Below are 144,179 nucleotides of genomic sequence, written 5' to 3'. Positions count from 1 at the left end.
CTATGCAAATAACCTAAACAGGGGAAAAGCTACGAGATCGGATGATAAGCTTTGTGTATTTTACACGTAAAATTGCATATCTCTCTGTCATGCATTTCCTCAAACGGCCAAATCCAGTCACACACAAATATATAATCTATCTAAGAACAACTATGCCAATGCACACGCGTATTCAGACAGAGTTTAATAGTAATGCTCAGAATGGCACAAACAGGTCACATGCGCTCCTCACTTGTAAATCCTCAAATTGTGATAAAGCGTCCACAGAGCAGAGCAGAGAGCCTTTGAAGCTGACGCTGCTGTTGTCGCCTGCTATAGCAGCACCATATGGCAAATAGCCTTGTCAAGCATGAGAGGCCAAACCCCCTGGGGCAGAGTTTGTACTCAGGCCCTACACTTTTTGAAAGGCCTCCCAGAATTCTGAGTGGCCTATAACTGTATAAGGTTTAAACATACACATACCCAGCAGAAAAACCCTGACATTCACTTTATTTCAGTCGCTATACTGGTCAACAGATGTGGCAGAGCGAGCGTCTCATCAGGCTTCATAACTGGTAAATGTCAGAAAGATGAATAGATGCATTGGAGCGGGACGCTATCCTAGACCTGGGATGCATTCCAGCTGAGCGGGCTAGAAAGAGGACAGCAGCGTTGATGTAACAGTGTCTGTTTAAGGCGGTCTGTGGCAACCCCCCCAAAAAAACCTGAAGGCTGAGAGAGGAGCCACACTGAAGGGAAGAGCTTAAGTGGCACTCTTGAGTGCTACAAGTCGAAATGTGGAGCAGACAGAGCAGCAGACCGTGGCTAACGTGCTGTTAAAGATCTCGCCAGGCTGCAGCAGGGAGCTGCACGCAGAGCACCCCGGGGTTCTCTCTCTGAGAGAAATAAAATTGTGAGCTTCCTCCTCACTGCTTCTAAAGATCAACTGACACGGCCGCGTCATCAGTGCCTTAGGAAACAGAAAGACATTTGGAAAGCTTTACAGTGAAATGAGGCCTAATGTCTTGACTTACCCGTTCTTAGAAACTCACTGACTGGTTCACTGCCACGATTCTGGACTCTCAAAGGATTCCCAACAGTATTATCAACAGGTCTGATGGAATGATGGAGAACAGGGGCGGCACCAAGGGGGGACCAGAGGGGGCACTGGCCACCCCCTAAAATTTGATGCTCCTCAGTAGTAATAATGTAATAAGCTGGCATAGAAGCTGGTGCCAATCCCTGGACAGATCAATGGTGCATCTCAGGGCCAACATAGAGATAGGCAACAGTTCACACTCTTACATGCTCTAATACTTATTGGTCTTCCCTGTCTTTACATTCTGGCAGAGTGAATCTTAAGCTGCTTCCACTCCCCCCACCAAAACAACAACAACAACAACAACAACAACACACTTCAAACATACTGTCCTGTATAGTTTACATGAATCGTGCACCAAACTTGCAGTCTGTATTATCTGCAGTTCAAGCATGCACGGAAAGTCTAAAAATAACATCTGTTCATTAAGTATGACATCGGGTTTCTTTTCCACATCAGTACTGATGAATGCAACCCTCAAAAAGTCTTTGTTTGCTTTTTCCTTCTGAGGTTCCAATAAATGCTTAACACACATTCACAGATGATAAAACAATCTGTGATTTCAGTGAGTCGTAACGAGTTACAGCACAATCTGCTGAAAATCAAAGTGGGCCTGCCACTGCGATCTGTTTCTCATAGCAAGTTTCAGGTCTGCAAGCTCATTATCATACTGCAGTGACATGCAGAGAAACCACTTGCCCTGAATGTAGATGGGGAAAAAACCCTATTTAAAACATTAAGCAAGTTTAAAAGTTAAAAGTACAGCATGTCATATTGGTCAGCATAACACATTTCTCTCTTACAGATGAAAACTTGAATTTGTAAATTATAAAATTTGACCTTATGTTGCACATTTATTTAGTCATAGATACAGTCCAAAGACTGTATATTAAAGATGGAATTCACCCAGTGGTTTCCCTTTTTTTTTTGGTGGTGGTGGTGGTGGGGGGAAACAGCAGTGACAAGGGATTCTGCATGCTCATATTGTATACTGCTTTATTTTCTATTTTACTCTTTATGTAATCATAAAACACAAAATTATGCATTAAAATACATGTTTGTTAAGCCATTTAACACCAATCTGTGAATCATACAAGGTCAAGAAATTCAGGAGGCAAACCACTGTTGTGTTTTAGAATTGCAGACACCATAGAACTCTTCCTACAGGTGGTCAGGAGAAAGATTCAACAGCAAGCATCCACAGCTATCTGTAAAACACGTTGGAGGCTATATCATGGCTTGGGCTTCTTCTGTATTTGTATTTCCATGTATGTTTGCATGTTTCAATGAATCGCTGCATGTATCTCCCATTTTCTTAGGAAAATATAAAACAATACGGGGTGGTTCTGGACTTTTGCGCAGTACTGTAGATCAAGGGAGCTGAGGGTCATTTTCACGACTTCTCCACAGTTTGACATGTTGCGCCTGGCTGACTGAATGCAAGTTTAAGGCATTTCTGCAATAGTGTTATTTTTTTTTTACCTGTCGTTTATATACAGTCTTAGGTCTGAAATGTTTGCTATTTTTAGCACAAAAATAACATTTTAAAGAAAAGTTAAAGAACATAAAACACCATCAATCCATCTTCTTCGGCTTATCCAGTTCAGCATTGCAGCCTGTCCCAGCTGTCACAGGGTGAGAGGCAGGGTACAACCTGGACAGGTCACCAGCCTGTTGCAGGGCCACCTGAAACACCACAAACAAAGGAAAACGCCACGTGCCTTTGTCCTGTATTTGCTACTTCGTGCCACAAAGATAGCCTTTTATGGTAAAAAAGTATAGACTGTATATAAAAGATGGGCGTAGCCACCGTTGCTTGTTTTGAAATCGAGCGTGACGCATGAGGGTTTGCTCTGCTGACAGGTCAAGACTAATGAGTGTTTGCACAGTGTCAATCACAGAGAAGCCAATCCCTAAAACATATCCAGCTTTGTGGTGCATTTTAGGATTGTGTTTAAAGGTCGTACATGAAGTGACAAATAGGTTTGTCAACCCCTTGTTAGAAAAATGCATCTTTGAGTCACTTCTGTATCTTTTAAAGATAGAAGCCATGGGCATCTTTTATAGGCAGTCTTTAGTTTAAAAACAAAACAAGAACAAAACAACAAAACAACAAAATGCTATTTTTGTTGTTATAAGTCAGTCTGTGATGTGGGTTACTCAGCAGCAGGTTGAAAATACAGATACATACAGATATACACTTACTGCCGTTACCACCTACATTATAAGTCTCTAACAACACGTAGGTGTTTCAACCTGCAACAATTTAGAAAATTAAAGTTCAGTTTTCTAATAAATTATTGAAACGAGCAGATCGATATCACCATCATGTGTTTTTTTTAAGAGTGCTACTTCTCTATGTAACCAAAGCTGCTGCACCACATAAACTTTGCAAAATAAAGATGATTGTGGTTCTGATCAAACTCCTTGACAAACTTGTGGTGATCCAGTAGCAGCACATCCAACTATTTGTGTAGACGTGTCATGTCTTTAAATGAAGATAGAGCAGGGAAATGTGTATTAAAAATGTGGCTGTGTCACTCAATTCAGGAAATGCTTGCGTTCCTGCGGCACTGCTGCCATTTTCTATTTTTATTGTTGATGCAAGTTGACACGACTGCACATGGAGGAACTTTGCATGCAAGGCTTTTCTGCCGCAGAGGCGCTGCAAGATGTGAAGCAGCAGGATGACTGTGGGCTTTTGCTAGCACCGACAAGTTTTGTTGCCAACTCATTTTCATTCTTGGACTATTAGAGCAGCATTTCATTGTTTACTCTTCAAAATTGTCCTTGTTTATTTATTTATACTTTTTGCTGGGATTGGAGCATCACTTTAATCCAATCTGAAACAAGCTATGTCTTATGATTTGCTGCCCCTTGTAATCAGGTTTGAACAGTTGTGTGGGGATTGTCTTTTGTGCTTTTGGCTCACAGGGGCTACTCACAAAGGGTAACCTCAGTTTTATAGGCCATATTTAATTTGAGTGCAGCCACTGTGTATGCCAGAAAAAAAGCAAACGCATAGTAAGTCTGCTTTGTACAAGTGGTCAGTGCATTATATATTAGTCATCTACAGAGGGTGCAAAATGCCGCAGCTCGTCTTTTAACTGGCACTCGAAAGTTTGAGCACATTTCCCCTGTTTTAGCTTCACTTCACTGGCTGCCCATTTCTTTTAGGATTCATTTTAAAATTCTTTTATTTACTTTTAAAGCTCTCCATGGCCTAGCTCCATCTTATCTCTCTGAGCTGCTACAGCCTTATACACCCACCCGCTCTCTCAGGTCAGCTGATCAGCTGCTCCTGAAGATACCCAGGACTGGGCGTAAACTTAGAGGAGATCGTGCTTTTGCTGTAGCAGCTCCCAAACGGTGGAACGAGCTTCCTTTAGAGATTAGACAGGCCACTTCTTTATCTGTTTTTAAGTCACTCTTGAAAACCCACCTCTTTACCTTGGCCTTTGACACCACGTGAGATGTTGGTTTTTTATTTTAGTTGTTTTTAGGTGATTCGATGCTGTTTTATCTTGTTTTTGCTTTAACATAGGGCTGTTTTAATTTTATGTCTTATGTGTTTTATTTATTTAATTTGCTGTTTTTTGTTATTCTATTGTTTTAACTTATTTTCTGTACAGCACTTTGTTCCTGTGCTGGGTATTTTAAAGTGCTTTATAAATAAAATTGGATTGGATTGGAAGTGGTCATTGCTCTTGTCCAGACTTCTATACTTGAGTGAATTTCTGAGGCAACAACAACAACAACAACAACAACTTGTGTTCCTGTGGAATTTCAAATACAGAAGAACACACTACAAAAATTTTGCATTTTTTAATAATTGCATTTTATTAATTGAAAACAAAAACAAAAAACAAAAAAATGCAAATTGAAAAAGGAAAAAAAAAAAAGAAAAAAAAAAAAAAGGCAAAAACCAAAACAACATGATTAGGTAAGACAAGCAGAGACACTTAAATAAGAAGAGTTCCATGTTTGTGAGGGGAAAGGTGAAGGTGGGTTGATGCGGGAGGAAGGTGGAGGAAGGGTGTTGCTGAATGGGACATCTTGGATTATGTACACTGTCTCGCTGCAGGACTGGCAGGCCCCAAAAAGAGAGGGTGGGGCAGGAGGGGGTTGGGGGCTCAAAATAGCAGGTCGGAGACACTGAAACACCAGAGAGAAAGGCACTATCCAGAGAACAAGAAAACAGAAACCAGTTATACAAACACGGTAAACATGCACGCACACACGCACACAGGACCAGACATGAAATTAAAATGACAACACCGTGCTTACTGCAGCACAACTTTGAACGAAGAAAACAAACAAAAGACCAAAACAAAATCTTTTACATCGTTTACAGATGATCTCTCAAATTGAAGCAGAAAAGACAATCTCAGGTTTCTGAACTGCTGATCTGTGCCAGCTGCAGATCTACACTGGTGATTATTACACAACGTGATTATCCGAACTCAGCCTCTACGCTACGTGCATGTATTACAAGGAGGAGAGTGTCTGCATATGCATGCATGAAATGAATGTGTTTGAATGTGTTAACTGCCTCCACATATCCTCATTCACCAGTCTCTTCACAAATAAACACTAATTTCTTTTTATTTTTGCTGTTTTTTTCCCCCCTCTCTACAAGTCTTAAAATCCCTTGCGTGGTTGTGAAATTCAGTTCTCCGACCTAGCTTCCCTCATGTTTGTGTCTATAGACTCGGTCAGCTACATTCACTGCCCTGGTAAAAAAGAAAAATGGCTGCAATAAATATATTGGCTTTCGGAAAGGTTGCTGACCTTTATGTACAGGGCTCTGTGTGACAGCTCTTGCAGCATTCATGGCTCTGCTATGCTGGTCAACATTAGCTTCCTGACAGGACTTCTTCAGAGAATCGACTTTACTTTCTCTGCGTTACAGACAAAAACATTTTTCAAATGGAACTTGTGACCCTTTAAATGTCATGTGGTTTTATCTGAGAGCCCTCAGATAATGTAAAGGTTAAAAAAAACGAAACAAAATTGACAATTCATCACATTCTAGAGCTACTAGGTCTTATTCAGACTGACAGAAGATTGAACATAATTTACAAATGGAAAAAACCCCAAAACAATTTGTGATGAGAGGTAAAACAGACAAACACATACAAATATATAATATATATTCTTAAAAAAATGACTTCTCTCTATAATTGATTTATTTATGCAGCCTGAGGCTGATGTACAATTCTCTGCCAATGATCTTAAACATGGAGACTTTATGTATTGTTGATGCAATCATCTTTTCCTCTTCTTTTTGTACATTTCTAAAACAGTTTCTTCTTCTTTTTTTTTTAAATTTTATATATTTTTATGTATTTTCTTTTCTTTAAAACAGAGTTAGGATTCATCAGTAGGCTCTTCGTTCAGTTGATTAAAACAAAAAGTGGCAAAGAAAGCAGAACAAAAGAAAGGCAGACTGTTAGGAAGTTAAGGAGGAGACAGAAGCAGCTGTGGGAGCGGTTGAATCATTTGGTTATCTTCACGGTTGAAGCAGGACGCTAATGTATGCTGCATCTAGATTTCCCTCAAAGACAGTTCGGTCCTCGCTGAGGCGTTCACTGTGAACATTCTCAGCACATATAAAAGTTGATTTTTTTGCTCAGCTGTCACCCACACAGCGTCGCCCACGACAGCGTTGCTCCTGTCATTTTTATTCTCTGTCTTTCAGTTGTTTGCGTTCTCTTTGCTCCCATTATCGTGGGATGGCCGAGAGAGAGGTGGGAAGGGGGTTGGGTTTGGGAAGGGTGGGGTTCAGATGAGATCAAAAACGATGATGATGGTGGTGGTGGTGGTGATGGTTGCTGTTGTGGTGGTTGTTGTTGTTTACATGGTCTGACTGTTTACATGTTCTGACTGACAGGCGTGACGTAGTTGCGAGGGAACATGCCCGTTTGGCCGTGGCAGCCTCCTTTCCACCAGTTGGGGTCAGAGTTGTCCAGGACTTGAATGAAGTCGCCGCGTCGGAAACCCAACTCGCCTTCCTCCTGGGGGTCAAAGTCGAAGAGCGCCTGCACATATGTGGGATTCTGCGGGATCGAAAGATGATGGTTAGCAAAACTGCAGCAACGGGGATGCAATGAAACTAAAGAAAAACACTGGAATCCACACCGACTCAACTGTAAACGAGACAAAATTCATGTTCTGAGCACCCTACAGCCTAACGCCACAATAACAGACAATATCCATGACTACAACGAATTAAATCAATTCTGTGAAGCTTCAAAAATCGGCAGTTTCCTTCATTTCATTTTCTGCTTTGTGATCTTTATGAAACCTCTGCAGTCTGCAGCTTTTGCTCACACACACTTGCTACCTCACTATGTCCTCTCCCACTACCTGCCTCTGACACCCACAGATACACTTGACTCTCTGTCAGTCTCTCTCTTCCTCTGGTTTACCTGCAACTTCTTCTCATCTTTTTAAGTTTGACTCATGTTTCCTCTTCATCCTCTGTGCAACTAACCCTGCAACATGTCCCTCAGTCTGCAGCTTTACCGCATCCAACACCACTACAAAACCACTACTGCTAGTTCAAGGTGACATCAAGATTCAATCCGAGCGTCCAAACACAGCTGCACGTCAACATGCAGGGTTGTCAGAGAAGAGATCACGTGTTACAGAAATAGTTGCTAGATTTTCATCTGACGTCTGGCTGCCATCTATGGTTTTTATACTGACACATTAGCCAAGAGTTCTTTAATAGCTTCAGAAGAGTATAATCTCCTCTAGCTGAAAATGCAACTGCAATTCTCAAATAATCAGCTGCTCTTTTCTAAACCTTGTTCATAACCAATTTGGAATCCAGGACAGCAGGTCACCTGTGGACATTTTTAATCAACCTTCTGCCACAACACTGACAGCTGTGTTTGTACATATTCTCCAGTGAAAGACCAACATAACACAGTGTGATCAGGCAAATCGTGCATCTGCATTACTCATCTCCAAAATATTAATGCAAATGATCTAAGCAAAAACATGTCCTCAGAATACGCACATACAAATTTGAGGGACAGTTTTCCATTCTGCTTCAACATAACATTTCAGTTTTACTCATATACCTTTAAACAGTCAGAAATCAAAGCAACTACCTCCACTCACACATGTGCACTGCATGATGTGCAAGTGAAAATGAAAAGTGCACAACTACATATTGGTCTTAATGGTTCTGCCCTCATGTGCGGTCCTTTTAAATCCGAATACTAAGATGCTAAACGCATGTCTGTGTCTAGAAAAATCTACGTACAGTAGTCTGTCAAAGACACTGCACCGCGTGTTTTTTTTTAGCGTTTTCTTTTTTTTGGGGGGTGGGGTGGGGAAGAGAAGAAAAAGACTTCCAACCCACAGCTCATTTCGCTATGTGCGTGTCATGTCTTACCTGGGGGACCTGCTCTATATCTCGAAGAAAGATCTGCTGATTGCGGGAGACTGAGTTCAAGCGGTGGTATTCCACCAAGTCATTGAGGGAGTTAAACTTCACCACCCATAGGAAATACTTCCCAGCTCCGTCACGAAGAACCTTGAAGTGCTGGACATCATTTCCAAACCTAGAGAAGGTCACAGAGGGGACAGTAAGCGACAACTTCTGACAGAAGTACCTAGATGCCCTGAAGGCAGTGCAAATTACACATACAAACCACCACTTATCAAATAGGGATGTCTGACAGCCTTGTAAGTATTAGTCAAATGAATCAACATGCTGGTAACAGATTGGCATTTGTTCCAAAGCAACTAACTGGAATCAGAACAGTTCAGACAGTAATTAAGATCCATATCTTGGCATCAAACTTTACATGTCGCCTACTGTTCTTTCCAGAAGGACAGAATGAACAAAGACAGACAAGAGGAAATGTGTGTGTGTGTCGGCTGTAAAGTTAAGAACACTGAAGGCTCCGGTCCAACATGGCAAACACTGGCCACTGGAGGGCATCACTGAGACTTCACCAGAATAAGGAAGTGGCTTTGTTGATGACTCAAACATGCCAAATATGGAAACTTAGGAACCTGATCAAATGTCAGGAAACCATGTGCTGATATAATGATAATAGTAAACTGTATTTATAGATAACCAAGTGTGATACTAGTTGTTTCTATGTGATACTCACTTCACAGACAGAGAGAAATCCCCCGGTGCACTCTCGCTCTCTCTGATGAGGAAAGCGCCATCATGCCTCTGTTTGTTTAGCATCTCCTCTGCTTTGGCACGGGGAATCTTCCCAAAGAACCACCTGGAGAGCAGAGAGGACTCAGTGTCACATGACCGATGATACAAAACACCAAGCTCTCCCAAAGGTGGCAGGCTTCGAGCCCAGTTATACAAGGAACAACATATGACTGAGACTACATCCATAGAAAACAAACAAATAACAAAAAAAGCAACTTTTACTTTGTTTTTACCATAAACAACATCCTACTGAGTCACTTTGAACCCAGTCTGTGGAATTTGGCTACACAAGTCTTTCCTTTTAAGAAATGACTAAAAAACATGTTTCTGCAAGCTTAGGTTTAACACACACCGTTATTTATAGAAAGTTATTTATAAATCTGTATTGTAGGTCCCTTTTAAAACCTTATCTGATAACCTTTTACAGTAATATTGCGCAACCTCACTTGACTTTTGCATCTACCAAGCCAAAAGCGGTGTTTTACGAATACACAACTGAAGTAAGGGGAATGTTACGAGCACTTGTCAGTCCTATCTTCAAGAAAGGAAAGTGATCTCCATATTAAAATTAAATAGGTTCTGTTAATGATAAAAGGGTCTCGTAGACTTTCGTAATCTTTCTAAAAACCACACAATGAAAACACAGCTTGACCTCAACTCTCACATTGGCTTAGAAATGAGTGACTCAATCTGAGGTTTTGAGATGTGTTTATTAGATTTTAAAGTGCACTCTTTTTTTCTTTTTACACACTTGAACACAGGACAATGCTGGGATAATTATTTTCAGTAGTCATTTCTAAAATATAGCAAATCTGTTTACCATTTACCAATCGTTAAATCTGTTTACTAGTGAAAATAATGTTTGGTTAGAGAAGCTGGGTACAGCACTTACTGCCCACTACTGTGTTCTATGCAAATTTATTAGACTACTAGCTTATCTAGCCCTACACAGATTCTGTACTAACAAGCTTGCAGGGTTAAGTGTGTTTAGGGTCCAGGTTGACTGAGTGGGACAGGCTGAGAAACGTTCAGCGCTGCAGTGCTTCTGTTGTGAGTGAAAGCAGCTTAATATATCACAGTGAGTGAGATTTATAAAGACTGGCAGAGAGAGGAAGAGAAAAATGGGAGACAAAGCAAGTGAAGGCTTTTTACTTGTGTAAATAATTAAAAAGTATAGCCAGCCCAAAGACGAAATCTTGGCTCCTTTACACATCGGTGAAGATCAATAATGTAATGGCCAACTCTTAATCTTGTATCAGGCTTGGCAGGACAGTGCACCTGTGCAGAGTCCCTTTCCCTATTTGATAAAAGTAATAGCAGAGCAATTACTGGAGCCAAGAAAACAGAAGTACTGGCATCAGAAACACGTTCACCTCTGTGAGAGGGAATTATTGAAACCATTTGTGTTCTTATTACATAACCGCACGGATAACCCACAAAACATCATTACTACTGGTAAGAGAAACAGAAATGCTCTTCTGCGAACTGCTGTACAGCACAGCTGTGTGTGCAGTTCTGTTGGGGAGTGCGAGTGCCTGGTGCTTTGGCTCTTTATTTTCAAAACAAAGAAAACTCGATATCAGTGCTGTCACTACCATTTCTACTTCACTACAGTATTGAATAGTTCCATCTGTAAACATTACAGTAAATATACAACCTGGCTGTCTTTCTCAGTGAACATCTGACTTGTGCTGAGTTGAAAGTGAGAAGTACGTACAACTTAGTAAGCTTGTCATGTTGCCATTTAAGGAAAGCAACTGGGGAACAAATTCAGCAGTTTTTAGGTTCAGATGGCAGCAGATTAACTGTGTCTGAGAGGGCCTGCACAATATCTGCTCACAGCATGCTCATTATGAAGCAGATAAGGAAACATGTTTTTAAACAGGAAAAAAAAAAAAGCCACACTGTTGAGAACCATCATACAATTATAAGTATTGTTGACGGACTGAAGTACTACAGATGATGCATGAAGCCCAGCTGAAAATCGATTCCCCATAACAATAATAAAATTCTGCAAACACTTTAGTATTGTTGTTAAATCTGTACAAATGATAGGCAAACGCACACTAAAGAAAAGGCTGATCAATAAGATCTCCTTTGAAAGGCACATCTGATAGCAATGCTGCAGTAGGTCAATATTCAATTAACTGTAAGAGGCCTTGAGCACGTTAATAAAGAGAGAGCTAATTTGGCACTAAGCACAGGTCCAGAGGTAATTGTCCTCTTGAGGATCAAGCCAGGAGTGATCTCAAGGGCTCTCTCTTACCCTCACACTCGGTCAAGTCTGCTCAGGTTGCGCATATCACTGAACAAAAGCTCCCCTGTTCACGCTTCAAAAATCAGTTAATATGTCCAATTTAATGATTTGCTATGAAAGAGTACAGATGCATAAGTGACAATACTTACGGATGGGGTTTCATCTGTATGTAATTCTTGGGGATGAAGCCTTCTCTTCCATCCTGCTCTGCCTTGTACCAGTTTTGATCACACTCTTCATTTAATACCTGGTGTTGGAAAAGAAAAGAAACCCCAAAACAAAACAGAGGTCATTCAAGTTAAAATGTCAACAAATGAAAAGCAAACATAAATTGAGCCTTACGGCAACTGGTTTAATTTCCTGTTATGTCAAGGTGGTGATTGTACTGCATACTAGAGAAGCTTTTGGTAAATATTAGCAAAGTACAAAAACACTGAGGCAAAAGCAGCCTGCAGCTTAAATCAAATGTAGCTTCAACCATAGATTTAAGCTGGCAAAAGAACAATAAATGTGTCCTAAACTTTAAAGCTATAGAAACTAACAAGCCAGTAATATCAGAGAGACACAAGACAGCTGTGAGGCCATTCAAGTCTGACAAGACAGAACCACAGTGCAGGTGTGCTGGGCTTGTGGTTCAACCATGTGTGTCACAATTTAATGTGCCTCTAAATGAATGCGTGTGAGGGAGGTCATGCAAGAGAAGAGGGGAAAAAAACAAAACAAAAAAAAACAACAACAACAACCAAAAAATAGTATTTGGGCATTTCCCAATGTTAACCCCAAATCTTAATCTAAATGAATGTCACGTCACTTGATCCATTATTATTATTATTATTATTAGTCAATTACAGAGCCTACCAGAAGTTTCATATATTTCTTGTCTCCGATTCAGTGCGATGGGAGTATAATGGTAGATAATGACTGCATCATGCTCGCCCTGACATGCTTTAAATGTGCTCAGATGAGAAACAGTTTCCTGCCGAGTAGGGAGGAGGGGTTGTAGGTGTTTCACAAATATTAGGAACATAACTGATGACAAATCTAACTGCAAAGACAGAGAACATCCTAATTTTCAGAAGCTACTTCAGAAAATACCTGTGACAGCATGTTGACAATTGCGCAACGATAGTGTGGCTTTTAACACAAGTTTTTTCGGTTTGTAACCCTGATTTCTGTGGGCAGAATCTGTCTCCATGATGTGTGTGTGAGCACGCTATAGAATGCTACTGAACGATCCCCTGTGTTACGTTGCCTAACTGTGTTTGTACTCCATTCTCAGCAGCACAACGTGTTACTCTGAGATCATCGCACTCACATCTGTGCCATTCTAAACAACAGCAGGCAGGAACAAAAATTACTCTCAGAGAAGGGAGATGTAAATAAGGAATGCTCAAGAACTTTAAATCTCAGTGTTGCAGCCAAATATTAGTACTGGCCAATAATAGCATGTTGACTGAGATCGGCATATCAGCAGATAAGATGCCATTCCGAGATATCAGTGGCAGATATTTATCTGGCATGTTGCATAATTCTGCCCTCGCTAAATGGTCAACTGTGGGATGAAGAGCTGAGAAATTTGAAAAGGGATTCTTTGTTTCCCTGACACAAAGAGGAAAACTTATTTTAAAGCTAAGAATTTTGATGCTCCCCTACCAAACCTTCTTTACCACTCACCACTTGACTGAAACCGACAATTATAGAGATCTGTGAATAGCATAAAATACTGAGCATCAGATGCCCTGTAAAATAGACCCCAATAGTTGGGTCTCCGTATCCTTGTGGAAAAGCCTTCGCTGATAATTTAGCTTCAAATATATAAGTTGAAGAATTACACTACATCCCTCCTTAAAGTTAATTATGCATTACATAACATTGGTAACATGTTTATGCTTTCAAGCAGCATCTTGACATGTAGATTTGAAGGAAACTAAGCTCTAGCTTACAGTCACATAGCTTTTATGTGAATGACAACACAAAAAGGATTCAAATCCTATCCAAGAATGACTTATGCCCAGCACCAGCAGTGTATAAAGCCTGAAATGAAATAAATATGTGACACACATGTTACACAACCAAGCTGTCATTTATTTGATTCTTTAAGAAGCTTTTAAGTAAAGCAGTACTGGCATTAAGCTCCACTCTGTCATCCAGTCAGAAATCTGAGTTGAAGGACTGTTCAGTTCTGAGCGAGTAACGTCTGCTAAAATCCCCCCACCATCTTGGATCAGACTTTCTTTGCATAATTTGGAGAAAATATTTTTAGCTAGAGTATGCACCCCATCCCTAATGCAGCATCACACATCAACGTGCCCCTCTATTATAGTCACATTTTCCCACTTTGCTGGCCCCCCTCCCCTCCACTTAAATTCACAATTTACCCTTTGCCCATCCCCAGACAGCTGTCTTGTTGGCCCAGTGAGTGATGTGGGTCTATTTGCCTGCAGAATGCCAGCTGTCCCTCAACTCCCCAGCTGCTAACCCTGCACAAGACCAGCATTACTCAATGAGGGAGCGGCTTTAGAGAGTGAGGGGAAAAAAGAAAATGCAATGAAGTGTGGGAAGGTAGATGTGTCCATATTCGCATGTGCAACAGTGGATACAGGGAGAACTGTAGTACAATGAAGTACAAGAAAGAGTGACTGTGTTTTCCCTAGTGAATGTAGCACTGTCAGAGCTACACAAGTCAAAGGGCCTTAGCCTCTGGGATGGATGCAAGCACACAAAACTGGCCTTTTAAGAACAAGCCTTTAGAAAGACAGACTACCCAGACTAATACTGTGTGGCATCATTCAGTTCTCTGCAAACACTAAGCTGAATAGTTACTGCAAGTGGAGCATAACAAGACAAGACAAAAAGGTGTTTAATCTGGTGGTAGGCTGTATGAGATTTTATAGCTTCTAATACAAGTTTTTCCAGGTCATCCTAGGTCTACAGAAAAATTCAGATCATAAATGTAAGACTAAATCCGAGAACAATATCCCAGTACATTTTATGGTAGGGAAAGTTTTTCCTGAATCACAAAACTTTATGATAGCAATGAAAAGAAGTGAGGGTGGGCGTCAAATCAACGGAGCAGATCTGGGGAGCACACATTCATGCTTCCTAAATAATTGATCACAAGTTACTGCATGGCCCAGACTATTGGATCAACTGACAGAAATTTGTAGAGCAACACTAGCAGACTAATATGCAGAAATCAAACCATTAACTGTATCACTAACAGCCAGGCCATGCTCAACTGAAACACCGTCAGTAAGAGAAGATTTAATGAAAAAGTCAAAAGCAAAGACTGATTATTACCCACGATATCTTTGAGATATTGGGAACGCCAAGTCAGTTTTGTAATACACACACTCCATATAGTGTACATGGTCGCATAAATTGTTGACTCACAGGGTAGATCATTTTGAGACAGAAACAGCGCCCTGGGCGCACAATCATGAGCAACATGTGATGGCGCGAGTGACTGATTTGCCTGATCTATGTATGATGAAGTAGAACTCATCCAAGAAATGAGCATACAGTGTGCACCCTGTGGTTTCAGCAGTGCTGCGTATGAGGTAGAGGTGGCAAGAAATCTTAGTTGTCTTCTTCCCATCTACTAAAAACAAACATTAAAGCAACAAATACTGTAGGAGTACAAAATGTGCTCTTGTACTCTAGTGTAGGATGAAGAGTTGCCAACAAGTAAGAAAGGCAATGATTCATCTTCATGACCCAGGCTCAAGCCCACTTGTTGGCAAGCAGGCACTCTGCTGAAGCACCCTTCAACCCAAAGCAGCATCAGTCGTGCTGTTCAAGTCACCCTCCACTCTGACCCCCCTCAAGGAAAAAAACGTTCTCAGCTCGATTAATTGTTGCATGTAGATTGATATGAGCAAAGGAGACTGAATGTGCAACTGAAAATGAAACTTGAAATGGCATTTTACATTTCATTTTCAGCTAGGTGACAAGATCACATTAGATTCAGACATTAGAAACAATGGAGCCCCTTCACAATCAAATACAGTAAAGTGTAGAGTAGGTTACAAATATATTTACCGGAATTAAAGTTTGTCACTTGTGAATCATGTCTCTTTTCTATCACTGTAGAGACTGACTGTCTGCTAGACGCCACAATATGCCATTAGGCCTCCTGAACTCAAACTTAGTCCATGACTAAAGTTAATAACAGAGCACTGAGGTTGCTGCATTATACTGTATGCTTTAGTTTTTTCTTATACCTGTGAGAAAATAGTTAACAGGTAACAGTTAAAAATGCATTCAAATCTTAAAAACAATTAAAATTATCTCCAGTGTTCAAGCAGCATGTCCCCGAGTCATAGAAAAACAGTCTGAGAAGCTTTTAAACTTTTTAATAAGCAAGGAAGTAAAATCATCTCACGTAACCTGAAGATGTGCTCTACTTTGTTAAAATTATAGGACCTCCAGCCACAAAGTTACCATGGTGAATGTTTAAAGAGGGAACTAACATGGTCAAAAAACTATTTATTAGTGGTTTCCATTTGAATGCTTCTGGGTTGGCTTTCAAAACTGAAAGAATGGCAGTCCACGAGGAAAAGCAGAAATAAAATATTTGCAAGGTTGGCAGTTTTTTTTGAAACCATAGAGGAGACAACCACAGCATTCTGTCTGACTGTGCTTTTTTCCTGTCCAAGCTGAGCAAGTATTGTGCCATTGCATTTCTGTGGATGATACACATTCCCTCCCCTTCTCTGAAGATTTTTTTTTCCTTTGTAATCCGATTGAACCACAATAGTTGTATGAGTTTCTATTTGAGACGCAGGCAGAGGATTATCTCCTCCACAGCTGCCGCTATAGACTCCCTCCTCCCCCAGCTCTTTCCATCACACACTCTAAAATAATATACAACTTCCACCCACAAATTTAGTGCACACTATAGATGCATAAATGTCATGGCAGTCCTCAACTATTAATTTAGCATGTGTGTATAAAATAAAATGTACAATACAGTGAATAAATCCATGTCATAATGAGGCTTGCTGTGTTTCAATGCCCTTTATCTTCAGAGCCCAGTCATCTTTACAGAGGACGCGTATTTAGACTAATGTACAGAAAATGATGCCACATAACAGGATTTCTTCACTTATGCATAACTAAAAAGAGCTGATGTTTTAAAAATAATCTGCCCTGCAGCTGCCAATGATTAAAAAAAACAAACATAATGTACAAAAGGGGAAATGACAGAAACCATAAAAATGGAAAACGAAATATAACATGTAAATTACACTTGAATGTTTAAAAGTCTTTCACCTCTTCACCACACTATCTGGGCAAATTCAACACTACAAATTAAAAATATTAAACTCGAGCCACAACATAAGGACAGTAAAGTCGATGGGACACACACCCATCAGGCATTGCCATCAGTGAACGTCATCTTATTTGCTGATAGGCCAACAGGCGCCTTATAGGAAAATTCCGACTGATAAATCCAAACATCCCTAATGAAAACTTCAGAAATTAGGTACTAAATTCTTCTGTTATGTTGTTACATTGAGAGAGAAAACTGTTAACTAAAAGCTGCTATGACTGTCTATCAGAGGGCCTATACAACAATAGAGTCATCTGTTCATTATTGTCAGTATTTGATATGGAGTATATGTAACGATTGCATGGAGATTACCTTAAATCCCAAGCTTTAAGCTACAAAATGTACTTATGAAAGAAGAGAAGACACATCCACAATTACGATAGCATGAGTGGAAATGGTCATATAACCAAATACTGGTTAAAACGAGAAAGTGAGGTACACTGGGATACACACAGCTGCTGCAGAAAAAAAACAATTTGCTAAATAAAGCACATGTCTGCAAAGTCCACACAGGATTGCAATAAATCAGCAGCAGGGATTACCTTGGACTGCGGGTTAATCTCAATGTGCAGCAGGTCAGAGAGGGGCCCAGACAGAAACACAGACACGCTAAAGCTTCATCTGACCCTCACAGGCCAAAGACTAATGGATCTGCCATTGGTTCTAATGGACCTGATAGAGACTCATCTGTTTTCTGACTGCACGGCACAGGATAACCTTGGCATACTTCAAATATTGCTCGGTTATCTAATCAGACGACAGAAAATTAGCAGTTACAAGAATAGTATACAGTTTTAATAAGCAAATTCACTGTAAGTCACGGGTAAGAAGACTCTGTGAACCAAAGCTAAGAGCCTACATATTTTTTTTAATTATTATTATTATTATTTTTTAAAGCAACCCATTTGAAGAAGAAGATCATTTCCTGAAGTTTATAAGACATAATATTAATAATAATATCATCATCATCATCTTAATAATGGGTAATTGATTGGTTTCATGAACAAACTAAGCTCATTTCAAACCAACATGGCAGACTCTATAGATATAAGTGTGCAGACAAAACTGAAAAGGTCAGGAAAAGCAGAAGCCCTTTGAGTGTATTATTAGGGTATGCATAATAGATTGATAGTGTGTGTGCCAAATTAAAGACTGTGCACAGGATCCTGAGATAGTCTTTAGAATCTCCACACTAATGCATCACCGACCAGATACCCTACATCTGTTTTCAAAAGAGAGATAACAGTACTTTGAGACCGATGGAGCGACAGAATTAAAACTTCAGCAGATTTAGAGACGTTAAGGGGGGGGGGGGGAGCTCAGAATGAGTTTGACCTCTTTTGCTCCCAGCAGGGAGGTAGTAGACTTAGAGCAGGGCAGGCAAGAGCCAGGAAGGCAATGAGTGTGCCCCTGATGCAAAAAGACACAGATTACATTAGATTCTAATAAACAAGGCTTGAAACACTATTTTAATTAAAACAATGCTCTAGGTCACTACCAAATGTGGAGCAAAGATTACAGGGCAAAAATCGTGCTTTCAAACACTCATTACACATCTAACCAGAAATAAACTGAATCCTGATATGTTCTCAAAGTGCTTTTACTGGCACATGGGGAATAACCAGTTTACATGGACTGAAAACAACATTGTTTTCATTGTACCAAACTAGTATTCGTTGGGAAAGAAACAGAAACAAAGTTAAAGATGGACGCATTGTGTAAAAGGTAATGAAGAAAAAGAAAAATCTTTATCATTTCTGGAATAATGCATCTAGGATATAACTGTCAATAATGGAGAAAACCATACAGAACAGTCAATCTTTTTAAAATCATTAGAAAGGACCCTGTTATGATTAAGCTGATTTTATTATACATACACATATAAAAAGTAGAGAAGGAAAGCTCTTTCACACCAAGATGCTATTTATGCTGGTTTAAAATGGAGCACTGTAACAAAAAATAATTTCCCCCAGGGATCAATAAAGTATTCTGATTCTGATTCTGATACCAGGTTTAATTCTCAGTGCACTCTTCCTTCTAATGGATGGAGCGTAAAAACCACAGATCTGTTGTGCAGTAAACAGACGTGACAGTTTAGACAATTGTATCTATTAATAACAACTGTTGCACTTGAAGCAACAAGATTAGGCTAGTTGCAGTCCAAGTCCAAGGTGACTTTTTTGTTGTGCCAGTGAATACAGGTCACCATGGCCATATCAATTTTTGTGGGCCATCTCCTATGCTATGCACAGTGGGAACAAAAGCTGAGGACACCCAAAAGGGGGTGGAGGACAGAAAGAGAATAAATTATAACTTTTTGGTTTAAATACAGCTGTCAGTGTCTTTATGGTGCATCATCAGGGAGTGATGTGAAGATGAGAAATAGCGAGACCTAATTACAGCTCTAACTTAACACTCAGAGGGAATGACTAGTGAGAAAAAAAAAAAAAAGGAAAGGAAAGGCGCAGGATCAGGCAGAGAGCGGAAAAACAAGAGAAAAAAAAAACAAAACAGTGTGACAAGAGAGACCAAGAGAGCAAAATAGCTAGCTAGCAAGAAAGAGACGGAGAGGGAGAGAGAGCACTTTGAAGATTCACACTCCTTGTGATCAGCTTAGGAAAAGTCCTCAAGGGCAAATCACATAAAATGAGGCCATTTCTTTTTCAGAGCAGAGAGGCTATGTTTTCTTCTGCAAAGTGCACACGTTCTTTTTTTATGTGGTACCCTGTGAATTCACTGAAGGCTGCATCCAAGGGTTGTTCAGAAATATCTGCGACAACATCTAACCTGCACCTGCTGTGCCACTGAAATGGTTGAGGGCATACAGAGAGAAAAAAAGATCAATTATATTATGTATTGTTAGGATAGACTGATAAGGGTATTGATGAAGGCTTTTCCGTTTGTGGAGAGGGTGACATCAGTAATCAGTCAAGAGATTTGAGCTGGCTTCATTACTACTTTGGAAGACTGATTTAATGAGCCACACAGATTGCCTTTGCTGATTACTGAATGACTGAGCTAATGTGAGTCTATGATGGCCACATCTTTAGGTTATACGAACATTTCTTTTAGCAAATGCAGACGTGTAAGGAGGAAGTACCTATTTAAAGTAAGCATGGTCAACACTATTATCTCTTTATAAAGGGCACTTTTAGTTCACAGCTACAAAACGGAATGAGTGTCCATCACCTGCACTATCAACCATTTTAATTTCAGTGCAGTTTACTTTAAAGGTCTGCCCTTTAATAGTTTTATAACAACTTACTTTAATTAGCCACTTTTGACAGCTTCATATAAACCGTGTACTACTGTGCAATTAATTACATTTAATGATATAGTATTACATTTATGATCCACCCCCCACCCAAAAAAAATGAAGTTGCACTAACCTACTTTCTGCTGTCAATCACAAAGCAAATGCCACGTGTCGCCACATTACATGTTGTCTACTCAGTCCCAAATACTTTGTCAAGTGGCTGAATATCAGTTGTGAAAGTGTGACTGCTGCGTATGGTCTACAGATGGCTCTTAGCACAGACAATTTATTGCACTAACAAGTTACTATCAAGCAAGGCCACAGAGAAGAGGGAAGGAGAGTGCCAATACAAGAGAGCAGATTTCAACTCAAGTGTTAGCTGCAGGCATAAGAGACTAAGTACACCATGGTCATTTGGGCAGCCATCAGCTCAAAGTGTGCACTCGCTGGGTCAACTGTATGTGAACTGTTCAGACCTGCTGTTGTGTATTGACTCTGAACAATGACAAAGGAACAGGACAGGAAAAAGGCTAGTTCAAACACACTTTCCTCCATTACTAACCTTAGGCAATATTTGCTCATATAACCCCCCCCCCCCCAGCCTTATCGCTATCCATTGGCACCAAACAAATGTGTGCTGTCACAAGAGGAAAGTGGTAACTAATGTTGACTCCCTCAAGCTGACCACTGACCCTTTTTGACTGTAACATTATGTCATTCATGAATGCAGTAATGCGCCTAGCTCTTCCAATGACTTGTAGAATGCCTTGAATAAAATAACTTTACATCGCATAGATTATATTTTGATGTCACTAATGGGATTTTTGCTTTGCAGACACCAGTTACAAATTGTACTTTAAAGAAACATTAATGATAAATTGACTTAATCGACATAACATTATTGAGAACCATTTGAAATTGAACAAAGAACAGAAAGGCAGAGAAGCAAATAAATATATTTATCCAATCATTCTCTACAGAAATTCAACACTTAATCAGAAAATAGCCTGCTCCTGCACAAATCTGATCTCAATACATGCAGTCTCCGAGACGACACAGAGATCCTACAAGTCTCTGGCAGTGTAAAAGTCAAATTTCTATTAAAACAGCATGAATTTATTGACCCTTAAGCTAGTCATAGTCAAATTCAGCACTGGTTTACAAAGATGGCCAAGAAATACACAGTAAAGCGTGGCCAACCTAAACCCAATGATGGAAAGGAAAATAAAAATAGCAGTATTTGGATCCTGTGAAATCTTACAACAGCTCATCAGTTTTTTAAGTTAGACTTATCATTTCAAAATATTCAAGCATTAAAAGATAGCACTGATATATTTTTTTTCTCCATTTAGTGGTCAAGAGGACAAAAGGAAATCAATTCCCTAACTTGCGACGAGGGTGTCATTAAGCAGCAGAGACTGTGAGAAAGCAGTCAAGTAACTGGCTAAACGCTCCATCTTCCTTTATTATGCAACTCCCAAAAGAAGAACAGGTTGTTACAGAGGGGTATTAATAGAGCAGTTTTTGAAAAAAAAGAGCACAGGCAAGTAATTTGACAACAATTCTACAGTGAGTATGGTGAGCACCTAGGTTTATCTATGTCAGAAAGGGCAACGCCTGTACTTTTCTTTGTAAACTCAGTGTTACAGTGTAATACATGCACACTGTGCTGCTGGAGTTTGCTGTGGAAACACAGGAAGTTGCTGGGGGTTGGAAGACACATCAAACAGGATGTGAAAACAGCTAAGCTTTAGTATTAACAAATCATATAGATGCATGGACATGCTAATAGGCCAGACTAGACAACTTTACCACAGACTGAGCCAAGTATGATTTAAAATAGGTTTGGGGCAGCAGGACAAAGTGGGTGGGGTGGTGATAATACAGTTCTTTGAATAGAAAACCACCTTAATATTCAGATTACGTCAAAACCAAATGTTGTGATCTAAATACACCCAAAATTTAGAACTTATGAGTAAACAACAGCTTAAACATATTTAGAGAAGACCTTCATGTAGCTAGCAGAAATATATGAAAATGTGGTGAGGAGTGTTCACTGACAAATGCCAAAACTAACTCGTTGTATTCACAAAGTTTCTTTCTTTCAAAAGGAAGTTCAAACTGCAGCATATATCATCAACCCTACGTGTCAACAAGTCTTTGAATGCACACTCTGTATTTGATTTCTCAGCATAACAAAATATTAGTCCTCTCCTTTGTTGGCAGATACAAGACATCCAATTTCATTAATGCCCGAAATGTGATACTGACAGAGTAGCATAACTTGAACTCTTGCCTACAGATTTAAAACTTATTTAGTTATTTAAAGTGTTGTCAGAGCATATTTTACAGTTGCAGTTCAAGGATATTTTAATGGGAGACAATTCTGCAAACTAGGAGGATGGGCAAGCTTTATTTATTTATTTACAGAAGAAATGAGAACAAGTGTGCAGTGCTGGGGGCAATGACCAGATCTGACTGTAGCCTCCTCATGCATGCTGCTTTGCCTCTAGATGTAATTTCTGACACAGAAAACTGACTAAAAAGAATCGCGCGTGTGTGTGTGTGTGTGTGTGTGTGTGTGTGTGTGTGTTGAAAAAGTAAAGAACACCAACATCTGTAACTGAGACAAGAACCACAGTTAAAAATGACACAAAAATGCTGGAAATACAGTAAGCTGCCAGATATGGTATCTTCCCCTTTTTTGTCTATGCATGATGGGAAATCACACTGTGAGACCAATCTAGTCTGCACTATGCAAATTTGTCATGGGCCCACACACAGCACACTTGTACTGCGAGCCATTTTACACATAAAATCATGCCAGAGAATTATGAATTTCTGAAAACACCTAAGCATGGGTTTAAGTCTAAACGACTAACCTCTCTGTACGGTCAAATTAAGAGAAGTTGTAACGATGAATTGCAAGGCTAAAACAGGAAGGTTGTTGTCACAGCTTCGTCTGCCATTTGTTGATAAGGAGCAAATAAGAAGAATAAAGAATCACAGCCTTAATTTTAATAGACAGTAGTTTATAAAATGCATTTAATTTTAGGTTGCTTCTTTAAAAGAAAACTCTGTTTATAACAAATACAACAAAAAACAAAGAAACTGCAAAACAAATGTTCTGTGAAGAAACACTGGAAGGGTAGACCATGTCTTATGTCACTCTATTTCCCAACTTACTAACCTAGAAAAATGAGACAACTCAATGTTGGTGTATGACTCCATGCTGCAAATTACTCGGAAGCCGAATAGGGAACCAGATGGGCTAAACACAGTGCTCGCTAGTTGGCTGACAGTAATAGAATATGACTTCTAAATATCTTTGTGACAGTGGGCAAGATAAGACTCCTTTTAATGTGATTGATATCCTTAAATGGGTTGCTGTAACAGTATCAAGAATGCAAACAGAAATAGCCTAACAAGGGGCCAGCCAGTTTATGCATTAAAAAACAAAGTAGTATGACTGACCACAGTAAACCACACTAGTGAAAAATAATCATTGCTAATAAATTTGCATCAACACACAAAACTGAATAAGCTTCTTTTTGCTGTAGTATGGCATCATTCATCACAACTTTCATCTAGTTAGAAAACTTTAATTTGACATACTGATTTGAAAATTAGCCATTGTGCCAATTGAGTTAAAAAGTCAGCACATGTGGTGGGTGTTCAGGCCAAAGCATCTTATGATCCAAATGCAATTCTAATACCAATAGGATCCCCCCCCCCCCCCAAAAAAAAAAAAAAAAAAACCCAAAACACTGTACCAACTGAAACTAGCCCTGCACACCAAAGGTGCGTTTAAAACCAGTGGAACAATTCCCAACACTGGGCTAAATGCTGCCTGGACAAAAGCTGGGAAATATTTTGAAGCTGATTTGATAAAGATAAAAGTCGTTTTATTCAAAAACTGATTTTGAGACTCGTTTTCCAAAGGGCCACAATGTAAAAATACAGGCAAACCATCTCTGCAACACCATCATATTAGGTGTGTATTAATGTTATAGCAGCTAGTACTAGAATTTACCAGTAACATTAAGTCAAACAGGCAATTCAGTAAAAGACTACTGCTTTTTATTCCAAGTATATCTGGTACTGCACCCAGAGCTCATACACCACTAGATGATTATTTTGACATTTGTGGTTAAGAATGTTTCCTTAGATGAGACGCTGTTTAAAAACGCCAACGTGAGGCCACCATCTCCGAGTGATACTGAAAATGGTGTAAAGTTAAGGATGCTACATACAAGCAAAGCCTTAACACAGGGCTGCTCTCTCATGAGTGGGACCCTTTGTCCTTAGAGCAAAGCTGTTTAGTATTAGTATCAGCAGCCAGATAGCACTGGTGATGGAAGCAATGGAGCCCCAACTAATAGAGTCCACCTCAGAAAGGCTCTCTTTATATGTATGAAGTATGCTGTGTTGCATCAGGCAAATCAATGTGTTTAACAGTTTAGACCTTCTCTCTCTCTTTCTTTTTTTACCGTAATGTTACCAATTAAGACGGGAATTTGGTATTAATGTTTAAATAACTTATGTAATCAAACTGATCTTTACTCTCAGCCTTGAGTCAAACAGAGTGAGGTAGTCAGAAAGAGACAGACCAACTTGCGCATCTTCATTTCACTAAAATGACTGTAGCTAATGCAAAACAGTAGATAGTTTACAGACTGACATAAGGCTGGTTGGTCAGTTATGACTGCAAAGGCTGATCTTCAAGGACTTCAAGGACTTAGGACTATCCTATGCACAACATCCTGCTCTTACAGGTTTAACATTGTGCCACTTGCATAAAACAAAAACAGAATTTTTTTTTAAGACTAATTACTAGCTCAATCACGAGTACAGGCTTAACTGACAGTTATCAACGGCAGCCACATAGTTACATCGTTAATGTCCAGCAGGCTCTTGAGTGGAAAAATTAAATCTAATACTGGATTCTTGGACTAAAAGAGATTGTAGACAACAAAAAAAGATTTGAGGACACAAGCTGAGACCACTACCATTAGACTTCTGTTAGACTGACCCGGAGCAAGGCTTTAAGGCTGGAGCTGATGAACCGGATTTGCACAGTCCAGTGTGACAGCTGCTCCACATCAAGCTTGTGAAAGCACAAAAATGTGTCCAGTGTGACCCTGCTGAGTGCTACACAAATATCCTGAATTGACACTCGGCCAAACATGGACTGGGGTGTGGCCTCCACACCTAGAAGCCAAAGATGACGGCCTCTACAATTCAATGAGTTAATCAGTGGCAGGACAAGGCCTCTTCCTTATCAGGTGAGGCCTTGGAAAACGTTCAGCTGACTATTGGAATTCTGTTGCCTAAAAACACCCACATGGTACACACAGAAGAGGATGGGGTGAAAAGCCAAAAGTATTACAGCTAGAGACCAGTATGACGACCTAATCACCTTTTTGTGACAGAGGTTAGTTCAGGCTGCAGACACTCTAAATCCAAGGGACCAGACAAAGCCTTTAAAATGCTCAGTTGGTAACATCCTGCCACTGGATAACATCCAGGACTGCGGCATTCAAATTCCAACTTTCAAGGGCCAGGCCAAGGCAGCAACATGGACTGTGTGAAGGTGGTAAATCTCTCATCAGGTCCTGGACAATTGAGAGGCTCATCCATCACTCTGAAAAATCTCAGTAAGCGGTACAGTGCACGATGAAGTTATTTTCACACTACAGCAGAGATGGTGAGGACAAAAGCGATGAGACAACCCAACCCTGAAAAATCCCCCCATCATAAGAAGCCAGAACCCTGCTACAGAGATGACTGTGGTGAGGTCAAGTAAACAAGAAGGCAGTTCTCAGTTGAAAGAAAAAAAAAAAAAAAAAAGTTCAAACACTACATGAAGCACCGGATCACCCACCTCTCACACTGTGACACAGTAAGAGAGGGAGGTCTTGTTGAGCTCCAGCAGTGCAATCAGTGCAGATTCTCTGAGGCTCTTTTCTCAGTTCTGTTGTGGCTCTGTCAAATTTCTGTAGTAAGTATGTCAGCTCACCATGACACTTAAGCTAAATTCTGCTAGTATATTTGGCTAAATTTGTTTGACAAAAGAGCTTGCAGCAACTGCAGCCCAAGTTACACAAGCATCAGATATTTTCCAAATGAAAACTAGGCAAATTAATGGGAACGATCTTGATGAGGACAGCATTCCAAAACAACCATGTAACATTTAAAAAGCGCTTTCAAAAGAGTTTACTCAGTACAGTCCACACTGAAATAAAGAAATGTGCTCAGTGACATGCTCCTCCACAGGTCACATAACTTAAGATTATATACAATCATTACTTAAATTCCCAGAGGTAATGCCAATTAATCTCATTTCAGTAGTCAATCTCATTTTGAGATTCTGGGCTCACTAAAGCTCAACAAAGCAAGTAAGACATCAAAGTGGAGCTTGCCTCCGTGTGTGCGCGAGGGTAACTCAGTGAATGACAGGAGTATGTTCCCCTTTATCGCAAGTTTCCTGAGGGGGAAACATTTAAAGCTTAGACTAATGCACAACTACTGAGGTGAGTCACAAAAGAGGAAAAAAACTGGATAAAAGAGGATGAAAGAAACTGAGGGGGGGGATCTACAAAAATCATGCCAATTCTTACATTCAATTCCACAAAAATTAACAATTGGTCCTATGGGCAAAGCAGCCAAGAAATGATTCAGATGAAATATGGACACTGCTCGGGGCAACATTCATCCTGACTTTCTTTCCCCGTTTTACAGTCCTTTTCTGTTGAGACAAACTGTATTACGTTTATTTCTGTAGCCTTTATCGCAGTGCACTTACAGTATAGTACCCCATGGTCATCAACTAGTGTGGAACAATGAATGAGAACATGAATAGTTTTCTTTAAATTTCAAACCTGCATACCCAGTGGGCACGAAAGTCAGACATTTTATATTCTTCAAAGACATAAATAACATATTTTATGCATTATGAGGAATGGAAAAGTAAAATCTAAGGTTCGAAAATTACAACAGAAAAAGGAAGAAAAGAAAACAAAAACCCCAAAATAAAATGTTGCCATATGTGTTTGATTTTTCTAAGTGTTTTTTACAGAAGTACGTGACTTTCCCAGTCACTAATGCATGTATTTAATATTTAATTGTGTAAAGTGAAAGAAAAAACCCCATTTCCTATTAATTTCTTGGATGGAACTCATCCATCTGGTGAAAAGCTTGAGATTTCTTGACAAGACAGCTGGCAGTAGAAATTAGTGAAAAAGTTCAATAATTCCTCGTCTCATATGCAAATTTAATAGAATTTATATTTAGCTCAGTGTTTCCTAATCTGACTTTCTCTCTCCCTCTAGGCCTCTCCCCTCCTGCTGTGATAAGAAGTCTTTTCAAGACTCTGCTCAAATCTCTTTTTCAGGGAAACGGCACCCATTCCCCTGACAGAACCGTCAACTTGTCTGCCAAAGCTGACTGCAAAGTAAAACTAAATGATAAAACAACAAAATAAAAAAATAAATTAAAAAAACTCAAACAAAAACAACCCCCACCCCCAATAATAAACTACAAAATTTGGCATGTTGCATGTTATTGCCCCTAATTTTATTCCACCTATATCACAAAGCAAAGCAGACCTTGCCCACAAAAGCAATTTACTGTGATGAGGAAGACTTGACCACAGGTTTATATTACTAGTCCATAAAAGAAACCTTTACAGCTTTTATCTCTTATTGTGACTTCTCAAAAGTCACATTGATGATGTCCATTTACAATAATTGTCTCTTTGTAGGCGTTTTCTCTACCATTAGAGGGCTCTAACCCTACAGTATAAAGTGCCTTAAAGCAACTGTTGCTGTGATTTGGTGCTATAGAAATGCATTTAATTGAATAATTCATGATTTTAAAAATAGCAGAAACATTTAACCATAAAGGTTATGCCATCAAATGTAAATACCAAGCATATAATCACATGATAGTGGTGAACTTTGGATATTGAGCTACATCCCAAACTACCTGATGTGTTAGATTTTGTTTCCTTCTATAATAGCCCACTACTGCCGAGATTTCGCTTTATTGGCACTTTTACTCAACAGTGCCAGTAATGGATAAAAACAAAACCTTAGGGCAAGAATACACCTTACAGAGTTGCATAATTATGAGCAAAACAGACAAATCGTAACATTTAATGCTCAAATACTTGTCACTGACCTTGAGGACATCTCCACGTTTGAAACTAAGCTCATCATCAGCAGTAGCTTTGAAATCGTATTTGGCAATGGCCTCCATGGTCCTTATAGCTGCTGTAAAACTGCTTATCTGCAGCCGTTTCAGTGACTGAAGAGAAAAAAAAACAAACTAAAAAATGTATCCAGGCTTCTGTGATCAAATACTTTCTCTGCGTCTCTCCTCCAGTCAATGACCCGTTCCCTTAGGTTTGAGACCTCACATAAAGGTGGCAGAAAGGTACCTGCAAAAAAACAAACCAAAAAACCCCAACGTGAACAAATATAACTAAACAGGCAAATGTTAACCCACGAAGCAAAATTAAAATAGTCTATATTGCATTTTTAGTCTTTAAATTTTCACTAAAAATGCATACTGGACATACGATTCAACTTTATTCCCATTTGACTTCTGAACAGCCTCCAAAACACAGCACAATTTCATGACCAGTGGCAAAGCTCTAACCAGAAATTATCAGAGGATAAGGGAACAAAGTTCACTCTATCGAGTGTCAATTTCAACAGACCTTCCAGACAACCAACCACCTGGCCCGATCAAAGATAAGACGGTGGTTACTTAAGTAGAGATGACAGTGATACGCTGGCTAAACCTACGGCTATTTAGTTAAACAGATAAAGTTAAGCTATCTAATTAGTTTGCTGCTAATATGCTACCGTACAGCCCTGATGGGCTTTCGCTAATACAACCGTGCGTCTAATAAGGCCTTTAAACCTGACAGTCCACCAGATGACCACAGAGGAACACCAAACGGATGAGAAATCATTTTTCCTCTTTTGAAAATCTGCATTTCCTTTTTATTTTTGAGAACTTAACTATTAGGCAATAACAAACGACACATGACATATTTTTCTAGAGAAAACGAGTTGCCGTCACCGGCATCATCAAGTCCAAAACGTTACTACATTCGCTTTCGTTTGTGTCTTTTACAATAACAAAACGCCAAACAACTCATCGCTAGTCAGCGTTACCGAAAACAAAAGAACAAAAGGCATCGTCGCTGTCAGAGGTGGCATTAGGCTTAGTATTAAAAAGGGAAGCTTGAAGTCCAAAGGCAGACTGTAGCTAACCTTAAACATGACAACCTTCTCACACGCCCATATTATTGTGAAAATTATATGGAATTTTTTTTTCATTTCAAAAAGGGCATGGAGAGCAACAGAGTATGGTTTTATACCTCTTTTTTTTTTCTTTTAGTCGCGCTCGAGTGAATCGATTCCGTTCCAGCCAACAGACTGCGCCCACTGTTCTAGAACGCTACAGCTAGCATACCGGCTAACGGTCGGACAACAATAACTGCGATGCAGTATGGTTATCAAACCCGAACCTCAATTCTTCCGCACCGGACCATCTGACATCGACATCACTTAAAGCTCGTGGCTGGTCTGAAATAAGTGTGGGGTGTTTCTTAGCACCCGAGGCCTAGTCGCTAGTTTAACGCTAGCATATGTGGAAAGGAAGAAAACATCTTTTTTTTTTTTTTTTTAAACATAGCGCAAGCTGTTATTGCTACTGCTAGCCCAGCTAACGTTACTGAACTTCACTAAAACAGCGTCATGAAATAAAACAGTACACAACTTTTGAGTTGACAAAACACGTACTGAAAACTCACCACTATAGATATTCCGTTTCGATAGTGTCACTGTATAAAAAAAAAACAGCAAAACTCTGTCGTGTAATTATCCACTCCCTGCTTCCTCTAGAGGCAACCAGCAAGGTACGTGTGGTGTCGCTTACACCCGTCCTAGAAGCCTAAAAAACTAGCCACTAGCATAAGGTTTATGACGCTCATTTCCGCTTCCTTCCAAAGAACTGGGAGGATCTGCCTCCGTGTACGTAAGCTCCTCCCTGCTAGTCTTTTTCAGTGTTAAGGAAAATTAATTTTCGCAGAGACATACTAGTTGTTAAGATTCACTCACTCTAAATCGTTCAATTTCTTTTTTTTTTATCAACAGCTAAATAGCACCTATTTGTACCACGTGACTAAGGCACTGAGATCAGTTTAGCCAAGATAACTTTTAAATAATCCGGCTTAACTAAACCTAACGTCAGCAATTACACCAGCTAATCACGTGAAAATGGCACTCTGAAAGGTTATCCAAGAGGCAGTGACACCACAGCATGGGCAGAACCAAACTGTTTTCATAATCCTCAAAAGAAGAACAAACTATAACACGGAGAGAAAAAGAGGAAATAAAATATGTAATCCAAGATGAAAAGAAACTCAGCTGCAATTAAAGAAAGGAAAGCTGGCAAAAGATGACAACTGTGCAAGCCAGTATTATCACTAACATCACTACCTGTGAACAGATCGGACTTAATGGATTCAGCCGCTTCTACTGAAAGAAAAGCTATAGGAAATGTCAGTAAACTTGTCCACAAGGAATCCATGTGACTACCTGATAGCCAGGCTGCAGTTTGTGAGATTAGGCAGAGCTTTGTCTGATTTGGTGACGGTATAGTAGCTCTACAGGAGACTCTGCTGTCTCCATTTCCGATGGCTCTTTCCTGTTGAAGCTGAGATCCTTCAATGTATGCAGCAAAAATGATGACCACCTTCTCTAACAGTGATTCAGCTCCACTGCCACATGCTATCACAATATATGTGACAGAGAGGCACCTACCAGATAATATTATCATTATCATTAATATATTCTTATTCACCATCTCAGTTGTGTAACAAACGAATACTCCCAAAACGGGATAAAGATTTATCATCATCATCATGTCTTGTCATATGTTTATCCTTATTCTTTGAGCTAAAATCTTGTGGTGTCTAATGATCGTGAGATGCCAAAAAATCATAATTGTGGTGAATAGAAGGCATTTAAAGTCAACAAGCCTGCAATACTTTAGGACTCTCATGTAGAATTGATTGGTTATAAAAAGCTTGCAGGCAGCAAAAAAATAAAACAAGCGATAAAGTCCCTTATTATTGATCTTAATGGAAAGCTAGAAATTTGAGACCATCTCACTGTCAACTCATTGATCTGTGGGCTCTTCTGGGAATAACTACAGTGTTTTCAGAGAGACCTGATTGGTCAGTAGGCTTTGGATTTGTAAGTGTTGATCTGTTATCTTGAACATAACCTGCTCCAATGAGTGAATGACCTTTATGGCCCTGAAAACTTGTGATGTTGTCTCACGTTGTCTCGAGTCTCTCTTTCAGTCACAGGCAAGCTGCAGGATGGCTATGCATTAATTCATTCACAAACTTTCATTGAGATTTTCAGCTGTGTGTCCTGGCTTAACCTTATAGCTTGGTCATCTTCTAGTTACTTTAAACCGCCTACCTGATTGTCAACACCATATCTGACAAGACAAAAGGACTGCCAAATATGTAAAGGCAGAGAAGTGAACATGTTCACTGTAAACTAAACATTTATCAATGCCACACCCTAGTTCGTTCCCCCTTGCCACAAAACTGTCACCCATATTTATCATTATCCTACAAACTACAATTAACTACTATCACTGTTAACTATAGCCACATACATAACACATTTCTCACTTAGATGCATTTATGTCCATCTCATTCAGTCTGAAATGGGAAATTAAGAACACAGATTCATGCATTTTAGCTGCAGCGTAATAAATTAGTCTACTAGGTTAAAGTAGGACACATTAGAGAACGCAGGAATGCAAATTTCTCAATATTATGTTCAAGGATCCATATGGCTTCAGCCATAAAATACGATATGTATAAACGCCATCTCATAAAGCTTTACTTGGATAATTGCTGGAATATTTGGTCTTCTGTTTTCCTGTTTTCATTTCTTGCACATCTGCTTTTAATCCTGGCCTTTGACAGCAGAGGTATTAAAACCTTGACAATGCTGCCACCTAGTGGGAATAAACAAAAATGGGTTCTTTCTGTCTTTAACCAATCAAGGGTTGCTACCAGAAGTACTTAGCCATATGTTAATACCGCACAGTTGAGATAAGAAATGTGCATATCTTTTCCAAATATTACACAGCAAACAATATGGAGAGTGACACTGTTCAGTTGGACAATTAATTAGACTGTTTATAACAGATAACCTATCGTGTGACCTCCATCGTAACGGCATTGTGAATGATAAAGCTATTTGGTCGGACGGCTAACGCTTTTTAAAAGAAAATAAGGTGGAATGAAGCGAGGATATCGTCCATTAGGTATTCACTCAAGAATGACTTCCAGTATTACTCACACTGGCGGCGGAAAGTATAGCTCACAGCTGTTCAGTGGGTGACGACACAAACTTAGAAATAAGAATGATGATTTTTTTAAGGGTCTCCGAGTTGCGGAGTACTTTATCTCGCAGTTGCCAAATACCAGACTCAGAGCTGACGCGAGCGCGCGCGTTTTATCTGTCGCGTGCCTGCTGAAGTGTCTTGGACGACAAAAACATGCGCGCGCGGCTGAACCTCTGCTATCAAAGCCATAAAGCAACAGTTTAAGCTGGATTTTTGTATGCATATGTATATTTAAAATATGCGTATTTTCTCAAGCTCATCTATCTTCTTTGATATATAAGTTATTTTAGAGTATATTCGTATTATTCTTCGAGGTTGGATGGAGGACTACATTATGAATTCATCTTCTTCGTACCTCAGCTCACCTGACAATCTGGAAAAAGGTAAGCTTTTCTTCTTCTCGTTTTTCTGTTGAATTGGGCACATGCATAGAGATTTATCACCAGAGATGAAATATTATGTTGTTCATTTTCATGCAAAAAGTAGTTATTGACACTTTGAAAACAAATGAATGAAAAAAAGTTATAAGGAAAGAAAGCTGATGGAGAATATTCTGTTTTTGTCCTTTCTACCAGATCATGAGCAGTACAACAATGTGCTCATGCCCAGCATCTTTGGTGTTATTTGTTTCTTTGGGATCACTGGGAACTGCATTCTCATTTACACCATTGTGAAGAAGACCAAGTTCTGCTCTCATCCATCAGTGCCAGACATATTTATCTTCAGCTTGTCCATCGCAGACCTCCTCTTTCTCCTTGGCATGCCTTTTCTCATTCACCAGCTCGTGGGCAATGGCTCCTGGTGCTTCGGTGGCACCATGTGCACTGTCATCACAGCGCTTGATTCCAACAGCCAGATCGTCAGCACGTACATTCTGACTGTCATGACTCTGGACCGCTACTTGGCAACAGTCCACCCCATCCGCTTCAAACACGTTCGAACCCCCTTCGTGGCAGGGGCGGCAGTGGCGCTGGTGTGGGTGTTTTCTCTGGTCTCCATTACTCCGGTCTGGATGTACACTGGACTCATGGGTCTCAAGGACGGCTCGGTCGGCTGCGCCCTCCTGCTCCCAAACCCGGCCACAGATACATACTGGTTCACCCTGTACCAGTTCTTCTTGGGCTTTGCTCTTCCTTTAGTGGTCATCTGCAGTGTCTTCTTCAAGATTCTTCAAAATATGTCAGCCACAGTTGCTCCACTACCCCAGCGCAGCCTCAGGGTGCGTACAAGAAAGGTGACCTGCATGGCAGTGGCCATTTGCCTGGCCTTCTTCTTATGCTGGGCCCCTTATTATATCCTCCAGCTGGCCCACCTGGGAGTACAGCGGCCCAGCTTTGCTTTCCTGTATGTCTACAACATCGCCATCAGCCTGGGCTATGCCAACAGCTGCATCAACCCTTTCATCTACATTGTGTTGAGCGAAACATTCAAGAGGCAGTTCATTGTAGCTATTCGGCCACCCCACAGAGGCTTCAGAGTCGCCCCTGCTCAGGCTGAAGGCTTGAGTTTGAGGGTTGCGCCAGAGAGCTCTCATCCATCCCGCTCGCAGTCATCACGGGAACTGCTCCAAAACATGCTGCCCGTCACCGTGGCTGTGCACTGAGATTGACAGCTATCTGGCCACCCCGACCACTGCTAACTGCCACCCCCAGCAACGAGCCATCTGCCAGTACAGATGTCTCTCTTTTTTCTTTCCCTCCTCGGAAAGCACCCGCTGTTCACATCAACACGTGACAAGAGGAGGAATTTCTATGCCACACACACACTGCGTTAATGTACCAAGTGGTGATATTACCGGTGAAGTTTGGAGACGTGTTTATGTTTGTTGTGAGGAATTAATGTATCAACTGTAGTCGTCATATTTTTAAAGAATGAGAATGAAAAAAGGAACAATAGGCAACTTACAGCTGACATGTGCCATTTTAAAAAAAAATCTGACTTTGTTTAAACTATTCTTGATTTATCAGTATGGTATCTGTGTAAAGGTTTGATGTAAAGCCAACTTCATCACACAGCTGCGTTGTACTTAATGTGTCTTAAATTACTACATCGTGGTAGCAGAAAAGTGCAGATTTGTCACTGTTTTGTGTTGTGCACTGTAAGTTTATCAATGTTGTGGTGGAGAAGAAAAAGCATGTGAGCACATTTAACACATTCTAAAGGTCAAGCCAGCTGCACCATTAAAGAATAGCACACACGGCTGAGGGCAGATTATGCACTAATGAGACAGTATGCAAAAAACCCCTCTAGTAGCACTTGGAGGATGAGCTACTCCTCTCATGCAATCACCGAGGACAGACTGCACGCCTTCACTGGCAAAGACAAAGGATTTGCAGACTTAGTACTGATCTTCTCTTTGTGTGTGCTTGAATGTCATTATTCATGCATCTCCAAATGTTATTCTGCTGTACCTTGGTGACTGTGTGACTTTTTTTTTGGAGGCATTTGTCTCCACGCTGGCATTGGAGACTCTCACTGTGAATTGGCTGTTGCCGTGTGCAGCCTGTCTTACTGTAACTGTAACTCTTACCTGCTACTGGAAAACTGTGTTTACTGTGCTTACTGTGAAAGCTCTTGTCTCACCCAGTGGGTGGGTTTGTTTTACTCTAATCAATAATAAAATGTGTGTGTGAATTTGTCAGTGTGTGATGGATTTTTGTCTTCAAAGGCTCGCATTTTGCACCGTAAAATCAGACGGGACATCTTGATTGCAGTTTTTTTTCTTCTAAAGAGATCTTGCGATTCTCTAAATATAAGGGTGAGTGAAATGTGGATTTCATTTTCAGTTTCTCACTTCAGTGGTTTGAAACATCATCTAATTATCAGTAGTGAAACATCAGAAGTAAAATGTTAGTTTTGATGAGATTTATTCAGCCAAACTGCAGCTGAAATTAACAGAAACTGTAACAAAACATCTTTATTGTTTTGATCCTCAATGGCATAGGAAACAAAGTAATGAAGTAATATAAAAAAGTAAAAGAGTAAATGATTATGATAATATATACTTGGTGGACTCTTTATTAGGTACACCCTCTCTTGTCTTCAGAGCTAAATTCACTCAGAGGTTTTGGTCCATCTCGACATGATGTGAATACCCCATTCTAACACATCCCAAAGGTGACTGCAGAGGCTATTTGAGTTCAGTACAAGTTCAAGAAACCGATTTGTGATGATCTGAGCTTTTTTGACATTGTGTGTTATTTTCCTGGAAACAGCCATCAGATGATCGTCACACCGTGGTCATAAAGGTATGGACATGATCAGCATCAGGCGGGCTGTGGAGTTCTCTCCCAAACCACTAAAACTTTGATCCGGGGCAGGATGGATTCTTCCTTTCATACTGTTTAAATCAAACTGTGACCCAGCCATCTGAATGTCATAGCAGAAATGGAGACTCATCAGAACAGGAAACGTTTTTGGTGAGCATGCCTAAACTTTAGCCTCTGTTTCCTGTTTCCCCTGCAATCAGAGTTTGACCCATTGTGCGTTCACAAATGCCACACTCAAAGTCACTTGAACACCTTTCTTCCTCATTCCGATGCTCAGTTTGAACTCCAGCAGACCATCTTTATATTTCTAACTTCAATGAGTTGCTGCAATGTGATTGGCTGATTAGGTATTTGTGTCAAAGAGGAAGTTGAACAGGTGTACCTAACAAACTGGTCAAACTGGTGTTCCAGGTTTTGGTAGCTGTATTCAGTATCAAAAAACAAACAAACAAAAAAAACCCCAAAACCCAGCAGAGTGGGATAAAGCTGTCATTACATCTCATTTAAATGGTAATTCCTTACACACACACTTCATAATGAAATCTCAAGGCAGCCTATTTACTGTCAACACTACTGACAGATTACCTTTGACTGTGGCTATAGCCCTGATGACAAAACTGTGTGGCACCGCTAATGAGTGTTTTTCTGCTCCTGCGCGTCTCACCTCCTAAGAGCAGCATTTTGAATTTAAATTTCAGTTAAAGTCTCCGGAGGGACTTAATTACATAAACCGGTGTAATAACACTGGAGGGGCCCTAAATGAATTCACAGATTATCAAGCTTTAGAATGAACTTCAGATTTTGATTGCAAGACTTTTGTCACACAGATCCAGTGAACGGGAAAGCACACACAAATCAAAGTAGTGTTTTTACTGCATAAGGTAACATGAGGGTGAGTGAATCTCCAAGGCTAAGGAGCATCGGGTTACTGGGTTGAAGGAGGGGGTCATTTCAGGAAGGGACTTATCAGCAAACAAATTCTCAACAGCCAACTAGATGAAATGATGCTTGAAGAGTAATATGGAAAGACAGAGAGAGAGCACCGGGTCCACTCCAGCAGGGGCTCAAGGTCAGGCTGACCCAGAATGAGAGAATCTGCAGGGGCTGCAGAGGGCAGCGTGATGTTTTTGCAAAAATATGTTATTTTCTCTACTCTAACCTCTGTGAATGGAGGATTCAGACAGAACTGCCAATACTTGTAACTCTTGCTGTGCCAACCTTTGCGAAGCTCACGTCCTGCTTTGCTCAGACTCCATTAAATGTCAACGTTAACGCTGTAAATGTAATGTTAGTGTAAATAAATTGGTCACAAAGGGACCACAAAAAGTGGTGGAAAATAATCCCATTGAGGTTGAAAAGAAACAGTAAGAAATTCAAAATGACAGAGAGAAAAATCAGACGGCTGTGTCCTCTTCCAGCGGCCTGTAATTCCATGTTTTCCATCAATAGGTGTATTTGTAGCTCAGTATGAAAATGGCATTGAGCCAAACAGAACCACTGCTATGCTGCACAATGAACACACATTGTTCATGAACACAATGTGGTATAGTTGTGCATGTATCCTCACACCCACTTTCACTGACTAGAAGTGCCTTCAGAAAAGAATTGCACGCTGTTGCTCACTCGCTATCTTGCCAGTGGCATTAGTCATCACCTTCAAGCCAAAGAGATGGAGGAGAGTGGCTAACATGCACTCAGCCCGCATAGATTTCTATAAATGTGTCAGTGCAAATGTGGCAGATGGGATGATTTCGATGCTGAGAGCACATGATCTTGTGATGGAAGTTAGGGGCTCCTGCGTGTGCCCACCTCCCTTTTGATTTACACTGACGCAATTTCATAAATTTCAAAAGCAGCTATAGCCACAGGAGAGTTAACCTCCCCCGAAATTTCTGCCCCAGCAACAGCAGCAATTACCCTTGTTATGATGAGTTTTGTCCACCTCCTGGCCTCAAACAGCCTTTTGATGCACCCTGTTTTATTATGCTCTGTATCAGAGCACAAGTGTGTCTTTGTAGCTATTAGGAAATTGATGTAATGCCATGCTATTTGTTATAACAAATGACACGTGGATTGCAAAAAGAGGAATAAAAGACACGTTTTTTTGCACCCTGATCGTCCCCCTGGCAGGTGAACTTTCAGAGCTGTATTATTCCACGTCTGTTTGATGTGACACACTGACACGGGGCTGGATATCATCTGGTTTTAATGCAGCGTTATAATATCAAGTGTGCAGGATCTGGGTGTAAGTCTATATAGTAAACCTAGTCTTTTGAAATGAGCTTGTATAATATTGTTCGCTCTAAGTGACATTTTGGGAAAAGCTTCTATTGGTATGTTTCAAGGGTTTAAAACTGGAAAAATGTCAAAAAATAATAGAATTCAATGAACAAACCCAACTATAATGAAAGCAATGCCTTGTGAAGGTGTGAAAATGTCAGAGTCATAAAAAGCAGTGACTCCTTCAGTATTAGAGCTATATTGTTCCACACTGGTGTGGAGCAGGAATTTGTTTGGAAGTCATTTTCACTCCAATATTGCAGCAACAGGTGAGCATGAGACTCTGAGCACAGCACACTGGCTCAAAGTCTTTTTAAAGCTGGTTCTTTAAGATGTGCTGATAAAAAAAAGGTGCTTGGAATAAATTACAACTTTAATGAAAAACTTTTCAGGAATACTATATTCTGTTTGGTATGCTTCATTTCAAGGCTTTCAAATAGGAATAAGTGCATAATTAAATGAAATAAATATGTATATAAGAATGAAGCACTTGCTTCTGTGGGTCTGATGAGAACATTGGTACTACTCTTTTTTATCTATATTTTTATTAGTTTATTGAGGATTGACATTAAAAAGCTGAAGAAAATAAAAGCTAACTTGTTTTCTTCATTGGGTTTATTGAGTCTGATATTTTGGGAGTATTGTTTAAATGACAGCTTGTTAAAGGCGAAGAAGCAGAGGGGGGACTGCTCGTCACACCTGATCAGAACTGTGCAGACTTTATGATTATTTGCAGGCATATGGTTAATATTAGCAGTACTCACCTTTTCCTGGATGTCTTCTCAGCAGGGTGTGGATCAAAAAAGCAAAAGGAGCTCAGCACACGAAGTGTTTCTAATATCCTAATAACCCCTTAACGCCTAGTGTCTCATATTTGATTCATACAGTTTTTTGTGAGTTTTTGAGGCATCTACATCATTGTTGTGATCCCCCCCCCCCCGCATTAAAAATCTAAATAAATGGCACAATACATTTTAAGCAATTGCTACAAACACGATACAAATATGGAAAATAAAATTGAATTATTATTTTTAACTAATTTGTCAGATGGTTCAATAACTAGAATTTTATGGCAATTATTTTATATTTCAAGCTTTAAGGGTTTAAATCACAAATGTTATTGAATCATTTAGAGGAAGTTGTACAATTTAAATGTTTCTTTTCTTTGTATGATACTTTGGTTTGGTGTTACCTTGTGTGGATAATGCCCAGACTTTGTTTATGAATTTAAATCTGACATTTTCTTTCTCTTGTCACTTGTTTTATTTAAAAGCTTGAGTTGCTTCAGACTTTAAACAAACTATAATCACCATATAAAAAACGATCATACAACAATGGAAATGAAGCTACCGACAACTTTGTAAAGTATTTACATGAATTATACTTTGCAGGCAGCAATATGATGCTTATTGCAGAAAAACCAAGAATACATAAATAAATGATAAGCCATGCTTTTTCTGATTTACCCATTGAGAGTACCAAAGGAGTCATGATTTATTCAAGCGCTGTGCTTCTGAACATCCATCAAGTCGTATTAAACACATGAGGAAACCCATCGTGATGCTGAGGAGTAATACCCCATGCTAACCTATGTTGATGTAGGGTGTCTGCAGAGGTAATTCAAACAGTTTGTCAATCAGGCACCACCACACTCAGGGTGATTCAATTCTGTTTCCTCTGAAATCACATACTTGCTAGTGGAACAGAGCCAGATTTGAGGAGAAAAGAAGTCCTCATCTATCAGTCCCATTTCCCTTTGTATCCATCCTGGATAACTGCATTGCAGAAAATAACAGGAAAGTGGTGCATTTGTGAAAAATGTGCTTGAGGAATAACAAGAAACAACAAGTACTTTGAAGTCTATGTTTTACACTTGTTAGTGAAGTGTTTCTGGAATCATTAAAAAAGAAAAGCTGGCATGTTCAGACATACAGCCGTGTTTTTCGCAGAGTTTAAGGGTTCTATCAGAGTGCTTGAGTGTGCATCAGGCTACAATCTTTTGATAACAAGAGTGAACATTGCAGTAACACACCAGACCCTGGCTTGTTTTCCTGCTGACATCAAAGAAAGCACCAGAGGCTGAATATGATGATTAATATTGCTCCAGCACACCGCTTCTCTGTTAGCAACCATTTTCCTGAAAGGTCTTGCGGAAATGTCAAACAGTGAAAGCTGTTTTTATTTACATTTGATCAGCAGTTCTATTCAGTGTCGTGTTGGGCATCTGGCCCTCCTGCTGCAGAAGAGCATATAATTGTATAATTATAACAAGCAGAGCCTCCCTTATTTTGGTAACTTAGACATAGAAAACACATTAGCCTTGTTGGACAACACTGGGCATTATATTAGTCTGTGTATGTTAATAGGAATTTATTTGCACAGCAAGTCCTGTTAATGAAGCAGATGCTGTGAGAACATTTAAAGCATGTTGCTGCATACAAAATAAGCTAATGTCTTTTTAAATGATCTTTGGTCATGGCAAGAATAAGAAAGTGAATAAGAAACACAAACCTCCTCATTTGAGATTCAGTCCATGATCCCTATAACCCTCACTGTTCTCCAGGGTATGCTGAACAAATGCAGAATATGCAGAGTGTAGAGAGGCTCCTGACTTTCCCAATTGGTTAATTGTTGATTCTAAATTGGCTCTAGGTGTGAACTTGAACGTAAAAGGTTTGATTGCCGACCTTTCTGGGGTCTTGTTTGGCTTCTGGCTCTGTCACACCTGGGATAACCCCTTCATGCTACCTTCACGCTCACATAGCTGAATGTCAAAATCGTGTCAGGACAGACACAGTCTCTCTTCAATAACACAGTGAGTTTATTTACAAGGGAACAGTGCAACAATAGTCCAACACAAAGTCCACAGTAGTGATGATCCCGCTTCCTGAGTGTGCGTGAGTGTCCTCGCTAAGTCTCTCCACAGGAGCTCTCCCAGGCTCAGTTTGCCCCCTGCTTTTTCGGAGGGGTTTCTCTGCAGGTGTCTGCACACAGAAGACAACAGAAAGTCTTCCAAACAGATTACAGAGCCAGACAAGAAGCATGGAAGCCAGAGTCACTCTAACTGTGAGCTATTCAACAATACAGCGACGACTGAAGCTCTGCAGCTCCATAAGTAGTGGCTTTGAGGAGGGCTCAGGAACAGCTGTGTGATGATCAGCAGGAAGATTGGAAAAGCTGTAAAACCTGTGGAAATGGAGAAAGAGCCAGGTGCTGCTAATCAAATACACCTGATTAATTGATCATCTAAAAGTGAATGCACCGCTACGAAAGGAGAAGTTTTGTCAGTTTGCAGGTCTGGAACAATTGGGTCAGTGCTAATGCAATACCAACAAGGAAAGACATCAGCTTCACATCAATCAGGGGAGGGTTATAAAGTCACGTCGAAACCATTTGAAGTCCATCATTCAGCAGTGAGAAGGATTATTCACAAATGATTCAAGATAGTTGGCAGTCTTCCCAGGAGTGGATGTCCCAGCAAATACACTCCAAGGCCAGACCGTGCAATGCCTGTAGTAACTGCCAAAACCCCAAGAGCTACGCCTCAGACTCTACAGGACTCAGTTAGCAGGTTAAATGTTAAAGGCCTTTTCCAAAACAGGACTTTAAACCTGGCTGGGGTTTAAGGTCATTGTGGAAATGCTGGGGTGGGAACTTATAAGAGCTGTGCATACATGAATGACTGCAAACCCCAATGAACTGAAACAATATTGTAAAGAAGAGTGGCCCAAAGGTTTTTTGTTTTTACAAGAAGATACTTGATTATTTTACTGATGCTTTCTCCTGATGCTTGAAGTTTTTTCAGTAATACTGTAATTTCTAGAGTGTGTATATAGGGGCACTTAAGTTTTTACAGTAATAGTGTAATTTCTGCAGTAAGTTATTTTGCAAAATTATAATATATTTGACAGAAAAAAAATACCTGTTATTCATATCTAGAGATTAGTACAAGCTAATTGTGCAAATGTCCCAAATGTAACAGACTCTCTTTAATAATTTGGTCCTAATTCTGTTTCCCACAGAATTGCACTCGATTAGTGGCAGCAGTTTGTGCCCAAAAGAGGTGGCACACAAGCTTTTGCAAATATATTCATGTATCATACTACAAATACTTTTAGGAAATAAATAGCAGAACAAAAATTGCCATTATTCTGAACTACAGTTAGTAATAACAATCCTTATTTCTCTCTATAGCCTCAGTCAGCTTGGCACAGAGCAACATTTGAACCTATTATCTACATATAACATGAGGAAACATGAGATGGGACGGGTCAGTGGTAACCGTTTAGCATCGACTGAAATTTAACTGTAACAGAGGCGACCGCCACTTTCTTCACAGATTAAAAAAATAAACATGTAAATAACACATATGGATGTTGCTTTGGTGGTTTGTCTATATCTTAGATTGGGTAACTCTGATTCCAGCAGTGATTGGGAAATTGTAATTCAAGTATAGTCAGTACATTTGATGTAACAGTCAAATAAACTTCCACCAGCTCCCAGAATGCTTTGCTGTTTACACAATACTACTGGATTTTTGAAATACAGCCTGCTTACTGTAAAATCCTGCTGCAGTTTTTACAGGAATTTGTTACAGTGTATTTATACAAGTGTTGAACAGCTAACACACAGCCATGTTCCTGTTTAAATAGATGAAAGGGCTTATTTTTCTTCCCCTATTTGGCCTTCTTTAGTAAAAGACCAAAAGTTAGACTCCATTTCATTTTATTCTAATGCTGGTCCGTTTGAAAAACACCCTGAAAATGTACATCTCCCAGTCTCAATGAAACTGATGTAACGATTTCTTCTTCTAGCACAGACTCCTTCAGGGTAGAGATGTCCTGATATAGTTTTAGACATTTTTAGATTTTTAGGCTCTTTCAAAGAATATCTCGCACATCTTATGTATCTTTGCAACACCTAACCCAGTGAGGCTCTGTCAGTGTGCAAGAAACTTCTTTAACCTGGGAAACTAAAGAAAAAGAAGGCGTAGGCAGAAACAAAATGCTGCTGGTAACAGCTGTGGTGAGATAAGGCAACCTTGTAGTAATTCAAATAGTTCACCCAGCGCTGTGTTGTGTCAGTGTATGAAATGTGGTGTGAAGCACTTCATGGCACTTCCCTACAAGCTTTGAAATATGGCTCACACTTGGACTATTCACTCCATTCAAATCAGCTCTAAGTTAATACATAGGTGCTAAAGAACATTTAAAAATAGCACAGGTACATACAAAGGGTAAAAGTTCAAGACAGATGACAACTCATACTGAGTTAAAAGCCAAAGAGAAAAGGTTTTAAAAACAGCAAAGGATATAGCCTGCCTGCTTCTGGGGGCGGCTCATTCCACATTTTAGGAGCCAAAGCTGCAAAGGCTTTGGCTCCTCTGGTTTTATAAAATGTCTTTGGGACAGTCAAAAGCTGATCTAAGAGCACGTGACGGCATGTAAGGGTGAAGCAGCTCAGACAAATAAGAAGGGGCAAGATCATTAAGAGTCTTAAAAACAAATTACATCATTTTAAAAGGGATTCAAAACTGAATGGGAAGCCAGTGAAGGGATGCTAAAAATTGTGCAGCAGCATTTTGTACAAAGCGGTAGATGTGAGAGGGAAGCCTTGTGAATTCCACTTAAAAGACTATTATAATAATCCGAGAGATGATAAATGCGTGGATCGGTGCCATCTAGACAGGATGGGCTTGGTTTTGCACTGCCGCCTCAAGTGGAAGGAGGCTGGGGTCCATCTTCACACCTAAATTGGTGATGCTGGATTTTTCATGTGGAGCCAAACAGAAAAAGTCAAAGGCAGGGAAACAGCTGGAGCCACTGGATTTAAGAACTGTGACCTCAGTCTTTTCTTTCATTAAAATGGAGCGGTTGGTCCTGGCTCAGCTTCGGCGCCTAATAAGCTCATCACTGGACCCACTTCAGTTTGCCTACCAGCCTGGCATTGGAGCGGATGATGCCGTCATTCACCTCCTACATCGTTCCCTCGCTCACCTGGAGACCGCTGGAAGCACTGTGAGAATCATGTTCTTTGATTTCTCCAGTGCCTTCAACACCATTCTTCCCTCGGTTCTAAAGGACAAGCTGGTGAACTCTGGAGTGGACCATCACCTCACTACCTGGATCCTGGACTACCTCACCGACCGACCACAGTATGTGAGGACTCAGGGCTGTGTGTCGGACAGGGTCGTCTGCAGTACGGGGGCCCCACTGGGAACGGTTCTGGCTCCGTTCCTCTTCACCATCTACACTGCAGACTTCTCCCACAATTCCACCCAGTGCTTCCTGCAGAAGTTCTCTGATGACTCTGCAATAGTCGGCCTCATCACTGATGGGGACGACAAGGAGTACAGAGGTCTGACCCAAGACTTTGTGGACTGGTGCCAGCTGAACTACCTCCAGATCAACGCCAGTAAAACCAAGGAACTGGTGGTAGACTTCCGCAGGCACAAGCATTCTCCACTGCAACCACTGAACATCCAAGGTATGGACATTGAGGCTGTGGACAGCTACAGGTACCTTGGTGTTCATCTGAACAATAGACTGGACTGGACTCATAACTCAGACGCCCTCTACAGGAAAGGGCAGAGCAGGCTGTACCTGCTGCGGAGACTCAGGTCGTTTGGAGTGGAGGGCCCACTCCTGAAGAAATTCTATGACTCTGTTGTGGCTTCTGCTATCTTTTATGGTGTGGTCTGCTGGGGCGGCAGCATCTCTGCTGGGGACAGGAAGAGACTGAACAGGGTGATCCGAAGGGCCAGCTCTGTTCTAGGATGCCCTCTGGACCCAGTGGAGGTGGTGAGTGACAGGAGAACGGCGGCTAAGCTGTCATCCCTGATGGACAACATCTCCCACCCCATGCAGCAGACTGTGACAGCACTGAGCAGCTCCTTCAGTGGGAGACTGCGGCACCCACGGTGTGGGACGGAGAGATTTCGCAGGTCTTTCCTCCCCACTGCTGTCAGACTCCATAATAAAGACTTTAACTGATCAAGCACACACATCCATACATATGCAATAATACTAAGTGCAATAATCCTTTCTGTCATCGTTGTATTTTTACTCAGTTGTATATAGTATTTGTATTTGTATTCTATTTTTATCTTATTGTATATTTATTTTATTTTATTCTACTGTATATAGTATTTTATTTTATTCTATTCTGTACAGCTGTGTACTGTATTTATTCTTATTGTATTCTAATTTTTGCCTCATAACTTTTGCACTGTCCACTTCCTGCTGTGACAAAACAAATTTCCCACGTGTGGGACTAATAAAGGTTATCTTATCTTATCTTATCTTATTAAGAAAATTCACCCCCTGATGTCTTTGAGACATTTAAGGAGAGGCTGAACAGAACCACTGTGTTTTAAAAGGAAATAGACTTGACAGCCATCAGCATATAAGCTGGTAGCAAATAGAAAGAGAACAGTAGAGGACCAAGAATGGAACCCCAAGGTACCCCCCAGGGAAGGGCAGCGGAAGTACAGGTAAAATCATTCATTATGACACACAAAGTCCTTTCAGAGAGGTCGGACCTAAACCACTGCAGAGCTGAACCAGTGATGCCCACCCACTGCTACAGTCTGTTTTTACAGTCTGTCGGCTTGCAAAAGCAGGTACGGTCTTTCAGCGGCTCCGGACGATCTGGTCAATCCCAAAGATCGATCTGGTGACGAAGATTCGTCTGCTCAACTCCATCGTTATACCTACCGCGATCTGTACTTGTGAGATGTGGAAAACATCAGCCAGAAGACTCAATGTGGCCCAACAGCGATGGCTAAGAGGGAACCTGGGGGTCTCTTACCGGGACCATGTCACCAATGAAGAAGTACACCGTCGGACTGCCACACGTCCCCTCCAGGACATTGTGACTGAGCGACATGTGCGCTTTGCAGGTCATGTTCTATGCCAACCCCCACACCAACTGCCCAAGATTGCCATCATGTGGAACCCACCCTGTTACGACCCGGCTCAAAAGCCGCAACATAAAAAAAGGAGACGAACAACAGAGTGTGGGTGAGAAGAGGTTTCATCCTAAAATGGAAAACCAGGTTGGCTAAAATGGCTGGTGCCACCAAGGCAAAGACTAGTGCACTGCCGGAAAGCTTGCCTCAGGTATGCTTTTATCCACACCTGACTAGGTGTGGCCAATTAGCACCAGCTGAAAACACTGAGACGATTAGAAGCTGCAGAGGGACGTAACCAAGATGGAAACCAGGCTGTCCCTGTACAACATGGTAGAGAACTTTCATCGATGATTTACGCACCACAGACATTGCGATGAGGGCGAAGCAGCTGCAGCTGATCGAGTACGTTGGCGGACATTTGACGCCCAATGCGCCGAATGGCGCAGGAGGACCTAACTAACTAATTAGAATAATAACCATTATGACATGACATCATCACACAGTTACTACAGATTTGTTGGCTGCACATCCATGATGTGACTCGCCCATTCCACCACATCCCAAAGATGCCCTATTGGTTTGAGATGTGATGACTATGGAGGCAAACTCATTGTCATGTTCAAGAAACCAGTGTGAGATGATATGAGCTGGACATGGTGTATCATCCTGCTGGAAGCATTAATACTCAGATAGGCTGTGGTGTTTAAATGATGCTGAGTCGGTTCCAAGGTGTCTGAAGTGTGTCAATAATTTTTGTTTTTGCACCAAATTCTGACCCTATCATCTGAATGTCAGAACAGAACCTGACACTCATCAGTGGAGGGAACAGTTTTCCAGTCTTCTGTTGTCCAATTTTGGTGAGCTTGTGCAAACTCTTCCTCAGTTTCACCCAGAGAACTGCCACATACTGGATACTTTCTATTTTTCAGACCATTGTCTGTAAACCCGAGGGACTGGTTGTGTGAGAAAATCTCAGTAGATTACCAGTTTCTGAAATATCCACTTAATTTCACTTAGTTTGAACTCCAGCGGGTAGCCTTGAGCATGTCAGCAAACTTAAATGCATGTAGTTGCTGCCATGTGATTGGCTGATTTCATAGTTGTGTTAACAAGCAGTTGAACAGGTGTAACTAACAAACTGGTTTCTGGAAAATTAATCTTGGTTATTATCTATACATTGTTTTGTATGCATGAACATTTTTTTTTTAAATTTAAAAATGTTATTATTCACACTTTGAGTTTTAAAAAAAAGATGATTAAGTATGAATTAAGAGGAGCCATGCAATGCCTTTTTTTTTAAATAAAAGAAAAAACTCAGCTGTTTTTCATTTATTTGAAGCAATGTTGAGAAAAATGCACCACAAATAATTCTGCCACACTGACATGATTTGTGAGAAAAGCTGTGTTTAATTTGCAACCCATAAAACTCTCAGTACGTTATGCAGATGTTACAGACAGTCCGATTCAAGAACTTGCGTGTGTTGTGTCACATTCAAACCTACCAAACCTATTATTCCGCCCTTTCGTGGTAATCTGAAGCATACAGTTTTAATCTGGTACTTAAATTACATAATTACACATCAGGTACAAAATGTAGACTTTTAAAAAAGTTAATAAAATAGAATCTAGCCATTGTTCCCAAATAATGTATCAGACACATCCTTCATGTATGATCACTTAATTTGGTAAATAGTGATTTTAAACAGTTACGTCAAATGACAGAACATAAAACAGCGAGGACAGATACAGTGTGTGCAACTAACAGGGACTCTGAAAAGCATCAGTGACAAATTTAAAACACTGAAAACAGTTTATTGTAAATCAAAAGCTTATCGTCGAGTTTGAATAGAGAAAAAAAATGTTATTTCTGGTTTGCTCATCCTTCCGCCGCATCGGAGAAAGCTATCACGGTGCAGCTCCAGAAATGGTGATTACTCTGAATTAAACAGACACTAAATATTCAGGAAGAGCTCCTGCTTCTGGCGGCTACTTTATACAATTTTCAGGGAATGCTTTGAAGCATGATTGCCATTAACACTCTGCCTATCTTCAAGTCTTCGATGAAAGAACAACCTACGATTTTTTTAAATCAGCAAAATTTCAATCCAACTCGAGTGAAAAAGACATACAGTACACACTCACTCTCCCACACACTGGAGCAGCAGATGTGGAGATAAAAAAAAAAAAAACAGCCCTCTCCTTTATTGCTGTGCAAGCCACTGAGGTGGTAAAAACATGTTTTCTGTGCTTTCTTAAAATTTCCTCATGACGTCAGAGCAAACCAACCACTGGAAAATGCACATTTGGAAAGAATGGGGTTTCACAGCTCCAACACCCCCCCAGAACAAACCTTTAGTCATGAAAGTCCCCTTACATACTCTTCACCAGCCGAAGTACAGATGAGAACAAAATTATTATCACCTGTATGAAATTTCTAATTTTCCCTATTGCTTTTGTAACAGAGCAATCTTGATAATCCCAAAGCAAGGATATACAAAGTGGTCACAGCATTTCCAGGTGTCAACAACTGGAGTGAGAAGTATCATCAAGAAATTAAAAGAGAGTCACAGAGTACAGAACGAGCCTGGCAGAGGTAGGAAGCCAAAGATCTCAAAGACTCTGGAAAGAAAATTTGCCAACAACTGCCAAGACACCATTGAATGACTTAGTCAAGTAGGGAATTGTAGTCTCCAAGAAGACTATCACTCGAACCATGTACAGGAGTGGATTGGGAGGTTGCAGAGCAAGAAAAACTTCTGCAGAAGAGACAGATGAAAGTATGTTACTAACAACTTGGAGAAATAATAAGCGTACTGGAAGCGTGTCCTTTGGTCAGATGAGATGAAACTAGAGCTCTTCGGCCACAGAGACTCTGCTTACATTGTAGGCCTACAACCAAAGAACACCGACCCCACAGTGAAACACGGTGGTGGGATTATTAGGCTGTGGGGATGCTCCAGTGCATCTTGAACTGAGGATCTCATCAATGTGGAAGGAACTCTATCTTGCAACACAGGAATGACCCAAAACACACATCGCTCCTGGGGAAGAACTCGACTGAGAAGACCAAAGTGAATATTATTGACTGGACTACACAAAACCCTAAATTGGATCCTACCTAAAATCTGTGGGATGAACTGAAGACCAAGTTCCATGCCAGAAGGCCATCGAATCTGTAGGAGCTTGAGAGATTCACCAAAGAAGAACATGCAGGTGGTTATCCAGCAAAAGGGATTCACATTTGACTTTTTACATCAACTGGGCTAATAATTTTGGCACTGATAAGTAAAATAACATAAGCATCCAAAATAAAACTAGGATGTTTGGAAAAGCTTTGTTAAAAATTGCCTGCTCTGTGTATCAGTACTTTGGAAAAAGGGGAGGCTAATAACTCTGTCCTCATCTGTATCTGTTGGTTTTGCCCAATTTGTACAATGCAATTGTTCCAAATGAGCTCAGATATGGAAAAGTGTACAAAAAAGAAAGTGCAACAAAATATAATATTTAACTGATAATACAGCCGGTTAACAGTGCTGTGTTAGTATAGTTTTTGCAGCGCTTTAGAACAATCTTACACATCATCGCCCATTAACTGTAAACTGTTCTTTAGTCAGTACATGCCACACTCCACAATGGACTAAAACTATGCAAATTCACCATATCAACCTCCACTTTCAAAAAAGTTGATCATAAACTCAAACATGTAGTGTACTAACAGCAGACAGCAGTGTAAAAACAACACAAAAAGTGCAGGAAACGAATCACATTACAGCAGTATTTTCCCTTAGTAATTCATCTCTGCATAGATTTCATTTAAGACACACACAGGTGAGAACTTAGAACAGTACTATGAAGGGGAGAGAGAAGATGTACTTTGATTCGGCGATGCCTCCAGCTGTGGGCTTCTCCCAGTGCGTGGGTGTGGAGGAATCAGTAGGGAGCTCGGGTGTTCAGCAGTCATTCAAGGCTCTCACAGAGGCACTTATAATGGGATATAAAAGGAAACAATTAGTATTTGATCACCTGTCAAACAGGAAATCAGCATTAGCATTGGTAACAAAGAAAAAGCTGGCTTCAACTGAGATTTTGACATGTGTGGCTGCATTTGCTGGAATTTAATAGCTTACACCTAATCCATCAATTGGAATTCATTCCACAGTTTCAATTAGTGCATTACAGCAGCAGGAATGTTTGGCCAATCCGCTTCCACTGTCACCACTTCTTTGTTCACCAAAGGCAGTTTCTCATTTTAAAACCAAGCTGACATAAGAAGAAAAACATCAACCATGCCGCTGACATTAGCTCTAATTTGTGCTTTTTGTTTTTTTAGACCAGACAAACTGAAAGGATTTTATTTACAATTCCACATAACATAATAATTAATTTCAGAGTGCAATGTGACCTTTAAAACAGGCCTCAGGGAAAGCTCCGTGCCTACCCAGTGAGGTGGTACTGTATCGCGTCCGCTGCAGAGTGGCGTAACCCGGCTTGTCCGCCAGCAGGACGCGGTGAGCTGCAGGGATCGTGACTTCTCCGTTCCTCTGCAGGGAGGCGCACCTGCGAAATGTCAAATCTAGTTTCGTCTGGATGTTGCTGGAGCTGTGAGCGCGTTTGATGTCGACAGGGTCATGACTTCCAGCCTTTCCGTTGACCAGCTGGACTTTGCAGTTATGGCCATCGCAGTTGGGCCCACCGGCGCCTTTCCTCTCTTCTAGTGCCGCAGCAGTCAGAGTCCCGTTGGAGAGGGACAGCTTGGCTAAATTGCTACTCGCCAGCCTTCCCAGATCTTCATGGTCTTTCAGGCGCTTCTCTTGCCCCTTGACTGGTGACCTTGGAATGTCTTTCTTCAAGAAACCGGGCTTAAAAAAAGAGAAGAGACTTTCTTGGCTCCGACCTTCATGTCCTCTTTGCACCCTCCTGTCCTCAGGCTGAAGGACCATCTGTAACAAGTCTTTTTGTGCCCTGGGAGTCGCCCCTATGTGGACCTTAGATCTTCTCAGTGTAGAATCTCTGCTCGGGGGTGCGCTGTGGCTGAACTGACCGCCTAGAATGGCCCCTCTCTGTAGCTGGAACTCCAGGGTCCTGCCCTGGTCTGGCCTCGCTCTCTTAGATGATCTCCTTCTCAGAGAATCATCATCTCGAGCTTTGACATCTTTGCTGCCATTATCGCCTCCATGGCCGATGTTTCTCTCTGCAAAAGTTCTGCTCTGTCCCTCTGGTATTTTGGGGGAGTAACAACTTTCAGAGCTGACTCTGTCTGTACAGCTGAGGCTGCTGCCGCTCGGTGAACTGCAGTCCTGTCCTGCTTCAAAGACTCTTCCATGGGGGTTTCTTTGTGGCGGGGTAGCCACCAGCGTGATGATGGGGTCTTTGGTACATCTTGGACGCCGACCGGACTCGAGATACTCCACCAGCTCTCCAGATTGAGTCTGGGCAGAGTGCTTGATACGGTCTCTGGAACCAAAGGACCACCTCAGTGGGAGAACTTTGTTCAGGGTGTCCTTGGGCTTAGTTGGCGATCTCATGCTTACACTCCTGCCCTGGTACCCTCTGACAAACTGATTGTTTTCTGACCCATCTATAGGAGACAAGACACGAGACAAAGTTTAAAAAAAGAAATTGACATGACCTGGATAGATTATTGTTATACCAGAATGCAAAAAATGCTTCCAAGGAGGAGGAGAGTTTAGGATGATATATTTGTAAAAATCTGCATGAATCTGCAAATTTTGCATGATTAACAAAGTCAAAATAGTCCTTATTTAAAGTTGGGGAAAAACTTATTTGTAGGTCTCCTGAGTTACACAAAAATGAACAATCTCTGACTTTCATAGTAGTTTCATTTTGATGGAGAGAGACAGAACATCAAAGAAAAATGCAGAAAAACACATCACATAAACATTATCTATTGATTTGCATGTAACTGAGTGAAATAAGTATTCAACAACCAAACCAGAGTCTGACTCTCAGAGATTGTGGTTGTGTTAGATTGGTGTGAATGAAGCACACAGAATACATTTCATCCATTCCAACCTCTCCACCACCTCTCCACTCACTGCTTAATTTATTTTTTAATGAAATTAAATAATTCACATTGATATATTTTTAAAATATCTTTTTTTTTTGGGCAAGACCAAAAAACTGTCAAAGGACGTCAGGGTCAAGATTATAGACCTGCACGAGGTTGGAATCACATCAAGATCATCAGCAAGAACAACAATAAAATACTAACTCAAAACAAGGAATTGTTTTCTCCTTTTGTTAAGATGAGAAAGGAGTTAACCAAGCTTTCCATAGCTTATCATTGAGACTGGATGCATTTGAATACAAGTCCTTTGGTAACAATGTAGCACTGTAAACTATAAAATGCACCTCATCTTTTACTCTTAAAGGGTTTTTTTTGCCTTCTTGTGTTTTATACAATATACCAACTATACACATTAGTCCAGATACCTACATGTTTCCACTGTTTTGGGAGGTTCATCTCTAAACACTGGCAACTCAGGAGACTCAGGGGCTTGTACGGCTCCCAGAGATCCTGGCACAGGTCCTCCTGACACCACACTGCCCCTCTTACTGCCCCCTGTCAGCCGGACCAGCCAGTGGTCAGAGGCGGACGAGCTGGTGGAACCTAAACAGAGGAATGAAAATAATTTGTTTTGTTGCTCTGCAGTCCAATAATAAGCATGCACATTAAGAGAAAAAGACCAACTACAGCTCCATTAGAAGAAGCAATCCTGCATCGAGATGGCAACAGATCTGTGATTGTGGAGTAGTATCTATTTTCATCCATTAGGAAAAACAGACATTAGGTAGAAACTATGAAAAAGAGCGTCTCTGTGACTCATGTAAATAGAGACTGGCAGCAGGTCTTGTTGGCTATTAGCTACAACACAAGATGAGGCAGTGAAAATGAACACTGATGGGGCTAAAAATAGAGTTTTTACCAGATAATGAGGGTGTGAGGTGCAATGACACTCTCATGTTGCCTCCATTAGTTTTATATTATATGAATGAGGTGTAGCAGATTCCAGCCAACTAATAATAGCAAGGCACTCTGCAGCATCTGAAAGGACTGACCTGTGACTGAGGAGCTGGCAGACCAGGGGGGGATAGTGTTTCTCCTCTGGTAGAAGAGGATGTAGGCTCCACGTGTGCACACCTCCGCCTCTGGAACTGGCTCAGCGCTGCTGTCATCATAACTGTACCACTGGCCGTCAACAGAGTTCCTGCAATAGGCTGAAATTACAATGGAAAAAGCAGAGAGACCAAACTCTTTGATTTCTGCTAGGCTCCGGCGAAAGGATGTCACTGCAGTTGTTTCTTTATTTGACTAATTAATGAGTGAAAAAGTGGTACACAGATGGGTGTGTCTGTGGGAGTTTGCTCATAAACATACACAGGAAAATACACAATGCATGGGTAATTGGATCCTTAACTGTCTGTTCAGCTTTCTATTAATACCCATGCTGCGGCTAATGACCAAGGCAGCTGATAATATGAATGCTTTTCTATGTCTTTGCCACAGGGTGTCCTCACTGGGCTTTTAAACAGATTGGGCTCTTGTATGGATCCTTTCTGAGACTTGGGATGGCTCAAACTGGAAGTTCTGGAACAGCTCATTTCTGGCAGCTTGTCTGAGATGAGTGCAAGTCAATTACACTGTTTCTTCTCGCACTTGATGTAATTCTTTTTTACCCAAAGTCCTCTCAGTTAAATCCTTTGAGTTTCTATTTTTTTATTCTATTGCTTACTTGCAGTCATTTAGTTGTAGGCAGAGGACCTGTTTATGAATCAGACTTACATCAATCAGCATGTCAGCTGGCGTCTAATGATGGTGGTGGTCATGCTGTTTGTTTCTGCTTCTTCAAGAAGATCATTTTCGGGGCTTACAATGTCAATTTTTATTTTATGGAAGACTTGCCGAGGTTAATTAAGATCCTTGCTGTCTTTTTTTATTTTCTTTAAAGTCACGCCGATGTGCAAGTTTGCCCAGACAGAGCCATTTAGCATGCACTGAAGATCTTTTTCTGTGTGGGCGATGTTAGTGCCGTCATCTACATATTGCAACTCCACGAGGGCTGTGTGGGAGAAATCGGTCTTGGCCTTGAAATCATTTTATTTCATCGCCTAGCTTGAGCAGGCGACCCATATATCATAAGGCTACTGCAGAAACCTGAGTTCTATCTATCCCAGGGCTTTTGCTGCTTGTCTTCCCCCGCTCTCTCTCCCAGCTTTCCTGTTCACTCTAAAAACTTCTGTCATAATAAATGTATCCTCACTTTTATGGGAGAAAATGCTGCAGCCTTCTCTGGACCTGAGGTAATTTAATACAGACTGAGGTTAAGTGGAAAAGTGCTCTATGGTTGTAAAAATCAAAATTTGAAATTCTTTTTGGAAGTCATGACACATCCTCTGAGTGAAAGAAAAGAAGGCCACAAAAGCCACACACATCTCACAGGATAAAGTGTGAAGGCCCAGTTTATACTGAACGATGTAGCCTATAGAAAGGTATCATTATAACTTATGGTGCCAAAACTGCTTTTTCAGGGAAAGCCTTGCTTCTTTCATCTGCGTTACAGCATCATGACAGTTTGGGTGAGGGGTCAAATACACCAATTACTCACAGCATTAAAACCTGGAGCTGGTGCAGAGAAAGACCGGTTTCTGGAATGTTCTTTTTTACTGATTTTCAGACTGACTTTATCTGCTACTGTCACTATCATCTGAGCGCATGCCAGATTATTTTAAAACAGCCTCTGTCATCCCTCTGCTTAAAATCCCCCCCAAAACGTCCGGAGATCCCACCGACAATTACAGGCCCATTTCCAAACTTCTATTCATTTTTTGAAATCCTTAAGAAAGCTGTGTAAAAAATTCTGGTAAGAACCTTGCAACAAACAACTGAATTTTGAATCTCACATCCCAAAACTCATCCAGTCTTGCTTCCTCAGATAAAACTCAGGTTTTACATAAATCTCTGATCTCCCCAGCCTATCTTCAACTGGTCCAGAAAGCAGCGGTTAGACTGCTAACAAGACTTCGCACAACCTAAAAAATCCCCATGGTGGTGTGGTGTAAGAAGTAAGAAGGCCCTGAGTTCAAATCCACCATCTGGCTGGGGCCTTTCCCCCCAATGCGTGCACGTCACATGCACTTAGTGAAATTAGCTTAATTGGCGATTCCAAATTGCCCGTAGATGTGAAAGGTTGTCTGCCCTGTGACAAATTAGTGACCTATCCAGAATCCCCACCTCTTGCCCAGTGGCAGCTGGGATAGGCTCCAGCTCCAATAGGATAAAGTGGAAAAAAATGGATGGATGGATAAAGCCCTACATGGCCAGGCTCCTGTGTATAAAGTAGAGCTACAGAGACCTTAAAACTGCAGCTCTGATCAAGGTCTCCTAACGCTCTTATTTTAAAACCAGAGGTGATCACGCTTTTAGGGTTGTAGCGTCTAAACTTTTAAACAGCTTCCCTCATCCTAAGAGGTCGACTGAATGTGTGATTTGTTTTTAAAAGAAGGTCAGCTTTTCTTAAATCATCTTTAATCCTTTTGCTGTGATCTGTGGCCTCTGCTTCTCCTAATACGTGTACAGGAGTTCATATGCAGGAATGAATTTACATCTATAAATATGGTCACTTGGTTTTAATGTGTTTTTATCTAAACTGTGAGGGACTTTGTTACTGTACAAATAAAGTACAAACTTCTAAGTACATTTCTTAGATGTTACCTGTGTAATGTCCACCGTGCATGCCTCCGTGGTGGTTGCACACAGCATACAGATCATACAGATAGTCAGGAGGAGCCAGGTCAGGTCGTCTGCTCTGCTTCCAGCCCGGCTGTAGAGGGTGCTGATGGGCGCCGTGGCTGCGATGCACCACGTGCGGCGTCATGTCCAGGCCCACCAGGGGGAAATGCACGAATGTGGTGAGCTTGTTCCTCCGCTCACCCACCTGCCTGAAGCGCTTCAGATGGAGAATGAGGATGTCTGGCAGGGTCCACAGGCTCATCTTCACCATGCCCTGCTGCAGCTGCTTACAATGGGGGCACTTCCAGGCATCATCAGGTGCCAGCTGATTGGAAAAACAGAGAGGAAGGGAAGCAGAGACAAAACTGGCGTTTAAATATTTGACAGTCTCTCAAAAATCCCTCTTCTGCGTCATATGTTTGCAAATCAGTTTTCCCCTCCTGTTTTATTGCATTCTTATAACGCACACACTGGTGCAGCGAAAACCTGGAAATTCTTTCTTCCTTTGCTCGTGGAGCACTCGGCTCAACTTTGACCAAGACGTACATTTAGAATCTGTTGCCATGGTTACTACTTGTGCACACTTTTCTCGCTTCCCTATGTTTACCATCCTGAATACTGTGAAGTGATGAGCTGTTGCATTCAGCAAGGTCATGCACTCAAACTTTACAAAGAAGCGCTGAAGATTGTTTATTGCTTTGTTAATGTCACATGCATCGCAAATAAAGCACGGCTGCACTTTTCGCTGACACACAACAACAACGACCATCTCATTGCTCAAAAAATACTCTGTGAGGCGAAAATCACCTCAAACATACGGAGAATCTCAGAAAAAAAACACATCCTCCGCTTGCCTTCTGTACCTTTGTAAATGTTTGCATTTGCTTTCTGGACTGCAGTGAAAAAAAAGATAATTATGATTTTATGATTTTATCTTCTTTTTTTATCAGGTTTAGAAAGGAATCAACACCTGCAATTTGTAAAAAGGAATTTATTTATACAGTGAAATATTGGTAAGTTGGCTAAATCAGAGGAACATTTACCGGCTTAGATTGAACAGCGTCTCCCTCGAGACTGCAGCTCCACCAGCTGGTAACAAAATGCAACTGTAACAAAAAATGGATTCAACTACTGTCTAATCTACGTCTACTCTTAATTATTCTAATAAAATGTAATAATAAATTACATTCATCTACATCTCCATGCAAAAAAACACAGGAAAAAAAAAACTATCTTCAGTGCCTTTTGGATGTTTTACTGGGAAAAGAGACATTTTTGTCTCTGGAGTGTTTGGCTGAACGCATCACTGAAGCACATGGACAGTCATATGATTCTGACACTCCACATAATGGGAACAACCCACTTAAAAGCTGTCTAACACTGTCATGTACTGCCCACAGAGGAGAGCATGAACAGACATTTGACATGTTGCAGTCGATAAAAATACTTCGCCTGCTTGTTTTTACCTCTTTACCACCTACTGATAGACGATAGACAAACATAACCTTTCAAAAACAAACATTCCTTTCCCGTTTCAGTCAGCGTCAGTGTGTTGTACGCTGGCATATCTACATGCAACAACAACTGTCTATTTTTGAACTACCTGATTACTTCCTGATTTAATACCAATACAAACACAAACACGTGGAGCCAGTTTCACACTGCACTAGTTCAGTAGCAAAATGTACACAGCTCAGAAAAATGAAAGGAAACCTTTGAAAACACATCAGATCTCACCTGGAAAAAACAAACTTAATGGATGTCTATACTGATATGGACTGGAATATGTGTTAGGATATAAAAATATGTCACATGGTGTGACAGAAATGAAAATGATCAAAAACACCACAAAGAGAAGAACTGACGAATAGTCCGTTTTGGCAAAATTTCATCGCAGCAACTCAAAATGTTACTCAGTACATGCTTGTATGCATGCCTGACGACATTGGGGAACACTCCTAATGAGACTATAGATGGTGTTTTTGAGGATCTTGTCCCAGGTCTGCACCAGGACCTACAATACTATGACCAGAGCCAGTTATTAAGAGACATTCACATTAGTTTCCTGCTGGAGGTCATTTTGTCACTCTGGCAGTGCTCGTCCTCTTACTCCCTGTCTGTCCAGCTCTCCTAGAGTAACTGCTTGCTTCCTGTAATCTTCTTCATGCTCTTGAGACCATACAGGGAGACGCAGCAAACCTTTCAGGCAGTGGCAGGTATTGATGTGCCATCCTGGAGGAGTTGGGCGATGTGCGTGACCTCTGTAGGGTCCACGGTGGTTGGTATGGTTCCAGCACTTCGAGCATTAGCTCTTGTTCTATTCGAGCTCTTGTCTCTTCTTATCGTTTTGTGCTTGTGGAGATTAGAAGCACTGCTGGTGCTTCGCCGTTGGTTTTGCATCCTTGGTTTTTATTCAGCCTCGATTCCTATTCTGAGTTTGTTATTTATTTTTAGTTCCTTCAGTGTTTCCCCATCTGTTCCTCCATCTGTCACTGCAGCTTCAGCGCCTCCTCATTTCAGTTATAGTGGCTCGTTCATTTCCTGTTTTTATTCTGTTAACTCATTTCCTCTGGCATCTTGTTCCTGGATTTTACTTTCTGTCTGTTGACTATCTTGTTTTTCTTCAGCTGAGCCTTGTCCCCCACCTGTCTCCACTTTATTGGTCAGCCCTCTGAGTATAAATAGTTCTGCCTTCTTCTTCCTCTTCGTCAGATTGTTTGTTGTAGTTCCTGGTTTGCTTGTGTGGGTTTTCAATGCGGCTCCTCTCCCCTGCAAGTGCCGTCTGTTTATTTTGGATTGGTTTTGTCACTTTGGATTTGTTACCTCTGCTGGCCAAGCTATCAATTTTTAATAAAACTTGATTGTTTTTTTTAAATTCCTCATTCTGCTCTGAATTTGGGCCAAACTTTTAGTTGAATCTTGACACATACAAGACAACTTGCTAACTTCTATCCCATTGTTAGCTTCAAACGTTAAAGTGTTTTAATTGTGTCTAAAGTCTTTGTCTTTCCCTGATGGGTATCAGTAAGAAACATAGATTAGATGGAAATGTATTCATTGATTGATCTATCAGCATTAATATTGTATTATATTAAGATATTAATATTTTCTTTTATTTTTGTGCACAAGTTACCACTTTAAAAAAAAAACAAAAAACAGAAATCAATTACACAGTTTAGGCCGCTGAACTAAAAGAGCATAAGCAGCAACACATCCGTGCTGTACTGTTGTTCCAAACTGTAAATATCTATAACAGCACACAGTCTACCTGTTCCTCTTTGGTGTAGAGCTGGAAGCACTCATCCAAGGTGCAGCTGTACTGCTGTACATGCTGCTGTTGCTGATTCCTCACGCTCTCCGCATCCTTCACCACCTCCTCCTTAATGTTACCGAAGAGGCTGCGGGCACAAAGAGTTAGTTAAGGTTAGCGCGAATGCTAAAGTGATACTGAAACAACTGGATGCACAATGTACTGACCAGTCTTTGATTCTGTGTTCCCACTCGATAATGAGCTTCACATGTGGAGGGCCTCCTGAGCCGCACAGCTTCAAAGCTCTAAAAGACATCAGGATCAAAGGTAGTTGTGAGGCATCGGTACAACGTGACATCGATCCTGTCAGCGGGACTACTCCATCTGTTTTATTTCCATCAGGCTTTTCTAACATTTGCTGCAGTTTCAAGTTATGACACATTTATCAATTTACTGGACTGTTTAAGTACATGTGCACTGACGCTTTCAAACCACTAGGTGTCAGCATCGTTGTTGCTTTTAGATGGGACATAAGCAGTTGATGTTTTGACTCTGAGAGAGATGAACAATTTATCCCCATAAAATTAAACATAGGAGTGAATGTTTATGTGAGATGTGCAATACAGATGAACATATCTGAAGTAGCTGATGTTGATTTCAGCTTGTGCTGTTAGACTGCTGTCATCCCATTAAGACAGAACCTTTAAATGTCTCCATTAAAAATCAACTTTGAGCATTTCTGAGGTGCTGTGGAAGCTGTCGAACAAAATCAAAGTTTCAAAAGAAAATTAATAGAAAGAGCAGGAATCTACCAGCAGCTGTCATTCGTTTTTATGGCAGTTGTGATATGTGTGACACTATGCACATTATTATTTTAAGAAGAGCATTCTGTTGTCGGTACACAGATACAGAAATCTTTGAGCTAAAGTCTTAGATCAGGATGCTAAAACATGCTGATGGTAAGCAAGTGCAATTCCTATAATTGACACCATCTAGCTAATTATGGCAGCATGCTAACATTTAATAGTTAAAGAGACACCCACTAAAATAAGACTCAGGGGATGACTGAAGTCAGTAGGTGGTGCCGTTTCAATCTGATAGTGGTTCAGAGGTTTCACTCAAAACCAAAGTAGTTGCCATCCAATATTTACATCCATGCTTTAATGCTAACATGACCAAAAAGGTGCTAACAAGGCAATCTCTGACCTGTGTGACATTACACACAAACACAAACAGTTTACAGAGGCCAAAAGAAGTGAACAAAGTGTAGTGAAGCACTTGCACTAGAACACTCTTGCCTACTTGATATGGGCTGAGTTGGGGACAGAACATATTTCTGAATCATTAGAGTTCAAACGCTATCATTACACGAGATTCTCGGATACAGTGTGCTGCTTTTGCATTTGCATTTCAAAAGATTTCAAAAGCATTTGCCCCCATCAGCACCATTCAGTGAGTGAATGAACTGTTCTTCGCAGCCACACAAATGGAAGTCCTTTAAAGACCTTGCCAAAATGGTCCTTTGAAACAGCAATTCACTTCTGCAACTGAAAGCCATCAGACATGCGCCTGTAAAGAAAGAGGAAATGTCTGCACATTTCAGTCACTGCTGTGAAAATCAAAGCCAATCTTTCCAGTAAATGTGATATACATAAAAAAGATGAAATTAAAGCCAACTTTGCCTTCAGGACAGCATCAATCAGAGAATGCTAAACTTAGCATTGTCAGCATGCTGCTTGTAGCTTTTATTTTCAAGAAACCTTCTGGTTAGATCAGAGAGGAATTCAAATCCATTCAAACTGATTAAATTAGACCTAACATGAGTTAGCTTATTGAAACAGGTTATTGAGGTGAGTTTGTTGGATTTCAAACATAATACCAGTCATTCCACAACTCAGGAGATATTTACAATGATCTAATAATTCTTTAGACCAATAAAATATGAATATATCTGTCAAGGTGTGTGCTGTAGTAGGCAGGATGAAGGACAAATGCAGGACCCGTACACGGAATGAAAACTTAAAGTGTCACCTTTTATTGCGGGGAAGACTTTCCATAAAAAATAAACTCACAAAAAAACCAACCAACCAAACAAACAACAGAAAAAACTTGATCATGAAAACTAGAAATTAAACTGGAAACTTGAAAATAAAAAACACAGACTAGGAAAACAAACTAGGAACTGAGAACTAGAATTAAGCCAGGAACACAAAGAGAGAAAACAGCACGATGAGGATATCTGGATTCCTTATCTGGAAAACACGGGGCTTTAATACACAAGGGAGTAACGAGGGAATGGGAAACAGGAGGGAAGCACAGCTGGGCTAATCTGACATAACGAGACACAGGGACATAGGACACGGACTACCAAAGTAAAACAGGAAGCACGAGACAGTTTATAAAGAGGCAGGAGACACTGAGACGTGGAAACATGACAGACTCTGGAACAGACAGAACATGAAGCACAGATACAGAAGGAACTAGACGTGGAGCACAGGAAGACATAAAGACCGAAAACTAAGACTAAGCATGCAACTCGCAGGGACCAGAAACTGAGCAGAAACCTAGAAACCAGGAACAGTAAATATAATACAAAACAGAAAAGCATAATTCAAAAAGTATAACTTAATCCAAAAACACAAAACACTGGGTCACCGACCCAGGACCATGTCAATATCAGCCTTATAGTTTGCTCAAACGAGATCTGTCGCACTCAGTTTTATTTATATAGCTTCAATTTACAACAACAGTCACCTCAATGTGCTTTACATTGTAAGGTAAAGACCTTATAATAATAGAGGAAACCCCAACAGTCAGAAGACCCCTATGAACAAGCACTTGGCGACAGCGGGAAGGAAAAACTCCCTTTTAACAGGAAGAAACCTCAGGCAGAACCAGGGTCAGGGAGGGGCGGCCATCTGGACTGACTGGTTGATGGGAGGAAGACGGGACTTCACTTATCTAGTATAAACCCATACCAGTTGGCTAGCTACGCAAAACTAATAATTATCTCACAGTTCTGACTGTCCTTCCTATCCTTGATGTTCAGAAGCAGTTCTCAATGCTACCACCACCTCTTCTGTACTATTAGCATTTTCTAGATGATAGGCATCCCAAACAGTTCAGTTGTATAGCTGCTCTGATGGAGTGCTGCTGGGATGGTGGTCCGTTCAGCAGGTTTTTCCGGTTCTACAGAGGACATCTGAAGTCTTGTTCTTGATCGCCTCTCTTAGCTGGGTTACACATTTTGGTAAAACTCCTAGAAGACTCTGATCTCAGTCTCCTTGTATTTGACAGTGATTGAGGCCACTGCACTCCTGGGAAACCGCAAAGTTTCAGATGTGGATTTAGACCCTTCTGCCGATCTACGCCTCGCCTTAGTTTTATCACGGGAGCATACAGAGTTATTCTTGGATGTTCACAGCTTGATCTTTTTCCTGATGTGTGGAGTCAATTTTTGTACACTTTACAGCCAATCCCTGCAATTTTCCACTGGTGGACTCTAATCAAGTTTAAGTAGACACCTCAAGGGCCATAAAAGATAACAGGATGCATCTGACCACAATTTAAAGTGGTACAAAATAGCCTCTGTATCCTTTTGCGAAAGGGAGAGTTGAATTTTTGAGAAGTGATAAATTTTGAAATAAAAATCTAATTATATAAAAATACTTTACACACTGTCTATTCAGAGCTCAGGGAATATGTTCTGTGACCTTTCGCTTCATGCACGCTTTCAATTTTTTGTTTGGCATAAAAGTTGCTGCAGCTGTGGGGGCTCCCAAGAGCTGCAGAGGAAGATTCAAGTTTCAACAGGAACTGCAATTAACACCCCAAAATAAGAAAAAGTCATTATGAGTGAATAAGTGATAATTGGAAGAACCAACACATAACATGGGGACTTGTTATGCCCTGATATACGCTAACTTATAAGATTCAAGGCATCCTGACCTGTCGACAGCAGGGTGGTAGAGAGGCTGCCCATCCTGAGGTGACAGGTAGCTGTAAAACACAGATCCCCCCACCACACGGATGTTGAACAGCACTCTGGTGTTCTGAAAGAGGAGCATAAAACACACGGTAAACACACGGACAGCATCAGGATACTTTATCATACAGCAGCACCTCCTGAATGTCTTTAACATCTCTCAGCGCCTCTCTATAGATACTGTAAGTGTTTTATACTTTCTGGATCTCAGCAGTATTATTAGTTAAATGCATCTGCATGTAAAAATCAGTGTTAGTTTGCTCCTTAAGACGTTCTCACATTCACCATTTAAAAACGTAATGTGCTTTTATTTCTATGCAGTGTCAGGTAAACAAGTTAAAGCTCACATTTTCATTCATGTTAGTGCCGTGTGGCTACATGGATGGTTAATTCTTCATATTCAAATACACAAACTCACTGATTAGCTGTTTAGCATAAATAGCTGTGGCCAACACAGGGTCGACCCTTTCGGCGTTTGGATTTCTCCCCCTTTTTTCTAATAACCACACAGATGTTCACAATAGCTGCTAGTTTATTATTTCTTTTACATTTCCTACCTACGCTGCTTATTGCTTTTTATATGATTTATCACATTTTGATGCATTCTCAATCATCCAGGAAAGTAAATCAAATGTTGCAGGAAAGTAATTGCAAATGTACTGTTTATAAGATTGGGGAAACCTGCAGTCAGCTGAGACTGAAGAAGTCACCTGGATGAGTGACGAAATGTTTCTCCCACAAAACGCTACGTCCAGATGAACAGAATCAACTTTTGGAGATTTATCACATTATTTAAAATCACTTGGTGAAGTTAAAGCATTGGGCGGTATTCTCTTCTCTTATATTTACAATCTAGCACAAAGTACAGACGGCCTCAAAGAGCTGCTATTATCGCTGCAGACTTGTTGTCTGCATGTTACCACAACAACTACCAAAGCTCTGCTGCTTGGAGTTGAGTGTTATTATTCATCCAGTCAGGGTTTTGTGTACTGATCAGGCAAAAATGATGGCTCAGTTTGCCGAGCGCAGACCAAAAATAATTATTTTATGAACCTAATACGTGAAAGACAGTCGGCAGCTATATTAAGAGGTTGCTAAAAAATTTCAGGATTAGAAAATCACGAGATTATTTGCAAAGGCAAAAAAAAAAAAGGCTTGTGAAAACTTCATTTAGTCACATAAAAGCCTTTTATTTATCAAAAACCACTTTACTGTCACACCCTATAACACTAAAACTATCTGGAAGGTCAAGCTTAACCACCTAGCCTCCCACCCACAGACATCACAAGTCAGAAAAAAAAGAATAGGAGGAAAAAGGGAGGTGTAGAAGTAGCAGTGTAAGAGAACAGAGACAGAGAGGGACTCAGTGCAGCTGGTAAACTATGGAAATGATCGCATGTCTAAAAACTGGGTGAGATGTCTGTTTTTGTGTGTGTTTTACCACACGGTGGGGTTAGGGGAGCAGGATTTTTGGAGGCCATCATCTGGTTGCCTAGTCACAAACAAGATACCTGAGCCTTCAGTACTGATTTGCCTCTTTGTAATCTTCTGGAGTTTTTTTGGACACCGACACATGAGTGCAGAATGTACAACAGCTTCTGTTTTCCCATCACACGATCAGTCAGTGCTTCGCCTTGGCAAATAATTACTTCAGACATCACCCACTTCACCATCCCATTAGGTACATCCTTCCCCGCGGCTCACCAAAACATAGCCAGAATTTCTTATGGAAGGAATGGTGCCTCTTTATATAAGGCGTCATTGAAGGCTAATGATCTAAATCAGTCTTTACAGGCAATTTGTTAAGAAAAAAAAACTAAGAAAAAACCCTGAGTGAAACTTCCTGCCTTGATATCTTTCAGACGGTGATTAGTTGCTGGCGCTTGCGTGCTAAAAATGGTTCTTGAACAGCTGTTCCAAACTATTTAAAAATGCTGAAATGGAAATTAGTGTGGATAAAAAACAATGGCCTGTTTTTGTGTTATATTTAAGTTGGAGAAATGTGCTGTGTATGGGCTCGGGAGATACAAAAACAAAAATGGGCCATCGTGAAATATAGGCTGAGACCTGCACCTGACATTTTTAGCTCATGGCTTGAATCAGCACGGAGCATAGCAATTAAGTGTCTTTTTCTTAAATCCAAACCACAAACAGACTCAGGCTTTTCTCTCATATGCTATTCAACCACGCTGGAAAACACGAGTTCAGGAGAAAAAAAGAGAAAAAGAGTGTTTCTTGTCCTCTGAAGCCCGAGTATATTACCCTGAGATCTGCCTTAGATCAGAAGTGCTTTAGGAACGAAGGAATGGAAAAATGAAATCGATTTCCTTTTGTTCTGGGGAAATCTGTTGCTGGCTGGCCTCAAACACAAACTCCCACACGAGGCTGAGAGGAAAAGCTCAGACCGGCAGGATCTTTCTGATGACCAGGAGCACAGCGGAGCAGACAGAACATTCCTGGAGAATATTGACGTGCTGAGCCCACCGGTGCGCACGCACCCCTGGGGAAAGTTAAATGTTACTTTTGAATTACTGCCTCACAAATGCACACGCAGTACTATCCAGAATGTCAGCTAGCTGCTGAAATGCAGCAGTTAGCACTTATCGTTAGAAAGTAGCATTTTGAGGGCACACACACACACATACATAGTAGTTTATAACGAAGCTATCTTCACTGTCTGTGGTCAGTGAAGGCATCAAACGTCCGTGTGGTGTCTAGGTGCTTTGGGCGGCCTTTCCAAAGAATTCAAAACCATTCCTGCCTGTTTATCTGAATGCTAGATGACAAGTTTAAAACCAAAGTGACTTTTTATTACAGCCTTGCCAGGCTTGTTGTGAGTTCCACTGCAAGGCTTGTGTGTACATGCAGAGCGACCACCCAGTGAGTTCTTCCAACTCGAGATTCTCATCTCAAGAAGCAGAGAAAACTTCCTCTACAATAAGATACATGCACTTATATTTTTAAATGCCCTTCTTTTGACTCCTTCAACAACATTACCTCTCCTCGCACACATGAGATAATTCAGTCTGAACTCTTGTCTTGAGCTGCAATTCTCCAGAGATGGCTTAGCATCCACAAGGAGTCATGACAGAGCTGTCAAGCTTGAGATGTCTCTACATGATGTAGAGCTGTGAAAATACAAAGAGTCTGAACAGCACTGCAATGCAAGATCAGTGCTGTTTTCCCATATTCCCACATTCCATAAGCATCATTAGTGGGCGAGGAGGGAAACTAGAGTTTTATTTCCCTAGGACATGCAGCTCCAGTCTTTAAGCACAATATAGCATCAAGTGCTTCTTTAAGACCTTTAAAAAAATAGATCAAACTCTACTGTTAGAAGTTTGTTTCCTTCTGTCTGTCTATGCTTTCAAAGATGACTTTACCTTTTGACTGTCACTTAAATTCGTAACTGTGTCAGACCATATTCTTGACAAGTGACAAAAGTAGCATATTGTTCTGGTAACTGTTCTGTATGCGCTTATCTTCCTCCCAGCTTTAAGATGAATCTGTGAAGGCAACGCCAAAAACGAGGCGGAGCTAACAGACCATTGGTTGTGTGTCAGACAGTAAATATGAGATAAAAATGAGCCGAGAGATTCTCAGGTCAGTGTCGTAACCATAGAAGATTTGCATAGACTGTGCAGGCGCCGGGCTGCAACAGGTGTGGCAACACTAGCCTGAGGACCACGCCCTACATAAGGTCCACTGTCTGGAGAGGATCGTTTGATTCCCTTTTCATTCAACGAGTCAGCTCAGCGATTGAGACTTGCTGCGTGCCAAGGAGGATAGAAGGAGTAAGTAGGAGTGAACTGCTGCTGCTATTCTGTAGCTGTGTTCTCTTATTATAAATAGACTAAAAATGTAAGCCCATATTTTTTGCTTTGTTACTTTCAGTCAGGTCTCTGAGTTTGTGTTGATGCATAGTTCCGTTAGTTTGCTGTTTTCACTTTAGCTCACCCTGACAATTTTGTATTTCAGAAGTTGTCAATCTGCTAAATAATAAATACAATGTTTTTTTCCACATAGAAGTTGTTCTTAGAGAAGTAGATTTTCATGTTATGTCCTGCCTCTCAGGTTGGAAGTTACCACAGTGAAACATGAATATAGTCATTCTGAGAAATATAATGTGATAAGGATATTAAAGGTATCTGAATATACATTTAAAGACAATTTTCAACATCAAATGTGGTCAAGACGACGTGCTGAAGTTCAAACAGTAAAGCATCAGAGTGAGGAAGAAAGGTAAAGTAACTTTGAAGCAAATGGGAAGACAACAGATACTCAAATATTCACTTGTTACAATCAAGGTGTGCAGAAGAGCATCTCTGAACACACAACACATTGAACCTTGAAGCACCAGCAGCAGCAGAAGACCACACCGGCTGCCACTCCTGTCACCTAATATCAGGAAACTGAGGCTATGATTCACATGGGCTCTACAGAATTAGACAACAGACGTTAGGACAAACAATACCAGGTTGTTGTTAGTTTTAATATCCAATCAACAACTGATGGGAACACGAAATGTTTTTAAAAAACTTTTAATATATTTAAAGTAATGAAACAGACAGTTACACGTTTTCGTGAATCCTGGATAGAAAGGCTGTATGTGGAGTGCATCAGCCATTTACATGGAAGATCATGTACCACATTTCAAGTTTGAGTCTTTGAGTTTCATTCTGAGTTGTCATCCTCTCTCTCTTTACCTGACATTTTCTGATGCAAACGGTCATATGGGTCTACTTAGAAGGGCACGGGTCTCAACACTACGTCGTTAAGTGATGTCAGTACCAGGAAAAATGGCAGAGGATGTGCGTTTTTTGCCTTTGCTAAAGCTAAAATTAGACAAAAGCGGAAAATATCCACTTGTGAGCATAATTCATTGAGGTAAGAAAACCACATATTCTGCTGAGTTGAAAGATTTAGAGCAAACATCTGCTCTGAGCACTGCTCCCTCCTTGGCAAAGGTAGGCTTCCAGCAAACTGATTATACTCTACAAGCCTGGTTTTAATTAAACAGCTGACAGCATGGGGCACAAAGGAGGCTGCAGATCTCCAACAGAGTTACAGAAAACGCTGCACCTGACTCTTCTCTTCCATCTCTCTCCTGGCGCTTCTGAAAGAGTGGCGAGCAAGTCTGCGCCTTTCTTGTGCTCTGTATGGCTGTTTATTGCAGCTGCATGGCACCTGCACCACGCGGGGAGAGGCACTGATTGAAAATCAGTTTGGCTGCACAATTAGCAACAGGCTTATGCACACAGTGATATGCTCAAGCACAGGAATGTGTTCAGTGCAATCATAGACTCTTTGTTTGGGGGTGTCTTGATAGCAAAATTATTTACAAAGGTGAGTTGAGAGCTATGCAGTTATCTTTGTCCTTGTGTGCACAATACGACTGATAAATGCATATTGAGATAACAATAGCTGAAAAGAGTGATTGTTCTTGTATTTGTTGCTGAGGGTAACATGTAACCTGAGAGTGACATCCCGTTCTTAATCCATAGGGTTTAATGTGATGTCGTTCCACCCTTTGCAGCTACAACAGCTTCACTTCTTCTGTTTATGGGAAATTGAGGTCAGACTGATGATAAGAGACTTGCAGTCTCCGCTCTAATTCATCCCAAAGGTGTTCTTTCGAGTTGAGGTCAGGATTTTGTGCAGGCCAGTCAAGTCCTTCTTGCTCATCATCTTTATGTACCTTGCTTCATGCATTGTTGCGCAGTCATGTTGGAACAGGAAGGGGCCATCGTCAAACTGTTCCCACAAAGTTGGTAGAATGAAATGATTTAATTAACTTACTAATCTGATCGGCAGATGGAGGAGTATTATTTATCGCTCCAGAGAACCTGTCTCCACTGCATCTGACGTCTTGTATTGGACTTGGTGATGTAAAGATGTCACAAACCTTTGGGAGATTATATAAATATATCACACAACTGTAAATTTCAGTTTAACACTGGAAGAAAAATCACAGCTTATTTTGTGTCTGATGTGGTTTTGACAGTTTGCATATTTGGAGGGGAAGGTATCACCAGAACGAATGTATGATTGGCACAGGTGGACGCTCAATGCTGTGAACGAGGTGCGCAATGATTTGGTTCTGTCCTGTAACTCTTTGCTGCTGAGTACAGATTTTTCAGGTCCTCATTAACACCAGCATTTTGATGGAAGGGAGCAGAAGTGAACTGAATGTAGAGCGTCAGGGGAATGAGGAACCCGATGGACAAAATACAAACAGGCAAGTTAGCTTTATTTCTTTTTACACAATGAAAACATCTCGTGCGTGTTGTTTCTCAGCAGTGCAAATACAGAGCGAAACAACAGATACTGAGACTCAGACACACCTGACGTGTGTTGTCTTTTTAATGGTGCAGATCAGTTATAACAAACTGTAACAGTTTGTAACAATGTAGCTCTCCTGTGAGTCAAATCTGCAATAAACCTGAGAAGAAATTTGATTGCTTTTATATTAAGAACACATTGATTCTCCTTTTTGGGGCTGCTTCCAATCACATGGTCTGGCCTGATCCCCGTGTCCTACACAGGGACGGATGCATCAATCTTAAGTTGATGCATCTATCGTCCATGTGAAGGTTCAAAGATTACAAAAAAGTGCTATTTGAATGAGAAAATGAGGCTTGTAGAAAGAAAGTGCTTTGAGTATGAACGGAGTAGAAAGTCAGTTTTAGATCGACCTTGGGTTGATCTAAAATACCATGTTATTCCAATTTTTGTGTATTATTTTTATTTATTATGTCAGTGCGCCCCAATCACATCCCATGAACAGCTCAGTGTGTATTAGTAAAGAATCCACATTCACCTCCTAAGAAATCCCAACATTTGCTCATAGAAAAGATAACACAGCGTGATTGAGACTGAGCAGGACCAGTAAATGTGATTGGCAAACAACAACGCTACACCGTAATGCATGAGTGGACAAAAGCAATGCTCCCAGCTCAAACGTGACTATATAAATGACTTATAAATGAGGCTCTGAGACAGAGGAAGCAATCTATTCATTCATCAGCACACGAAAAGAGGGAAATAAACAGCCTAGACGAGAGAACAGCTACGCTCATGCATCCCTTTAGGGTGCAAAACTCAAATAAATATTTATTTGCCTTAAAATAACCGGATTACATATAAATTTGTTACATAAGTATGACATAAAAGGCTTTTTTTGATGAGTTGGTCAAATTCACCTGACTAGCATACATTCAGTTCATACCAAGCATATCTCAATTTAATGATTAATTATTCAAATGCAGTAAATAAACATTTTATTTTATATATTTCATTTGCATTTTACCCAAAATGATTGCCTTGTGTTTTTCGAGGGCAAAGAATCTTTCTTTTTTCTTTTCTTTTTTACGACACAAACCAGCATTTGTCATACCAGTACACCTGACTCTACTTTGGTGTGCTGGTAGGCACAGCGAGAGGACACCAGCTCGTCTCTGCTGCTTCCAGCTCTGAGCTCTGAGATCTCGCGGCTGTGAAACACAGTGTCACTGTGTTCACTGTGTGGGCATGCTTTGCTCTGTCTCGAGCCAATAAACCTGGCCTGGAACAGGTGCGCCAGCCGGCTCTGCAGGAACTCTAGCTGGTGCTTGAAACACACCCGCCTACGCACACTGCCATTAAATATAAGCTTTAAAAGCATCATAGGTGTCATAATGCAGGGGTACAGTACAATATCTTTTCTGTATTATTAATATTATTATTGTTATTATTATAATTATTACTGATTTATTGCACAGGGCTGTATTGTAGTTTTAGTTTAGTCTTTATGGGGCTTTACTATAGCTTTAGTTGTGCCTAATTAGTGTGTCTAATAATCAGTGTTAGTTTTTTTGGTTCCTAGACTGAATTCCTAGACATCTCTGGCAGTTGGGTTTAACCAGAGGACATGGAGTTAAGCATCTGTTGTGCTAGAATTTCTCTACGTGAGTCTGTGAATCCCTACCCTGGCATGGATATCTCAATAGGACATGAGGAGAAGACAAAACAAAACAAAATTTCCTTCAATCATTAAAAAAAAAAATCTATCTTTGTATTACCTGTGCCTGAGCTCCGTTGATCATCAGGTAATAAAGCTTGCTGAGGATGCTCTGCTGCAGCTGATCCCAGGAAATAGACCGGTCCTCCCTCATGAGGAACGGAGGCCCGAACCTAAAACCAGCACAGAGGAAATTAGTGTCACAGGAGCTAAAAGATGATGAATTCAAAATGGCAACACCACCACTCAGCCATCCCATATTACCCCTTACTGACTCACCGCCTTCTTATCCTATTGTAATGTAAATAATTATTTATCATCATTATCAGTATTAGAGCAGAATTCTCATTACAGCCCATCTACAGAAGGGAGATAAGAAATGGAAAAGACCCTGTGACATGACAGATCACATGACGCATTTATTATAATACTCATTTAATTGAGGTCAACCCGCTATTGTATGTATTAGATTTATTAGCATACACGTCCATAAAGAGACAAAATAAGAAGCAGATACACATCAGAATTGTAATGAATGAAAGAAAAGCTCTGGTGCATGTTTAAAGACACTGTGTTTTTTCATTTGCACATTTTTGCAGACACTGAAGCAAAACAGTAGATTTTAACATATTGTGCCAGTGAAAGCTGGGTGAGGCCGTAGCTTCCTGCAACCCCTGAACTGGATAAGCAGTTAAGAAAATAGATGAATGGATTTCTTAAAATAATCTGCAAAGTTCTCCACTCGACTCCAAACCTAAAAAAAAATCAAAAACAGTGCCTCATTCAAATGTGTCCAAATTTACCTGCACTGCTTCCAAAACACCAGCTAATTTTAGATGGCTTTGCAGGATTACCATTGAACTTGTGCCTGAGCCATGTGTGCTAAATTCCCTTCACTTTGTCAAAACAGTCACTCTTTAGCTTGAATTTTATTTTGGGTGAGAAAGCAAAGTCACAAGGAGGCAGATCAGGCAAGTAGGCATTGATCAGTGGGTTAAGAGTATGCCAGCACACTATCTGCCATCATCTACAACATGCATGCCCCTCTCCTGACGTGCTGTCTGCAGGCCTTTATGATGTGGACTCTTTCATTGGAAGCTGCTTTTCTGTTATTGCCAGCAGTATGAAATGTAATTGTCTTGCTCTATGGTTTGTGACAGATAGCCTTACCTTCAGAGATCCCAGTTTATTATTTCTTTCACACAATATTTTGGAAGTTTCATGAAAGAAATGTGAGAGTTGGGGTCATACAGAAATATCTATTATCTACTGATAGGTCTATATTTTATACTTGAGCCGACAGGTGTAAGAATTGGCATCTACAGGCAAAATGCAAAAGAACCAAATTGCTAATAGAAGTAACACCTTTGGGTTTCCACACATAAAAATATCCCATCACAGTTCCAAGTTTTCACACTGGTGCTCAGAAATGTGTCTGTGATGCTCGACTAAAAAGAGTGAAACAACTATGTGACTCCAATGTCATTTTCTTGGCGCTGCACAGTCCTCCAGCTGTCATCTGATGAGAACGAGATAGGTGGGTGGGCTGAGCAATGGCAGAGAGGCGTTTGAAGGAGAAACGGAGAGGCCGACCCTTATAGATTTGAGCGGACTTTCTCTCAGTCGCGTTGGCGAGCTCACCTATATTGATCTCTCTGGACTCTGTCACAGTGTCTGATGGATCTCTGTGTATAGCGCCAGATGTCAGAGTCCTCGGTCGTTTGATTTGAAACTCATCTCACTGAGTCACAGAGTGAAATGTGAGCCTTTTCTGTGACAGGGAGATAATCTGACCTTGAAGTGGTTCCCTAGAGGAAGGCTATGTATAAAACAAGTTTATCAAAGTTGATTAGGTTTAAAGGACAAGTGGCTACTTCCTGGATTCATTATTTCTATATATACAAAAAAATATATATAAAATAAAGAAAGGAAACATTTTAAATTCTAAAGTATGAGCCTGCATCTTATAGCATGGACAAACTGACAACACTGGCAAATGTAACATCCAATGGCAAGACACTTCCATGAGCTTAGAATTCCATTTTTCTAGTACCTCGGATAAAACAGGGCGGATGAATGTTCAGCTTAAAGTGTAACCTCACAACATTAGGTTGTCCACCACTTGATGGCAGGACACCAATGGACTTATACTCCTGTATGCATTCACTTGTTAAATCTATGATAGTGTATGGAATTAAAGCTGCTTAGCTTGCCCAAAGATGCTCCTGCATCTGCAAGCTGCTTTGCAACCCGCCACCATCTCACACCTACAACTGATTTAGGCCTGGTACCCTAACATGCATGTCACTGGGAGGAAGCTGGAGAACCCACATAGACATAAGGAGAGGGTGCAAACGCCACACATAAAGGCCCCGTGTCACTAGTGGGTTCGACCTCAGGAGCTTCTTGATTTCATGCGATCATCCTAAATGACTGGAGATGGAAATATCAGTGTTTTTAGACTACAGTGGCCATGAATAAGCTACGTATGACCTGGCAAGGAGCAAATGTTGTTGAGCGAATAAAGTTAAAGTTGAGAGATGAAGTAGATGAACTCTGATACTTAAGGAAGTCATCTTCCAAACTCTTCCCATGGAGAGTATCACTCTTACTGGGACCCCAGGCACGCTCCCACACAGCGATCATTTGACAGGTCTGCTGCTTAGGTGTGATGTCTAAGCTATTACAGAACAATTGCTGTCAGAGAGGATGTTACAGTGAGCAGCCCATTGATGTAATTACCTAACCGCCTGCTGGCCGGCTCCTGCAGCGTTGCACACCAGCAGCAGAATCTTGACGGGGGCACCTTGGTTGAGGAACTCTGATGATAACGTCCCAGATGGGGGTAACCTCTGACCCTCAGGACCTGTTGCGTATGGGGATGATGGTAGGCTGTGATGGTACCCTGGAAGAGGATGGGGAACACAAGTCTGAGAAGTAGAGCGTGCTCAAAAGAGGAAAGAGGCACTAAAATGAGTCAGCTTTTAACAACTTTGCATTTACAGCACCAAATATTTCACGTTGCTCTTGAAAGGAAGCTGAACTGATTCCATGTGCCGAGAATGTGTTCACGAAACTTAACACCTCTACTGGGGAGTAAGGAGGAGAATTGAGATATATAAAGTGGCGAGACAGCAACTTTCTATTTGGGGAACAGTGATTCAGAGGAGAGAACAGATGGACCAATGGCTGCCTGCACTCTCAGCAGGAGGTATTATCTGATACAGCTTCTGTTCCACATCCCGTCCTGGTGGGGTGCCAAGAAGCGCCACTTCTCGCTCGGTCCCCTCGTGTCTGTACCAACACACAGAGGAGTGTGACCGAATGAGGGAAAAGCGGAGACTATAAGATTCCTGCTTGATGTGACGTCAGTGGAGCTGCTTTCCCATCACACAGCTGACAACCTTCAGGCTTGGCACATAAGTAGGTGATTCAGAAGTTCACGGCAATAAATCACATGTTAAATTACTTGCAGACGGTATTGATTGACCACAGCGGCTGTGTTCCCATACAACAATGTTTCATTAAACAATGCTGTTTACACCTAACACATGATTCATCAATGACAAAGCAAATGTCATGTTACTGAGACTGTTGTAAAGCAGCAAGCCTGTGCTGAAACGTGCCTCCTCTTACACATTTAATTCAACTCGGTTCAGTTTAATTCAGTTTTATTCACGTAATGCCAAATCACAACAGCAGTCACCTGAAGGCACTTTATTTTGTAAAATAAATTAATGCATTAATGCAGAGAAAACCTCAACAATCAGATGAGCCACTATGAACAAGCACTTGGTGACAATGGGAAGGAAAAACTCCCTTTTGACAGGAAGAAACCTTCAGGAGAACCAGACACAGGGAGGGGAAGCCACCGCCCTGGTTGGAGGAGAGGGGAAGAAGACTGGAAAACACACACACATATAGTTGAATGGTGAGGGCATTAAGCTGTGCACTGTATGAAGGACAAGATCTCTTCAAAATGAGTCGAACCACCACAGCTTAAACATTAAACTTCTGATTGCAGTGTCTTGACCTTGCGATTGAGCGCAATAAATATGCACAGCTTTTGATTTCCTAATGTTGCCCTAATCAAGCAAGCGGGTGATAAAACTTGCTCACTAGGAGCTTTCCATTTACATGAGGGTTGACCTCAGGGGAATGATTTATGGGTGAAAATCTCCTTTTAGATCCCCCATGAAACATGAAATTCATAAGCCATATTCTGGCTTGTCCCACTAAGATTTATGCAGGGGTGCTTGGGAGGAGACCTACCTGTCATTTGTCATTAAATCTGTTTTTTACATTAAGCTGTCAAAAACTGAACTGTTTCTAGGCTTTTTTTTTTTTAAAGCTCCTGTTGCTGCTCTCATTATTTTTTAAACCTTGTTTCCAGGATGAATAACAGTTCAGTGTGTGTCTATTTGACTGTTTTCATTCATGTAACCCGAACTTGTCTATTGCCACAGGCATTCTATAAAAAGGCAATTACAGTGCAGCCATGAGACATTTATAACACACAAATGTGCACCACACTAAACCACAAACCTGTTGATCCTGACCTTTTATCCTGAAAAAGCCTCTAACTAATTCTAAGAAACCGCAGGAGGCCGGCAAACTCTTCCTTCCCCTGCAGTCTCAGGCTTCTTTCACTGTCAAACAGATGAAGAGGTTGAGCCTCACTAAACACAGCCAGACTATGAGAACCCATAATTAAACACCTCTACGCCTAATGGGATATACTCTACCCACAGCAACAGCTATCCCTCCTTTCCATTAGCAGTCTGCACAGTCGTGTCTTTGAACAGGAAAGGCAGTCAGACGTGAACTTCAGTCAGGTAACAGATGCACATTTACAGCTTTGAATTTGTAGTAAAATATTACATAACAAGTATGTATTAATGACAAAAAAATTAAGCACTGAAAATATGATGCATAAGGAGGAAGATTGTCTGTGAAAGCTGTCAAAGCGCGATTTCAGACCTGCTTGGTACTGTTGTGTGTCTCAGTGAACTGATGTCATTTAGGCGTAACCTTATCTTCCACAGTGATTTATTGTCACATTTAACAGATTTAATCATATAAACAAAACAGTGAAAGGCAGTGGTTTGGCTGGACAGATGTTACTCATAAGGAATGCTCCATTCATTATTGGGAAACCTAATAACACCACCAAATATTTGATTTGAGCTAAACTGTTTGTTCAACAAGACTGTAGGTCTTGTTGAACAAACAGGGTTACAAACAAACGATATTCCTATCGTTACAACGCTGTTTCAGTTACTAACAAGAAAATGCGGTCGTGTTACTATTTTTCAACAAACAGCCGGTTGAAGCCATTGACTGTACAAAAGTTGTTTTCTACAGTCAATGGTTGAAGCTGTGTTCAGCTTACCGCATCTTATATCAGTTGCACGGAAGTAGCTATAAGTAATCTGGACGCTACAGCTTTAAGGGGCTGCGCGCGCTCCCGCGGACGGCAATCACTAGGGGTGCAACAATACTCGTATCGATATTGAACCGTTCGATACAGTGCTTTCGGTTCGGTACGCATATGTATTGAACAATACAAAATTTTTAATTTGTATTGTTTTTAATTTGTATTGTTTTTAATACAAAATTTTTTTAACATAAATTTTTTTTTTAATGTGATACCCCTGCTGCTGTCAGACCTGCAGGTATCAGGCTGTGATGTTCTCCTTTATAGTGGACAGAAATTATTTTTTTGGAGTGGCACAAATAATTTGTTTGGCTTCTGATTGAATGCAGAACACCTGATGGTTATGTTAATAGTCAAGGTAAAAGATAAATGGATACAAATAACTTTGTTGTTTGCAAAACTTGTGCATATGATTTTAAAATTCACAATTTATATTTGTATTTAAGGTTATGAAATATGATTCAATGAACATGTTTGTGGTTGTTACAGTAAAAATATCACTTTTTCTACTCGGATTTTATGGGTTTTTTTTGTCTGATTTTAGATCAATTAAAATGGCCAATTATACCCTGGACCCCAGAGGGTTAAACATATATTTTTTTAAAGTAACGCAATAGTTACTTTTCAAGTAATTAATTACTTTTAGAATCTGGTAACTCAGTTACTAACTCAGTTACTTTTTTGAAGAAGTAACTAGTAACTATAATTAATTACTTTTTCAAAGAAACTTGCCCAACACTACCTTAGCATCTTGAGGCAACTATTTTGATTTGGCGCTGATCAATAAAACTGAATATTAAAAAGGATTTTAGTTAAAACCACTAATATCAACAAACATGTGGTACAACGGTCGAGTGGTTGAGGAAAAAAATCAATACAGCATACTATTGTGACGTTTTGGATGGTAATGCCCTATTGATATAGGGACACCAAATAAATCATACTCTGGGAATGCTGTGAACAAGTTGGCTCATCTCACGCACCACCATCCTGAGATAAAATTAACCTTGTGTTAGCTTTATATTAAATTGACTCAACCCCCCCAAAAACCATCCAACACTGGACACACTTAGCTTTGCAAACCTACCTCCTATTTATAGCCTGCATGGTTCGTTGGCATTGTGACTGGGCAAGCAAAGCAGGCAGTGCTTGTCCAATAATATCCAAAACAGACATGAATTAAAACCAAAGTAAAAGCAATCTCATCTTAAACTGATAGTCTTCTGTAATGTTAACTTTTTTTTATTACCTGTTTGCAAAATCCTGTGAACTGCTGCCATGTTGTGGCTACATTTGGCTAGTTGGACAGGCAATGATAATAGAACAGGTAAGTCGAACAGCTTCAGACCACAAAAGTTCTTCCATATTTGCATCTCTAAGAAATCACTTGACAAAATGTAAAGTTGCTGTTTTGCCAATAAACCACCATTACATCCTTATTAACATCCACCTGTAGATATTTACAACTAACCATGACACAGTGCTCAAGTGCTTTTTTACTAATAAGATATTTTAAAATACATTTTTTTTGAGCTCATTAAAAGCAGCTTATTTAGTGATACACACTCCTCACAGGACTACAAACGAATAATAGAATAAGAAGCTACATTTGGTTGTTCATTTAATCAAAGTGATCGCCACAGCGGGTAGCTCTGAATGCATTAATGTAGAGTTAACAGAACATAAAGTACTTTAAAAAAGCTCAGCCTTTAACATCTGCACCATTAAAATCAATCCATTTAACACTTGTTCTAGAAAATAATTACTTTACTTTGGGTACTTCATGTACAATGTTCCAAATATACATTTTTATGTCTAATAAGGTGTGATATTGGTACATTTTTTTAAAGGAACAATTCTAATTCAGCTAACATAAAACATTCTGTTTATAACCATAGAAGTAATATTTTTTGCCAATTATTCAGCCTAGAAAGAGTGCAGAAAGGTGAAGATGTCCAGGTAGAGTGCACTAAGATGCACAAGGATGTTGGCTAATATAAAGAAATACAAGACAAGCAGCAGAAAATCAACATAAGGTACACTGTGGACCAAGAAAATACGCTGGGGGGTGGTGGTGTGTTCATCAGCTCTTCCGTAAAACACTACATGCCGCTGTCATGACTAGATCTGAAAGTCTACATGTTTTGAAAGCAGAAATTGTTAGAAAACTGATACCTTGGCAGATTTCACACTAGATCCTCTAAGTTTTTAGGATGTGCAGATTAAGAAAGCTCACATGATGATGTTAAATCAGTCTTTGCTTTAAAATGATGAGACAGTAAACGGTAAAGAAAATGTTCAAACAGACTACAGTATGGGAGATGATGTCATCTTACTGAAACTTGGCAATAAATGAAAAAAGGCAGAAACTGTTCTATGTTTGTAACAAAAAGAAAAACGCGTGAGATGGATATATAACCGCGGAAGCCAAATATCTGTTTCCAAGTATTCTCTGCAAGGCGCTCCTTTATTCAAGTCTAACCCCTGGCAATAATCTTCCTGACAATGATATTGTGCTCATTATTTCTTGTCAGAGCACCATCAGATCTCAAACAGGAAAGACTCCTCTTCACTTAAATGTGTCAAGATTACATTTTTAATGTAAATCCAACCTAGTTGTTTACCAGTACATTAAAGAATCTCAACATTAAGACATCAATTTAAGTGAGACTGAAATGAATGAAAGAAAGTATTCCAATAAATAAATCCTAATTAATAAAAGATGGTCATAATTCTGTCATCCAGCATGAACATGTGAATCATAGGATGCAATGACGTATTTAGTATACAGGGCAGGTGATAAGCATCATGCGGGAATATGATGCAAGAGATTAATTTTAAGACTGCAGCAGCGATGGTGAGAGTTCTGAGTGGAAAGGTCACATCGTCATGGGTTTGACTTTGGTTTAATCCACAGCACACAATTTTTTCATTCATCACAGCTCTTTAGTGAGCACCTCATGCTGTCTCTAACAGCATTTCACATCTGCTGGATATAACGCTAACTTATGAGTAGCTGTTACCATGATGTTCACTACATGAAAAAGTAAATATTAGTCAATCAAAAAAGTGTGATAGGAGTAATAGGGACCACACATCAGTGCAACTGCATCAGTGCAACTGAGGATTATAAAACATGGTTACATTTTTTGGGGGGTTTAACTGCACACCAGCTGTATTAGATCTGTTCTTAAAGTAAACGCTTCAGGGTAAAATCCACACGGGTCCATGCACCGTTCATGAGCACTGAGCGGAAAAATGTTTTTAATCAGACTCCTGGTGAGTGTTGGTTATCATATCATATAGTTAAACAACATAATTAGTTTTGTTTTCCTTTTACCGTTTATGAATAGTTAAATAAACTCATGGATCAGACCTGTTAGTGATTGCAGACTGTGCCAGATTGTGTAAAAGCATTAGAAATCACTGAAACATAGAGGAGTGTACATATATATGTGGGGTATTTAATGAAAATCTGTAGATTAAACACTTCAAACAACTCATAACATGAGGTTATGCTAAAGACTCACCAGCCACTTTATTAGATACACTTGTTCAGCTGCTTGTTAATACAAATATATCCAGCGAGCATCATTTATCTGGGGGAAAATACCTATTTGGTAACAGCAAGAAGGAGAAGAAGAAGAAAGTGTGCAGAACAGCATGCGGCAGGTCGGCTGCAGCAGCAGAAGACCACACTGAGTGTTCCTCCTGTCAGCTAAGAGCAGGAATCTGAGGCTACGATTCTTAAAGGCTCACCAAAATTAGACAGCAGAAGATTGGAAAAATGAGTCAAGTCTTAAATTTCTGCTGCAGGGTCAGAATTTGGCATAAACAGCATAAAAGCACAGATTCATCCCGCCTTTCATACTAGCAAGAACTAGCAAAGTGTCTATGTAATGTGTTGCTGAGATGTCTACTAAAGCTAGCATGCTAACAAGCTAGTGACAGTAGCCTTGTATAATCAGGGGTGCACATAAGTGGTCCGCAGGTGCGCATGCGCTGTCAAAATAAAAGACGTGCACCAGATAAGAAGTTGCAACATGCGTTTGTGTACATATAAAATGCACTGTTTTGCCTGCTAAAGTGGGATTTTCACGGCATACTCTGCACCACATCTCTCATCATTTGTTTGAAGCCAGCTCATCTCCTCCAACCACTTTTCCGAGAATACGCGCTTCTTTTGTGGTTCAGACTCCTTCTGACATTTCTTTGGAGGTGGAGGAACACAAAAGTAATTGCTTAAAGGAGCTTGCTTCTTCGACATCCTTAAGAGTTCTAAACAAATGTCTGTCCTCCTCCAGAAAATCTTATGTACGCAAACGAGCGTTGCAACTTCTTATCTGGTGCGCGTCTTTTATTTTGACAGCGCATGTGCACCCGCGGACCATTTATGTGCACCCCTGTGTATAATATCCGTTTGCACCAATCAGGTTGGATGATAGGCAGTCATTGTATGAAACTCTGAATGCAAAGATGGATGAAGGCAGTCCTTCATCATCACTGAGTTAGTAGGCAACCACTGAAGAGAAAGTAAGATGGGAGAGCTAGAGTTTGTTTTTAGCCTAACACTTAATTTTCCTGCACACTGCGTACAACATCCTCTATCTGCCCGCTGCTTGCTGTTTCGTATCATTGACCCCTTTTAAAATAAAGTATTTTTATATTTCAGCGTTGAGTAGAGCAGAGCAAATAAAAACTTCTCTTCTGGTAGCCCTTTACACTGGGTTTTGCCAGTTTTTTTCCCTCTTAGAAAAGCTGGCTAAACAGAGACTGAGACATTACATAATATAATGCGAGATAATGTTTAGCAGAGGAGCTTTACTCAAATAACTTTATTATACCAAGGGGCCATTATTAGATGGATGCATCATTTAAAAGCAGGTTTTACTGTGACTGAGTGACACCATAATTGAAAAAAGAATTACTAGCATTTTGGAAAAATAAGCAAAATATCAATTTTCTTTCATATTCCAGCAGCCTGTGCAAATGGAAAAAACCTATTTCAATCAACGCGACTTCTACTGAGACTGTGTGTTTACTGGCACTACAGGTGCCTGACTACATCCTGTGCAAGCACAGACGGAGGGCCTAAGCTGCTCTGCTAACACACTCTTCATACTCTTCACAGCCTGTGCAGACATTGTGTAAGTCAGGCAGCAAACAAACACATATCTTGCAATTTCCTTAAAACATAATAATATCTTACGTCTATTTTCACGGGGCAAACATTTCTCAGTGAATGATGGGACAGTCTCATGTGGGCAGAAAAGTGCTGAACGTCGATGTTGACTCAGCCAGTGAGAACCAAGAGATTTAGTCTGGAGACCAGACAGACTGTCACGTGGACCTCGTTTTAGGCAGCACTGCTCTGTACGGTCACTGACCGACATAAATTAAAGCACTAAAAGTCACATTTTTTCAAGGACTCCTTCAGCGTTGACACGACTGGAACTTACAGCCCTGTAAGAGTGGACGACAGTGCAGAACCTATTTGTTTCCAACACAAATCAAAGAAACAAGGGGATACTGTGCACTAAAGGACTTCTGAGAACACATTTTACATCGCTAGCTGAGAAATAGATGAAATGAAGACATAAATCTGATAGCACAAGGGAGGCCTGCACGGGGGATGTAATTCACTGCACTCTTTGTAAAGTTATATAGCTGTTAATGTGCTCCCTGAGGACCCCCTACAGGAAGGTGCATTCCCTAATGGTTTCATTAAGCAAAGTAAATTCATAAGATGAGCTTGTTTGCTTACAGACTTGTGTGCACTTGCACATTAATGTGTATAAATATATCCATGCTGTACCACAAATTAGTTCTAATACTCAAAGACAGTGTGAGTGCTTTGTTGTGACTGAAAATAGCATGTTATATGTTTAAATCTAGATTAAAAACTGACTTGCTTCAGTCATACCTGAGATCCGTGCAGAGCCGCCTCTGATGTAGAGCGGGGGAGCCTGAAAGGCATAGATGACATCGTTTTCAGCTATGCTAGTCAGGTCGTCTTCATCAAAGAAGGAGCGTTGGAAACCAATGGAGTAAACCTCTGTCAGGATCACCTGGAGACCAACATGCAAACACAAGTTGGTTCCTTGATGTACATCCTTTAACGTGGTGAAGGAAATGACTTTACTATTATTTACTTCATGTGTTGTAGCCAAGAGGAAATTCAAGCCAAAGGCGGAGTAAGAAAAGTACAATCACACCAGTTACAGTTGCTTTACTGTACCTGGTCTGGAGAAATTTTCCCCTCGTCAGCCACCAACCTCCTCAGGAAGGCCACAGAGCCAAACAGCGGCACAGCCAGCCCGACCCGGAGATAGCGCTGTCCTTTGGTGCTGAACACCAGAACCACACACAAGGGCCTGCCGCAGACAAAGACACACAATCAGGAACAGCGGGCAATGGGGTGGCTTCTATTTTGATTTCTGTGCCATTTCTACTGCAGCCTCCTCTACAGCCAAGAAGGGACAAAAGAAGACTTTCATGAATAAATCAATACATTTTAACATTAATAATAGATCATTAGGACTCAGTTTTATGTGTGCGAAATAATGGAATCTCTATTGCATTTTTAAAAACGGGGAGCACTCGGCTCTGACCTCTACAGAGGCAGCTTTGACATACGGTGCTGGGACATAATGGCTTCTCTGAATAACAGCTCACTGAGGAGGTACAAAAACTCTGTCAGGGACCTGTTTGAGTCTATGGCCTGTGGGCAAGAGCAATTATGTTTAAGAATTTAAGGCTGATGACAGATTTTTCTCTAATCACAAAAAAGATTAAAGCAAAAGAAATACAGCAAAATATTCACAATACAGATAAGGAACAGAAACATCATCCAAAGAAATTGTAAGAAAGAAAACAAACTGTATACACAATTAAAATGAACACAAGTTGGTAGAGTTGTTCGATATAACGATATATATCGGATGACGATATAAAAACGTCTATGTTTCATTTTATACTATCGTTTGTTTCGTGGTGTCGCAAAAGATGCTAAGATTTTAACTCAAATTAATTAAAAAATAAATACATTTAAAAACGGAATCTAATAAGCAGTAAAATAAAATAAGAAAACATCATGGAAATTATCATTTGAAAGAATGGATGTTATGCATCCTGGGGAGACCCTGAGGATGCCCATGTGTGCAATAATTGTGATACCAAATACAACTTCAGTACTGCAGATCTCCAATTTGCTTAGCGTACAGTGAAATAACAGCTTCACCAATCTGCATGTCAGTCCACTGCCCAGATACTTTGAGCCTCTGAAAATAGGAGATTATATATGAAAATGTCTGTAATTCCTAAACTGTTAACACAATACCTTTATTAAACACCTCAAATTAAAGCTGAACGTCGACACTCCAGTGACAAAATTTCAAAAATGTGTCATAGTCCAAAAACCTATGGACCTAACTGTATATGGTCGCGCATAATTTTCATCTTTGTCTGCCTCCAGAATTATTCCGATGCAGTTTTTCTGTCACAACACACAAGTTAGTGTGAATTATTTATTTTGAACTGGACTTCATTAAGTTCTGGGACCACCAACTTTATGTGTTTGAGACCTCTAAGGGTCCTGCTGGCTTTATGTTTCCCAAGCATATCAAATATATTGTGGCAATAAGTAATTAAGTGATGTATAAACTAGCAGCACTTTGAAGCTTGCTCAATAACTGGTGCTAGCATCAAGTTCAACAACAGGACTTTTCTGGCTCTTGTTAGGTAAAAAAAAAGATTTTTTTTTATCTATTTGCAACTAGTGAGCTGGTGCATTTACTCCTGCTCTGCTGATTTGGACAGGAAATAGGAGACTTCAAACAAGCCACAGTCAAAGGGAGACTAATTTGTGCTAAAGACATTTCAGTATGAACAAAACCTAATTGCTATTAATGACTGCTGTACTGGGGACTGAAATGTGCTCTTCACTAACAGTTTTAATTTCTTTAAATAATATTCAATGTGATGGAGGTTTCTTCTTTGGTTCTGCTTGGTCATGGGGTGTCTTCTGTTTGTTGGGGTTTTCTCTCCACTTTATACCTTACAGTATAAAGTGCCTCGGGGCGACTGTTGTGGATAAGACTGAATTGAGCTGAGCAAGCGTGGTGGCACAGTGGTTAGCACTGCTGCCCCACAGTAAGAAGGTTCTGGCTTCAAAGACACCAGCTGGCATGGTATCGTCCTCTTTAGCAGAAATAACTACTAACTGTTGCATAACTGTCTGCCTCCTCTGAAATCAGCTGACTGAAAATCTTCACCACTTTTACATGTTAAGTTCATTTAGTTTCTAGATATTTGATGGTTTTCTTGATTTTTCAATATTTCCTGGGGATTCAAGTCTAGTTTCATAACTACATTTCTTCTTTCAAAGCAATTCCTTGGTGGACTTCTGTGGTGTTAAAATGCTTTAGTTTTTAAACTGATGTTCTTTTTGGATATCAAAGGATTTTCCCCCCAGCACGCTTTCAGGTATGTCAGATTTGGGCAATCTCTTTGTGATTGTAGATGCAGCTCTAAAAGTTACCTGTGGTCAAATGTTTTGATTCTGTTTGTTAAAATCTGACAATCTGACAATGGGCAGCAAGTCCTGGACAAACAGACATTAATATAAAACTTTGCTATGTGTGGATGATTTTTATTATAGCTGAATGATCTGTTTTAGGATAATTTACCAGTTTCATGTGTGACTCTCTGCCTGCAGGCCTTAGAGGTCACTCCCCAAAGATGTTCTAGTCACTGGCACCATTCTGAAATCTGTGCTTTTGAGTTTTCCAGGTTTTAATTAAAATTATGTTTTATATTTTATAATTTTTTACCAGATGAGTTTATGTTTAGATATATTAAAGAAAAAAATCCAAGTTTCATGAGATCTACTCGTATGTATAGTGTAAACAATAGCAAACAAGGACACGACCGCCAATGGATGGGTTTGGATCGTCAAGCCCAGCAAATGTTGGTTTGGTGACAAACAGTATGTGTTTATGGCTTACACACATGATCTGGGTGTGATTGTGCTGAACTTCTTCACACAGGGAAATATATAATGAATTCTTTAAAAGATAATCCATCTGTTTTCTCCTCTGTTTATTCCTTCTGATGTATTTTTTCTCTCAACCTATTTACTGCACACAAAAAACGACAGGTTGGAAACACAGCACTCTCAACCTGGCGCACCACGAGAAATCAGCTCTTAAAAAACATTTTCCTAAATTAGAAGAGAGGTAGGCTGAACTTTTAGGAACTATTTAAAAGAATGGATAATAAAAGGCAAATGTTTAGTGACAAATCTACACTCACAGGATGTGATGTTCATTTTCAGGTCTCAACAAACGCTGTCCATCAGACACACGTCTTCATGTTAAACCAGTTTATTCTGCAGTTTGGGAAATGCATATATATAAATATATTCATCTTCTTGCTGAAGGTGAAATGAAAAAATTGATAAAACTCCCATTTCTGTCCTTTTATTATGTAGCCAGGTTAATGCTTGGCTTTTGAAGTTTGGTATCAATCTGATACCAAATACAGATCCTGATACTTTTAACCTATAAAGGCAGCTTGTGTAGGGGAGAGCAGTGTGTCACGATTTATGAGATGAATTATCATCAATCTGCACATTCTGAACACATTTTAATGACCGCTAAATCTCTGTGATTTTTACTTTCCATATAATTGATAGCAACAAAACGCTGCTTTGAGCTTTTTGTGTATTTTGAAAGTGGGATTTTTGGAGACCTGGGTCGACTTCTGATGTGTAAGGCTATAAATAAAACAGACAAAAAGCCTCATACATTATTCATTGTGCATATTTTAGGTACATTTTTTATTTCCCCCAAAATAATGCATTCCTGAACTTAGAGGAAAGGAACAAAGTATTGATCCTGTCACCCTAGTATCAACCCGATACCAATACCAGCGTTGTAATTGATACTGTTTGGATATTTGGATCAATCCACCCACCTCTAGGCTTTAGCTAGCATGAAAGAACACAACTAGTCCGGCTCTTTAACAAAATCCAGCTTTCACGGATCATTAAAGTTTAAATTAAATTAGCACCTTATAGCTTGTTTGCTTTTGGCCACCATTAGGCAAAGTATGTTCCAGACTAAGGCTATGTCTACACTAATCCGGATAAATTTGAAAACAGTGTTTTCGTCTAAAAACGCTCCGCGTCCACAAGATCATTTTCAATCATTTACGAACAGTTGTTCAATTCTTACGTCACTGTATTGCACATGCATGAAATGTAAGACGATTTGACCTTTCTGTCTGCCATTTATTTACTTTCCAGATTTTGAAACATTGCTGCAAAATGTTGAGGAAAAGCACAGAGTTTTTTAAATGGACTGACAATGAGGTGGTGTACAAAGTTGCAAAAGCGAGTGAGAATTAAAGAATTTGAAGAAAAGCTACCTGGAGCATGTACAAACTGATATTAATCTTCAATAGGGCTGTCAAAATTTCAATCAATTGAGAGCAAACAAAAAAACTGCTGTAATGCCCTCCGCCATCTTAGTTTAATTGGTCACATGACTGCATCATATGATTAAAATGCGTCATCGTTTTCGAAAACCTCCGTTTTTTCGTAGTCCACACTGCGATGCAAAAACGTATTTTTCAAATGTATCCACTTTGGAGAGCATTTTCAAAAAGCTCAGGTCTCCTTGACCAAAAACACCATCTCAGTGTGGACGGAAGGCCAAAGCTAAGAGAAAAAGATGCGTTTTCAAACAAAAACGAATTAGTGTGGACATGGCCTTAGAAAAAGTCTGCCACGTAACACCCTTACAACTCTGAATTGCTAATTTTACATTTTAAAATGCCGTTTCTTGTACCCAAGTCTTAATGCTAAGCTAAGCTAACTGGCTCCTAGCTCTCGTTTTATACCAAACACACACACCCACACAAACACACATATAGTTTTACCAGCAGCAAGCCTATTTCCCCAAATTCTTAACTGTGCTCTCGGGTTTGGAAACACGTTGTGCTGTTTCCTGTGGATACTGGGAAACACTCCAGGCTCTGTAGCTCACCTACCTTATTACAACTCATACCAGCTGTCTAAGCAAGAGCTTCACTAAACTACTAACAGTCCACCTCCACAGGACAGGACATGAGAACAGGCAAGTTGTGGGAGACAAAATATTCCATGTTGTTTTTAGAAAACTATCAGCATTACGGTAAAGATCAAAAGCAAGCACCTGGAGTGTGTTGTAAGTGCTTAAGAGCCAGATTTTTATCCAACTGCTAAAGACAGGTGATAAAATAAAATAAAGGGTTAAGTGCTGGATCACTGTGTGTTGCCAGAACAGCTTTAGTGTTCCCTGGCACTGGTTCTCCAAAGTCTTTACTGGAGGGATAGGCACCATTCACCCAAAAGATATTCCCTCATTGGTTTATTGATGACGATGGTAGAGAGCACTATCTAACACGGTGGTTCAGACATCTGTGTTCACCTGGGTTGACCTGAGTGATTATGGCCAAAGTATATGATTCATATCATTTCATCCTGTAAGAGACCACTCCCACAACTCTGTTTTTGCAGCGACCCATCTTAATCCACGCCAGCAAAAACGTTGTGAAAGTCTCTTAACTTGAAAGTCTTGGTCACCTATCTGTAGATATGTACATGTGTTTTTGATAAGAAGGGGAAAAAAGCCTGATGCATAAATAGAGAGGCACTGGCTGAAAAAAGGAGGAATGGGTTACCCCTCCCTGAAAATGTCAGGATTTCCTGAACGGGCTCAGGGCCTCGTTAATCTAACGTGGAGGAGAAGTGGCTGTTTTCATGTAAATTTGAATAACACATTGTTTTAATGCGGAGAAGGTTTCCCACTAGCTTTTCCTTTCTGATACCAGGCCCTTCAGCTCCACAATGACCTGTGTTCCTACTGTATGTAATGCATGAACAAAGCTGGGTGTTGTACATCCTATTTTCTAATTGTGTCTCGATTTGTTTGGTGTTTTATTGCCTGAAGTTTCAAGAGCACCTATCATGCTTTTCCTTATTTTCCGTCACATACAGTATGTACTGTTACAGTAGTGGATTCACATATTAAACATGCACAAAGTTTCAAATAATGAGCTCTATGTATGCAAAAATAATCCCTATGTCACAATATCAGGTTCTCAATGTGGTCACAAAAATAGCAGTGTTTTGCAATATCTATATAAAATTACCAATATTGCTATTAGTCAAAGTCTTCTGTGATTTTATAACAAAATATTCACAGCTCAAAAAAAAGAGGAACACATTCAAAAATCATTAGATCTCAACATTTTCATGCACCAGGAGGAATCTTGGACCCACTGCACCAGGGTAGTGTCAAGAATTTCATCCTGATAACTAATGGCAGTCAGGGTGCTGTTGCTTAGTCGGTCTGTGAGTCCTTCCATGGATATACCATCACTGACCCACCACCTAACTGGTCGTGCTGAACAGTGTTATAGACAGCATAACATTCTCCATGGCTTCTCCAGACCCTTTCATGTCTGTCACATGTGCTCAGGGTGAACCTGCTCTCATCTATGAAAAGCACAGGGTGCCAGTAGTGCATCCGCCATCTCTGGTATTCTATGGCAAATGCAAATTTGGCTCGGCAAAACGGTGCTGGGCAGTGAGCACAAGGCCCCCTTGGGGATGTTGGTCCCTAGGGCCTTCTATGGCTCTGTCCAGCTCTCCCAGAGTAGCTGGAATCTTCTTTATGCTTGAGACGGTGCAGGGGAACATAGCAAACTTTCTGGTAATGGCACTTATTAATGTGCCAACCTGGAGGAGTTGGACTGCCTTTGAAACCTCGGTAGGGTCCAGAAGTGACAACATTAGGCACCCTAGTCCAATGCAAAACTAGTGAAAACAGTCAGAAATAATGGGGAGGAAAGAAACTTTTTTTAACAGTGCTCACATGGAGGTGGCGGGTGCGTTGGCATTAAACCATACAAAAAGAAGAACTGCACAATTATTTACAATATAAGTTATTAATAAGTCCATTATCAGAACTTTTCTAGAGTGAATATCCTTTAAATGACTATCTCAGAAACAATCATCCACCTGTGAGCATAGAAGCCTGGCACATATGATGTTCAAAGCTTCTGTGAGGTGTAGCCAATCTGAAGAAAGTTAGCTTGAATGGAGATAAGCTAGCTTGTTTCAGACACAGGAAGAATTACAGAGCTCCACAAAACTGCAAATCATGCAAAGCTACTGTGGCAGAGCAAGAAAAATATGGAGATGAAGAATGAACATAACAATTTGACTTCAAAAGAAGTAACTATCAAACTATCAAGATTAACAATCAAAACATATGAATATTTATATAGATCACGTATTGTAAGATACCTGAACAGTGTAATGATCAGAGGTCCACATCATTATTGTGAATGAGTTTCTACTCGTCGTTCTGACTAGAAAAACCATATCAGATAATAGACAGAAGTCTTTTTTGAAAATAACAGCACTGCTCACCTGGTCTGGCGAAGAGGAATCGGTAATGAGATGCAGAGGAAAGGGTCAAAGGTGTTGCTCTGTTTCAGGCAGTGTGGGCATGTCAGTGAAGATCTGCGGGGACGAAAGAACACAGTCACATTAGTCTCGAAAAAACAGCTGCACTGACTTGACACGGGCTTCCAATTAATCTCAAAGTCCTCCTGATTAAGTCTGGCAGGAAAGGAGATGGCTTAATCTTGTTACACAAGTGAACACCACAGGAAAAGTGTTCACAGTGCTCCATTCAGACGCCTTGATCTGATTGTGAGAAAGGAAAAGATGAGTGATGTAACTGGTGGGAATGAGAGAGAGTCGAGGGATGGGGTGGGGGTTAGAGGTAGTTGAAGCAGCCCCCCTGGGATGATTGGCGCTATAAACGCAAAACAGCAAAAGCGGTTTCCACGCTGTTGCGTCACTTTCGCTGCTCATGTGATGCCATTAAAGGAGGCTCGAGCAAAGGAGGTAGGTGAATTTCCTAAGTTTCCTAAGTACGTCTGAATGCACAGAAAGGAGGGAGTGACTACAACAGCGATTTTTGTTCCTGTGGATGGCTTCACTTCTTTCAGTTAATCCCTCTTAATGTCATTGGAAGAAATAGCTTATTCTAGTGAGCTAATTGTCTCAACAATGAGTCAGGGAGCCCACAGAATTTAAAAGCAGGATTGCTGGAAGTGATTTTGTAAACCTCAACTCTCTGTAAACAGATCTAATTATGTGAATGTTCAATAAATTTATAAAAAAAAAAAAGCCGTACAGATTCAAAAACAGGCGTACTCATACACACTCTTCTGAAGTTACCAATAGAAGACTGAGCCTGTCCATGGTTTTTATGGTTTACAGATGAAATGAATAAAATAATATATTCGCACAATGAGCCATCTGTACCACCTGCAGTATTTGCTCTATGTGCTGAAATTCAGGCTGTGGTTTTGGTCAGTATGTAGACCAGATTCCTTCAGATTCCTTCCAGTCCAGTTAAAAATCCAAGTTGGAAACATTCCTCAGAGATTTTGATCCATGACATGATGGCATCACACAATTAAAACCAGGTTGAAATGATTTGGGGTTTGTGACAAACAGAAGAAGAGTACACTGTCGTCATAAAGGGTTGGACATAGTCTGCAACAATACTCAGGTAAGCTAACCTATTTAAAGGATATTTAGTTGGTACTAAGTGGCCCAAAGTGTGCCAAAAAATTTACAACACCATTACATGACCAGCAGCAGCCTGAGCTATTGATCAGGATGGATCCATTCTTTCATATTGTTTACAATATACTTACATCAAATTCTGACCCTGTTATCCAAATCCTGCAACAGAAATCAAGACTCGGACCAGGCAGCATTTTTCCAATCCTATATTGTCTAATACTGGTGAGCCCATGCAAGCTGTAGCCCCAGGTTTCCTGTTCTTAGCTAACAGAAGTAGTCCTCTGCTGCTGTAGATACCAGATTCAGCACTTTAAGGTTCTATATCCTGTGCATTCAGAGATGTACATACCTTAGTCATAATTAATTATTTGAATTTCTGTTGCATTCCTATCAGCTTGAAGCAGTCAGACTCTCCTCTGACTTTTCTCTAAAATACAACAACCATGTTCAAAACCACTCAAATCAACTTTTTTCCCCATCCTGATGCTAAGTTTAAACTTCAGCAGGTCTTCTTGTCCATGTCTGCATGCCTAAATGCACTGAGCTGCTGCCATGTGATTAGCTGATTAAACAATAATACATCATCACATCATATTATTTGCTCCTTATAAGATAAATTAAACATACTATATGTATAAAAATATATATTTATAAATATAAATGATAATGACCATCAGAATTTGTAACTTCCATGAACTGACCTCCTGTGCTCAATTCAATAGCTAATTAAAACCAACAGTTACAGCTGAGCTTCGCCTTTGGCTGCTGTTAGCTCAAAAGTTTAATTTCCAGACTAGCTAGAAAAATTATTTTAGTGTAAAAATTACTAAAAAGTTTCTCAGGAGCACCATTTGACTGTGTTAACATAAAAACGTGTGGTTATACTTTGCAGGTGTTTGGTATGGCTCTGTGTAACTGCTTAAGTGTGACGGACGGTTCTGCTGCAAACATCTGTTCAGCTGTAAACATATTCCCGAGGGTTTTCCTTTCCCGCCGGCACAGGAACCTCACACCACACCGGAAGCGTGCACAGCATGTTTCAATGGAACTATAGTGTTGATCAGTCATTACTCTAATTTATCTTTTCATTTGTATTACTTCAATATCAAAACAACAGAAATAAATCTGTTGAAATAGTGTGGAAAGCACCAGGCAGAACATTAACTAAGAGATTTGTGGGAAATACAGCTCATGCACAGCAATATGTAAGCGTAAGTAGAAGATCTGAAGTTCACATCATGTCTTGATTGAACTGAGGTCACGCTAACGACCTGTGAACCTTTTGCGACCTTAGCACACTCCATGAGAAAGACATAGATAAACTGACCAAATGTGTTTTCCTTACAGAAAGGCACCTGACAGACCCAGTGAGGGAGTAAAGGGAGGTGTGGGAGGCTGGTGAACAAAGCTCTATTCAAACAAGCCCAGCTGACATGGGCTCTTAGTGGATCTCTCCATTTTGGCAGAGTCGAATGGCTGCCCTACGGATGTCTTATTCTCGCCAGGAAACAGTGAGGGCAACCGCACTGCATGCATACAAATCACACTCAGCCTTAGCTAAAACATAGATGTGCCCAGCGCTGCTCTGAAACACTTAGAAAGAAAAAAGCAGCAAAGGAAGAGGTGATATTCTGGTGATGCTCTAATGGAGGAAGCGTGGAAAGGTTGAAAGGTATGTATCCCCTCATCTGTGATGCAGCCATGCTGAAGAGACTCTTGGCTTGATGCTTTCCTACAGCACAGAGCTTTGAACCTTCCTGAATAACACTTAATTTACTTATCTGCTTCCACTTCATTTTCTTTTCTAAGCAATTAGAAAGAAAACAACTTGGGTTGAAATGAAACGCGCTGGCACCTCATTTTTCTCACTAAGCCTCGTCGCTATCCTCCGCTGGGAGGTGGGGAGCAGTTTATTGACCACGTTAATGTTCTGAAATTGAAAAGGCATGAACCTTAATTTGTGTCTCATAATTCTCTAATTAAAAGTACAATTGAGACATAATAATACTAGAACGAGAGAGTAAGCGAGATCCCTCGGAAAAATTGGCGCCACAGTAAGACGAGCTCCACACTCCCACTGAAACTGCACCATATCTGTAATTTGAAACACTTGACTGACTGTCATTCAGCCTTCATGCGGTGCACACTGCTGGAAAGTCTTTTTTTTTTTTTACTAACTACAGCTACGGTAACTCACCCACATATAGTAAAAGATTACAATCTTTGATCTAATTTAGGCTTTACTTTATGTCAGGGTCCTGGGACTGGGCGACCCAGGATCCCTGAGCAGTTATGTATTATATTATTATTATTATTATATGTATTTTGGTATTGCTGCTGCTCTCCTCCATGATTGTAGATGTGAGTGTGTGTGTTTATGTCTGCGGGGATGCTTGGAGGATGGAGCTCAGCCACCTGCAGGCCTGAGGGGTGTGGCCCTGCGGAAGGACTGGCCACACCCGAAGCCACACACCTGCCGCTGATCAGGGCTCGTCGGGGGAGCTACTTAGGAGAGTCTTGGAGCTCCCACCGACGCGGGATCATTGCATGAGACTCCACGTTAGTCGTCCTGTTACTGAGTTAGTGTGTGTGTATGCCCGCGTTGTATGTGTCCTGACGGCTGCGTCTTTTGTTTCCCGCAGGAGGAGCGTGGAAGACACGGGAGCAGCGAGCACCGGGGGGTGCTGACACGGGAGCGGAGAGCACAGAAACACGGACTATTCACGGGGAGACACGACACGGGAGTCTGGGAAAACACGGGGATTTATTGTTACGTTGTTTGGATTGTCACCATTGTAAATAAACACTGTCTATACATAGAGCACCGCGCCTGGGTCCTCCTTCCCCACTCCTTCCACGGTGTGCCATGCCATACCGTGACACTTTATGTGGACCTATTATTTACATTTTCTGCCATATACATGCTGTTATAATATCAGATGCTCATATTCAACGTGGCCAAAGTTTACAGTGTACACTGATCACACATAACATTATGACCAGTGTTGGTCAAGTTACATGAAAAAAGTAATCAGTAACTAATTACCGATTACTTCCCCAAAAAAGTAATCCCGTTACTTTACTGATTACTTATTTTCAAAAGTAATTAGTTACTTAGTTACTTTTTAAAAACACGATTTAATACCTGAGTAGGTGATAAAGTGATAGATCTTTCAGCCCAATTCTACTTTTTCTGCATAATCCATCATACAAAATGTAATCAAATGGAAAAGTCTCTTTTTAAAACTTGTTTTATTAGTTTTAATCTTTTAACTTTATGCATCAAACAAAAATTAAATTATATGCACCATTCTCTGACTGGAAGAAATTTGTTTAACATTTAAACCTATTTTCTGCACATTCCAGCACATAAAATAAAATATTTTTTTGTGTTTACACTCAGTCTTCCAAATAGATGCAAGTGAAATACAGCAAAAAAATGTTGAGTGAAAATGTTGAGTGGCATAGGCTGAGGTTTACCCTGGTGCAGGTGTGCTGCAGCGGTCAGTGGAAGAATCTGCGAGTTTCTCTGTGAGTTTCCCATTACGTCGTAGCGCACTCGGTGCTTGCTCGGAAGTTAAGGGTTTTTTTTCGCTGTAAAAATAAGTTTTCTTCCCACTAGGGCTGGGCCATATTATACCGTTCACGGTAATACCGGTATAATGTTAGGCAACGATAGGAAAATGAAATATCGCGATAGAATATGAGTAAAACGCGCATGCGCAGTGCCTTTGTTTTCATACGCACATGGCCGATTGTTGAGTGAAACAGATGAACCAGAATTGGTTTGTAAAAATGGTGCAACTTCAGTGATGTGGAACTGGTTTGGTGTTTGTCCGTCAGATACACGACAAAGCACATTTTTTTGCAGAACATGCAAGCGGCCGTCGTTATTGTCGTATTTGTCGGACTAAGATGCTCTTAAATCTGGGAGTAATCTGGGTCCTAAACTCCGTATGCTTCAGGTCAAACAACACTGCAGCATCACTTAGAGTTAAAAACTGTCTAAATTCTTTCATCTTTAATAAAACGATCAGCATTGCTGCTTTACCAGGTGTAACTATGAAGTTTAACTTCCAGGCATCCATGAAAACAAAATGTATTACATTTAACGGAGTTAGAAGCTAGCAGGAAGCTAGCGGAAGTTAGCTCGCTAGTTTCGCTAGTTACCTAAACATGATATAGCATGTTCTGACTGAGAGATTTCTGAAAAAAATCAAACGTACAGCTCTGCTATCACTTCCAACATAAATGAAGACAGGAAACTAAACAGCAGTGACGTTTGTAGGGTTACTGAAGTTGGGCTAGCTGGTATATAATTATGTGCTACGTGATCGCTAGCAACACAGCTATGTTAGCATAACATACACAGTGAAGCTGGAGGACAAACACTAACACTTTTCCACTTATAAAAGTTAACGTTAAGGTTCCTCATGGTTAGAGACAAATGCAATCGCATGGCAGGATGCTGTAAAAGGACCAAACTTCAGTCAGGAGAACAACTGAGATAATCCATCCACAATACGAGGTTAGTCATTAATATACTGCAACAACATGGGAATAGAGCAGCTGCCAGAGAATTCAACATTAATGAATTAATGGTACAGAAGTGGAGGAAGCAAGAAGAATGAGTTTAATAAAGTTTGATTTATCTGACTGCTTTGTTTCGCTTAATGTGCCTTATAATCCCGTGCACCTTATGGTCCGAAAAATACGTACTGCACACTGCAGTTTAATGTTGCAAAGCACCTCTTTTTAACTTCAGTGGATATTATATATGGTTATGCTCAGGATATGTCAGCCCATTTCTACTGGAAATGCCTTTTGGTTAAACTTTCAGCAAGGAATTTGCATTTGCACTGTTACATTTTTATAAAGCTTTAATGTACATAAAAACCAGCTTCTTGTTTAAGTGAAAATAAATGGAAGGTTGTCTTTTTGCGCTAGTAATGTTGTGGAGTTGTATTTTGTCTCGCATCAATTATATCGTCAGTTATATCGTTATCGCAAATTTTCAAATATATATCGTGATAAATATTTTTGGCCATATCGCCCTGCTCTACTTCCCACGCACAATGGACACGAATGTTTTTGTCACTTTTTACAGAATCAAACTCAAAGTAAGGTCAGTACTTCCACGCTTTAAACGCTGCACGCTCATACTCTCTCCCGCACTCGATATATGATCCATTGTTGATCTGCACACAGCTGTTGTCACAAACGTCGCACTCGCTTACGTCACTGTCATGAGACATTCTCGCAAAAAAAATCACGGTTTTAGTAACGCAGTAATGCAGCGTTACTACAGGAAAGTAACGGTAATCTAATTACCGTTTTTGCTATAGTAATCCCTTACTTTACTCGTTACTTGAAAAAAGTAATCGGATTACAGTAACACATTACTTGTAACATGTTACTGCCCATCTCTGTTTATGACCAGCTGCATAATATTGTTGGCGAAGACCTTTACTGGTCTGCAGCTCTGCAGCCCCATACACAACAAACTGTGTTGCTCTGACACCTTTCTACCAGAACCAGCATTAACTTTACAGCAATTTGAGCTACAGCAGCTTGTCTGTTGGACCAGACATCACCAGCCAGCCTTCACTCTGCCCATGACCCTGTCGCTGGTTCACCACGGTTCCTTCCTTGGACATTTTTTGATAGATCCTGACCACTGAAGAATGGGAAAACCCCATAAGATGCTCTGACTCCGTCATCTAACCATCACAGTTTGGTTCATGTCAAACTAGCTCAAATCCTTACACGTGCCCATTTTTCCTGCATCAACTTTGAGGACAAAATGTTCACCTTCTCCCTAATATCTCCCATCTACTGACAGGGCCAAGATGAGATAATTAGTGTTATTCACTTCACCTCTCAGTGCTCATATGTTATGCCTCAAGCTATGGTTTCACTACAGCTAAACACTTGGAGCCTTATAGTTTTTTTTCTGCTTCTGGCTTAGTGGGACGTCACTGCGAGCAGATTTCCCTGATATCGCATGTCAAGCACGCAGCTCTGGCTGTGAGTGCAGCAGCCTCGTCCAACTTCTACTTTTTTGGCACAGCCAATAAACCAAGAAGGAAGAGAGTTAAATGGCTTCCTTTAGACATTGTACAAAGGCCCAGTATACAATTATTAAGGATTATATTAAACTTCATATAATGTAAAGATGCGATAATATAAAATACTGAGCTAGGTCCATTTTAGAGGGCCTAAAATTCTATGCATCAGTGAGTGAACCGAAGTAGAAATGAAACTAAAGTCATCACAAAACGAGCCTTTTGATCAGCTCCAGAATGTGATGACACATAACATAAATAAAGATCTAATAATTGTTGGCGCTGCTCGCTTGGACGGTGATTTAACTTGTTTGAACATGTATAATGGCCGTGATGATTGCATAGTGACAAACCGGGCTATTACAAGGATAATTCTCCGGTCTGTCAACTCTAGATGTTGTATTGCATTGGACACTGCATTGCAAAGTGCTACACGGGCAGTGACGGAGCCCCAGGACTCAGTTCCTTGGAAGCCAAAAGAGAGAGAGAGACAGGAGTTGGGAAATTTTTCTTCCAAGTCTAATTCTAGCAGTGCAATACATTCATAAGCAATTAAAAACTCAGTGTTTGGATGCTTGTCTGCAACTCTTGCACTGGTAAAATAGACTGACAGTGTAATGTATATGCTGGAGTATCTGTGTAAAGGTTTTGCTAAGGAAAACTCAGCCTGTAGTACACAGTATACAACAGAATTGAATGCACGCATGTGCAGTAGCACTTTTAAGCAATCAAAAACAAGTAAAGACTATATTATAAATAAAGGACCTGAAGTCAGAGTACACCGGTGTATACTTTAGCTTATTCATTCTCATTTGACCCCCTGCTGAGGTAAAAAAATATACACAAACAAAGCAGAGGGTCAACAATAAATACATCTATCACCCATGTCCAAACACAGATACAATCGCTTTAAAAATTCACATTTAATAAAAATGTCTTTAGAGTTAAACAATGTCGTTATCTTATATGCATTTGGTCTCAATCTAAAATATACAGCAGATATATTTAATGATTATAAATAAATAATGAAATAATGATACTAATATCCAAGGTTTCCCAAGCTACAGAGTATGTGATTAACATATGTAACATAATAAAATCTGCCCCACCTACACCTCGCCAAATAACACCAAACCTAAACTATGCAAATTATTTTCCAGCTGGAACTGTTGCTTAAATAATCCAGAATGTAAACAGATACATGGATACACTCATATCACTTTTAAAACATGCCAGGTTTCCAATTTTGCCTCAGGATATCAGATATCCTTATGTCAAGTGCTGCTTTTATGTACTTGCCATTTACCACTCCAGTCTGTCCCCATAAATAAGAAAGTCCTACATGATCAAATATTTGCTTTACCTTCACAGCCCAGTTTGATATCAAGTGGGCCGTGTAATGTTCTTATTCCTCTATGAATAAAACATCAAGAATTGCTCCTGGTGCTAGCTGTTTATTATTCTTTCTACAACGATCACTTTCTTCTTCTACTCTGTATATCTTATTGATTCCAGAGCGCCCCCTGTGGGTAGCTTCAACAATAGCAACTATCATTACATCCCCTTTCCAAACAGGTTGGTGTTATACTAACCACAATTCCAAAGAGAACTGTTACTCTGTAACATCTGAACATTCTTGTCTAACATTCAACATGTTATAAATTGTGCAACAAGCTACATTCAGTAGTATTCTTTTTTTTTTTTTTTATAACCAAAAATTGTAGCACAAGTCAAACAAAATAAATCCAAATGTATACCTTACATCTTCCAGAATGAACCAAATGAATCCCATACAGCCCTCAAGCACATTAGAACTCTTCACCTTTGACAGCTTGAACAGTCAATAACACATAACTCAGCAGGTATCAATTAAGTGTGAACAATTACTATTCTAAATGAATTATTATCCGTTGTTTACTTGTGATTTATTATTATTATTTTTTAACAATTCTTTACCACAACAGTTCACACTTGTTCTATGAGCCTCTCTGTAGGTTTCTTAGGTCTGGTAGACCTTCTCAGTATCTCAGACATTGGGGAAGTTGAAGGAGGCTCACTGTGGTGCTCAACAGGGTTAGCACCTCGTTGTTCAGTTCCAGTCTCTGTGTCCTGATGTTTAACATCCTGTGTCTTTAACAGACTTCTCCGGTTTCTTCTTAACACTTGTCCATTCTCTGTCTGAACAGCAAACGATCTGGGCCCTACTTCGCTGAGAACTGTTGCTTTTTTTGTCCCAGAAATCTGGACCTGCAATCCTCACAACATCTCTTTCCTGGAGCGGTTCCAGACGCCTTGCAGTTTTGTCATAGTTCCCTTTCTGTCTGTGCTTGAGTTTCATTCTTTTGTCGGTCAGCTTGTTGTCATGTGCATTGTCATTTTCCTTGGAAATGTGTGGAAGTGTGGTGCGGAGCTTGCGATGCATGAGTAGCTCAGCAGGTGATGCCCCACACTCCAGTGATGAAGCTCTGTAGCTTAGCAGAGCCAGGTAAGGGTCGGTCTTACTGTCTCTTGCTTTTTTGAACAATCTCTTTACTATTTGGACTCCTTTTTCTGCCTGTCCATTCGCTTGGGGATACAAGGGACTAGAGGTGATATGTTGAAATCCATATTGTTTTGCAAAGTCACTAAATTCTCTACAGTCATATTGTGGACCATTGTCACTGATGACACACTGTGGAATTCCATGTCTGGCAAAAAAGCCCTTCATGTGTGTGATGACTGACTGTGCTGATGTACTGGAAAGCTGTGCCACTTCTGGATAATTAGAATAGTAGTCAATCACCAAAACATAGTCCTTGCCATCCAGATGAAATAAATCCGTGCCTACCTTTTGCCATGGTGCAGTGGGTAGGTCTGCTGCCAGCATTGGCTCTTTTGTTTGTTTGTAGTGATGTTTGAGACATGTTTCACATTTCTGTATCATCTCTTCAATATCCCTGTTGATGCCTGGCCAGTAAACTGCTTCTCTCGCTCTCCTTTTACATTTCTCCACTCCAAGATGTCTTTCATGGATACGCTGAAGCATGTCTTTCCGCATGGATTGCGGTATGACAATCTGGTTTTGTCTCAGCACCAGCCCATTAGCCATGCATAAATCAGCTCGCACAGAGTAGAACCCTGGACAGACTCCTTTTGACCACCCATTCTGTATAAGGTGGGATACTTTCTGCAGCACTGGATCTTTTGTCGTCTCCTGTACAATTTGCTGCAACATGACATCTGATGCTGGGAGTGAGGCAGTTACCATGTTTACATGTGTTTCAGCCTCCTCGGCTGTAGCGCTGACTAACCTGTCACCACTTGGTGCTGGCGCTCGGGATAAAGCATCCGCAAGTACGATATATTTCCCAGGCGTGTAGATCAGCTCAAAATCATAGCGCTGCAACACCATCATCATGCGCTGAATTCTGGGTGACATGTCGTTGAGGTTCTTTTTTCTGATCGAGATGAGAGGTTTGTGATCAGTCTCTGCTGTAAAGGTTGGTAATCCATATACATAGCTGTGAAATTTTCCACACCCAAACACTAAGCCCAAAGTCTCTTTTTCAATTTGAGCATAGCGTTGTTCAGTTTCTGTCATTGATCTGGACGCATATGCTACAGGTTGCCACTTGTCTTTGTTCCTTTGGAGCAGAACTGCTCCCAAGCCATCTTTTGAGGCATCTGTTGAAATTTTTGTTGGCTTTGATGGATCAAAGAATGTCAAGACCGGCTCTGTAGTTACAGTTTCCTTCAATTTTTTCCACTCTTTCTCATGCCGGACCGTCCACTCGAACACTGTGTTGTGCTGTAGCCGCTCCCTTAGGCATGCTGTCTTGGAGGTAAGATTAGGAATGAACTTACCCAGAAAGTTGATCATCCCCATTGCTCACAAGACACCTTTTTTGTCAGTGGGTGCTGGCATATCCAATATGGCTTGTACCTTTGACTGATCAGGTTCCACCCCTTCACTTGTAACCTTCTCTCCCAGGAAGGTCATCTCTGAAACATCAAAGAGGCACTTGTCTCTATTCAGTTTAAGTCCATTCTTGTTAACTCTCCACAAAAGTTTCTCCAGCCTTTCATCATGTTGTTGCCTTGTATTTCCCCAGACTACGAGGTCATCTATGTAGACTCTGGTGCCTTCCAGCCCTTCGATCAGGGACTCCATTGCCCTGTGGAAGATCTCTGGTGCTGATTTAATTCCAAATGGGAGCCTCAAGAAACAGTAACGCCCAAATGGCGTGTTAAAGGTAGTGTACCTGCTGCTTTCTGGGTCTAGCCTCAGCTGCCAAAATCCATGTGATGCATCCAGTTTGCTAAAAAACTTAGCTCCTGCCATTTCACTCATTATTTCCTCTCTCTTAGGGATCTGATAATGCTCTCTTTTAATATTTTCATTTAGATCTTTGGGATCAAGGCAGACTCTTAAGGCACCTGTATTCTTTTTCTTGACACAAGTGATAGAGTTCACCCAGTCTGTGGGCTCTTCCACTCGTTCAATGACACCCATTTGAGTCATTCTTTCAAGCTCTTTTTTCAAACTTGTCCGTAATGGAGCAGGCACTCTCCTTGGGGCATGCACCACAGGCACGGCATCATCCTTGAGCTGGATTTTGTAGGTGTAAGGCAATGTTCCATGTCCTTTGAAGACTGAAGGAAATTTACTGATAATGTCTGAACTTCCTTCATGCCCTTGGTGTTCCAGTCTTTTGCCTTGTTTGGCTTCTTTCGTGGTGTCAGTATTAATCTGATAGATCCTCTTTACTAGTCCCAAATCCTCAGATGTTTTATCTCCTAAAAGTGACTCGTGTCCATCAGGTACGATGGTGAACAAAATGTTATGCTGTTTGCCTTTTGCTGTCACTTTAAGTCTGCATCCTCCTTTTGTTTGTATTGGCTGGTTATTGTAGGCCCTCAGCGGCGTGACTTTCTCTGTAAATCTTCTAGGCTTCTCAGTCAGTGCCTTGAAATCCTTCTCATTGATCAAGTTAGCTTTGGCCCCTGTCTCAATTTTAAATGTTACCAATGTCCCATTGACTAACAGTGGAGCAGTCCATTTATCATCTGTGACTGAACTAACACTTTGGCCAGTGTTATGTCTTGAAGACTGTGCATTGACATCTTCTTCATGTGACACCATCTTAATGAAAAATGTTTCACTTAGATCATCATTGTCATCTGTGTTTTCCTGCACAGTGTGTACTTTTTGTCCCTTGTTTTTGGAGAGACACATTTTTGCATAATGGTTTTGTCCTTTACATTTTGCACATTTTTTTCCATATGCGGGACATTGTTTTGGTCTGTGTTTCTCTCCGCATCTCTTGCAAGTGAACATTTCATTGTCACACGTTTTGTTTTTGTTGTCGTTGTTTTTGAATTTACTCCATGGCTTTCTTTTAATCGACACTGCATTCACTGCCTCATTTTCCTGTTGCGCTGCTCCTTGAACAGGCTCTCTAAACGTCAGTACATGTTGTCGTGCTAGCTCACTGGCTTGACTTATCTTTATAGCACTTTCCAGCGTTAGTTCTGTTTCTCTCAACAGTTTCTCTCGGAGCTTCTTCTCATTAGTTCCAAACACTATTTGATCTCGTATCATAGAGTCTCTGAGATCACCAAAATTGCAGGACTGAGCTTTGATCTTGAGGTCTGTGAGAAAAGTATCAAATGACTCACCCTGATGCTGTAAGCGTGAGCGAAAGACGTATCTCTCGTATGTTTCATTTTTCTTTGACAGACAGTGCTCGTCAAATTTCTTCATGACTTCATCAAAGTTATCTTTGTCCTCGGGCTGAGCAAACACAAAAGTGTTGAAGACCTCTATTGCTTCTGTGCCGGCGATGGTGAGCAGCATGGCTATTTTTCTTTCATCTGCCCGTCGATCCACTCCGACAGCTGCAATATACAGTTTGAACTGCTGTTTGAAAGTCCTCCAACTTGCATCCACGTTTCCAGTCAGTTTCAACGGACTTGGCGGTTTTATTGCATCCATCTTGTTGCGTTGCTTCTTATTCTTAACCCGTCTCCTGGTACCATGTAATGTTCTTATTCCTCTATGAATAAAACATCAAGAATTGCTCCTGGTGCTAGCTGTTTATTATTCTTTCTACAACGATCACTTTCTTCTTCTACTCTGTATATCTTATTGATTCCAGAGCGCCCCCTGTGGGTAGCTTCAACAATAGCAACTATCATTACAGGCCGGACCAGAACACTCTGTTTTCCTGCAGTGTAAAGACGTTTAACTACACATTTAATCTCTGCTACATCTTAATGTGGTAAAAACAGAGTAGTGCATCCATTTTTGGACTCCTTCACATTTTTCAAAGTAGTCCCCTGGGCCAGATTGGAGTCTTTATTGAGCTTATTCTGGCCCTCAGGCCTTATGTGTGACACCTCTGATCTACACCAAGATCCAAGAAAGTCCTTGGTAAAACTAAAAACGCAGCTGCAGCAGTATTAAGGATGTACAAAAGCAGGTAAAGCACCACTAAATACAACCACAATGGCTGTCCGTCTGCAGTGATGCCACTGACAGTGCACTGCTTTCATCATCTACCTCTTAAAAACAGACGATTCAGAGCCGGCGGTATTCTTGTCTGTAGGAATTTTTGTGACAGCTTGCTCTCAAATTTGCTGAAGAGCACGAACAGAAGCCTAACGAACACCGGGCGCAGGCTAAATGCTTCAGCTTCAGCTCCAGTATGTTTCTTGTGAACATGACCAATACATAGCGCAGAGGTTGGAGCGTGATGATATGGACCTGGACGAGTGCAAAAGGGAGACAACATTTATAGGCGGCACAGACAATGCCTGAATGCTGGCTGACAAGATGACTTCCGTCTCCTAAAGCTTGGCAGAAGATGAATATTCCAGCATAAAAAGGATCCACAGAGCTCTGCCAGAATCACACAAGAGTTTCTAAAACTATTACTTGACCAAGCATTTCACCTGCCTTTAGTCAAATAAAAAACCTTTGGGGTGTTTCAGAAAAAGGAAAGGTGAGGCAGCACATCCTCTCCATCAAAGACGAGCAGGAGGAAAAAAAAGAGTCTCAGAAGAATGGCAGAACATTTCTTCAGAAATTTGCACAATAGCAGCATGAAAAATAAAGGTGGACATAAGAAGTGTTGAAAAAAAACTGCTTCAGATCTGAGCTCCTTTTGTGGGCCGCGTCTTTTTACTGCAGTAAACCTCAAACGGTGGTTCTAATTTTCAATAAGAGCAATTACCCCGCCCTTCAAATTGGTGCAATTATTTTGAGGTGATAACATTTTCAATCTTTTGACATCTACGTGCTACCGCAGAGCGATGCACTCGCTCCTGTTGTATACTGCGCACTCTCTCTGTGCCGTCTCACCCACTCTCGCTGGCTAGGACACTATTTGAGTGGGAGAGAGGAACAAATCTTGCCTGCCGGGCTGCTACGGCTGCTGCTTCCTATGTAGACCCACCCAGTGTGTCACAGCTGAAACATTTGAGAGTGAGGGTGGCAATTAGGCGATGCGCTCTGACAGATGTAATACTGGCAGTCACACAGAGCTGCCAATTTTCCAAAGAATTAGCAGATGGAAGAAGGTACAGGCCACAGAGAGTACGCATCAGAGGCAGTTCAGCCTGGAAAGCCTGCACTTTTATAAAAAAGTCTTGTTTATAAAAAAATTAGATTTGAAATCAGCAGCAGCAGCAACAACTGCTTAGATGTTAGGTATAATAGAAGTAAACTGTAACCTAACTCAACTAACCAACGAGGCAAAGCGTTGAAAGCTAAACTGCGGCATAAACGTAGTTTCTAACGGACAAGATTAAAAATTCCATTGAGATAAAGTCGACCTGTTCCACTCTCAGGAGGCTGCAGCTGACGGATGTGTACATCAGCCGCCTCTTTATCTCCAGGATGACTGATCTGTGGGAGACATGAGGACATCCAGCTGCACCGAAATGTTAATAAGACAGTGTGCTAAGCGCTTTCCCCCTTTTTTCCCCTTAAAACCCACCTTCCAAAAAAACAGGAAGAAAAGTCTTTGATTGAAAAATATTCACAAAGCATTACAACAGAGAAAATACTCGACCATTGTGACATCCCTAATTGTTTCAGCACAAAAAGGAAAGCACTCTAAATAAGTACTTAAGAGATTTCTGTTTTTCTAAGAGGCTCAGAGGTTAGAGAAGCAGGCCAGTTTTTCATTGGGCCTTTTCAGAATAACTGCCTCTGTCTGCCTGGTAATTAGTGCTGTGTGTGTGTGTTTGTGTGGGCGAAGATTTAAAGTCCTTCTAACCTGGCATGTGTGTCTCTGAGGGCTTCTCTGTAAAAGAAATTATGACATCTCCATTAAATCGGCCGTATTTAGCAATTACTCTGCAATCTGACCGGTGAACCCTGAACACCGTGTACTGTGAGCCTGTAAGTGGATTGTGTGATTTGACCCCCTCTCTTCACTGGTATTATTCAGTAATATTTATGTCATTTATCTACACAGTGTGAGCCTGGACGAAACACAGGAGTGCCATGAGACAGACGTGTCCGCAGGAGCTATTTAAGTCGTGACCTTTCTCTTGCAGAGCAACCTGACATTTAGACCACTTGACAACATGGCAGTGGACCTTTGTGCAAACAAAACTCACAAGATGCTTGATATGGTATGTGCTGATTTCAGCCAAACAGAAAGAAATGTCTGCTGACAAATAGTTTTTGGTTCAGAAGAATTTTTTTTTTTACAAAGTCACTTTTGTCTTGCTACAGTCATTCAATGGGAGAAACAGTTTGACAGGCCTTCTGTGTCTGGTAACTGTTAGACCAAGTTACAACCATAGTCTGTATATAAAAGATGGATGCACCTGTTGAACCTCTGCAAAAATCCCTTAAACCCAATTCTTTCTACTGGAGTAGACTCCTTTGGATGCACAAAGGAATCTTTTTTTAGTACTTAGGGATGAGTTGATTCTTGTTCTGTAACTTACTGTAGGTAGTATTGTGATTTTCACTTAAATAGTTTATATGCTTTACTAAGTCTGAAAGGTGAAAAACAGGTTTTTAATGCAAAATGATGTTTAAACTGTTGCTTTTATGTAATACATCTATATAAACACAGTTTTTTCCTCCACTAACTTTCTATATTGTGTTCTTGTGTGCCCCCACTCCTTTGTTCTTGGTCTCCCTCTGTGACATACATTAAAATGCCACTTCAAGGAAGTTACCCGCATCTTTAAAATACAGTCTATTAATGACTCAGGGAAGGTTTCAGCAGTCACTTGTACCATTATCTCTTCACGTAATGATAGTAAGCCAGCAAGATGTGACAAACTGATTTGTCCTTAATGTCGACTTCATTTAAATCAAATTTTATCCTTAGAAACTCACTTGTATTGTGCCTGGAAATGCTCCTGGACAAAGCTGTGCTGGACTCTGGGCTGCTGTGACTGGGATGGATCAGGAGACGGCACTTCCTCAGCTCCAACAGGGCCCTGCGGCACAAAGGAGGCCACACATAAACACAGAAAGTCTATCCCATTCTCACATTTATTATATATATATACACTGCAAAAGTTGTTAGGCATTGTTAATGAGACAGCAAATGTGTACTTTAAAGGTAAATTGAGTAAAATATCACCAGTAGATGTCAGTAGATTGCAGACAACCACCCATCGAATTCTGTTGTTTTTTTTTTTACCCCTTCCTAATTCAAGTGTATAATCTTAGCTATGGGGGATGATGTAGGACAAACAACCTCGGTTGCCATCCATCTGTAGTGAACTGTTATGTGTCCATATCTATCTACTCTGGAAGAAGCTGTAAAACCTTGTGAAAGTAATCTGAAGAGATAGTGAAGCTTAGTAGCAACAGCTAATGAAACTTTCTTTGAAGTGGATCCAACATTGTTGGATTTGGACGCTTAATAAATAAACTCTCATACGATGTGAGAGTGTAATCAACCTTTTTGAAGGAAAGTGTGATTTTTTTTCTGTTAGCTAACAACCAGCTGTTTTTTTTTTTTAGCTAGCTTTGTGTCAGATGCCCGAAGACAGGATGGTTGCATGTCTTATTTTCTGAGTAACTGTAAAAATACCAGGAATAAATCAACATGTTTACGCACGTTTTTGTGTGCTAGAGCCCTGACTTCAGTTTAGGAGACAAGGCTTGAGGTAAGGAGGAAGTGGATGAGGTGGAAATGAAGGAGGAAACAGAGCAGCGTTAGAGGAAGAGAAAGAAAATATACTGTACATGTACAAATGTTAAACAGCCGATTAGGTGTTAATCGATGTCCATCTCGGTCACTGAACAAAGGCATTTGCACGTTTTTACTTTGCTTTTTAAAAAACCTTTAAAAGAGTGCTCCGTCCTAAATATAACCCCTTCAAGAAGCCTTTATTTTTATTTTATCAAATTCTTACAAATGGGAGGAAGCTGGCCTTGGATGGAGATAAAAGTAGAGAAGTTTAAAAAAAGGAGTGAGCAGCCAAAGAATTGCAAGGTCACACTAAATGTGTGGGATGAAACACGCTGGGAGGATCATAAGCAATGCTGACGACACAACTATGTGAACAATCTTCTGCATCAGTTTGCAGATGAATTCATGTTTTCCTAATTACAAACCATAAGCAATAAACGTTTGAATAATGTGCCTTTCACTTCATAATGCTGCCAAAATGTATAGATCTGTTTGGCTGTGTGCGTAAACCAAAGTTATGTGACGGGCTGAGAAGAACACAGTAGTGTTTGTTGTGCTTTAATGCCTAGTGCATCATATTTGATACACAGAAAGAGACTTCTGCATCATCAGTGTAATCCCCCCCATGAAAAACCTCAATAAATGACAAAATACATTAGAAAAAAAGAAAATATGAAAATCGTTTTTTAAAATTTGTCAGCAGGTTTAATAAAAACTCAAGACACTGAATTTTCTGGCAGTTATTTGATGGTTTAGGCTTTAAAGGGGTTAATAATGACACACTTTAACTAAAATTTAAAAGTGCTGAACGTTATGACACGTAGTCACACAGTGATATTTCTGTGCTGTATTGACTCATTCACACCTTTTCAGGCAGGGGAAAATAAAAGCTGGAAAACATTCTTTAAGTGGTTCTGCTTTAAAAGGGCATAATGTGGCATACAGACCTGCTGCTAGCATTCCTCTGCTCACACGCTATCAGTCCCACAATAGCCTGGTGTAAAAAGTCAGGTACTTGAGACTGCATTAAGTCATCATATCATCTCGGTGCTTTTTACGCCAGGCTGGCAGAGCCAAATGGAAATGCACTCTCTGAGCCTTCTCTGTTGACCCACACTCTCGCTCTGTTTACTATTCCTCAAGTTTCTAGCTACTGGTCCCGTACTGGCTGCCGCTGTTCCCAGGCTGGCAGCTCGACCATGACGTCCCCTCACAAAGTTAAAAAAGGGGGTTTTGAATTTCTAAAGGGGAGAGGGAGGTGGAGGGTGTGTGCGTTTGTTTGTCTGTGAGGTGCACTCAGAGTAACGGAAGACTCCTTTGCAGTTTGCCAGCATTTCCAAATGCTGACTCTATTCTTCTGAAAGCATTTGAGCTCACAGAGACCCCAGCCTGAAACCTGACCACCCTGCTGCACTGTGCTTTAAGAGGAGCACAATGACAAACCTCTACCTCCTCTCTTTTCATGGAGTCGAGGAGCTTTCATATCTTCCTGTCACGGAAGGATTAACCAAAAGCGGAGGTTCAACACGGCTGATCTTCCAGTTACCGCTTTATGTACAACAAGCAGTGAGAGCTTGAGAGTGCAGCCTGTCGTGCATTTGCATTTCGAGCTGACATCAAGCGCAGCATTTTACTCCCTCTTTTTCTTCCACATGCTTGCTAATGGATTCCACTGCTATCTTTATGGAAAGATAAAAAGCAACACCGAGGCCACAGAGTTCAAACACAGTTGGTCTTATCACCTCTCTGGAAACCCATGCCCTGCCGTGTCAGTAGACTGCAAGGTGTTAGATGTGTGCTAACAGTAGCTGTTGACGGCGTGGACATTTAAACACAGTGAGGAAGTGGGGGCAGCTTATGTGCCTTCTGATATGGGGTTCTGAAGAGTTATCTAAATGATCGTGGTCAGATATCAGTTCCCACAGAGGAAGCTGCGTCTGCTGCTGGTTTAAGAAATTGTTTTACAGGTTGGGAAATGACCCCAGCAGAACAGGGGGGCCATCTCAAGGGATGGCATGCACAAGTCTGAAATTGAGATGCTATCTTTGAAATTGCTTGTCAGAAAAATGTGCCATCTTTCAACCTGATAAAACTGTAACTAAACAGACAGGCAACAGAGAGAGAAAAAAAATTCACCCAGCTATTTATAGAGCCACGAAGGAAAAGAGAGAAAAAAACCCGACATAAAATGTCACTACTTTTCTGACACTTACCTTTCAGTATTTGAAGCAAACACACACACAAATGTTCCCTACTCTTTACAAATATTTTCATTTTGCTTGTGTCTCATTACGACATTTGTGACAAGCAGAGGCTCATCCAAGGGGAAACTGTTTTACCAGTCCAGTTTAATTTTATTTTATTTACACAGCTGCTTTATATTGTAAGGTAAAGACTCAACAATAATACAGAGAAAACCCCAACAATCTGATGACCCGAGCACTTGGTGACAGTGGGAAGGAAAAACTCTCTTTTAACAGGAAGAAGACTGCAGCAGTGATAAGGAGTCAGGCTAGCAGCATTATGGCTTTCATTTGTACACGTACAGTAGAATTACTGCTTTAAAGTCTCTTTTGGGTTGGTTTTGTGTTTATACCTAAAAAAAAATCTAAGAAAGATTACTTGTGTATTCTCATTGGGACAGGTATATAGAACTGTAGCCTAAGGTTTATATAGCTATCAATTTAGAGTGTAATGTAAAATTAATGTAATGAATGGCATAACAAATTACTTTCTCCAGGGAGTATGTATGATAAAAAACTGCACTGCTTTTTTATGACAAGTTATGCGTAATGTGTAATACGTTACTTTTTAGAGTAATGACCCCAAGACTGGGTCTAACCTCGTTGGAAAACTCAAAAGTAAAGTGTGGAACAATTCACACATTTAATGCTCAACTTGGTTGTGAACTGAGGACAGCTGTCTAATCTTCACCCTGCAGGAGGAGGGCACATCATCAGCACAGAAGGTACCTCTTCTAGTTAGCCAGCTAACAGCAACAGCTTTGTTAATGTCATGTCAAGGCAGACAGTGTGGAGTGGAAAGCAGTGGACCCAAATACAGATGAACGAAATGTGGAAACGTAACTGTATTATAACAAATGCCGTGCCTTTTATTGACGCCGAAAAACAGAAGATGAACCAAACATAAGAAACAGACAAATGAGAAACTAACCACAAAAACCTAAACTGGGGAAACTAAATACACAAAAACCAGGAACACTAGGAAACACACAAATACCTGAGACATGGGACGTTAGTGATGGATGATAAGCAGACAATCAGACGAAGACAAAGTGCTTAAATACACAGAGGAATAATGAGGGAATGAGACAGCAGGAGAGCATAGCTGGGAGTAATCACGTACAACAAGACCGTGAGGAAGCAAAGCTGAAAACACTAACATAGCACATGAGACCGTCAAAGTAAAACAGGAAACATGAGACAGGCACAGAGACACGGACTTGACACTGAAACGATGAGAAGCATAGACATGAAAGCATAACTTGATTAAACGTGACAGAAGGAACACAGGGGAGACAGAAACCTAAAGACTAGAAATCACCATAAATACTAAGGAATAACTAAAAGAGCCAGAAATACAACACACTGAGAAACCACTAAATCAAAGGGCACTGGGTCACCAGACCCCGGACATGTCAGGCATTAATGTTCCACCATTAACATTACTGTTAGTATTAACTGTGGTCTTCAATAGAGAAAATATGTGTAGCTATAGTTTCTTTTTATTTGAAACAACATTGCTAAGAATTGAAGTCAGATTGAAGTCATTTCAATCTGGGCTACCTTTTAACAGCAGGTTCCCTCGTGGGGCTAGTGCTGACCTATCACTGGTGGCAGTGCTTCTAACGTTACTGCATCCCTGTGGCTGTTAGGCTGCTGTTACACACTGGGTCTTCATAGTTTTACATGGTAACACAAGAAGGGTGGTATCACCCCACCCTTCTTGTTGCAACTGACCAGTCATATATCTGTGATATTGTAGCCTTGTAACTGTGTGGACAAATACAATAACATGGCTTGTCCCTAAGTAGAAGTAGGATGAAAAAAACACAGGGTCATGGTGGATATGTGGGCCACACATGAGACTTTCACCCAGAAGAATGGAGCTTGTGTCCCGCGTCAAACCTGAGGTCAATGATAGTTGTTTTGTTTTTTCAGTTTGACTCAGTATAGCCACCAAAACTACCTGAATAGATTTTGAAAATAAAATCCTGGATGAAAATTTTCTTCTGTTTCTTTGATGTCCTGGGAATGAGAATGTGTTGGGAACACAATGTAGCGCGTTTTCAATCCAGATCTGTTTGAACTGGTGAATTCTGATGCATTTTCATTGTGAAGACTGTTAATTTAGCTGGACCAAAGGTAAAAGGAGAGTCTCAGAGTGCATATGGACTTTGTTATGGATACTTTAAAGTAAATTCTTTTGATTTTGGCACACTAATCCAGTATTAAATTAATCTGGTAAGGGGAACTCCAAAGAACTGGCCCCTCTGACTTATAGAGTCAGTCAGAAGAAGAACACTGCCAAGAACAAACTAAGTTGCTAAACAGAGAAAAGACCCCAAAATGAAATCGAAATAAAAACCAAGGCCAGTCATATCTACAAAAGCAACATTGGGAAATGTAAACACAAAAATGTGCAGCTGCCAATATCCGAGATATGTAAAGCCTGAGAATTGTCTACCTCTGCTTAATTCAATAAGCCTCAATGCCAGGAGAGGGGCATGTGCCAGTGCCTGAGGAGCAAGGAGTAAATTAAAACTCAAATCCCTCACCCTGGCACCTTGGAGTGCTGTAATTGATTTCTGGGATTTAGATAAATGACAAAGATACGGCACGCAACTGAGTGGTGGGCTGGAGGCCGACCGCCAGCTCAGCACTGTCAGCAGGAGGCCAGAGTTCACGAAGTGTGATTTTTTTAAGTCGGCTGAAAGAAGAACAGAGAGTGAGGCCACAATGATTGAGAGCGAGTCGTGATAAGCAAATTGTTGTGCGGTTGGCTGCTCAGCATCAGACAGCCGCCTGGAAAGAGTCAATTTCTAGAAAAATCAGAGAACGCTAGCTGATTTAAAAGCAGAGGTCAGGTTTCTTGGTAGTTACTCATGCTGGAAACAAAAATATGTCATTGCCTTAGTGTAAGTACATTACTGACTAGGATTGTGATGGTGTATTAAATGGATTCCAATCGTTTGGTTTGGTAAATAAAAAAAACATCTTATTTTGCTATGCCCTTTAAGCCAAACATTTACAACATGCTGACAGCGCTGGCCGATTCATGTCTGAGTGACACGACAGGCACAAGTGATGTTCACTATGTCTAAGTGATGATATAAAAGTCATGTTTCATGTTACTGCAAAGCTTTAAAAGCTGCAGCTGCAGCCACCCTGCATCCAGCATGGCAGAAGCTGAGCAGACACCCTGCCAATTTTAAGAAATGTGTATAATGTGTTAACTCACACTACATACTGAGTTTATGCTATGCTCATGGTCTGAATTTGCAACATCACAGTGCAGAGCTCATATTCAGCAGAAATACCAAGGCCTTCTGCCTTCTTATTGTTTTCTGTGCAATAATAATATACCTGTGATACAAAGGGTCATACCAAAAGAAGAACTTTATGTAATGTTACACCACTTGTAGAAGCTGCTTTTGGAAGTTTGCCTATAGTGTTTTAGGCACCCTTGGCAAAAGCACTACATTTACTCACAATACGTTTCAGCAGTGTGGATGTAGACACCGATGACTAGCGCACTACCACATCTCTGTTAAAGACTGTTGACTGCTGGACATCTGTACTTCAGCACGAAAGCCTGAAATCACACAGATTAACAGTGCACTCTCATCCCATTGGAGAGGCTTTCAATAATTCACCCCCCAAAAAAGCGTTGCTGGGAGTGATTCATCTGTGAGTGGATCCACTGTAAAAGAACTCAGGCGCTTTTACTCCACTGTGGCGAAAACCCAGGAAATGTGGCACCCCTCCCATCCTAACAGACCACCCATCTCATCCTGATGGGGGGAGATGATCGTATAGGAGGGGGTGAGTGTTCTTAGTAATGGCCCTGATGTGAATAATTTAAACAAACCCTGGAAATGCACAGGAACGGACACTGGAGAAAGCACTATGAGGAAGTGATTGAGAACAAGCCACAACAGCACCTAAATCCCCATGGCGATCGTAACAGAGAGGGTCAGAAAAGGATAGACAGCGATATAGGGCAGCTGTAAAGACACACATATGCATGCATTTATTGATATAAGTAGTGAGTCAGTAGTGTACTCAGCTGACAAAAAGACTGTTGATAAATAATGGACGGTCTCTTTCAACACCACCTGCTGTTGCACGGTTATCTCTCTATAAATAGTCTCAATAACTGATTCTGGGAGCTTTTCTCTCTGACCCTTTTGGCCCATTACATCCTCCCCAGGCGATCGCTCGTTGTGGGGTACATTCATATTTATTTGCTCAGCGTCCAGACATAAGGGCTTGGACTCTAAGTGACCTCATGGTTGTAACTGAATGACGGCTATGTGCTGCACATCTTAACAGTATAATGGCTTCAGTCTGCTCTAGTTTTGACTGACTTTGATCTTCCACAGTTTCCACAAATCAGAAATGATCAAGACAGCCTGTGCTGCTAGGCAACAGCCACGGAAACATGTACACTGCTTTAAAAAAAGTTAAAGAAAAACTTTGAAAACATCAGATCTCAATGGGGAAAAATTAAGCTGGATATCTATAAGGACTGGGTAAGGTGTAAGAAACAAAAGGATGCCACATTGTTTGATGGAAATGAAAATTATCAACTTCACAAGGCTGAATTCAAAGGCAACTCGAAAATCAAAGTGCAAAAAATAATGGAGCAGGCTAGTCCAGTCTAACAGTGGGTCTAAGGATGTTATCCTGATACCTAATGGCACCTGTCTGCATCTTTTTCTTTCTCCCGCTCTCTCTCATCTATCTTGTCAATGACCCTCACCAACCTGTCCTCCCATCTGCCATCTGTTTGTGTAGCAGCTTAGTCTACCACTGCCTCATGAAAACCTTGGAGCTCAGTTGCAATAAGATGCTCATCCTTGTTACTACCATCTTCACCACTTCTTCAATCATGTGCTGTTAGAGATTTGCTTCTATGCTTCTGAAATAATCAAGTAATCAATTGGCTTTGTTTTGCATCTTATATGTTGTCATGGCAATGACATCACTTTATGGATGGATAAATTGATCAGTAGATAAAATAAAGCATTTGATAGCTGCTCTGGTCTGTGAGACTGAGAGACACAGATTTATAGATGAACATTTCCTTTTTTTCCCAGCTAAGGTGGGCTTGCGTCACCGTGCATCAGGAGGACAAACCTCTCTACTACTTGAGCTGGAGCCACAACAATAGGCGTTCGCCCGACATGAGGCCAAGTTGTCAACTCTTTGCACTGAGGGGGAGGGGTTTCACATTACACTAACCAGTCACTGAACATCAACGTCCCCCTGCTTTACAGCCATGGTGCTGCAGTGCTAATCAATAGCATTCCCACAGCATTCACTGGACTGATTACTTTTCAGCAGAGAAAGCGCTGTTTCCTCTCACAATGCCACATGAATTACTCAACAGAGCAGTGTGTGCTGATTCAAAGTTCTGGACCAAGGCAGAATAGACAGATGACATGGATTCTAATATTTCTTCTTGTGTTGTGCTGTCAATGGGTTTTGCAATTTTCTTCACATTCAGATCATCCTATCATTTTCCTGAGCTATCACCAATAACAGATCCACTGCTCCCACTCGCCACACAAACAGTGCAGAGTGGGAGCATGAACCTGTGTGAGATATGGACATGTGACACACTCTCCAGATGCTTCATTACATACACCTTGCTAGCACTTGGTTGAGCCCCCTGACACCTTCAGAGGTGCCCTAATTCTTCATGGCATAGATTCAACAAGGTGATGGAAATATTCCTCAGAGATTTTGGTTCATATTGACCTGACTTGTTGACTTGTTGGCTGAGAATTTCCCAAAGGTGCCCTATTGGAGTGAGATCAGGTGACTGTGGAGGCCATTTGAGTTTGAACTCATCGTCGTGTTCAGGAAGCAGGTTTGAGATGATTACTTTGTGACATTATCATTATTATCATTATCTTTAATCCAAATTCTGACCCTACCATCTGAATGTTGCAACAGAAATCAAGCCTGTGTGAACAGCTTCTTGTTGCTAGCTGACTGGAATAACACCCGTCATGGTCTTCCGCTGCTGTAGGCAGCATGTCTGATGGTTCAGGATTTGGCTTGTTGTGTGTTCAGAGATTCGTCCAATTGTTACGCATACCACAGCTGTAATGCGGGATTATTTGAGCTACTGTTGCCTTTTAATCAGCTCAAAGCACTCTGACCATTCTCTGACCTCATCAAAAAGGTATTTTCAACCAGAGAACTGCTGCTCAATGGATACTTCAAAGTTCAAAGTTAAGTTTTGAATTTACTTTAAAGGCAATTCACTTGCTGGGCCCATGTCCGGATTGTAGGTTTAACAGCATTTTAGTAGGTAAAGGTGATTGGCTTGGACATGAATTGAGCTGCAGTTTGGAGAAGGCCTCGAAGGGGACTGGCAGCATCCCCCAGGCAGATCCTCATGTACTAAATAGGCACATCATCCGACGTGCAAACAGCATAGTGAAAGGCACTTTCCACCCCTCACATGCATTGTTCTCCCTCTTCCCATCTGGCAGTAGTAGTATAGTCTTGTATAATATAGTACTGTATAGTTAGTAATTAGTACCTTTTTATCCCTTAATTTTACCGAAATTTAGCATGTTATTTATTTGTAATTTCTAGTTTTATATCTCTTGGAGATATATCTTTTATATACACCATGAGGGGCTTGGGGTGAAACAGCCTTGTTGTAAGCTGTATGCTCTGTATACTGTTGTATTGACAATAAAGCTCTTGAATCTTGAGAAGTGAAGAAGTAAAAGAAAAAGGGCAGAGAGGATAGGGCACGTAAATGATAATGAACAGCTTGTAGAACTGGGGTAACCTATGTAGATGAGAACCGGAAGGAGCATGTTTGCAGGCGTGGTCACGCTCCTGAAATTCTCCAGAAAAACCAAAGCAATGAACTACGTGTGAATAAAACTAGCAAATATGTGATATTCTTTCTGATTTTGAAAGACATTATGTAAAATTATGTAAAAGCCACTGTGAGGGAGCTTTGTGTACTTGCTCTGCTAGTCTAAGAACATCATGACAGCAGAACACAGACCTATAAATGGATTTCATCATCATCATCATCATCATGATTATCATCATCACCAGATGGTAGAGAACGGGCTTTCAGCAAAAGAAATGAAAGCGACAGAAGGAAAAAATGATGCATCAGACAGACACGGTGACACGAGAACAAGCCAAGATGCAAAGCTGGTCAGAAAGCAGGCTATAATCATGTGGCCTAAAAGGTCTTGGTGTGGTGTAAACACAGTGTCTGAGTGACAGGTGCAGCATATCCACTAACCACGCTGTGAAAGACTAGGTAGTGTTTCTATCTTTCTGTTTGTTTTGCTTTGTGTTTTTAACCATTCAGTGTCATACGAATGAGTCATATTTTTAAAGCAGGTCATGAGCTGACTGTTATGCGTAACACTGAATAGGACATCAGTTTTGACAAAACAGCCCTTGCCCCAATAATTTGACCTCGGCGTGAGTCACAAAAACGAAAGACACTGACTAAGGGCTGCAAAAAGTAGAGCTTGATTAAATAAAAAGTGATAAACGATGAATCCTGGTTTCTCTCCATTTTTTTATCTACTTGTTTTTAGCTTTGTATTTGTGAGCTGAGCACTTTTTCTTCTCAGCAGTTGGTCACCTGTAAAAGGAATATCCCACACTTTAGTATCTGCTGCTGCATTTCTCTGTCTGACTTTAAAGGCCCTGCTGGAATTATACTTCTTGTTTTTAACCAGGTAATGAACTGAAAGATCTTTGTACCAGTGCCTTAAGACACTCACAGGCATAGTGTGTGTTTGAGTGACTGTCTGCATTAAGAGTGAACTTGATCAAGACCGATCCTGTGCACAGGAGCTAACGCTGATCCAACACACACTTTGAAATTATTTAGTTAGTTTATTTTCTTGCAGAGAGAAAGAAAACTGATGAATAGTATGTTCAGTAAAATGAAGGTAAAAATTACTGTACACCAGTGGATGTAATGTAATGTATGTTCATGTCACTGGAAAAAAAGTGATTCATGTCTCTTTGAAGGTATCTCAAACAATGTCATGGTCTCTGTGTCTCCTTGGTGGACCTAGGTTTCAGGCTACATGTTGATTTTAGTTTGTGTCTCTCTCCCCCTCCCTCTCCTCTCTCTCACCTGTCTGCCTCTCTCACCAGCTCAGCTGGGCTCCCGCCCTTGGCCCACGCACCTGCTGTGAATTTACCTGATTACCTGGACTCCTGGGCTATTTAAGCTGAGGGCTCAGAAGGCTTCTTTGCTGGATCGTTGAGTTACTCTTGTCAGTACAGCCACGATAAACCCTGTTTCTCGTGTGGTTACTCTGTTTATGCTAACTGCAGTTCTCTTGTGCTTAGGGCCTCGGACTCGTCTGGTACCCCCGATCTGTTTCCCTGGTGTGGAGTGGAGTGAGAGTGAGTGTGCTGAAAACAAATACAAGAGGAGCGAATGAGCGGAGTGTGTTTTGGACCGTTGCAAATCCTTGCCCTGTACACTGTATATACTTTCACGTGGTGTTAATGAACATTTACAATGAAGTGATGCGGAAACATGAAAAGTGTAATGTTTCCAGAAGTTCCCTCCCTGTACTCTGAGAAAACACAATCATGTTGCCACCATTTAGCCTGAAGAACTTGGCGTGGTTGTGATATATTTGATTAGGTTTAAAACATGACAAAGAGAAAATCTCAGGAGTCAAAAGTGGTTACACCCTTTATAAGGATGCTTAAAGCAAATGTAACGACTGAAAATACAGATAAAGTCGGTCCACTGATAAGGCCCCCGCTACTGTTTAAGAATAAACCTGCAGTTAAAGCTGGATGATATAACAGATCTCAATTTTGTTCATGCGGAGCGAGTTACAGAAAAAGGCTTATCCACATTTGGTGAACTGGGTTTACTTGATAATGTCAATAATTTTAGAAGATATTAAAAAATCCCAGAAAATATAACATAGCGTTATTCATCCGAATATGAGCAACAAACATGTCACAGTTACTTTTGTTTAAGTGGAGAAGATAGGTACGTCAAGTCTTTTCTAAAGAGTTTATGGTGTCAATCACCAGTTTCAAGTCTTATTGACTACAGCTGTCATGATCCTGGGCCATGTTGGCCCAGCATTCTTAGTTTCATGTATTTTTGTATTTTGTTCCTTATGTGACTTCCCCTTGTGACTTTTACCCCCTGTGTGCCCCTCTGTGTATCTGTGAGCCCTCGTTTCCCCTCTTGTTTTATTCCCTGTTTTCCCCAGCCCGTTATGTCTGTGCTCTCCCCGTGCTCCCTCTCTCCTCCTGTCTGCGCCTCTGTGTACTTCCTGTTTTACTTTGACAGTCTCCCGTCAGTATGCGTCATGTTGTGTTGCTCCTGCCCTGTCTCGTTACGATTATCTGTGTCAGCTGTGTTCCCCGTGTGCTCCCACCTCCCTCGTTAAACCTCTGTGTATTTATGTTCGCGTCTCCCTCTGTTCAGTGTTGCATTCTCCCTCATTCATGGCCGTGTGTTTCTCTGTGTGCTAGTGTATTGCTTCCCAGTGTAGTTTCTTATCAGTTTGTTTCGCCGTTTCCCTCCAGCAATAAAGCTGTGTTTTGAGTTCATTCCTGCCTCTGTGAGCTTGCGTTTGGGTCCACTTCCTGCCTGCTACACAGCCGAATCATGAAAACAACATGTTTCATTTGTTCATTTCGTTTGCTTCACCTCTTCTCACAGCTGTAAATTACTGTCCCATTTAGAGTCCAAAAGGCCAAATGGGTCAAGGATATGGTGCGACTGATGAGTCTCTATCATATGAGCATGCAGTTTAAGTCAGTTTCTCTTAAGGATGGGCCCCACTAACCAACAGACGATGTCACAGTCTCTGGATCCATCTTTTGTTTACAGTCTATAGCATGAACCCAATGTAGCCAATCGTCACTCACTCTGCCTCACAGCTTTGTTCCTCTCTAAAATAGGAAATGGGCATAAAACAGACAGATGTTAAATCTTAAAACATACAAACAAAACCTCTGGGTGAAAAGGGTTCTTAAGATGAATTCTTCCAACTTTAAGTCGGAGAAGCTGAGAGATAAATTAATTCTAATGAAGGAAGGTCGACCTCCTGAGCTGATGAGGTTTATTATTACCCTCCTGCTTCTGCGGCTGCTGCTGATGATTGTGGTGACACAGATGAGGATAAATGACATGCGCATCAACAGAGCTACACAGGAGACTCTGGTACCCGTTTCATGGCCTTCAAAAACAGCATATACTGTGTTATAAAACAAGTAATGGAGCTTAACTCAATCACATTTTTATTTCTGGATCGACGTTCTTTCTCCAGCGTGGCATATCTTGGTGAGGCTGGATTGATAATTACTGCTTTCCATTCATCTTTACAGGCAGCTTCAATTTAAATCAAGATAACACATTAAAAGTGGACCTGGCGTGACAGGCACACCTCCCTCCTTAAATTATTTCTATCAACAACTGTTTAAATTATTTCACTCAGCCTCTTTCAGGCAATTGAATTGACACACTCGCTGGAAAACCTCCACTCAGCAAATCTGAATCATTTAAATTGTTGGGGCCGGTGCTGTACGCCAATCAGACCCAGCAGGGTTGTGAATAATGTGTGTGCAAGTCAATCTCTTTATATTAAATAAAGAATCAGTGTGGTCATTTAACTAGATTTCTCTTCAGGTAAGAGGCGCTTCACTCGTGGCTCGTGTTTGTAGACCAATCTGTTAGAGTTCAAACAATGACTTTTAAAGCTTTAAATATTTTAGTTTGAATGTAATTAAACCCATCTAACCCCTCCGAGAACTCACAATGACACAAAAGCAAACCCTAACCATGTTTCCTTTCATTTCAAAGCTCTCCACAACCTAATGAGAAAATGTCTTTCTGGGTTGGGCTGCATAGCATGAGAGCAGCTTTTATAGCAATGCCCTTAAACTGTTATTCAAACCACCAGTGATACATTGTTTGGTCTGGAGATGTCAGACAGTTAGAGTTTAGCTGTGTGTCTGCTGCAGTGAGCAAGCTCATGCCTACAAAAGTGTCTCTTTTTGCAAGAATCCAGCCTCTAAGACTGACAGACTGACTACAGCTAGATCAGCTCCTGTGCTGCTTCAGATATCAGTCCCTTATTGTGCTATTCCTTCCTATGACATGCTCAGAACTTAGCTAAACATTGTGGTTTCGGATATACATCATTGTTTTTGAATCATACTGACAGCTACAGTGCAACACAAGGGTTCAAAGATAAGGCCTGGGGGCCAGAATCAGCCCAGTGAGGACTCCACGCCAGGTTTCCTACTGATAAATAGCCCCATTGTAATTCATGCTAGACCAAAGTAATTAAATAACAGATAAACAATTAAATGACAGTCCATTTTTTAAAAACAAGGACATTTTCTATGACTTAACAAAAATGAAAGTCAAAAACTATCATAACTTTTTCTGCAATTTTACATCATGTTGTTTCATTGGTCCAGCCCACGTAGAAATGTGGATTATTAAACATTTTTTGTGTGTCTTTTTTAGATCAATATATCATTGAGTGGAAAGTGTTATGAGCAAAGATTTCTTAGATTTCATACTACATTAGACTGGCAATATACTGGAGTTGAGTGTGTTGTAGTGGTAGAGTTGGAGCAGCAAGGAAAAATGTATTTATTTTGCTCCTTAGCAGTTTAGAGCCACTCATGTATCACTGGCATTACGCTGCAGTGCCGCAGCATGCTTATGCATAGAGCCTGGTCAGTTGGTAAAATGGCCTGCATTTGTATAGTGCTTTTCTAGTCCCTAAGGACCCCAAAGCGCTTCACACTACATTCTAGAGTGAGTTCTAAGTGTATGGCTTCTTTAGCGAGTCATAAATGCACAACAGCTTTAGTACAGACTGCAACATTTAAACCTTTACATGCGCATTAGTTGGGTATGGGGTTGGTGGGGTTCCAAGTTGGAAGTCTGATTTAAGGGGGAGTTCTGACTTGGATCTTGGACATGGAGTGCACCATAAGCCAATCAACACTGATGTGGGTCAAAGATGAGTGAGGAGCTCAGACACTTAGTGGTCATATTTGCACCCTAACCTCCAAGCTGCTCTTCCAGCTGGGTAGCTCTGAACCACAGGAAACCATTTCTGCTTGGCAGGACAGACAGTATCAAAGGCTGAGCACAGAGGAAACGCATACACACACGCACCCACAGCACAAAACACACGGGATGCCCAACAAACCCATTCACATCCCAACCCTACCAGAGTGGCGAGCGGCACCGACCGCACACAGGCAACTACTTAGCTGTGGGTTTAACTGTGCACTGCTATAGTAATTGAAAACAACCCAAGTTTGAAACTTGGGCCCACTTCTCGGCTCCTGGCTGGATGTGTCTAATTTCAGTTCACGAGCACTGAGGACGAAAAGCTGAACTACTGGGAATGCACTGAAAAATCAGCCGAGTATCAGACTTGTTGACTGATTATGGCCCAGACGCTGTTCTAGATTCTGCTTAAAACAGATCATTTATTCTGTCATGACTAGATGAGCCTGTTTTTTTAAGCTCTCTTCAGAATCTCCTGTTTTTGTGTTTGCAGCTTTAAATTCACCTGGCTGCCATTGGCCACACACCCCTTTTAGATCAGGGTAATGCCTTTTCCTAGGAGCGATTATTATAGTTGACCAGTATAGCAAGGAAAAAAAACACAGGAGGGTTTGATTCAAAACTGGAAAAGGCATCTTAGAGTTAGCGACAGCAGAAGCGGCTCTAGTGAGTAAATAAAAATAAAGAAAAGCGCAGCTGCTGGTTTGGAATTGAAGAGCAGATCTGCTCCAGTTCATGTTGATTCAGACATAAGCTTCCTGATCTATGAAGAAAGGAAAGAAACAGTCACTTCTCAGATTTTGTGGGTCTATAGACACAAATGAGTCACGCAAATTGGAAGCTGCTGAATATGTCCGACCACTGGCTGAAAATTACTGTAACACAAGGGAGGTGGAGCACTGCAATTTTAGGTGACGCTATGACTTTGTGCGTCTATTTACTGTTTGTGCTCTATAACACTGCCATTACTGATTAAGACTCAGGTGTATTAAATATATTGTTTTAATAAATGCTAGAAATGTTAGAAAATGGTGTCGGCAACATGTAAAATCTGAATTTGATGCCAACCTCACGATTCGACAAAGTTGGTACAGGAGAAGGTTTACCACTGCATTGCATCACCTCTTCTTTTAAAAACTGAGGGAACCAGTTGCTGTCATTTTGAAAAGCAAATGTTTACTCAGTTCTTGCTCAATATTGGATTTCAGTTGTTACATAATACGTCAAATTATAGGCATTTGATAGTTTTGCACTGCAGCCAGCTACTTCAGAACCTGAACTGTTATGCATGTTGTTGTACATAACTCACTTTTTCAGAAAAAGGAATGTTTATACACTGGTCAGGCATCACATTCTGACCACTGACAGGTGACGTGAATAATTTTCTCTTCATCATGGCACCTGTTACTAGGTGGGATATATGAGGTAGCAAGTGAACATTGTGTCCTCAATGTTGGCGTGTTAGAAGAAAGAAAATTGGGCAAGCTTAAGGAAGTTAAATGAGTCTGACAAGCGCTAAACTGTGGAGTGGTCAGTGATGAACCAGCAACAGGACAATGGGCGGTCAAGGCTCACTAATGCACGTGGCGAGCGAAGGCTGGCACCTGCATTATGATCAAACAGATGAGCTACTGTAGCTCAAATTTCTGAAAAAGTTCATTCTGTTTCTGATAGAAAGGTGTCAGAATACAAAGTGTATCACAGTTTGATGTGCATGGGGTGCATAGGTGCAGGACTATCCACGACTGAAAGCACCAACAATGAAGGTGGGCTGGTTTGATGAATAACAGTTTTCTTTTAATGTCACAAGGCTGTGTGTCATTTACCTGAAGAACACCTGGCACCAGGGTGCATTATGGGACTAAGGCAAGCTGCTGAAGGCAGTGTGATGGTTTGGGCGATGTTCTACATGCAAACCTTGGGTCCTGTCTTCCACGAGGATGTTACTTTGACACGCACGACCTACCTAAGCATTGTTACGGATCATATACACCCCATCATGGAAACGGTGCTCCCTGATGGCTGTTGCCACTTTCAGCAAGATAATGCACAAAACAAGGAACACAACAACAAGTTTGAGGTGTTGACTCGGCCTCCAAATTCTCCAGATCTCAATCCAATCGAGCATCTGTGGGATGTGCTGGACAAACAAGTCCAATCCATGGAGGCTCCACCTCACAACTTACAGGACTTAAAGGATCTGTTGCTAACCTCTTAGTGCCAGATACCACAGCACAGGGTCACGGGTCGAGTGGAGTCCATGACGTGACAGGTCACAGCTATTTTGGCAGCAAAAAAGGGAGCAACACAACATTAGGCTGGTGGTCATAATGAAATGCCTGATCGGTGTACATTGGTGGAACAGTGATGTGATGGATAGCATTGTTACCTCGTAGGAGGGTACTGGGTTTATATAGAACATTGGGTCTTTTCTGTGTGGGTTCTCTTCAGGTACTCTGGTTTCCGCTCACAGTCCAAATACATGCTTTTTAATTGGTGGGTGACTCTAAACTGGCTGCAGGTATAAATTGCCCTGCCTCTCACCTATGACAGCTGGGTTAGGCACAAGACACCTTGGCCCATGACCCTGAACTGGATAAGCAGAGGAAAATAAATGGGTAGATAGCTTTGCACATTCACTTTGTATTTATTTTCCTGATAATGACAATTCAGTCTTGGTTCCGTTCGGTCAGGCCTCATTTAACTGTTTATGCAGACATTTTTTTTGTCTTGTAGAATTGAAGCAATTTCTCACTTCGTATCCACTGGCTGTCACCGTTCTTTGCCACACTGTTGCAAAGAACTCAGCCTCACCTCACAGGCTGCACAACAAGCGTTTCTTTCTTCCTTCTACTTACAAAGAGACACATTCATGGAGAGAGAGCAAGAGAGAGACAGAGACAGAGAGAGAGAGAGGGAGAGAGAGGTAGGGAGGGAGGGAAGTTCACACTTGCACTGTGTTTCCTAAGAGATAAATGATCAACAAACTAAGAGTGAAAGTGTGTGCCTGAGTCAAAGCCATGGAAAGTCAACAGTGAATGTTAGTATGTGCATAGTTCAACTCTGATTGTGTGCGTGGGGAGGATGTCACCTATGATTACAAAAACAGAAACGCTCCAACTACAAAGCAAAACCAGCACAAGCAGGTCATCAGCAGAGAGGGATAGCGGGGGTTCCCTCGTCCTCTCTTTTCTTTTGGCTCTGGCCCTCCTTCGCTAAATGGTAACTAAGAACAGATGCTTAAAAACAATTAGAAAAAAAAGCCAACGGGCTCCTTGATTTGCAGCAGAAGAGAACGGCGCTTGCAGACTCCTTGGCTGTGAGAAGGAACGTGCATGGACTGGTAAACTAACTGTGACCCTGGATGACTCTCAGCCAGCCACCAGAGCCACAGAAAGCTGACTGGGGAGAACATTAAACAGTGAGGTGAGGCAAACCTCCCCCACAAAAATCATAGACAGAATCATGATCCTGAGTGACTCTTTAAAGTTTCAAAGGAATGTGATTTACACTCTTTCTTGCAGTTGCACTTCTCAGAGTCAGCGAGGCCCTTTCTGCCCCTCACAAAGCTCCTCTGTGGGAGGGGCAGTGATATCAAACTGCATACCACAGCTTTGCTACATATTGTACCTCCTACAGAGATACAATATGTAACAGGTATGAAGGACAAAAGACAAGATAAGGCAAAGAGTAGACTGATTCATGGGAAATAGAATAACTAGAATATCCTTTTCTTTATGTGATACTAAGCATCTGACCACATGTTGTTTTTTTTTACCAGTAAAACTGAAACCCATGACAACCTTGATTTCTGCAAAAAAAGCCTGATAGCAGAAGGCCTGAACAAACAACTCTTATGAGGTTTTCACCTCAGCGCAGAGGCCATAGTGCTGATTACTGCCTCTCTATTTTCTCCTACACCTCCAAGCATATAAATTCATATGCTGCATTTACTACTACAGCACTATACAGCGCTCAAATAATTACTGATAAAAACATGTCAGAGGAGCTTGTTCCAGAGTCTGAAGTCTCTTAGCAGAGATTTTATTTTTTTTTAATTTTGCTTTTGAAAACAACAGAGATATCTATAGTTAACTGGGAAAAAAACAACATAATTTTAAATGCATATTGCTTTTAATACTTGGATTTAAAAAAAATCCTTTGCAGTCAATAACTTCCTGATTTCTAGAACCCATGTGTCATGGTCCTGGGTCCTTTTGACCCAGTCCTTGTGCCTTGTTTCCCTCTTCTACGCCCATGTTCTCTTCCTTGTGTGTCATTCCATGTTCCCTCCCGCCCATCATCCTTATCCTTATCAGCCTGTCATGTCTCTCTCGTCTCCTCTCTCTTTCTCACTCTGTCTCTCATGTTCCCTCACTCCTCCCTGTCTGCCTGTGTCAAGCTCGTTTGATAGTCTTGCGTTCCGTTGTTTCCTGTTTTATTGTGAAAGTCTTGCAACCCTTGTTTAGTGTGTTTAGTTTTGCTCCCCTGGCCTTGTTGCGTCTAATTCGTCTCTGCTGTGTCTCTCATGTGTTTTCTGTTCCCTCATCATTCCCTCTGTATTTAAGCCTCTGTTTCCCTCAGTCCACTATCGTGTTCTCCCTCATTCATGGCTGTGTATTTCATCGTGTGTTTCTCCGTATGTTTAGGTTCCGGATTTGCAGTTTAGTTTAGTTTAATTTTGTATCACCTGCACACCAGCAACAAAGCTGTGTCCTATCCTAAGCTGTCCCATCCTGCCTGCTGCACACAGCCAGCTCATGACACCATGGACATCATTAGCTGCTATGTCTCCTCCCCTGAAATGCAGCTGCTATGATTTGCTGTTTATTTGTGGGTCTCTATAACTTCGGTTTTGTCTTTAGTAACTGAAAAGCTGCTCTACTAGGTAGAGCTGAGTTGACTGACATGGCCATTGCATTGAGAATCTCTTGAGTCGCTTCTGAAGTTTGCTTTGGGTCATCATCACTTTGTACCGTGAAGAGCTGTGTGATCAGCTTTGCAGCATTTGGCTCTTCTGAGCAGGGAGTACAGCCCCACACAATTCATTCAGCTACTTCTATTCGTCACATCATCAATAAAGACTAAGACCAGGTTCCACTGGCAGCCACACATGCTCGTGCCATAACACTGCCTCCCCCATGTTTCACAGTTGATGTGGTGTTTTACCCACCATGTGTTGTTTCTCCATTTGTCCGCACTTTTCTCTTCCCATTCTGGTATAAGTTAATAAGTTGGTTTCATCTGTTGAAATCGTTTTTGTTTGTTTTTTTGTTTTACAAAACAATGCAGGGTTTTTTGTGTGTAATCTGACCTTTCTGTTCTCGAGTGCAACCCTCTATCTCCTATAGACTGCAGCTCCTATTAATGATAGGCCCACATCTTTTAAAGTTTTCCTGACTTAGTTCAATGTTGTGAAGTTGTTTTTCTTAACTATAGGCATATAGGGTATAGGCATCACCACCACCTGGCCATGAAATGGGTTGTTAGTCAGTTTTCCAATTAGTTTTGAGGCTCTGGAAATGGGAGACTGTTTAAAAATGGCACTAATTCCTTACCTGGTGTTAATCCCCTTGAATTAAAGCTTAAAGTCTGCAGTTCAATCACATCTGCATTGTTTGATATAAAATCAAGTATTCAACATGGTAAAACATTTTGGTTACAATATTAAACTAATTTAAGGATGAAGAAAAAACAAATGAGCTTCACATGCTGTTGCAATTTTTCTCTAAGTGGATGTAAAGGTGTTGAGCAGGAACACCCCAGTAAACATCCAGCTCCTTTGATCAAATGAATCCTGATGCTGACACCATCATATATCAGGATCAAGGAAAAAGTCAACATGCTTTTTTAAACCTTTATATCCTACAAGCCACACCAGCTGTGCTGAGCAAGGTGTGAGAAAATTTTCCCGGGGGGGTGCTGCAGGCGCGTAACATACCTTATCAGCAGCTCCAGTCCTAAGATTCTCTCATGCCCCTTGCACACCCAAGTTTACTCAAAGATACAGTCCTGACCCTCCCTCCTTTGGCCTAAAGCCTCACCCCATCTTTCACTATAACTCCGAGCTGAGATTACAGCAGGAGGTAAACTCCAGTTAAGAGACATCAGATGGGTCTTTGTGTGATGTAAAAAGAAACAGAAGAAAAAATAATTTAAGGGATTCATCGGGCTGGTCACACAAAAAGGGCAAAGTGAACAGAGCTCCAAATTCTCACAGCTACACTACAGAGAAGACAGGAGAAATGCTATACTTTACAGTGTGGCTTTGGCCTTTTAATGACATGCTGACAGTGCACCTTCTGAAAACAAGGACTTTCCTCCTTTCTAACTGAGAACAAAAGACATCCCAATAAGTACTTGGAAGGTCACTTTGAAATATAATAGGCTACAGATGCTAGCTACCCTGTTAAAAATCAATGATATAACTTCGGTGATTACTTCATTAAAGCACTGTAAGTTGTTACCTTTAAATATTCTTTGATTATTTGTCTAGAAAACATATAAAAGACAAATCTAGTTGCAAAGAGATTAGACATAAAGATACCCAAATTTAGACTGTAACCGTGACTATTACTTCTGTAAAATTTGAAGCCAGTTTAAAGAGGGCATTTGAATTCCAAGGTTGCTACTTGGTTTTAAACTGGATTCTGATGTCGACTGCACTTTTATGTAAACATCTTTTACACTGTACACAAGAGCCATTTTCAGCTTTCGATATTGATGCATTTGCTGTACTGAAACATGTTCTTGGCCACTGCTTGGACAGCTGTTTGTTGTTAAAAGGCTGTTTAACCTCCTGAGGCCCAAATTTTTTCATGGCATGCATTTTTTATTTCTCTTTGCTATTTGGGCTTTTTAGTGTTCGATCCAACACTATAAAGTACAACTGAGTAATGATGTGCAAAACTCTTTATTTGGTCTCTAAACACAACAGCACTTTTCCTGAGTACAAAAACAAAATGAGAAACAATAGTTGTGCCGCTTAGAGCAATAAGGCTCATTTGAAAGCCATTTGAAAGAGCAAACTTTTGTATTGTGGTCTAGACAACCCAAAATGTGATGTCCCCATATGTGGACACCAGATCCTAGGAGGTTAAACTCAAACAAGAAAACAATTCAAAAACAACACTCAAAATTTAACCTGATGATCCAAAATCAGTGAAAGTTGACTAGATGTAGATACAGCTGCTCGTTAGCAAATCTAGTACTGATGGTGAAATTTGTCCAGATGACGTGTTCATACCCAAACAAAAATAAACAAGGATCAAAAGTCATATTCTACACAATCTTTTTACAGAGAATACATTTGGACTATAATCTCTAACATTTGCATTTTTAACTAACTTAAACCATATTTTTTCCAGGAAAAGTTTGATTATGAATGCATATTTTGGGCTGTTTCGCTGTTTTACAAATAGTGACTTACTCCCCTACATTGGGCGGCTCTGACTCAGGTGGCAGTGTGGGTCATCTACGAATTGAAATTAGTAGATGTAAAGTTTTTAATCTACAGTCGAAGTATCTTTGACGTGTGAGTGATCAAAGATAAAAAGCACTTAAGCACAGATAAAAGCGCTTTTGAATGTGTCTGTGTGTGACTGGGTGAATGAGACTTGCAATACAAAGTGCTTTGAGTGCTCAAATTGAGTAGAAAGAAACTATATAACTACCATTCATTTATGTATTATAACTCAATTATACGAAACTCATGGAAAAAGGCATATTTCATATCTAAAGCTAATTAACATATAACCTTGGGAGTGTCAGGCTTCTTTATCCCTATCTCACAATCACATGTTGAAACAACACATTAAATTATTGCCTTGAGAAACATGGGGCAGTGAGATGAGTGGATTTATTTGCAATGACTCACCAACAGCACTTCTCATAAATTGGTTATCAGCCCAATAACACTTCAAATAAAGAGGTATATCTATTTCAGAAGTAAAAACATATTTTTAATAATGCATGAAAATTCTGCTTTAATGTCTCACGGCAGAGCAGTTTAAAGTTCTCTTCAAGGGGTATCTGGATGCATCGTGCCTGCAGGCATGGCTTCAGGAGAAGACATGCTGAGAACAAATCAAATTGCCATACTTGTATTCCCTTTGTCCACTGGCAATGCATTAGACACAGGGCAATATTGCAAAGTGCAGATTGCCACATTACATCTGGTGACATGAAAAGCTGCTTTGCAAGACAAATTTCGAAGCTGACCTGTGAAGATGTGACTATGGCGATGTTATCTGTGGAATTATCGAAGCCAGTCGGGACGTTATCAGTGAGGTTAGACTCGCTGGCTTGATAATAAACAACACGAGATATGAGCCACTGGGGGGAAGAGAAGCACATGAGATCTGAATGATGGATGCTCTCTCATTAGCTACACGGCTACAGGCCATGAATAGTATAGATGCATAAACAAAGACCAAATGTACAGTGGAGCGTTTAGGCAACTTACACTACAAACACACTGATTCATAACCCTAATTATATAACTGTGCGTTGAGTTTGATTAACATTGACAAAATTATGACTCCTTAAATATTATTTAAGCTCATGAAATAACAATGCCTGTATAATATATCAAGCCAAAGAAGGAGAAACAGATTATTCATTAAATCACATATTTAGTCACGTATTACTTCTGCATTAGTTAAGCAAGTAGATCATTTATATTAAATTATTACTGATGTGTCTGTAGAGCTGAGATCCAGATGTGACGTATTTTACATACTTTTATGACTTTCCGAAGATCATTTCCAAGAGTTTCTATGTAAATTTTGGAAATTAACTACATACATGCTAACTGCTTCAGTCCTACCTTTCCAGGAGCTTTGGTCTTGTTGTTGTTATTGTGGGAGGCCAGAATGACGTCTTCGTGGACGCGATCCAGAAGCCATAAGAGAAATTCCAGGGCATCGTGCTGGGAATTACCACGAAACTGTGATCCATACTTGGACACTGTAGCCTGAAGAAAAGAAAAGCAGACACAATTTAAGTCTCTTATTTTATTTATTTATTTATTTCAACGGATGGATCGACTTCAGAGAGAAACCTTCATTAAAATAATATCTATTCCATTCACATACTCCCCCATTCTGTTTTGGTTGTTATTTGAGTTTTATAATTTGACAGCCTGTTAGATTTAAAGCAGTGTCAGGAGAACCCAAAAAAGTGCCTTGTTAAGATATCCTTTCTACACAAGTTACTCCCACAATATGCGAATCTCTTGGACTGCTTGTTTACTGGTTTTAACAGCCCCAGTGTGTTCGCTGGTATAGCTGAGCCTCCTGAATGGGCAGATGTACCCTGGGCTTCTCCACAGAACGCTGATCAGAGGAATCCCAGAATTGCAAATTTGCACTAACGCACTTCACGCTTCCCTCGTCTCAGCCCAGCCCACGCTTTGACTTAAGAATGTGCAAAATCTGCCTTTTGTGTAATACTTAAAAAAACATGCTTTCTAGTAAAAGTTTAGCCAATCTGCATTTATCATCTACCCACCTTGTTGTCTAATTTAACTAAAATTTCAAGATTTTCATATCAAACAAGAGGTGCGGATAACATTTTGCTTAAAAGCAGGTTGAAGACTGCATCAACTCAAGTACAGTTTAATGTCACTTCACATGTGAATTGCACACAACTCAGTTAGGCAAAGAATTTGCTTCGTGAACTGCAGCTGGCAGCCCGGAGAAGCAGAGGCTGTGATGAGAGATCATTGCAGAGGGAACAAAAGACTGACACTAATATGTGATATGCCTCTTAAAGCTATTACACCCCAACGTGATGTAGGGTGTCTGCCTAAGCTGGAGGATTGGGAGTCGAGAGCTACCATTTCAGTTCTTTAATAAATGGGTAGATATGCTGAATTTAAAAAAACAAAACAAAAAACAGCTAAACCAGCCCTGAAGTGTCCTTGTGCAAAAGCAAGTAAATGAATTTTGCTTCAGCTCGCAATATAAAAGGTGCAGTTGTGCTGGGCAGCTGTCCAGCCTGACTGTGTGCAGCTGTTTGTTAGGAGGATAGAGGAATAGATGTGGAGCTGGGACTGCCTCTTCAAAGTAATTACTGAAATGTGGACAGGAGCAAAAAGTGAACATAAAAATTCATAAACATAAAAAATGCTGGCATAATCTCGGCTGAGCAATAAGGTTCTCTAATCTTGTCTTCTGATCTTGTCATGAAAGTGAAGTTTCCCTTGCCTCATGCATCTCGAGGAAGCAAAAAGTGAAGAGTTTTGTCACTGCAATAGCTACAAGATACGGCAGTCGGAAGAGACACCACAGTTAATGAATACAGAGCTGCTATTTTTAGCTGAAACAACTGGAAATCCACGCCTCTGTTGACCAACATTTCCATTATGTTAACCCTGTGAGGACCCTGACACTTTCAACAGTTTATGATTCACCCGGCCTCCTTCTGTGAAAATGCTCAGATAACATTAGCTCTATAGTACACAGTCTTTGTTCTTGGTAGCGTATATCAATATAATCTAAAAATATATAGTATCAATCCATTCACTGTTATTCCATTTGCTATCCCACATCTGAGTCTGGAAGACTTCTGGAGAAGCCAAGACCCATCTTAGGCCACCTCCTCAGCCTCTTCTGGAGGCATTCTCAAGGTCAGCTGAGACATGAAATCTCTCCTCATTTAGGAGGCGTCCCCGTCAGCTGACACAACAGTGTCAACTCGCTTCAAAGCCTATGCTGTCAGAACATTATTGAGAATTTTTAGCTTTTAAAATTAATCACGAGCCAAGTCATTTGTGAGGTCATAAAACAATAGAACTGAAGCATCTGAACAGACTCTTTTTCAGAATCAGAATACTTTAATAATCCCTGAGGAAAATATATATGAAATTATGTATGTTTTTGCAAATATTGCGGGCCTCACTCACTATGTGTTCATACACCACACTTAAATTATTACTTGTTATTTTCCCTGGCTCTCTTCCACACTATGTCGCTTGTCTTGTGTTCCTCATCTCACCCCCCACCAATCACGACAGATGGCTGCCGCCCCCTGAGCCTGGTTCTTTCCGACGTTCCTTCCTGGAAAAAAGGGATTTTTTCCTTCCCACTGTCACCAAGTGCTTGCTCACAGGGGGATTTCTCTGTGTTGTTGTAGGGGCTCTATCCTACAATACAAGGAGCCTTGAGTTGATGCTATGTAAATAAAGCGGAATTGAATTGAATTGAATTGAATTGAAGATAACACCTGGAAGCTACTGTGTATGTGATATCACCATGTTCATGTTGCCACTGGAGCATCACACTAATTCCCTTCCAGGACTGTCATTAAGTACCTTATAATTTTTGGACTTAGAGGTCTTATTCTGCAAAAAGAAACCCCAAAACCAATTGCCAGTTGGGGTTTATTTTTGTTTAGGGAAGGATTGTGACTTTTTTTTTAATTGGACCTTTCACACTGTTAATTGTGTATCAAAAACTGGAAGTTCTGAAGGCAAACTTCTTCCAAGTGTGGTCTTTTTTTTTTTTAAATCAAAACTATGATGCTGCTACACGAACTATCAACATAATATGAGATTGTGCAGAAGCTACATATTTTATTATGGTAGACTATGGTGACTTCTAATCAGAGCTATTTGCAGAGTCAGACCATGAACACTGGGTTATGGGTAAAGTGACACTGGCAGTGATGGCTTATTTTTACCAGTATAGATGGTGTACCTTTACTATGAAAAGTCTTAGGCATGTACCAGTGTTTGAAATAAACCCTCTGCAGTCTCAAATATGTGTCTTGTAAGATCTAAACAGACTTTACATTCGGTCCAACAGCCCAGCCTAGGATCTCACTATCATACCTTACATTACAGATATTTCTGAATGAGACCAATCAGGGGAAAATCAGTCTAGTAATAGGGCTGCTCGATTATGGCAAAAATGATAATCACGATTATTTTCACTGAAATTGAGATCACGATTATTTGACGATATTTATTTCGTCCGCCAGAGCTTATATTATTTTTTTTTACATGCTGTAGTGCCATTTGTGGGAGCATTTCAAGTTGCTATACATCAATACAACTGTTATAGCCCATATTTTAAAAATGTGTATGCATTAAGTCCATAGTAACTACATTAATTGCAAAAAAGTGCAATAAACTACAAAAAAATTGAAAATCGTTTTTGTTTTTACATATATTTCTACTTGGAGAAATTTAAGAGGTTTATCCCTCAAAACTTTAAATACAAAAAAGTTGCAAAAAATAGTTTACAACAACAGGAAATTTATTTTGAGTGTCTTCATAGTTTTATTTTTGGAGATACAGCAATTTTTATATACTGCAGGAAAAACAAAAAAACAATCCTATGATGCAAATTTGCAAAGAATGTGCATGTGCATCAAAATAAACTATTTCCAGCAGTGCAATTCTAAGGCCTACAAGTAAAAAACTAAATTTTCCGCAAAAATGACTTGTGATAGTTCACGTTGATGTCTTTTTCAATGTGGGAAGTGTTAAGAACAGCTGATCAGATCGGCAAAGTGTTTCTGGAATATTATGTTTTTGTTCCTGCAAGCTCTTTTTATGCAATTTTTGCAAAGCTATATGTGGAAGGAAACCGTGACCGAGGACAAGCTGATGGCATAAGAAGTAAGTACAACTCCTCTGGTTTCATATGGAAAAAAATTTATTGTGCTAGCTTAGCGTTCAGGTTCTACAGGGATTTAAAAATAGTTACACAAAACGAGCATGCTGCTCTGACCGGCTTTAAAGGGTTAACAATAACAATGTATTGAATAATGACTTTAAAAAATAATATAAAATAGTGTGCAAATACTGATAACAGTGCAAATGTTTGCAATATAAGAAATAAATGAAAAATGTGAACTTTGCAGTGTTGCTCTGTGGTGCAGCTACGACACCATAGCAAAGTTTACACACTGTGTCTACTTGATCCACGTCTGACTCCGCGAAGCCATAATGTTTCCACACCACTTAAGTTTTGTTTTTTTACCTCTCTTTTCAACCAACGGCAGTCCACTCCTCTCCAAATAACTTCTGCTTAGCTTTCCGAGCTTCCCTCGGGTCCTCTTAATTGTTGTGACGCGTGTTCGAAATGCAGAGCAGTGCGCTTGATTTGCCACATGGAGCAGCGCGAGAGTAAAGCATGAGGGAGGGGCTAATAATCGGCTCAGTCATTTTTAATGATCGTTGAAAGCCCAGATCGTAATCGTGATTAAAATTCGATTAATTGAGCAGCCCTAGTACAGCAGTCGTTTACAGCCGGGGAACAAGCCTGAGGCATTCAGGCTCGTTTTGAAGAAATGCTTTGACATTAACTGTGAACCATGACCTGCGCTAACCTAAAGCTTTTGTGCAGCTAGTCATTACAGCAAAGTAATAACAGTAATTACCATCAGCCCTCTGAAGGTGGCAATTGTGTCAGTGATATAATTAAGGCTGTGGAAAAGGCCATGTTTTTGTTTTTTGTTGTTTTGGTGTCTCTGATATAATGATAACAAGCCACTGTATTTAGACAAAGTTAAATATTTATGCAGTTCATCCATCATCAGTTAACTATTTACTTTTTTTTAAGTTCAGCTTTATATTGCATCCATTTCCACTTAGCTATTTAAACATTCAACCTATGATTTCAGGCGCTTGTTAAAATTATTATTGTTCCTTTTTAACCATTGGTGATATAACTCTCGGTGCTTACTTCATAGTTTTTTGCCCTCCAAATATTTATGAAGCAATAATATTCAATAATATGCAACAAAAATATATAAAATCAAAGGCGTATTTATTCATATAATTAATCATTAACCAATTAAAAATATGCTTGGTATGTATATATATATATATATATATATATATATATATATATATATATAGGCAACATTGCAGACATAGAGGACAGTTACAAGTACTTGGGGATCCCACAGGCGAATGGGAACCATGAAGAGGCCGCTAGAAAAGCTGCAACCACCAAGTACCTGCAGAGGGTCAGGCAAGTCCTGAGGAGTCAGCTGAATGGTAAGAACAAGATCCGGGCCATCAACACGTACGCCCTGCCCGTGATCAGGTACCCTGCTGGGGTAATAGGCTGGCCAAAGGAGGAGATAGAAGCCACTGACATAAAGACAAGAAAGCTCCTTACCATGCATGGAGGGTTTCACCCCAAATCCAGCACCCTGAGGCTGTACGCTAAGCGGAAGGAAGGGGGCCGGGGACTGGTGAGTGTCAGCACCACAGTCCAGGATGAGACAACGAACATCCAAGAATACATTAGGAAGATGGCCCCAACTGACCGAGTGCTCAGTGAATACCTCAGGCAGCAGAAACCCAAGAAAGAGGAGGGAGACGAGGAACCATCATGGAAGGACAGGCCCCTGCACGGTATGTACCACCGGCAGATAGAGGAGGTGGCTGATATCCAGAAATCCTACCAGTGGCTGGACAAAGCTGGACTGAAAGACAGCACAGAGGCACTAATCATGGCAGCACAAGAACAAGCTCTGAGCACAAGATCCATAGAGGCTGGGGTCTATCACACCAGGCAAGACCCCAGGTGCAGGCTGTGTAAAGATGCCCCAGAGACAATCCAGCACATAACAGCAGGGTGCAAGATGCTAGCAGGCAAGGCATACATGGAACGCCATAACCAAGTGGCCGGCATAGTGTACAGGAACATCTGTGCCGAGTATAACCTGGAAGTCCCGAGGTCAAAATGGGAGATGCCCCCAAGGGTGGTGGAGAATGACCGAGCTAAGATCCTGTGGGACTTCCAGATACAGACGGACAAAATGGTGGTGGCTAACCAACCGGACATAGTGGTGGTAGACAAACAGAAGAAGACGGCCGTAGTGATCGATGTAGCGGTTCCCAATGACAGCAATATCAGGAAGAAGGAACACGAGAAGCTGGAGAAATACCAAGGGCTCAGAGAAGAGCTCGAGAGGATGTGGAGGGTGAAGGTAATGGTGGTCCCCGTGGTAATCGGAGCACTGGGTGCGGTGACTCCCAAGCTAGGCGAGTGGCTCCAGCAGATCCCGGGAATAACATCGGAGATCTCTGTCCAGAAGAGCGCAGTCCTGGGAACAGCTAAGATACTGCGCAGGACCCTCAAGCTCCCAGGCCTCTGGTAGAGGACCCGAGCTTGAAGGATAAACCGCCTGCAGGGGCGTGCTGGGTGTTTTTTTTTTTTTTTTTTTATATATACATAGTAAGATTCCATTAAATTGAACATTTTGTATTTATGTAACAATATTACATGGAAAACTTAAATGTAATCAAATGAATTATTAAAATATTTTTTTGTGTATTTTTGATTCAGTTAAAATAGCAACAACCTCACAACCAGTTACTTGTAACGCGCATTACTTTTCTTCAAGTAACGAGTAAAGTAAGGGATTACTATTGCAAAAACGGTAATTAGATTACCGTTAGTTTCCCGTAGGAACGCTGCGTTACTGAGTTACTAAAACCGAGATTTTTTGCGAGAATGTCTCATGACAGTGACATAAGCAAGTGTGGCAACATCTGTGTGCAGATCAACAATGGATAATATATCAAGTGCGGTAGAGAGTACAAGCATGCAGCGTTTAAAGCGTGGAAGTACTGACCTTACTTTAAGTTTGATTCCATAAAAAGTGACAAAAACATTAGCGTCCATTAGCATTGTGCCTGGGAAGAAAACTTCTTTTTACAGCGAAAAAAATCCCCTAAACTTCCAAGCAAGCACCGAGTGCTCTACGACGGAACTCGCGGATTCTTCCACTGACCGCTGCGGCACACCTGCACCAGGGTAAACCTCCGCCTACGCCACTCCTGCTTTACAGGTGAAAATAGAGCAATAGGACCGCTAGTCAGCACATAAAATATACATATTTTTTACTTAATCAACAATGGATAATATATCAAGTGCGGTAGAGAGTACAAGCGTGCAGCGTTTAAAGCGTGGAAGTACTGACCTTACTTTAAGTTTGATTTTACATAATATACATATTTTATGTGCTGGAATGTGCAGAAAATAGGTTTAAATATTAAACAAATTTCTTCCAGTCAGAAGAAGAAGAAGAAGAAGAAATGCATATAATTACATTTTTGCTTGATGCATAAAGTTAAAAGATTAAAACTAATAAAACAAGTTTTAAAAAAGGACTTTTCCATTTGATTACATTTTGTATGATGGATTATGTAGAAAAAGTAGAATTTGGCTGAAAGATCTATCGCTTTATCACCTATTCGGGTTGTAAATCGTGTTTTTAAAAAGTAACTAAGTAACTAAGTAACTAAGTAATTAATTACTTTTGAAAATAAGTGATCAGTAAAGTAACAGGATTACTTTTTTGGGGAAGTAATCAGTAATTAGTTACTGATTACTTTTTTCAAGTAACTTGACCAACACTGCTCACAACACTATGACCATTATCACTATCACTGCAGTCTAATGTAGATCTCTTTGTGAGTCATGTTCTGCACCCTGCAGCATAGATAATTGTGCAAACCTTAACATGGAGCTCGTAATTACTCACACATACCTGTGACAAAGACCCACTTTCACCACAGCATATGCTTCCCAAACCGGCCTATCAATACACGCCGCTAGGAGGATTCCCGTCCAGCCGTCGCGCCTGCTCACCCTAACTCCCAAACTCCCTTCTTTCTCAGGCCTCTCATGTTATGGAAACCAGTAAACTGGCTGTTGAGTAATTGTTTGAGTTTCAGGCTCCGTTCCTATCTAGGCCCCTCTGTGCAAACACACCACCCCGTTGGGGGGGCGACGATGAACAGATCAAAACAACACATCTGCTCACAGGTTGAAGAAACTCGGCACCTCAGCCGCAATGTGAGAGACACGTCAGTGGGAGCCGAAGCCTTGGACACACTGCCAGTGCTGGTGTTATCACAAAGCAACCCAGAGGTACTTAATCTTTTTTTTTTCTGGTTTTTTTGCAAATACTTATAAAAGCTGCCTCCCTCCTTCTACCTGTGCTGTCCTATAAGCCAGGTGGTACTGGAATGTAGCACAAAGCTTGTTTTTCCTCCACAGCAGGACTGGAACAGACCTCTGCTGAGTCATTAACTGTAAAGATCTGCTGATCAAACCAGGATGATTCGACATTTACACCACCAGCAGCATCATTACTTAAAATATAAAGTGCGGCACTATAAATTCTACCTAGGGTCCTTTTCAAAATGAGAACCCTTTCCAAGCCTGGCCTTTTATCTTTTCTTATAAAAGTCAATTTGATATGAAGATGGGTACTGTGGTTTGTCCTCTTCTGACAAAAGACGCAACTTTCAGATACCAGTAAAGAAAGATAATCAACTTAAAAAACGACTAGATTAATAGAGCTACTAAAGCAAAGCTTAGTCCTTTGTGGAGAATTGTTTATTATTGGTTTGTGCTGTCTGGAGTTCCTGCAACTGGGAGCTAATTTAGCCTCTTAGAAACAGGCCTCAGAGCTATCTGATCATTTTATAATGCCTCCCTTCAGGCAGCTGTGGTATTACTCAACAGGCAATTTCAGAATACCCAGACAGCACGAACTCTGGACCTCCTATGGTCACAAACCACAGCCAAGAAATCCAGTGTGTGTGTGTGTGTGTGTGTGTGTGTGTGTGTGTGTGTGTGTGTGTGTGTGTGTGTGTGTGTGTGTTTGTCTGTTTATAGCAGGAAACATCTCATCACATATAAAGAAGAGGTTTTTTTTTCTTTTTCTTTTAATCTTGGCAAGATGTTTCTGTGCTCTCCTCTTATTGTTTTAGTAATAAAATGTGATATCAGAGTCTCCCGAGATCAGAAGGAAATGAAAGTGTGGGATCGAAAAATTATTGGCAGCATCAATTATGTTTGATGGGGGACTTTTTCGGAGAGAACAACAAATGGGACAGCAAAAGAGTCAAGACAAAAAAAAAAAAACCTCCGTGATGATCAACACTCCGTTTATAGGCTGCGAAATCCTGATAATCTGGCTATCTGGCTTTCAGGTAAACCTTCCGCTTCTCTGTAACCACAATGAGGTGTGACAAAAAATCATGCACGTGTCTGTGCTGCAGGGGTCAAGATCTTTCAGCAGTCATCTTCACAGAGTAATTAGCATTTCCAAGAATAGATCCATTGTGAGTCTCTTTGTTCTCCAATATTATCTACTTCTTGCATTGAGCTAAGGCTCAGAGAAATCCAGAGCAAAGAAGAGCTTCAGGCAGATAAAGTACAGTTGCATTTCCCCTCCTATCTTCAGCGTGGGTAGAGTAGGAAAAGCCTGAGGGTCTCCTGATAGTGCTCACTGTCCCTGATCCTCAAGGAAGAAAGTCTCTTAAGTGTAAAGTAAATCATCTCTTTCTGGTGCTCACTTTGCATCACAACTTTTTCACCTACTATAAATAAATACTGTAAAATAGAGGTGACCAAGTCAGGTAAATCTAAACGATTTTTCCCTTAACCTCTTCTAACCCAGTGCTCATAAAATAATGCGAGCAGAGTGAACCTTTTTAAAGTTTTTGTTAGTAGTATCCATCAAGTCTTCATGTGCAAACCCAGCAACAGCATGAGAGCCAGGCACCTGCTCACCTTGTGCCCTCAGACTGCTGCAACTCTGAGCACCAGTGTCATTATCACCTGTCAGGGAAACCCTGGAGTGTCAGGGCAAAGCACTGCGCCCTTGTTGTTGACCATGGCAGAGGAGTTGGTGCTGTGCTATTATACAAAATGATAATCATCTGAACAGGACACTGAGAATAATCATAGTGGTGTTAAAGGCATACTGTCTGAATAACATGTGATTATGTGTGTCTAAACAGAACACCTGTACTTACCAAGGAGCTAATAATGCAGTAACTAACTGGTTGCTACAGTGCCCTTTTTAATACTGTTTCCAGTACCTTTCATTTTGTGCCTATGTGTGCCTTTCACGTTAGACAACTCACAACCACCTGCAGACTAAATTCGGGGTGGTGGTGGTGTGGGGGGGCGGTGTACCTTGAAATCCACAGACAGCTGAGGGGTGTACTCCAGAGTCCAGAGGGCTCTGACAAGTGACGCCAAGTGCTCCGTGACTTCTCCCCTGACATGCCTCGTCCCGTCGCTTTTCACCACCCCGTTCATTCTGGTTTGGCTCATGTCCATCTTGTATCGCTCCAGTCCCAGATACTCCGCGAGCAGGTCGGTGTTGCTCAAACACTGGACCACGGCGTTCATGAAACAGGTGTTGCCGTGGTTTTTCAGTCCCAGCACACCTGGGATTTTGTCTCCGTATTGGTAAAGTAGTTTCTCTCTGCCGGTGCACAGAGAAGACGACGTGCTCGAAGTGTTTTTCACTACCCGATCCCGAACTACTTGTACATCCTCTCTGATTATTCCTGAGCTGGCGCTGAGGGTGCAAGGTGCGCCATTCCGAAACCCTCCATCATCATCCTCCGCGTCCTGCGCGTCAGCGTCTCCAAAGTGGGTGAAAGTGCCCAAAGTTTTGATAATTCTGTTCATAAAACTCCCCACAGACTTTAACGATTTTTTGCGGAAAAGCTTCCCAGATTTCGGCTTCTTCTCTTTGCGCTTCTCCTCCTTCGATGTCAGCATTTCCTCCTTGTTGGCTCTGCTCTGTTTCTCCATGACAGTACCTCTACTCCCGTGCCGAGCTATTCTGAGACTGATAATTGTAGGAATTCCGATTCCGGTCTGTCACTCCTCTGCCAGCGTCCCTTGTCCGGATAGCAGAGGGGAAAGCGCACGGGGGTGCCACCATCGCGGAGAAGCCAAGAGACACAACAGCACACTGTTATTCCACCGCGCTCTGACTTAAAACCTCCCTCGTCCATCCCAACACTTACTGAAGACGTTCATTATCATCCCGACACCGCTGTCACAAACAGCATCTCGTCATGGCCGGGACAATGCGAGCCGCTGCGCCGTCCAGTTGCAGCACTGCGCGCTCCTCTCCCACTGCACCCAACTTCGCCTTCATAAGAAGGCTTATGATTGTGTAGCTGCCCCCTCCCACTTTCCCCACACACGAATGACCTAAGAGAGCCCTGTATATAGCTTGATTTGTGGTCATACAGGCCGGTCATTTAAAATCCTGAATACAAATAAAATATTATGAACGTGATGCACTTCTAAAGTCAAAACAAATTCGGTAGAAAATCACCCCAATGATGTTATAAGATTAATACAGTTGCATTGGATAAGCATTTAGATCCAAATATAAATATACGTTTAACCTTTAAAAGCAGCTCAAGGCAGGGGAGAGCAGTGTGTCACGATTTCTGAGATCAATCATCATCAATTTTGCAAATTATGAACAGATCTTAATGACCATTAAATCACTGTTTTGCGTTCCACAACAAATACACATCTCTCAGCTTTTTTCATGGATCCTGAAACAGTTTTTTGGAAAAACAGACCTGGAACGTAAATGTGTCCGTCTCTAAGGCACTTCCAGTCAGTTTCTGTTCTTTAAATGTGCTGCAGGCTATAAATAACATATAACATGATGTGACAGTCAACACAAAAAGGTTCAGACATTTTTCATAGTCCACAGTGGTTTTAGGTACATTTTTTCATTTCCAAAGAAAAAAAATATTTAACACAATTCAGTTGGATTTATACTGAACACTGAGGGTAGAAACAAAGTATCGATCCTGTCACACTAGTATTGATCCAATATCAATACCAACATTTATATCGATACTATCAATTCTTGAATGAACTCACCCTCTTCTACTCTTAAGACAGAGTGAGAGGAGCTGTAAAGAGTACATACCGTTAATGTTACAGTTTTTCAATGAAACGGAAAAACACCAGAGCATTTGGAGTAATGACAAATGCTCTGGTAAGACAGACATGTTTGGTACAAAATAATTAAGACAGCTTTTCAGTGGAGCAACCTCATACCAGCTGTGAAACATGAGGGTGGAAATTTTATGGTCTGAGGTTATCTTGAGCGTTTGGAAGCTTGTAGTCAAGTGAGTTATGCATCCTGTCTCAGAATGCTTAAAGATAATGAGGGACCATCTGCCTGAAAGTTTAAGTTGAACCACGAGTGGGTCTTTGCAACAAGGAATGGCTCAAAAGGGAGGGTCATGGAATTTGAATCCTGTTGAAATTAGGGGGGATTTGAAATAGTCAGCATGTGTATTAAAATAAAGATGTGGATGAGTTTTGTATGAAAGAGTTGGTCACATTTTTTTTTAGGAAGACATTGTCAGAGAATGTTGAACTGTTATGAAAGAAAGGATTTCTAGTTTAGCATTGCTAGTTTCTTTTGCCATGACCCCCCCACCGCCCCACCCCGCACAGAATAATTGTTTTTATACTTGATAATTTGGTTGAATAAAAAATTGAAAAAGCTTTTTTATCCCTGCACTTATGTTCAAGAACTTTTCCATGTGTTTAGCAATTATATAAACATTTTACATCATATGAGTTTTAATGTAAAATCTTACTTGCCTCTAGCAGATAGAGTTTTGAACTGAACAATACATTTTAATGTTTTTATTTATGTACCACCGAGTCAAAAAACAAACAAACAGTCATTTCAAGTCACTTTATATTGTAAAGACAGTGGGAAGGAAAAACTCCCTTTAAGCCGGAAGGAACCTCCAACAGGACCAGGCTCAGGAAGGGGCGACCATCTGCTGTGACCGGTTGGGGGTGAAGGGAGGAAGACAAGACAAATGACAGTGTGGAAGAGAACCAGAAAGTAATAATAACTAATAATTAAATCTGGAGTGGCATATAAACATCATGGAAAGCTGACAGCAGCCCAGACTTATTGCAGCATAACTAATTAAGAGTTCAGGATCACCCGATCCATCCCTGACTGTAAGCTTTATCGATAAGAAAAGTTTTAAGTCTAATCTTAAAAGTAGAGAGGGTGTTTGTCTCCTGAATCCAAACTGGGAACTGGCTCTGCTGAAGTGCCTCCCATTCTACTTTTAAATACCCTATTAAAGGGAAATACTGGAATGAAGTAGAAAACCATTTAGACGTCAGCACAAAATCGAATGCAGCGTGAGGCTGTTTTATGAAGAAATCAATAATGCTATTCTAAAGTCATCACAAGTGTAAGATCTTTCATTTCACATTTCCACATTCCACAGATCCTTTGGCTGAAGATACATTTGCATCAGTGCATCTTTTATATGGAATCTCCTTTATTATTCCACGTTTTACTGCCAGCATACCTCAACTTCTGTTACACAATGAATCATTTTTTGCGAAGATGATATTACTTACGTGGGTAACGCTGTCAAAGCTCCCTGCAGTCAGCTCTCTCCCCTGAGGCCAATGCCAGTAAATTAAACTCTTGTTTATTGGCCTTTCACAGAGATATGGCTGCTAATGAAACTGCTAGTCTAATGTCCTGAATTCTAGCAGTTCTGAATAAAAAAGAAGGGGTGCATATCTTGAATGAACATGTGTGTGTGCGTGTGTGTGCGTGTGTGCGCGCGCGAGTGACCCCAGTAGCCTCCAGCAGAAATTCATTAGCTAAGCCTTGGAAGCTTTTATCACAGGTTACAGTGTTCTGGATTATTACTATCATTACTG

General features: G+C 40.7%; 3 protein-coding genes across 4 annotated transcripts; 1 reads left to right on the top strand and 2 right to left on the bottom strand.

Moving 5' to 3' along the window:
• Positions 1-5,713: 5,713 nt before the first annotated feature.
• Positions 5,714-30,126, bottom strand: grb2b (growth factor receptor-bound protein 2b). Of its 2 annotated transcripts, none has more exons than XM_085453499.1 (6): positions 29,947-30,126; positions 28,302-28,427; positions 11,679-11,776; positions 9,214-9,336; positions 8,487-8,655; positions 5,714-7,137 (listed from the first exon to the last, which is right to left on the bottom strand). In XM_085453499.1, exons 2-6 carry the CDS (start codon positions 28,377-28,379, stop codon positions 6,952-6,954), a joined length of 654 nt encoding a protein of 217 aa, XP_085309625.1. In that variant the 5' UTR covers positions 28,380-28,427; positions 29,947-30,126; the 3' UTR covers positions 5,714-6,951. The 2 variants fall into 2 exon arrangements, with proteins under 2 accessions (XP_085309625.1, XP_085309624.1); XM_085453498.1 differs by having other exon boundaries at positions 28,302-28,560; positions 29,947-30,125.
• A 2,720-nt stretch (positions 30,127-32,846) lies between these two features.
• mchr1b (melanin-concentrating hormone receptor 1b) lies at positions 32,847-35,149 on the top strand. Its single transcript, XM_085455386.1, has 2 exons — positions 32,847-32,953; positions 33,146-35,149. Exons 1-2 carry the CDS (start codon positions 32,890-32,892, stop codon positions 34,171-34,173), a joined length of 1,092 nt encoding a protein of 363 aa, XP_085311512.1. The 5' UTR covers positions 32,847-32,889; the 3' UTR covers positions 34,174-35,149.
• A 12,266-nt stretch (positions 35,150-47,415) lies between these two features.
• On the bottom strand, positions 47,416-141,589 carry usp43b (ubiquitin specific peptidase 43b). Its single transcript, XM_085453497.1, has 16 exons — positions 140,613-141,589; positions 130,478-130,624; positions 106,515-106,618; positions 89,934-90,026; positions 82,692-82,827; positions 82,377-82,521; positions 73,759-73,921; positions 71,078-71,189; positions 62,981-63,084; positions 59,260-59,337; positions 59,051-59,180; positions 55,765-56,107; positions 53,112-53,270; positions 52,489-52,662; positions 50,470-51,609; positions 47,416-50,012 (listed from the first exon to the last, which is right to left on the bottom strand). The coding sequence occupies exons 1-16, from the start codon at positions 141,240-141,242 to the stop codon at positions 50,002-50,004; spliced, it is 3,669 nt and encodes a 1,222-aa protein (XP_085309623.1). The 5' UTR covers positions 141,243-141,589; the 3' UTR covers positions 47,416-50,001.
• Positions 141,590-144,179: the final 2,590 nt, after the last annotated feature.

Source organism: Copadichromis virginalis, linkage group LG4 (assembly GCF_057382275.1).
Source record: "Copadichromis virginalis isolate Kocher_CV1m ecotype Utaka linkage group LG4, C_Virginalis_male_GT1.1, whole genome shotgun sequence".
Taxonomy (NCBI): domain Eukaryota; kingdom Metazoa; phylum Chordata; class Actinopteri; order Cichliformes; family Cichlidae; genus Copadichromis; species Copadichromis virginalis.
This window is presented reverse-complemented; position numbering and strand designations above follow the sequence as displayed.

Bases quoted from the DNA above. Each gene is read 5' to 3' on its own strand.
- grb2b (XM_085453499.1), bottom strand. From the start codon at position 28,379: ATGGAGGCCATTGCCAAATACGATTTCAAAGCTACTGCTGATGATGAG. The intron at 11,777-28,301 runs GTCAGTGACAAG...TTCCAACACCAG, and splicing joins AACGTGGAGATGTCCTCAAG to GTATTAAATGAAGAGTGTGA. The intron at 8,656-9,213 runs GTGAGTATCACA...GACCTTCTCTAG, and splicing joins GATTTCTCTCTGTCTGTGAA to GTTTGGAAATGATGTCCAGC.
- mchr1b (XM_085455386.1), top strand. From the start codon at position 32,890: ATGGAGGACTACATTATGAATTCATCTTCTTCGTACCTCAGCTCACCT. The intron at 32,954-33,145 runs GTAAGCTTTTCT...CCTTTCTACCAG, and splicing joins ACCTGACAATCTGGAAAAAG to ATCATGAGCAGTACAACAAT.
- usp43b (XM_085453497.1), bottom strand. From the start codon at position 141,242: ATGGAGAAACAGAGCAGAGCCAACAAGGAGGAAATGCTGACATCGAAG. The intron at 82,828-89,933 runs GTGAGCAGTGCT...TGTCTGCGGCAG, and splicing joins ATTCCTCTTCGCCAGACCAG to GCCCTTGTGTGTGGTTCTGG. The intron at 59,338-62,980 runs GTCAGGATGCCT...GATGTCTTTTAG, and splicing joins TACCACCCTGCTGTCGACAG to AGCTTTGAAGCTGTGCGGCT.